The following is a 143,999-nucleotide window of genomic DNA, read 5'->3' as shown; positions in this document are numbered from 1 at the left end:
TAACCATTCTGTGGACCATTCCGATATTTTATGGTTTTGATCGATGCATTTACCCAATTGTCACATGTTTATCTCTTGTCTACTTGAAATGTAGCTTTTGCGAGACTTCTTACTCAGATAATTAAGTTGCGAGCACAGTTCCTAAATTACCTCATTAAGTCAATCCGACTTGATAACGCTAGTGAATTTACATCCCAAACCTTTGATGATTACTGCATGACATTGGGCATTGATGTTAAACACATTGTTCCTCATGTCCATACTCAAAAATGGTTTAGCAGAAGCATTGATCAAGCGGCTTTAGTTAATAGCTCGCACTCTACTCATGAAAACAAAATTGCCAATTTCTGCATAGAGACATGTCATCTTACATGCTGCATCATTGGTTCAATTGATACCTATAGCCAACCACCAATACTCCTCAGTGCAACTCATGTTTAGGCATCAGTCAAACATTTCACATTTACGAGTTTTTGGTTGTGCTGTTTATGTGCCTATTGCACCACCACAACGTACTAAAATGGAACCTCAGCACAGACTGGGAATTTATGTGGATTTTGATTCACCATCTATGTCACAACCCGTCCCAAATAATTAATTTTTCGATAATGTGAAATGATGGTTTTATCCTTGGACGGGGAAATTGTTGTGTGTGTGTATGACATATTGAGACTTAAAGATTATTTTGTGGTTTTGGATGGGTGACCCACGTAGATCACACACACACACACAAACCTCATTCTCTTTCTTCCTCCCCGTACACTCTCTCTCTCGGTTTCACTCACTCTCTCTCTCTTTGCTATTCGTACGGACAAGCTTCAAGATCACCCCAAAATTCACAAATCGAAGGTTTTGGGTGCACCATTGTGTTCCTCGTGGTGCTACGAGTTGATTGGTACCCATTTCAGGTAAGAATCCCTTCGAAATCTCAAGAACCCGTAACCCAATTTTCATGCACTATTCATGTAGACGTAAAACCTTGCATTTCAAGGAATTCTAAGCTTATAGAAAGCTTAATGAGGTCCTCACGAGTCTCGGGGTAGCTCGTTCAAGGAATTTGGATGTCGGGATCACGAAAAACGTTGAGTTGCAGTTTTGGTTAGAATTTCGAAGCTTCCCCGACGTGATTTCGTGAGATTTGAAGCTTCAAATAGGTATAACGCCATTCTTCTCACTCTAAGCTTTCATTTGGTTCAAATTTCATGAAAAATGGTTGAGAAACGAGTGAGAATAGTGAGTTTGAAATTTTACCCAGTTTTCCGGCGACCGGCGACTTGCCGGGGACGAAGACGGAATATTCCGTTAGTTTGGACAGAATATTCTCACAGTGTCAGTTAGATTAGACGGAATCTGTTAGGTTTAATAGAATATTCCCTAACGGTGGTTAGGGAATCCGTCAGGTTTAGGCCGCGCGTGGGGGCGCATTTTACCGTGCCCTTGCCGGTGCGTGGGAGGTCCAAAAATATTTCTAAAAATATGGGGATGTTCCTGAGGTTGTGTAGATCACTGTGGTATATTCATATACCTATTTTGAGCAATGTATGAAAAGTTATTAGCTAGTTTTGTATATGTGCTTAAAAATAACGTTTTTATAGTTAATTCGCATATAGGTGAGACTTATTCCAAGGACGAGCGTATCCACGGGCGACTCGGGGGCTACGAACATTCGACTTATCAGTGAGTGGGCTTTTGTTTTCAGTATATATTTATATACTTGATATATTTCCCAGAAATGCATTTTAAAGAAAGTGTGCTTTGAAATAATATGCCAAATGCTTCTATATTTTGAATATGCCTTGCATGATTGCATACATTTATAAATGTGGTGTTGTGGAGGCACATGTGAGTTCAGGTAAGTTATGTTTGGTTGTGTGAATCATCGATGATGTGATATGTGATTAAGTAATGTTGAGCTCATAAAGCTGCACCTTGGGTGATTGTGAATTAGCCAGAGATATGAAGTACACGCCTATTTATTTACGTCACCTCCCGCACTATATACTCATATTGGATCCAACTTAAGTGCATAGTATTGTCGTACAGACCTTATTCATGGTTCCGACTTGTAGGTGACTAACGAACTATCGTCCGGCTATTATGAGAGAATAGAGTTAAGCATAATTATATTTCACCCAATCTTGTCGTAAAGACCCTTTTCAGTGGTTCCAACTTTTGTGTAGTATATTGCCATATAGGTCATAGTAGTGATTCCAGCTAGATTGAGTTTGAGCTATGAATTCAGCCGTACAGACTACCTCAGGAGTTCCGGCTAGCATATCACATTTCTATGAAATTATTCTTACCTGGATTGTTTACTTTGTTATATTTTGGCATAGCATACATATGAATATGATTATATATATATATATATGTGTGTGTGTGTGTTTGTATATGCTTATATCTTAATTCTGGGAAAATCTTACATGTTTTACAGCGAAGGGTTAGTAAGTTGATAAATGAAATGCTTTTGTAAAACATTTGTTTTTGCCCACTCACGTTTTCTGTTTTGCACCCCTCCAGGTTCTAAGTTGCTGTTGGTGGCTCGGGATTGTCGGCAGTTCTGACCTATTTGAATAATAGTAGGACATTCCTGGTACTGTGTAACTAGTACTTGTCCTACTAGACTGCACCTAGACTTATTATGCTCTGATTATAAGTATTCATTGTTGTAACTAACTCCTATCACATTCGTTTAGTAGTGCACTCTAGTAATTTGGTTTTTAATTATTCATATATTTGTTATCTTTATCGCTTCCGCACTGTGCACATGGCTACGTCACTCTCACGTGACGGCCAACATGCCTTGACCTCGGTTGGGGTGTGTCAGTTTGGTATCAGAGCCTAGGTTTAGCAATCCTGTATAACTCTTGAATGTTCTAATCCTTGTGATGTCTTATGTTAGAATTATGCCACCTCATAGAGAGCCCCGTCAACCAGCTGAATCTAGTTTCCCTGATATTGCTCAATTAGGGGAAGCTTTAGTTTCTGCCATTCAGACAGCATTCCGTACTCCCCAAAGGACACATCTTGAGACAGTTCATAATCTGAAGTTGACTCACTTCATGGGTAATGAAGGTCAAGAGGGGGCAGAAAAATGGCTGAATCATATGGAGATGACCTTCCAGGTGATGCAGAGTCAGGGGAATCTTCCTCCTGATAGGTAGGTTGAGACGACTACTTGGTTTTTGGGAGAACAACCTGCATCTTGGTGGAGGCAAGAGTCTTACGAGATGACCCCAAAGGAGATTGTGGACTGGGGAGTGTTTAAGAAGCGATTTCGGAAAAGGTTTATTCCTCATGCTTATATCTATCTTAAGAAACATGAGTTTACTCATCTGAGGCAAGGAAAGATGTCTGCTAATGAGTATTACAGGATGTTTACTGATCTGTCGAGATATGATCCGGAGGTTGCTGCTAATCCGATAGAGATGCTTCACCGTTTCAGTTTGGGTACTAAGAAGAAATGGCATTCCATAGCGACATCGACTCACTGTGCCTCTTACCAGGAGTTCTATGAGATTCTACTGAGGATTGAGGCCTCAAAGAACATGCCTAGTGAAAGTGAGGATGAGGAAGGAAAGAATGTGGGTCAGAGACGTGATGACAAAGGAAAAGGGCAAACATTTCAGGGACCCCGCAAGACTCAAAACTTTAAGATGAGTGGTGGCAGTTCCATCTCTTCTAGCGGGGGATTGAGTAGTAATATGCAGAGGAGAAGTGGTAGATTCACTGGAGGTTTGAGGTTCCAGAGACAGAGAGATTTTGGTGGTTCAGGTGGATCATGTGCTCATTTATGCCGTAGGTGTAATAATCGGCATTTTGATGAGTGTAGGAGAGGCAGTAATAGATGTTTTACTTGTGGACAGATGGGTCATAGGGCTGCTCAATGCCCTCAGAGTCAGCAGAAACCTCAGCAGCCTTCCTTCCCACCACCTGCATCTACCCAGCACGCTTCAAGACCTGGTGGGTATACTCAGACTGGACGAGGAGGTGCCTACCATTACCAGGGCGATGCCGCTCACTACACCTCAAGACAGCAGCAGTAGTATTCTCAGGATCCTCAGTATCAGAGTGGGTACCCTCAATACCAAGGAGGATCTATGTCTTATTAGCCACATTCAGTCGGTGGATCTCAGTGGTACCAAGGGGGACAGCCTTAGCAGGGAGAGATTGCTGCTAGTAGTGCAGGATCTTCGAGGTAGTCGGGTCAGTAGAGATAAGGACGTGGTGTTCATGCCAACAGAGGTCGCGGTGGACGACAACAGAACCAGGCACATATCTACAACATGTCACTGCAAGATGCCCAGAATAATCCAGATTTAATCATGGGTACGTTAAATATTCTTAGTCATTTTGGTAGAGTGTTGATTGATTGTGGTGCTACGCATTCTGCTATTTCTCATTCATTTGGTCAAGTGACACAACCTCATCCTACACCTCTAGGATATAATTTAGAATTTTCTATGCCTAGAGGGGATAGCTGTTTTGTGGATCAGGTATATCCAGGATGTCCAATGATAATATAGGGTATTATTATGCCGGCTAATCTTATGCCGTTGGATATTATGGATTTTGATGTGATTTTGGGCACTGATTGGTTGCACTATAATCGTGCCAAGATAGATTGTTATGGGAAGACAGTCACATTTCATTATTCTGGATTACCTGAAGTTACATTTATAGGAGAGCCTAGTGGGGTGAGGCATGGTATTATTTCAGCCATGAAAGCAAATAGATTGTTGACGAAAAGTTGTCAGGGATATTTGGCTTATGTAGTGTTGAATGATGATGCTCCTACTAGTGTGAAAGATGTTCATGTGGTCAAATATTTTTCGGATGTATTCCTTAAGGATTTGCTTGGATTGCCGCCAGATAGATAGATGGAGTTTGTTATTGATCTGCTTCCAAATACGAATCCTATATCCTTGACTCCTTACATAATGGCTCATGCTGAATTAAAAGAATTGAAAGTGCAGTTGCAAGAGTTAGTGGACAAAAGTTTTATTCAGCCAAGTACTTCACCTTGGGGAGCTCCAGTCTTATTTGTGAGGAAGAAATATGGAACTTTGAGGTTGTGCATTGATTACAGGCAATTGAATCGGGTAACCATTAAAAACCATTATCCATTGCCTCGTATAGATGATTTATTTGATCAACTCAGAGGTGCCTGTGTATTCTCTAAGATTGACTTGAGGTCGAGATATTATCAGTTGAAGATTAAAAATGAAGATGTCTCTAAAACCGCACTCAGGACTCGATATGGTCATTACGAGTTTCTTGTGATGCCATTCAGGTTAACTAATGCACCAGCAGCTTTTATGGATTTGATGAATCGAGTATTCCAGCCATATTTGGACAGGTTTGTTATTGTCTTCATTGACGATATTCTGGTATACTCTAAGTCTAAGGCTGAGCATGCTAGACATTTGAAGTTGGTGTTGAGCAGTTTGAGAGAACACCAATTATATGCTAAGTTTAGCAAATGTGAATTTTGGTTGAATCAAGTGGCATTTTTGGGACATGTCATTTCTGCTCAAGGTGTTCAAGTGGATTCTTAAAAAGTGGCAGCTATGGAGAATTAGGAGCAACCTCGAACCGTCACTGAGGTACGGAGTTTTCTTGGCTTAGCAGGCTATTATAGATGGTTTGTTAAGGATTTTTCAGTGATTGCTCTACCACTGACGATGTTGACTCGAAAGGATGTTAAGTTTCAGTGGGATAATAAATGTGAGCAAAGTTTTCAGCAATTGAAGTACTATCTCACTCATGCTCTTGTTCTAGCACTTCCAGATGATAACGGTAATTATGAAGTCTATAGTGATGCTTCTCTAAATGGTTTGGGTTGTGTATTAATGCAACATGGTAGGGTAATTGCTTATGCTTCGAGACAGTTGAAACCTCATGAGAAGAATTACCCTGCATATGATTTGGAGTTAGCAGCTATCATCTTTGCTTTAAAGATTTGAAGACATTATCTTTATGGTGAGAAGTGTAAGATTTTCACAGATCATAAGAGTCTCCAGTATTTGTTTACTCAGAGAGATCTTAATCTTCATCAAAGGAGATGGATTGAGTTACTTAGTGACTATGATTGCACGATTGAGTATCATCCTAGTCATGTAAATGCAGTGGCGGATGCACTTAGTAGGAAGACTCCAACCAGACTTAATGTATGATTGTCATATTCCTCTTATAGCATATTTGAGGTCCACTGGAGTGGAGCTAGGAGTGAAAGATCGAGGAGAAGCCTTGCTTGCTAATTTCCAGGTTAGGCCAGTTTTAATTGAATGTGTGCTTGACACTCAGATGATTGATGAGGAGACGCAAGAAATAATTCAAGCAAGGAATCAAGGCAAAAAGAAAGATTTTGAGATTCGAGAAACTGATGGTATGCTTATGCAAGAAAACAGGATGTATGTGCCGAATAATGCAGAATTAAAGAAAGAAATTTTGGATGAAGCACATATTTCGTCATATGCGATGCATCCAAGAGGTACTAAGATGTATCATACCATTAGACCATTTTATTATTGGCCAGGTATGAAAAGAGAAATTGTTGAATATGTGAGTAGGTGTGCCATTTGCCAACAGGTTAAAGCTGAAAGAAAAAAGCCGTTTAGATTGATGCAACCACTTCCCGTTCCACAGTGGAAATGGGAAAATATTACTATGGATTTTGTGTACAAGCTTCCTTGCACATAGAATGGTTATGATGGCATTTGGGTGGTAGTTGATCGGCTTACGAAGTCAGCGTATTTTATTCCAGTAAGGGAGAAGTATTCGTTAAGCTGATTAGTTAAGTTATTTATATCGCAGATTGTAAAGTACCATGGTGTGCCAGTTAATATTATCTCGGATCGGGATCCCAGATTTACTTCTAAGTTCTAGATAGCATTCCAGGAAGCTTTTGGTATGAGATTGCTTTATAGTACGACATATCGTCCTCATACATATAGACAATCTGAGAGGACCATTTAGACATTAAAGGATATGTTGAGATCTTCGGTGCTGCAGTTTGGAGATAGTTGGCCTGTTCGTTTGGATCTGATGGAGTTCGCCTACAACAACAGTTATCATTCGAGCATTGGTATGGCACCATTTGAGGCACTTTATGGGAAATCTTATCGTACGCCTATATGTTGGTCAGAAGATTGGCGAAAGAGTTCTAGTGGGCCCTAAGATTGTGGATATGACTACTCAAAATGTTCAGGTAATTAAGTCTAACATGAATGTGGCCCAAGATCGACAAAAGAGCTTGGCAGATAAGCATGCCACTGATCAGAAGTATAATGTAGGTGATTGGGTATTTCTGAAGCTATCACCTTGGAAAGGTGTTGTACGATTTGGAAAGAAAGGAAAGTTGAGTCCTAGGTACATTGGACCATATATGATCACCGAGCGAGTCGATGAGGTTGCTTACAGGCTTGAGTTGCCTCCAGAGTTATCCAAGGTACACGATGTGTTTCATGTTTCGATGCTTCGACATTATGTTTCAGACCCTTCACATGTGATTCCTCCTCAACCTTTGGAAATCAATTCGGACTTGACTTATGATGAGGAACCAGTGACTCTGTTGGATTGGAAGGATAAAGAACTGAGGAACAAGACAGTTCGTTTGGTAAAAGTGTTATGGAGATCATTCAGTGGAATAAGCTACTTGGGAGACAGAGGATCGGATGAGAGAGATGTATCCACGATTGTTTTATGATTATTAGTGGATGTATTTGTTATGTATAATTTCGAGGACAAAATTTTATAAGTTGGGGAGATTGTCACAGCCCGTCCCAAATAATTAATTTTTCGATAATGTGAAATGACGATTTTATCCTTGGACGGGGAAATTGTCGTGTGTGTGTATGACATATTGAGACTTAAAGATTATTTTGTGGTTTTGGATGGGTGACCCACGTGGATCACACACACACACACACAAACCTCATTCTCTTTCTTCCTCCCCGTACACTCTCTCTCTCAGTTTCACTCTCTCTCCTTGCTATTCATACGGACAAGCTTCAAGATCATCCCAAAATTCACAGATCGAAGGTTTTGGGTGCACCATTGTGTTCCTCATGGTGCTACGAGTTGATTGGTACCCATTTCAGGTAAGAATCCCTTCGAAATCTCAAGAACCCGTAACCCAATTTTCATGCACTATTCATGTGGACGTAAAACCTTGCATTTCAGGGAATTCTAAGCTTATAGGAAGCTTAATGAGGTCCTCACGAGTCTCGGGGTAGCTCGTTCGAGGAATTTAGACGTCAGGATCACGAGAAACGTCGAATTGCAGTTTTGGTCTGAATTTCGAAGCTTCCTCGACATGATTTCGTGAGATTTGAAGCTTCAAATATGTATAACGCCATTCTTCTCACTCTAAGCTTTCATTTGGTTCAAATTTCATGAAAAATGGTTGAGAAACGAGTGAGAATAGTGAGTTTGAAATTTTACCCAGTTTTCCAGCGACCGGCGACTCGCCGAGGACGAAGACGGAATATTCTGTCAGTTTGGATGGAATATTCTCACGGTGTCAGTTAGATTAGACGGAATCTGTTAGGTTTAACGGAATATTCCCTAACGGTGGTTAGGGAATCTGTCAAGTTTGGGTCGCGCATGGGGGCGCATTTTACCGTGCCCTTGCCGGTGCGTGGGAGGTCCAAAAATATTTCTAAAAATATGGGGATGTTCCTGAGGTTGTGTAGATCGCTGTGGTATATTCATATACCTATTTTGAGCAATGTATGAGAAGTTATTATCTAGTTTTGTATATGTGCTTAAAAATAACGTTTTTATAGTTAATTCGCATATAGGTGAGACTTATCCTAAGGACGAGCGTATTCACGGGCGACTCGGGGGCTACGACCCTTCGACTTATCAGTGAATGGGCTTTTATTTTCAGTATATATTTATATACTTGATAGATTTCCCAGAAATGCATTTTAAAGAAAGTATGCTTTGAAATAATATGCCAAATGCTTCTATATTTTGAATATGCCTTGCATGATTGCATACATTTATAAATGTGGTGCTCTGGAGGCACATGTGAGTTCAGGTAAGTTATGTTTGGTTGTGTGAATCATCGATGATGTGATATGTGATATGTGATTAAGTAATGTTAAACTCATAAAGCTGCACCTAGGGTGATTGTGAATTAGCCAGAGATATGAAGTACATGCCTGTTTATTTACGTCACATCCCGCACTATATGCTCATATTGGATCCAACTTAAGTACACAGTCTTGTCGTATAGACCTTATTCATGGTTCCGACTCGTAGGTGACTAGCGAACTATCGCCCAGCTATTATGAGAGAATAGAGTTGAGCATAATTATATTTCACCCAATCTTGTCGTACAAACCCTTTTCAATGGTTCCGACTTATGTGCAGTATATTGCCGTATAGATCATAGTAGTAACTCCGGCTAGATTGAGTTTGAGTTTGAGTTATGAATTCAGCCGTATAGACTACCTCAGGAGTTTCGGCTAGCATATCACATTTCTATGAAATTATTCTTACCTAGATTGTTTACTTTGTTATATTTTGGCATAGCATACATATGAATATGATTGTGTGAAGCATGAATTGAATTGATATGATTATATATATATATGTGTGTGTGTGTGTGTGTGTGTGTGTGTATGCTTATATCTTAATTATGGGAAAATCTTACATGTTTTACAGCAAGGGGTTAGTATGTTGATAAATGAAATGTTTTTGCCCACTCACATTTTCTGTTTTGCGCCCCTCCAGGTTCTAAGTAAATTGTTGTTGGTGGCTCAGGATCGTCGGTAGTTCTGACCTATTTGAATAATAGTAGGACATTCCTGGTACTGTGTAACTAGTACTTGTCCTACTGGACTGCACCTAGACTTATTATGCTCTTATTAGGAGTGTTCACTGTTGTAACCAACTCCTATCACATTCGTTTAGTAGTGCACTCTAGTAATTTAGTTTTTAATTATTCGTATATTTGTTGTCTTTATCGGTTCTGCATTGTGCACATGGCTACGTCACTCTCACGTGACGGCCAGCATACCTTGACCTCGGTCAGGATGTGTCAATCTATCATTAGATATTTGGAACTTTTGACATGTGATATGTTTACAACTCGTTTTGCTGATTGTCACTTTGATGAGTCAGTCTTCCTGTCGTTAGGGGGAGAAAAGACCATTCCAGAAGAACGGCAAGAGCTGACATGGGTTGTTCCCACCTTATCTCATTTTGATCCTTGAAGCATTCAATGTGAAAATGAAGTAAAAAGGATCGTTCATCTTCAAAGTATTGCCAATCAAATGTCAGATGCATTTAATGATGCTATGAAAGTGACAAAATCACATATACCAACTGCAAATGCACATGCAATGATTGATGTCCCTATTGGACAAAATAAAGTGGCAGCGAATGATTCATCTGGTGCACGCCTAAAACGTGGTAGACCCCCAGGTTTAAAAGATTCAGCCCCTCGAAAGAGAAAGACAAGGGCACAACTGAATCCAAATGAAATCATTAAAGAAGAGAAAATGAATGACAAATCCACAATTCATGATTATGTACTTTCAGAGAAAGTAAATGTCCTTAATGAGACACATGTACCTGAAGAAACAGAGGTACATGAAAGCAAAGAAATCTCCATAAATTATACTTGTACTAATGAATTGTGGGATCAGAATGAAATAATCATCGACGACATGTTCGCATTCGCAATAGCCACTGAAATCATATTAAGTGATGATCTTAAGCCCTGCTCTATTGATGAATGCAAACAAAAACAAGATTGGCCTAAGTGGAAAAATGCAATCCATGCAGATTTAAATTCCTTAGAAAGGCGAAATGTTTTTGGACCAGTAGTCCAAACCCCGCCTGGTGTAAAACCCGTGGGGTATAAATGGGTATTCACAAGGAAACGCAATGAGAAAAATGAGATTGCAAGATATAAAGCATGACTCGTTGAACAAGGCTTTTCGCAAAGACCTGAAATTGATTATGAGGAGACATACTCTCCTGTAATGGACGCAATTACGTTCCATTACTTAATGTGGTTTCAGAAAAACTTGACATGCGACTTATGGATGTCATCACCGCGTATCTATATGGAGAATTAGATACTGACATATATATAAAAGTCCTAGAAAGACTTAAGTTGCCTAAAACAACTAACAAACCATGAGGTATGCTCTCAATCAAATTAAGGCGATTATTGTATGGGCTGAAATAATCTGGACGAATGTGGTATATTTGTCTCAGTGAGTATTTGATCAAAGAAGGGTATACCAACAATGTCATTTGCCCTTGTGTGTTCAGTAAGAAATCCAACTATGGATTTGCTATAGTGGCAGTATATGTCGATGATATGAACCTAGTTGGAACCCCTGAAGAACTTAATAAAACTGCTGAATATCTTGTTGATGCACAAAATTAGTGGGGACTTTGGTACAACAGAAAGTGTTAAGTTTGTGACCTTCACTAGATTGCTCCGGTCACTAGTGTGGATAAATATGTAAATGGATAGAGACAGAGAAGCAAACATAAGATGTACATAGTTCACCCAGATTGGCTACGTCCACGGAGTAGAGGAGTTCTCATTAATTATGAAGGGTTTACATAAGTACATAGGTTCGAGCTCTCCTTTAGTGAGTACTAGTGAAAGATTTAGTACAAATGACATTAGGAAATATTGTGGGAGAATGATCTCTTTTTATAGAAGAGAGTTTCTAGCTTTGTTTTAACATTGACACGTGTCGTGTTGTGATTGGCTTCTGGTGTTGACATGTGTCGCGCTATGATTGGCTTCTGATGTCGACATGTGTCGCGCTATGATTGGCCTCCTAGTTGGAGGGAAACCCTTCTGGGTCTTTAACGGTATAACATTGACCAATGCTTAGTAGTTTTGGGATTGGTCAAGTATAGTACAAACATATCTGAAAAGCGAATTTGAAATGAAAGACCTTGGAAAAACAAAATATTGTCTCGGCCTATAGATCGAGCATTGTGCTATTGGAATTTTGGTCCACCAATCAACTTACATTGAAAAAATCCTGAAGCGATTTAGCATGGACAAGGCTTATCCATTAAGCACGTCAATGGTCGTTCGTTCTTTGGACATTAAGAAAGATCCATTCCATCCAAAAGAAGATGATGAACTGGTCCTTGGTCCAGAAGTACCATATTTGAGTGCAATAGATGCTTTATTATATTTAACACAATGTACTAGACCAGATATAACTTTTTCAGTTAACTTGTTAGTAAGGTATATCTCTGCTCTAACAATTCGTCATTGGAAGGGAGTCAAAGATGTATTGCAATACCTTCATGGGACAACAGACATGGGTCTCTTCTACTAAAAGAAATCCAAAAATGACCAGGTTCTTATTGGATATGCAGATGTTGGTTTTCTCTCCGATTTGCATAAAGCCCGCTCACAAACTGGATATGTGTTCAATAATGAAGATACAACAATCTCTTGGCGCTCAACAAAGCAAACATTAGTTGCTACATCTTCAAATCATTCAGAAATAATTGCTTTACATGAAGCAAGTCATAAATGTTCTTGCTTAAGATCAATTATCCATCATATTCAGAATTCATGTGATTTACCCTCAAAGACAGACACTCCAACTGTCATTCATGAAGATAATGCAGCTCGTGTTGCCCAAATGAAAGAATGATTCAAGGGTGATAAGACTAAACACATATCTCCAAAGTTTTTCAGTGCACATAAGCTTCGGAAGGCGAAAGTTATTGAAGTCAGAAAAATCTGTTCCAATGAAAATCTAGCAGACTTGTTCACCAAATACCAAAATGCACATTTTAGAAGATAGTGCAAAGTATCGGATTACGTCGACTTACCAATAAGATAAATGTGGAGAATGCGGAATCAGGGGAAGTATTCATGATACATGCATGTTGTACTCTTTTTCCTTTAATTAGGATTTTTCCCACTGAGTTTTTCCTATCAAGATTTTAACGAGGCAACATAAACAAACTTAAGACTATATTAACAATCCAGGTAAAGTTGTACTATTTTTCCTTCACTATGGTTTTTTCCCACTGGGTTTTTCCAAGCAAGGTTTTAATGAGGCAACTGATGTTGATATGTAGGCATCCAAGGGGGAGTGTTGAAAACATTGGCAGTTTTGAAAATATTGGCAGATTAATGAATGCCCACACAGATTTTCAATACCCACACAGTAATGTGGACTTTGGAAATGAAGGAGATTGTTCAAAAGATGTGTGCTGTAAATTTCAAAATGTAATCATACGTTTGTCTGGAGTAGCTCTATAAATAGAGCGCTCCGACTACTATCAAGATATACAGAAAGAACAAGAAAGATCAATAACATCATTATCTATCCCTCCCTCTTTTATTTGTCATCCCCTTATGTTATAGTTACAGTGTGACATTTTACACCAGCTTCGCTCATGTCACCAGTAAAAGTTATCTCTCTAACTTTTTACCTATTTATAACACTTTCAGTTTTTTTTATATTATATTATCCCGTGTATAAAACAGTTTTTTTTTTTTCACTAAAAAAATTATTGACGCATGCATTTTCACGTGTTTTTGTTTATAGAGAAGTGATTTTTGCACACTTTAGTTTATACATAAGTGATTTCGGAACACCCTAATTTACTTTTGGTATCTTTTTGTTTTGTCAAGCAATTTGATTGAATAAATTAAAAAAAAAACTCAAAAATATAAATAAACTAACATTTGCAAAAGGGAAAAAAATATATGTGTGAAAATCATTTTTCTCGTTATATAATAACTTAGGCGATCGTTGCATACATGTTCACGGTAAAAATAATGGAGTGGCGCATTAATCAACTGATTTAGTTTAACATTAACTAGTGCATGATTTATTAGTGCTATGAGGAGCATCTAATTATTATTCATGAAGTCATCTTAAGTGTTGCTTGTCGAAATCTAGAATGACGCTAGTCTTTTGCCAAGTATTAAATAAAACGGGTTCATCGTCATTGTGATATTTGATCTAATATTTTGTATAAATTTCTATTATTTTTACATGACAATACATTATTAAATCAAAATACTATGTGACGGTAAACTCATTTCATATAAATTATTCCTATACCGTTAAGTTCATAAAAAATAAGGGTAATGTTATCTACACACCTATTTTATTTCTCTCATATTCCTCTTAATTTTGGCATTCAAATCGAATAAATTAAAAAAAATCAGTGACTAAAATTAACAAAGGTGTGTTGGGGTAGAAAATGAGTGTGTTAATTGCACGGTTGACATATAAAAGAAAATGAGAGAGAAGATAAAGGCACGTGCTCACACAAAAAAGAATAAAAAGCACATGAATGCGTGCTCTGGTGGACTGAAATAGCTAAATCATAAATAAATAGAATAAAGTGCTAAATAAGATAAGTACTTTAAATACTCTCAATTTATCGTCTATAAAAAACGATACGATATATACAAAAAAAACGCTATATGTAGTGAGAGGCTTTGTCAAATCATTTTCACGTGGGCTAACAACCAACCACACGTCAATTACGTCAATTCGTTCTGTCGAAAGACGTTTCAAACGGGGAAGCTTTGCAACAACCAATAATATCATGCCATTTTAAAAGAAAAAGAGAAGAGTGATTTCCAAGTAAATTCTGGATTTATAGTTCGTCAAACAATATAAACGCAATAAACTTTTTTAATCACAACAATATTTCACACTAACGAGTGGGCAATTTGAGTTAATACTAAAACTGTCTGTAAAAGTTGAGAGGAATATCACTACGTTGTTATATTATTAGTAGTGTAAATGAAAGATAGATAGACTCTTGAATGTACACAAGTAGTGATGTGACAGTTTTCATGTAGCTCGGATAAAGCCGTGATCATGTTTTGTACATACTTTCATAATTTAATATTAATCTATTCATGACATGTTTACTTACAATGATTTAATTTGTGCCAACTGAGGAATGCATAAGTGAGTGAGTCCTATATTGATTTTGGATATGTCATGCCTAAAAAAAAAAAAAACAAAGGTATGAGATAACCAATAGAATACTCATTCATTTTCACGATTGTTCATTCTCGCACCGATTCATGATTTCTTTGATTCTAAGTAACATGTTGTTGTCAACAACAATAACAAAAGCTTTACCTTACTAAACGAGGTCGGCTGTATGAATCTTAGAACGCTACACCACTCGGTTATGCGCCAATTATTCTATGAGCTCCGAATATTCTAGGTTTCTTAATGTCTATTTTCAAGTTGTCCTAGGTCTTTCATCTACTCCTTGGACGTATGAATATCTAATAAATATTTACAACGATTAAATTTTGTATAAAGCTCTTACTACAGTCCACCGAGTGACACGTAGCATTAAAGTTGGATCCATATCTATCTTCCATAAAATGAGCAATTTGTTAAGCAAATGGTGTAGGTAAAATTGGTACAAAAGAAGAAAAAAGTAGCAAAGGGTGAATCGCATTTTCCTGGAAAATGACACTTTTGATGGAATTTTCGTGGATGTTTCAGTGCATTGGTGGTACCTGCAGTCCACATACAGGCCACAGTGCTTGTTTTGCTCAACTCTTTATTTTATTTTCTTTCTTTTTTCTTCAAGCAATCGACAATGAAGTTTGCTTTTGTGCTTTTACAAGTTTTGCCTGCTTGGTTGCCAAATGGTGGGTGAGACCTCCAGATAAAGTGTTTGATTAATTCAACATTTTTTTTTAATAAATTACAATCGTGAAGCTAATATTATATTCATATTGACGATGATTATCAACAAAGTCATTCTGATTTGTTTTTTTTACTAATAAAATCAATATATTAGTGACATGTCGACAGTCCTGATAACTTATTCAAATGTATACCATTATACATAAATCTTGAAATTTAAATTTATCCAACACTAATAAGTAGAGTGGTGAGCATCGTTATCATTTGAGAACGGTCAGTAAAAACATGTTCATTATCTTATTTTTATTTCTCTTTAAGTTCTCGCATTTTTCTATGGCCAAAACAAATTCTCACATGTGTGATTGTTTCTATCGATGTTATTATCCGGAAAGCATAAGATAAGAAAACGTGTTTGGAGCATTTGTTAGTGACCGAAATGTGTCCTTCGGGGTTGCTTTAACATGTTGGATCCTGACCCATCGATTTTAAATTAATTCAACCATAGACTAAGACCACCAATTATAATATTCAAAAATACCAATTTTTCGTTACAAATGGCAAAATACTTTTTTTCATCAAGGAAATACAATTAAATAAAGTGACTACGGTCATAATCAGTAACAATATAATCAAACAAGAGTGCTCTTCTTGCCACATGCGGCAAGGTTCTATCCCAGATATACAAATTATCTACCTTAAAACCCATACTAATTATTGTATCCGCAACAAAGTTTGCCTCCCTAAAGTAAAAATTTCAAAAAGCGTTAGGTGCTAGTTGGACGGAGGGCAGGGCATATAGGCATCTAGGCGAGGCCTAGGCGGGTTTTTTTTTAAATTTTAATTAGATTTATTATATAACAAATAAATAAATGTCTACTTATACTTAAAAAAATACATAATTGTTTTGAGATACATAAATTGCGAAATATAATGAAATATGGATTTTAAAGTATTAGACCTATTGAAAACATGGGAAACAAGTGTTCATCCAAGTATTTAACAAATCTCTTATAATTTATTGAAAAAAATAAAATGCAAAATGAAAATTATCTATTTTTTGTCTAAATGAAAATTGCGACCTAGGCAGGTGCCTAGCCAGGTTTAGGCATTATTTCTTAATTTTTAAATGCTTAGAAATTAATATGGGCAGTGACCAGCTGTCTAACATCTAGGCGACGCCAAGCGAGGATTTTTAAAAGAATGCCCTAATGACATGCTTCCAAGAAATTGAGTAAAAATCACCAATTAATATCTTTGATAATGTTCTGAAGCCCCTAGGAAATTGAGTCAAAATGACAGGATATTTACAAACTTACTATTACGACGAATTGTTAATCCACTCATAATAAATTTACAATTTAAAATCTGACTGACTAAAAGTATATATGATTTCACATCTCTTCAAGTCGAACATGAGATATTATAAAGACCGAAAATTGTTAGATCAACTACTTGTCATGACATCATAGAAAGTGCTTATTGAGAAAATGTGAGTCCTCCCAAAGTTCCAATTGCATTAAAAATTGATTGCGAGTGGATAATTTAGGGTTGAACAAAAGTCAAAACTAACTTAGCCCACCTTAATTAACAACAACAACAACAAAGCCTTTTCCCACTAAGTGGGGTCGGCTATATGAATCCTAGAACGCCATTGCGCTCGGTTTTGTGTCATGTCCTCCGTTAGATCCAAGTACTCTAAGTCTTTTCTTAGAGTCTCTTCCAAAGTTTTCCTAGGTCTTCCTCTACCCCTTCGGCCCTGAACCTCTGTCCCGTAGTCACATCTTCGAACCGGAGCGTCAGTCGGCCTTCTTTGCACATGTCCAAATCACCGGAGCTGATTTTCTCTCATCTTTCCTACAATTTCGGCTACTCCTACTTTACCTCGGATATCCTCATTCCCAATCTTATCCTTTCTCGTGTGCCCACACATCCCACGAAGCATCCTCATCTCCGCTACACCTATTTTGTGTACGTGTTGATGCTTCACCGCCCAACATTCTGTGCCATACAACATCGCTGGCCTTATTGCCGTCCTATAAAATTTTTCCTTGAGCTTCAGTGGCCAACGACGGTCACACAACACGCCGGATGCACTTTTACACTTCATCCATCCAGCTCGTATTCTATGGTTGAGATCTCTATCTAATTCTCCGTTCTCTTGCAAGATAGATCCTAGGTAGCGAAAACGGTCGCTTTTTGTGATCTTCGCTAGATTGCTCCGGTCATTAGTGTGGATAAGTATATAAATGGATAGAGATATGAAAGCAAACACAAGATGTACGTGGTTCACCCAGATTGGCTACGTCCACGGAATAGAAGAGTTCTCATTAATTGTGAAGGGTTTACACAAGTACATAGGTTCAAGCTCTCCTTTAGTGAGTACAAGTGAATGATTTAGTACAAATGACATTCGGAAATATTGTGGGAGAATGATCTCGTAATCACGAAACTTCTAAATATCGGAGTGTGGTGTCGTCTTGACTTGCCTTATCTGTCTCATAAGTAGATGTGGCATCTTCTCTGGAAGTACTCTTCCTCCATCCAGGGGTGGTATCTTTAACTGGTGGAGATGCACAAGGTAATGTATCAATTTCACTTGAAGCTTACTTGTAGTTTCAGGCTTGGTCAAGCGCGATACAAACCATGTAGTAGGAGTCCCCTAAGTCGCCGAGCTAGGGGGTCTGCTGAAAGAGGTGACAGACAAGGTAAGCAATCAGAGCTCCGACTGATTGTTCACCTTCTCCCCATCTTGCAGCAGCATGAAGGATAAAGAGAAGAAAAATGAGAAGAGATGATATGAGATACTTTTGCTTTTGAAGAAGTAACTTTCCACAGGCTTATTCTTGAACTGAGCTGGAGGGTTTTCTGGTTTCCTCCAAAGTATAAGGCCGACTGAAGAATTTGAGGGTCAAAACAAGTCCATCAAATCTAGAGTACGTTCCACCCTGCTGATATGGGATACTTTTGCTTTTGATAGAGTAATGGATGTATCGGTACGTGTGCTGTTACGCTTGTCTCCACATGCTTCCTTGTATCCTTCGCACTTGCCCTATCTGTTCCTCAAGCAGATGCGGAATCTTCCCTGGAAACATAAGATGTTGAAGATGAGTACTCGAGAGCAATGCCAGGTAAGTAATCAGGTAAGGGGTTCCAGGCAGTCAGTTCCTGGCTGGAAGCTTGATTCCAAGTGCTGACTGATTGCTCTCTTTCTCCTTGTCTTGCAGGTAAAAACAAGACCAAAGGAAAAGACAGGGAAAAAGCATGATATGGGATATTCTTGCTTTTAACCCTGATGATATGAGATATTCTTGCTCTAGTATAGCTTGTTTGCAGAGGTATTATCGGGGGGAAAGAAAGCTGAATATTTCGAAAGGCTTCGTTGGGAGTGCCCTCTCAGATATGATGAAGGGTTGAGCATTTTTGCAGGTCTGCCTGTCCGTTGGGGATGGAGGTCGACATATATAGGAGTCTCCCTAACAACAAGTAGTAATGCTATTCCTTTACCCTGCTTGGTCATAGCACGGTAGTGGGAGCTGCCAGTTTCACATGTTTTAACTCTGTCAGAGCACTTTGAAAAAGTGGTCTGTGGTATCTGGCTCTCGAGATTCGGAGAACGATGCCTCATCGATTTTTGAGAAAGCAATCATGCTGGGGGTCTGGCTCTCGAGATTCGGAGAGCAGTGTCTCTTCGATTTTTGAGGAAGTAATCATGTTGGGAGTCTGGCTCTCGAGATTCGGAGGGCGGTGCCTCTTCGATTTTGGAGCAAGCAATCCTGTTGGGAGTGTTGTCTCGAATGTGAGTAAAGGTTGGGCATGTTTGCTAGTCTACCTTGCCACGAAGCACAGAGGTTGACACACAGGGACTTTCCAATTATCCAGCAGTGGTACTGTTCCTTTACCCTTGTGGGTAATAATATGGTAGCTAGACCTTCAAAATTTATGTGTCTAAACTTTGCTAGTGCTGTTTCTTTGCTATTCTTTTACCTTTCTTGGTCAGAGCGATGTAGTGGGAGCTGCAAGCTTCACGTGCTCAACTTTGGCAGAGAACTTTGGCAAAGTTATCTGTGGTACCCATGAGCTATTGTTGCGTGTGGGAAGTGGGTGATTGAACAGTAAGATTCATGTGCTTTCTACTTCACCAGAAGTCTTCGACAGAATGCCCATAATTTCTGCAAAGCTGAGTGTGCGTGTGACAGGTGCTGACAAGGCTAGAAAAGTAGGTGCCTCTTCGATTTCTGAGATCGGCCCTCGTGGTCTCTGAGCAGCCCAGCTTTTGAGAAAGCGAGCGCCTCTTCGATTGATTCGGAGAACGATGCCTCATCGATTTTTGAGAAAGCAATCATGCTGGGGGTCTGGCTCTCGAAGATTAGGGGAGCAGTGTCTCTTCAATTTTTGAGAAAGTAATCATGTTGGGAGTCTGGCTCTCGAGATTCGGAGGGCGGTGCCTCTTCGATTTTGGAGCAAGCAATCTTGTTGGGAGTGTTTTCTCGAATGTGAGTAAAGGTTGGGCATGTTTGCTAGTCTACCTTGCCACGAAGCACAGAGGTTGACACACAGGGACTTTCCAATTATCCAGCAATGGTACTGTTCCTTTACCCTCTCTTCGATTTTTAAGAAAGTAGTCATGTTGGGAGTCTGGCTCTCGAGATTCGGAGGACGGTGCCTCTTCGATTTTGGAGCAAGCAATCTTATTGGGAGTGTTTTCTCGAATGTGAGTAAAGGTTGGGCATGTTTGCTAGTCTACCTTGCCACGAAGCACAGAGGTTGACACACAGGGACTTTCCAATTATCCAGCAGTGGTACTGTTCCTTTACCCTTGTGGGTAATAATATGGTAGCTAGACCTTCAAAATTTATGGGTCTAAACTTTGTTAGTGCTGTTTCTTTGCTATTCTTTTACCCTTCTTGGTCAGAGCGATGTAGTGGGAGCTGCAAGCTTCACGTGCTCAACTTTGGCAGAGAACTTTGGCAAAGTTATCTGTGGTACCCATGAGCTATTGTTGCGTGTGGGAAGTGGGTGATTGAACAGTAAGATTCATGTGTTTTCTACTTCCCCAGAAGTCTTCTACAGAATGCCCATAATTTCCGCAAAGCTGAGTGTGCGTGTGACAGGTGCTGACAAGGCTGGAAAAGTAGGTGCCTCTTCGATTTCTGAGATCGGCCCTCGTGGTCTCTGGGGAGCCCAGCTTTTGAGAAAGCGAGCGCCTCTTCGATTTCTGAGATCGGCCTTCGTGGTCTTTGAGCAGCCCAACTTTTGAGAAAGCAAACGCCTCTTCGATTTCTGAGATCAACCCTCGTGATCTCTAAGCAGCCCAGCTTTTGAGAAAGCAAACGCCTCTTCGATTTCTGAGCAGGCGCCTCTTCGATTTCTGAAGCTCCGTCGAGTGCAGATTTTTATAGGGGCTGGCATTAAGTTCCAAAGCACACTTGAATCTCCACCAGTAGAAGCTTCATTCTTGCACTTCTAAGATCTTGATTTGTCCGACCTCTTCTCTCTTCAACACCTTTGAAAATGTCTGGCCCCTCCGACCGTCGTTTTGACTTGAACCTTGTTGAAGAGACAGCCCCGCCTTCTCCAGACAACATATGGCGCCCATCCTTCGTCTCCCCTACTGGTCCTCTTACCGTTGGGGATTCCGTGATGAAGAATGATATGACCGCTGCGGTGGTGGCCAGGAACCTTCTCACTCCTAAAGATAACAGACTACTTTCCAAACGGTCTGATGAGTTAGCTGTTAAGGATTCCCTGGCTCTCAGTGTTCAGTGTGCAGGTTCTGTGTCTAATATGGCCCAACGCCTATTTGCTCGAACCCGCCAAGTTGAATCATTGGCGGCTGAAGTGATGAGTCTCAAACAGGAGATTAGAGGGCTCAAGCATGAGAATAAACAGTTGCACCGGCTCGCACATGACTATGCTACAAACATGAAGAGGAAGCTTGACCAGATGAAGGAAACTGATGGTCAGGTTTTACTTGATCATCAGAGATTTGTGGGTTTGTTCCAAAGGCATTTATTGCCTTCGTCTTCTGGAGCTGTACCGCGTAATGAAGCTCCGAATGATCAACCTCTGATGCCTCCTCCTTCTAGGGTTCTGTCCAGTACTGAGGCTCCAAATGATCCCCCTCCGGTGCCTTCTCTTTCTGGGGCTCTACCAACTGCTGAGACTTCTCCTAAGCAACCTTTGTGAAGGCTCCCTCTTGTGTGTTTATTTTGACTCATGTATATGTACATATTTGTAGCTTATCGGGGATATCAATAAATAAGCTTTCCTTCATTTCAACGTATTGTGTTAAATACACCAAAGCCTTCTTCGCTAAGTTCTTTGAATTTTCTTTTGTTGAAACTTGTATGTTGAAGCTTTCTGAGTGGAGCATGTAGGTTGGGGTAGTGTTCCCTTAATTTCCCGAGTGAGGAAAACTTCTCGGTTGGAGACTTGGAAAATCCAAGTCACTGAGTGGGATCGGCTATATGAATCTTAGAACGCCATTGTGCTCGATCCTGTGTCATGTCCTTCGTTAGATCCAAGTATCTAAGTCTTTTCTTAGAGTCTCTTCCAAAGTTTTCCTAGGTCTTCCTCTACCCCTTCGGCCCTGAACCTCTGTCCCATAGTCGCATCTTCTAATCGGAGCGTCAGTAGGCCTTCTTTGCACATGTCCAAACCACCGTAACCGATTTTCTCTCATCTTTCCTTCAATTTCGGCTACTCCTACTTTACCCCGGATATCCTCATTCCTAATCTTATCCTTTCTCGTGTGCCCACACATCCAACGAAGCATCCTCATCTCCGCTACACCCATTTTGTGTACGTGTTGATGTTTCACCGCCCAACATTCTGTGCCATACAGCATCGCCGGCCTTATTGCCGTCCTATAAAATTTTCCCTTGAGCTTCAGTGGCATACGGCGGTCACACAACACGCCGGATGCACTCTTCCACTTCATCCATCCAGCTTGTATTCTATGGTTGAGATCTCCATCTAATTCTCCGTTCTTTTGCAAGATAGATCCTAGGTAACGAAAACGGTCGCTCTTTGGTATTTCTTGATCTCCGATCCTCACCCCTAACTCGTTTTGGCCTCCATTTGCACTGAACTTGCACTCCATATATTCTGTCTTTGATCGGCTTAAGCGAAGACCTTTAGATTCCAACACTTCTCTCCAAAGGTTAAGCTTTGCATTTACCCCTTCCTGAGTTTCATCTATCAACACTATATCGTCTGCGAAAAGCATACACCAAGGAATATCATCTTGAATATGTCCTGTTAACTCATCCATTACCAACGCAAAAAGGTAAGGACTTAAGGATGAGCCTTGATGTAATCCTACAGTTATGGGAAAGCTTTCGGTTTGTCCTTCATGAGTTCTTACGGCAGTCTTTGCTCCTTCATACATATCCTTTATAGCTTGGATATATGCTACTCGTACTCCTTTCTTCTCTAAAATCCTCCAAAGAATGTCTCTTGGGACCCTATCATACGCTTTTTCCAAATCTATAAAGACCATGTGTAAATTCTTTTTCCCATCTCTATATCTTTCCATCAATCTTCGTAAGAGATAGATTGCCTCCATGGTTGAGCGCCCTGGCATGAACCCGAATTGGTTGTCTGAAACCCGTGTCTCTTGCCTCAATCTATGCTCAATGACTCTCTCCCAGAGCTTCATTGTATGACTCATTAGCTTAATACCCCTATAGTTCATGCAATTTTGTACGTCGCCCTTATTCTTGTAGATAGGCACCAAAGTGCTCGTTCGCCACTCATTTGGCATCTTCTTCGTTTTCAAAATCCTATTGAAAAGGTCAGTGAGCCATGTTATACCTGTCTCTCCCAAAAGTTTCCACACTTCGATTGGTATATTGTTTTAAAAAAAATGGTGGCCCCAAAACGCACTCTTAGACTTCAAAGCTTGAGTTTCGGGATGACCTATTTGACCTCGGAAACAAAAGCAAACTACAAAGTTTGGACTGTAGATTCATATCAGCTATTATAGTCCAAATATTTGACAAACAAACCACATAGAAATTGCCACCTCTTTCCGAAAGATGATGTTCAATTATCATTTTTTTTTTATCTTTCTCATTACGTAATTGTTTGTTTTACTTTTACTATACAACCAATTATCATCACGCGACTTTAATTTATCACACGACCAATTACGCGATGATGCATATACATGGTGTGTATCCAAGATGTTTTTATGCTCCATACTCTACTTTCAGATTGAGGAATGTAAAGGTTATCAATAAAAGTATGAAAGGCGCACGACGTTAGAACGAGATGAGAAAATAACTCGAGCCAATGTTCGAGTACCAGACACCATGATATTGAAATTTGCTTTCCCATCTAGCCATCCATGCATCTTGATGGATTCTGTGATAGTTTCGCTTTCACGATAACTTTTGCAAAGTTGGGTTTCCTTTACACTTGTTTCATGGGAAACTTTTCAATAGTTGGCACAATGACATATTCCGGCTTTATATCCATTAGAATGGCAAGCAAGTAAAAATAGTATTTCATCAATTTAATTATGACCATTCATTTCCCGTTCTACTGAGTAGACCGGCGTATTCAAAACGAAAAAAGCACTCCCAAAATAACACAAAGGATGACCAAATAACGACCCTCCGCAGCCCAAACATGAATATTAGAAACAAAATCAGATCTTATAAAAGCTAAAATCAGAATAATTGCTTTGCAATGGTGTATCCTTTACTAGCAAGTTACCGGTGCACATAGAAAGCTAAAATCAGAATAATAAATTGCTTAAAGTTAGTATTACCTACGAAACCTTTCAACCCTGTGACCTTAAACAGCCTCCAGGGAGAAGGAACCTAAACTTGTCTACATTCTTTAACAAGTAAGAAGGAAGATGAACCGCAGAAGTCGAACGGGGTATCGCTCCCATCTTCTTGATCAACTCCTTGAACGAGTACTCTTCAGGTAACATGTCGAAAAGATCATCTCCTCTACAAATGAGTTTCTGAATTCTTGAATGGTCAAGAAATTCTCTGCGCTTCACACGGTCCGCGTGGCTGTAAGCTGTCATCTTAAACACAAAATCTTCAATCCGCCGGAAGCAAAAACTGCAATGCCATCCTGCATCAGAAAATAAGTAGTTTGTCTGTCGTGAATGCTGATAGAAGGTACGAGGGCCATAGATGTGGGCTGTCGCCCGCCAGCTACTATAGTCCACCGGGAACTCAAACGAATACATGTAGTGCTTCAGCTCGAGATGCATTTTAGGTGGAATCCCGTCACACCACTGCAGCAATTTCACAGTATGTGGGCTTGGTATCTCATCAGTATCTGACATTATCAATATATCGCCATTGGAAATCCCAGCACGCCGAAGTAAAGCATTCATAGCTATACGTTGCTTTTTCTCAAGATCAAAGGGGTCTGCATGTGATCCTCGTGGGACAATTACACCAGGAAAGACATCGTGGATGATTTTATCCTCGGCAAAGGCAAATCTGCCACGATTTGAAGCAAAATAGAGAGGTTTCGGGATGCCAGTAAAAGTGGTATTTGCCTCGAAGATTACCAATTTTGTGACATATGGATAAAGCTCATTCCACCTAATATCAAGCATGTCCAACTCATTGCTGAAGATGATGCCATCGAAAACACGGCGGGGTTCATCCCGTATGGACCAGCCATGAAGGCGGCAAAGATGGTCCATGGTGACATTTTCAGCGTAGTAGTGTGGGAGTCGTATGAAAGGGGCTGGCGGCTTGTCCCAAAGTGGTCGGAAGAAATACAAAATTTTCTGGTAATTTGTGAAGAGTCCAAAAATACATGTAGGCGCAACTATCAACAGTATCAAGCAAAAGAACTTAGGTGGTCTTCTTCTGGAAGGAGAGTGGGGAGATCGCATTGCCATGCCTCGAAGAATAATTATCAAGAGGGGTCAAGAGGGGTAATACTTAACATGTCTTTCCCAACTTAACTACCAACATGATCATTGCTCAAACAATCTTGGATCACCTGCATGAAATTAATATGTAGATTAGATGCTAAAATAAGAAGCCATCCTGATAAAATGCAGCAATGCACTTGGCATAGAAATTCAATGACAGTTATTTCAAACCGGATTTTGGCAAATGCCAGAAAGGTAAGGAGCATATCGTAAAGTCACGCTTCAATTTAATCTTACTCTCACTAAAGCACAAGAAAAATGAGCAACTCTGCTTTTACCAGATATGGACATAGAATAAAAATATAATCAATAGTTTTGAAACGTTGTTATATAGGAAGTTAAAAAAAAAAAGGCATGGAGAAACTAGAAGATCCCTACAACAATCACGAATCCAAGTAGAACTCACTTGTTTCAGAAACGACGTTGATGTTAGGGACAATGCACCAGCTTTTGAAAGATCCAAAAGTTGAGATTAGGAAGGGTTTTGAAGTTTTCTTTCAGAATGCTCATAGCAAAAGACGGGAATTAATAAGGTGTAGGTTGAGCATTCCCTGCCTGGTAAGAAACCGAAATAACAGCCTCAAGGGGTAATCTTATTCTGCACATCTAACTTAGATTGCAAGCAATTCCTTCATCTTGTTTCGCTTCTGGGTCTTCGATTTAGGAGACCAAAAACCGAAAGAAGTTTATTCATCTAAGTACGGTGATCGCAGACTCAATCAAAGGGGCCTTTCTGCTGGAATTATAGCCGCGGATCTCAACATCCTTACTCATCCAAGGAGTTTTAAGTTAACACCCTAAACCCTACACACTATTTGAAGCCTAGAAAAATCTATGCAAGCAGCAAACATACTTTGCTTGCCTCAAACACTCAGTTTATTGTCTCTTCCCACCATTATTCATAGAGAGATAGCACAACATCACCAAGAGCAAAGATAGATAATTTTCTACTAATTACGTTCATGGATTGAGTATGTGAAATTTACTCAATTTAAAAGTCAAACGAAAATTTGCAGACTAGGGCGTAGCCAAGTTGACTAAATATGTGTGCTACTTTAGGTACCAAAGTTCGAATTCTCATTCTCGTAAAATTAGATTCGACTAGAATATCGCTCGAATAACAAGAAAAAGTTCAATCAAAACTCTCAACTCAAAACTAAAATTCAAAGAAGAATCCACCTTTATTACGGAAGAAATTAATGACCAAGAATCCAACTTGCACCAAAAAAATACTTGATTTAAGAAGAAATCAAAATCTGACCTTGCTGGAGTTGCAGGGGCTGACTGGGTGAGGAACAATAGTTGGCCGCCGCGCGCGCATTACCGCCGTAAGAGATAAAGAGAAGGCGGAGAATCCTAGAGAGAGAGAGAGGGACAAGCTTGGAGGGAAGATAGGAGGAGCGCAGAACCTGATCACAGGGGGGGGGGATCGTCTACAGATGCAACCTCGTACAGTTTGAGTTAACGACTTACACGTGTAAGTTGTGAGAAACGTGGCAATTTTTCATTGGTGCGTTTCGAACAAGATGGTTTGAGCGTAGGTGAGACGGTGAGTAGGTGAACGCTGGCACTCACAATAGTGGCAGATTCAAGAAGCTTTGGAATAATCGGCCCAATTTCTGGGGAGTAGGTCTCTGTTTGTAATTGGTAGATCAATTTTCAACAATACAGATTTTCTAATTTAGAAAATTAAGAGAAAGAAATCCGAAAAGAATGCATTTCCATTTATTACGGATATCCTACCGGAGCCCACGCAAGATGGATGTGACTCGCGTTGAAATGACACATTTGCCCTTGTTCTGAACGACCCATAGTTGTTTTCATTGTCTTGCTCTTGATCTTTCCAACACGCAAATGGAGTGACTTCTTTTCACTCACAAAGACGGCACCCTAATATAATGTATTTTAAAATTTTATATTTGTCTGCAAACGGTGGATTGACCCGGTAAACAAAAGTTTATCAATGTGCTCTTTCTTATTGAAGAATCGAGAATGCAAGATGACCATTTGAAATACTAATAACAATTCTTTTCGAATATTGAAACAAAAAACTTCACGCCAAGAACTAATTGATAGGTAAATTTCAACTAGTATCAAACGAACATTGAAGGTGCTGTCGCGTTGTATAATGATCGGTAACGATTTTCACGTTCTGTTTTCTCTTTGTGCATTCCTCCGTTTCTTGACTGTTCTCTTTTAACTTATGTAAACCAACTATTAGAAAAGTAAAAAATAAAAATAAAAAGAGTGCATAAGAAAAAAGAAGATGGGTGGCCGGCAATACACACGGGTCGTACGGACCCGTTTCTTTTTCCTTCTTATACTTTTCTTTTCTCACGCCACCCCCGTGGCTTTTTTTTTTTTCCTTCTTTTCTTTTAGGCACTGCAGTAACTTTTCTTCTCCTTTCTTTTTTTATTTTATATGTTTTATAATTTTTTTAACAATACAACTTCAAACGTTCATAATTATACCATTATAATCCGGACTCGCAAACAATTTTTACCTCTGCGTTCGTGATCTCGATATCTATTCAACAATATAATTTATGATCTTGAATGACCCACGAATTTTAAATAATTAATTTTCAGAAAAATATAAAATCTCAATAATATCAATACGTATAATATAACAGTGAAATTCAGGGTTTCACAATGTATTCGTTTGACACAAAACCCAAATGCCTAGCGACAATTGAGCTTGCCCTGGACGATCATTTTGCTGATGAAATAGGAGGCCTCGCCTGCCTATTCTAGGAGACTCTGAATCTCCGTGTCTGAAGTCACGTGCCTGCTCTCTTCAAACCTCTTGCGGACCTTCGTCGCCGCGCCGTTCAGCATCGTCACGTGTTCGGTGAACGACTTCCGTGTCGCTCATAGCAAAGCTTTGTACACGTTCAGTACTTCTGTTCTTGCCAACTCAATCTCTCAGCTCCACCCCTTTCAGTCCCCCCTCTCTTTCTGCTGTCCGGCCGTCTTCTTTGATTTGGACCCATGCCCCATCTTCGTCCATCTGAGTGAGTTCGATAAAATCAAGGGAGAGACAGAGCATATCACGGTCAGAAATGGAGGGATCTGAAGAAGTTTGATGATGTTTGAATTAGGGGTGAGAGAGAAAGGAGAGACATGAAGAAGTTTGCTGGACTTGCAGAGAGTGAGTGGTGGGTTTCGATTTGAAATTGAAGAAGGGAGAAGACTCTGGAAGCCTGGGATGGTTTCATTTTGTATAGTTATAGAAACGGGCCGGTTTGAAATCGAAGTAGAAACAGGCCCAATTTCTATTCCCCAGCAGTGCCATCCATAGCATTATAAAAACGGGCCGGTCCGGGGCCCTGTGGGTCTAAAGATTTGGACCCACCTCGGCCCGTTTGTCCTTAAAAAAAATTGAACCCGTCCCGAACTGTGATTACCTGCCCCGACCCTCAGGTCCTCTACCCGTTTGCCCACCTCTAGTCATAGTCATGTAACTCAAATGATTTAGAACATATTTTTTTAAGTTTAAAGTGCGTGTTCAATTCCCTTTCTCTAACATTGTTCGTATAAGAAAAAATATGTAAGTTATATGGACATTTAGCTATAAGATATAAAACATTAATTTTACTATTGTTGGGGAAATTTTAGGTGATTCATATGTTATACAACTGAACTGATTAGGATGTTCTATATTATAATTCCATATTATTATACATAGCAGTCGTTCAAAAAATCATCTGCAACAGGTCTCATGGGCCTATTAAAACTAGCTAGAGCAAATTGTTTAGTCAAATCTCGATGACCCATTGACAATGCTCCTGTCACTCCCATTAATCACTTCTCTTAAGCAAGTTCAGACGCTGCACCGACCGGATGAAACTTCTGCATAACCAAAATTAAAACATGATCAGTTTCTTAATCACTGGCTAGTTGAACAGAAGTTACAAAACCCTATACGTTAAATAATCTCATCAATGTATAATACTTAAATAAATATTGTTTAATTAGTTGATTAATCGAACCTCCAAGGAACATCTTGAGCTAATAGCCAGTCTCCCTCTCTGTCTTGATAAGTGAGCTTATAGTTGTTCGAATCCATCTGACCTGTTTCGCAAAGAATTCCACACGTGGAAATTGTTAAAACTTAAACCCGAAAATAGTGACACGTCAATCATGCGTGGCGCTCTGAAGTACTTACATTTGTCAAACATGTCCATCAAGGTGTCTGTGAGTGTCTGGAAAGATTGGTGGAGGCTCAAGTCAATCTTTCTTGCTATTCCCACTCCCTCCATTTTCACCTTAACGAATGTAGAATTGTTGTAGTACTGGTTTGAGTTTGATGATGAACCTGATCTGCCACCGCCACCACAGCCGTTAATATTTCTCACCGTTCCATTACCACCACCACGGTTGTTGTGGTGGTGGTGGAAGCAAATCTCCTTTCTCCATGACTTAATGGGCGGCCACCCCACCAATCCATCTCCATCATTTCTATACCAAACCAAATAACATGGACCAAATTATTAATTTATGGTTATGAACCTTTTTTGAACAATTTTTTTTTTATATCAAAACTGGAGATTAATTAAAAAAATAAATGTGCGAGTCAGTTGATCAAGAGACACTTGATCAACTGTCCTTGACTCTCACACTTAAAGCTCGAATTTTTAATTTTTAAATTAAAGTTATTTAAAATATATATCATTTTGTAAAGATGAAAACTTTGAATTAGAGAGAGAAGCTGACATTGAAGAAAGATATATAGATTATTACTTGATGACAACGGTAAAGCGGGAGTTGCAGTGTTGGCGTTTATTAGGGTTGTTGTCGTCCTCCTCCTCGTCACCGTCGTTGTTAGATTGCTTGTTCCAAAGCAACAAAGGCAGCGTTCGAGGCACGGCCGTTGCACTAGTAGTAGAACTAGTCTTGTCGTGCTCGCCATCATCAAAAGCTTGCGCAAAGCTGCGTTTCTTGTAGTTGTCATTAATACTACCACAAACCCTAGCTTCGTAAACAAAGCTGTTCAAGTCGAAGCCCTTGATTGGCGGAGAAGGAGGAGGAGGAGTGCTTGGAAGAGCGAGACCAAGTTGAAGCTCCATATCATGTAATCCAATCCAACAAGAACAAACAAAAGATTACCAATAAATTATGAGTTATAGAGAGAGAGTCTGGGGTTCAAGGGGTCTGGGTTTCTTGCTTTAATATATATACGGAGTGAGGGAGGGAGTGAATGGGATTGTGGAGGGACTAATTAGGCAGGGATGGGGGGACAAGAAGGCGGTGAAGGGCGGGGATGGGACAAGGAGTGCAGGGAACATTGGCTAAGATTGTCCGTATCAATGCTCCACTTTTAGCCGACCCACTTGCCCCTCATTGCTTTCTGAACCCCCAACACTATATTCAGAGATAGATCTTACATCCCCAATCCTCACGCACATCAAGGCCACGTCTTTTTCACACGTGATCAAATACAGAGGATAAAAGTTATTCCCCTCGTAGTCCCTCTCCTTCTTTTTTTTTTTATTTGAACGGTTATAATTAAATTACGTCAATGTTTTATATTAATTTTTTTTATAAAGATAAAAATAAAAAAAATAAAAAAATGTGAGAGAAGTAGAAGAAAGCTAAATGGAAATAGCAGGAGAGAGAAATAGAGAATCATACTCTGTTCCAAAGATTTGGAATTCAAACACTCTCAGTCACCTGACACCCGTGAAGTCGGACGTTTTTGGAGAATGACGTTCTGATGTGTTGCTGAAATTACTGTAGAATAGTAACTCTCTGGACGTTTTTCTCTGCCGGTTCCCATAACCACTAAAGCAGATCGGGCAGATCGGGCAGATCGGGCAGATCGGGGACCTGCACTTCCCTTTCAGGTAACAGCCTAAAGTCAAACGACTCAAACCTAATGTGGAAGTAACTTTCTGATTTCAATTTTTTCGGCTCTAAGAAAAAAGTTATTAGCTCTGTAAAAAGCTAGCAAACTTCAAAATCGTTTAATCATCTAATAACTTTTTTTTATAAAATAAATAAATCATATTATTTAATTGACCTGAAACATTGACAATATTAATCAAACATTTAATTGATTTATAATTCAGTTATCTATTGCATAATAATTTTTTAAATGGTGAACTAAAGAGTGGATAACATCGTATTGCATTTCCGACTCAGAAGATCATTAGATTATACCTTCAAATATTAATTATGTAGCATTACCAACGGCATATTTTTCTTAAGATTATAAAATAATAATTCTGACTTTGGTAAAACAGGAAACATCAAGTATAGGTTAAGTATGAGTTAATTAAAGGGAATTGGATGCTCTCCGAGGCAAATCCTCGGGATCCTCCTAACTCAATAACACGGGCCGTTGAATCATTGAATTTTGATTCAACGGCTCCAATTATTATAACTTTTAGAAGGATCCCTTGTTTGTAGCCGTTGGATTAAAATCCAATGATCCGTGTAAGTGGGTCCGGAGGATCCGATGGTTTACCTCGGAGAGAATCCAATTCCTAATTAAAGCCACAAGATCATGCTATTCAGTTGGATACAGACAGCTTCTTCCTGGAATTAATTGCACAAAGGAGACGTGTCTTTGGTTGTTAAAACTTAGGGTAATCTAATCACTTTATTTTTGTCAATATATTGTAATTTATGAGTGATGAGGAATGTGCCATTTGCCATGCAAAACCAAACAAACAAAATAATATTAATATTAGTACATAAAATTGGTTCCCATGTGGTTTGTTTTGGTTATGTTTGGGGGGATTAATATATATTATGAATAAATTAAAATTAAAATTATTCATGTAAGGTCCTTTTTGTAGGTACATATGTGGCAAACAAAGTTCCAACAAACCAGCGTAGAAAAATTGCCTCCTGGGGTCGAGTCACAGTCTCACTCTCTCTCATGGCACCAAAAACATTGAGACCACAGTCGTGGCGGGGGCTTCACGTGGCTGCCGGCAAACCCACGAGACCCTGGACCGAGCCACCCGCACGAGGCTATTGAGACATTAACATCTGGTGGCGGTTGGCGGTGGTGCCACCCACATTCCAACAAAAGCAACACTTCATTGTCGATTAATGCTTCACCTGCAGATTAATTGCTAGTCCCATGCAATGCACCCAAATTATGTACCCAACCACATGTTTTCTAGGGTAAGGATGTCCTTATTTAAGAAAAAACGCACTCATTAATCATAGTATTGTAGTTTATAATGTAGTTTAACGATTGTAACCGTCTATATTAGATCATCAATATTTAAGAGTTATCTATGCAAAACATTAACCATATCAACAAAAATGTAGATAATCAAATGGCTAAGCGAGTTATATAGATTTAGCTCCTTCAGCATCAGGAGTAATCTTCGACATAATATCAAAAGAATTGAACAATTTCAATTGTTGGATCACAACTTATTGAAATTGTGATATTCTGATTTTTCTTAAATGAAGATATCTTTAGGTTAGAGAGAGAGAGCGCAAGCATCCAAACCAAATCGGCATAGACTGCATTGCTGGTTCAAGCCCATGTGTTGGATGGTCCAACATTCTATCTTAAGAGTGTGACTAGCCAATGAGTCAACTAAATTGAATTGTTTGTCAAATATTGCTTCAAGGGTGAAGAATATGGAACAGACATGTCCTCCACTCAATCAAGTGGAAATGGTGATATATTGCTTTCAATGAGTCTAGCTAAGCACGTAGGGAGGGGCTCCCTACTCCCTAGTGAAAGGAATGTATTCAGAATTTGTCTCAGAAAGAGGTCCCCTCTTCTGCATGTAATCTCATCTCCTTCGACCAATTTTTTCACGCCCGTGAAGTGGACGGTGATGTGCTACCGTATCAGGGATTCACGGTAATACTATTCATACATATTTTAATCTCTCACATATACTTATTAATTTTTATTTATTTTTTTTAATTTATTTTATTCGACGGTTAAAAATTAGGATAAATATCAATTTATTACCTTCAAGTTTTATGGTTTTCAACATTTAGTATATGAAGTTTTTTTCGTTCTAGAGTCATACCTAACTTGTTAATTTTGGGACAGTCTCATACATCCGTTAGTCTGACTGTTAAGTCTTCCGTTAACTGATGACGTGACACCCATGTAGACTATGACTACGCGCCACATGTCATTAAGGTCCACGTGGGAATTAAAAATTCAAAAACAAAAACAAAACCCACCCGTCTGTCTCCTACCTCCCCCAACCCCCTCCCTTCTGCAACCCGTACCCTCTCTTCTCTCCGCTCCGAGGTCCTCTCCCACCATTCCGACCTCCTCGCCCAGTTGTCTTCCCTCCAACACGCCTAGCTCTCTGCCCTCTCCACCGTACGATCCTTCGTTGCCACCCTCCAATCTTCCCTTCGCTACACCCGATCCGAGCTCTTCAGATCCCTGACCTTCCCTTCCTCCCTTATCCCTCCATTGTCTCCTCTGCACCAACCCACCAAACCCTCCTCAAAAACCTCAATTGCTATCAGATTGAAATTTAAGCATAATTAAAAGAATTAACAAAAAAATAAGCTGAAAAAAAGATATGGGTTCAATTGTGGTGGCTACCCACCAAAACGCGGTGACGGAGGGGAAGTCAGAGGTGGTGGCTACGACGATGAGCGCGGCGGCGAAGAAGAAAAACTGGGCGAAGTGCAAGACGAGGCTGCCCAGGGTGCCAGGCATGCTAGGAAAATCCTTCATTTGGACCCGGAGCGAGTTCGGGCCGGCCCCCTCTGTGGTGGGTACATCTTCAACTGTGTGAGCCGACCCATGGCTCACGTTCATCTCCTCCTGGTTCTTCAATTGGTCCGAACCATGGTCATTAATCAGTCAACGATGGTGGATTGAAGCTGAGAGTTGAATCGAACGAATCCGGCGATTGCAAGATCTGGGTTCTGTGGGGGTTTGATGGGTTGGTGCATATATCCACACCTTGCGGGAGTTGAATCGGAGCAAGAGTTTGGTGGGTTGGTGCATATCTGGGTTCTCAGCTCTGGACTCGTTGCGGGATCTGGGACTCGTTTTGAGGAGAGAATTGAGGGATAAGGGAGGAAGAAGAAGACCAAATTTTTTTTTTTTAATTTTGAATTTCCACGTGGACCCTTTAATGACACATGGTGTCCAGTCATTGTTCACATAGGTGCCATGTCATCAGTTAACGGGATATTTAACAGTCAGATTAACGGATGTATAAAACTGTCTCAAAATTAACACTTTAGGTATGATTTTGGGACAAACAAAACCTTCATGTACCAAATATTGAAAACCACGAAACTTAAAGATAGTAAACTGATATTTATCCTTAAAAATTGATAGGGACGTGAGAGGTAAAAATAGGTTGTGAATAACAACACCCATCATTATACCATCTCGCAAATTCTACGTCTCCATAAAGAATTTAAAGAAAAAACTTATATAATTTGGTTTACTAGAAGCGAAATTCCAACTTCTACATAGAAATAGACACATTAACTGACTTAACCCCTATTTTATTGTAATTAAATAGTATTAAAATAATAGTTAATTTTTTTATAAAAATTATTGTATTAACAATATGTTTCTAAATGTAAATCTGCATTTAAATTTAAATATCTCTTTAAAATTTAGGTAAATTTAATGCAAATTAAGTTACTCTTTCTAACAAAAAGAAAAGAAAAAAAACATAATAATCAAACTCAAATCGAATTTGGAAAGCATATAGCAAGAATCTTCTTGCACATATATAGACAGTAGAATATTAGACTATGTAAATTAGAGTGTGGGGACAAACGGACAAAAGAATATATTTTCTGTATTGGGATTGTGCTTGTCTCATGATGACTCAGACTTGTGATATTTTGGAACCAAACCCATCCAAGATTAGCAAATTTGATGATCAAATGGGGTGCTGTGTTGTTACTTGGGAGAGAAAGCTATATGAAACGTGTGCGTACTGAAATTCCGATAAACTTTCGATTACACGGTCTCGTTTGGCAGCTCGGACTGTACTGACTATTTCTGTCGGATAGGATAAATAGCCATCGGATAGTACTGACTAAATTAGTCGGGCGTTTGGTGCAGTATCGGACTAATGACCGTATTATTTATACTGGGTTTGGTATTATACCGGATAGAAGGAATCAAACTTAAAATAAAATTAAAAAAAAAAAAGCTGAAATCATCTCTCTTGTTCTAGATCTCTCCGCCGCACCCCCCCCCCAAACTCCCTCCCTTTCTATCCCTTCTTCTTCTTCCTCGTCTGCTCCCCTGAACTAAATCCCACCACAAAGGCAGCAACAAGAAACCCAACAAAACCCACCTTTCAAATTCTCATCGTTTTTTTCCCAATCCTTCTCTTTTTTTTAGCTACAAATCAACCCAGCAAAAAAACACACCACAAACCAAGAAAATTCACACAAAGGACTTTGTTTTCTATTTGTCCTAAAAAACAATTGGAAGGAAATTCACGGAGGACACCTTTTTTTCAACAAACCAAGAACACTCATCGGAGAGAAAAATGGGGCTGACTGATTTTGGGCATTAGGTTGGGGAAAAGCATTGACAAAATTCGATTTGGAGGAGGGGAAGAGCTAAGTGATGCCTCCAGTTGGCGAATTCCTCAGCTTCCATCCGCCCCTTTCTGTATATCCCTGTGGAATATGTTGTTTCGCTACTGGTCTCCTTTTGTCTCTCTCTCACTCTCTTCTTTGTTCCTCTGTGTGCTTTCCGTCGGATGAGACGGGAAATTAGTCGGCGAATGACTGCAGAGGAGTGGCGCCTGGGGTGGAGAACTCGTCGAGGAACTGCTCGAAGGCCCACTTTGAGATGTCGTTAACGGCGGCTTCGTGAAGTTGGAGAGGACAGCGCCCCGACTAATTATCCTGAGCTTTTGGGCTGTTTTAATAGTACGGTGTCAACTGTATAAAATTTGATGGGCCGGATAATTAAGCGGGTGCTTATTTAGTACGAGAGTGCACCAAACAACTGCTCCCGTATTATTTATCCTATCCGATGCTTTATACGGCATGCCAAACGAGGCCATGTTTTGACAATGCATAATACGTTTGGGATAATAAAACAGTTGTGTATTTGTTTTAAGTATGTTTTTATCTTCATTTAGGTCATGTGTAACATTTTTTTAGTGAGTTTGTCGCACTATCACTAAGCGAAATCAGTCTACTAATGTTACACTAAGTGTACACATACAAAATTATAGCATAAGGTATAAACTTCATCACTGATCAATATTATAACCCATGAATAGTGGTGTGATTTTCTGGTTACACACCAAGAACTAATTTTATGTATAATGACAATTACACATAGTTGAGTAGACGATCCAATATTCGGCAAAAAAAAAAAATAAAGAATAGACGATCCAATAATATCATAGTAATTAATGGAAGATTTTGTTATAAGTAATCGCTATTTGGGTTGATGGTCTTTAATTATTTGGTCAAATCATGCGAAAAAGACTTTCTTTTGCTTCTAAAAACTCAAACATATGTTCCTCTCATAAACACTTATAACTGTTTAATTACATTTCCTATCAAATTAAAATTGCTATATGGAAATAGCCGAAATCGACATGATGAAAGCAGATTGCCTATGAAAGGATCCAACAGACTAAAGAAGTCAATTGTCCGGTCTGGTTCAGTTCAATTTGTTTAATTAACACGGACTCAACTTTAATTACTTTTGAAGCATGCACCCTGCTGGTCTGGTGATTCTGGTTCGGCCTGGTCTGGTTCAAAAAGATTTTCCCTGTTTGGAATTCGGTGGTTGGTTGGTACGACTTTGAGTTCTATTTGTCGGTTTAAATAAGCAAGTCCACAGTACTGAGCCCTAAACCACGCTTCCGCCACTTTACTAATCACTTTAAACAAATTAAAGAAAATTAATAGTGAATTAAGGGGACTTGGCAGCTTTAATCTTTCCTTAATTTCGTTGCCTTGGCAGCTACAATTAGGAATATGTCAAGTGTTTGTCGGGGGGAACTGAAACCAAAAATTAAGTGGGTTGGACAATCACCATGCAAACAATTTTTGTCAGTACAATTTATTTGGTTGAAATAGTAACGAGTCTTTGCAGACCATTGAATTTGAAACTGAAGCACTCTATGTGCTACTGAGGCAACAGAGTAAAACAAGCGGCGTCATGTTCACGCCACTTATCAGGCATGCAATTGTGACTCTATTTCAAGTGAATAATACAAAATTATGTGTTTTAACTTTCTCATATTATAATGTGTTGTTAGATTAAGATATTATTAAAAGTACATACTTTTTGTAGAGATCAAGTCTATGACATAAACATGATGATCCGTCATATCTTATCCTTTATCAAATATTATCTTACATGTGATGATGAGTGTCATGAGAGAGACAGATATACGAGTCTACAACAAGAGATAAACATGCATGCAAGTTATTGAGAGCAAGAGAGAGTATCTTGTAAGCATTTAAACATGTGAAACTCGTTTATCGGATAATTAGTTTATTTTTTAACACATGACATATATTTATTGAACAAATAACGCCACTAAAATGGTGCATTGTTGGTAAGAAAGTTTCTTTTGGTCCTTCATGTTAGAATATAATCACGATGATGTTGGCTTTACTATGTGGTATTTGATGTATGGATGTGCACCATAAGATTGGTGTACTAATGTACACTTAACCAAAGGGTGGGATAAAATGTGTGATTTATCATAAAGGTTACACCCTTCTATAAGTAATGTGTCTTATGACTCTTATCATGTGTTTGTACCATACTTAACCAATCCCGAAACTACTGAGCACCGGTCAACGTTATACTGTCAAGAACCCAGAAGAGTTTCCCTCCAACCAGGAGGCCAATCACAGCGCAACACGTGTCGACATCAGAAGCCAATCATAGCGCGACACGTGTCAACATCAGAAGCCAATCACAACACGACACATGTCAATGTCAGAATGAAACTAGAAACTTTCTTCTATAAATAGAGATCATTCTCTTACAATATTTCCTAATGTCATTTGTACTAAATCATTCACTAGTACTCACAAAAAGAAAGCTTGAACCTATGTACTTATGTAAACCCTTCACAATTAATGAGAACTCCTTTACTCCGTGGACGTAGCCAATCTGGGTGAACCACGTACATCTGGTGTTTGCTTCCCTGTCCCTATCCATTTACATACTTATCCACACTAGTGACTGGAGCAATCTAGCGAAGGTTACAAACTTAACACTTTCTGTTGTACCAAAGTCCTCGCTGATTTTGTGCATCAACATTTGGCGCCGTCTGTGGGAACGACACTTATTCCCACTTTCTTCAGCTTGTCAAGCTGGTTTCCACCATTCGTACACTCTCTTTTGACCAAGCATCCCTCTCCAACATGGGGAGCGAAGGAAGCCACAACACACAGAATGACACCACTCTTGCACCTAGTGCGAAGTAACGAAAGAAGGAAGGAAAAAGGGTTGCTCTTCAAGCTAAAGTCGATGAGCTAGAAGCTCAGAACAACAAAAGAGCAATGAAGAATGAGATCCTCCAGGAGCAGTATGAGAAGCTATTTGAAACGCTCCACGAAACTAGGCATACTCAAACACGCGAGCTCGTTGCCTCTGTGGACATCAACCATCATCTGGGTGCCTTCCAACACGGAGGGTCACTTTCCTTCGACATGGGTATCCCTGATGAAGAGCAAGCTAATCATCAAAACATTGATCAACATGAGATATCTCTCAACCCAGCTGCTTCGACCCGAAGCAAGAGAAGTAGAGGAAGACACCTCCTTGCAGAAGGGTTGGAAGGATCGAAAGCCATTTATCGTGACTGTTGAGACTTCCTAAAGCAACGTCGAGAGAATCCCCTCCACATATGCTCGAAGATCAATGACCCAAGGGTTTCTGAAAGACTCGGTCTCCTCCCACGACCCAGGCCAGCTGTCAATCTAGGGAAGGAACGACAGGTCCCATAGGAACATGAAGGTACAAGGGACTCTGAGGTATTTCGACAGACTCGCCCTAGAAGTCAGTGCGACGAGTCCAAGGAAAAATCACATGCCTTTGGTCAAACTTTCCTACTTCCAAGAGGCGATGGAGACTTACGAAAGAAAATCCCAGTGGTACATGACTTCACTCAGGACCCCTTTGTCCTACAGCTCATTGAGGAAGTAAACAAGTTGAAGCCCGAACGTTAGGCCGAGATACCTGACTGGAACCAACCCAGGCCTGACCCTCTCACAAGGAGGATCCTCGACACCCTCTTCAAGCAAAGACAAAACAAAAGCTTGGTTTACAACTCTATACTGGAAGGGAAGACCCAATTGAACACCTTAACCTCTTTGAGTCCACCATGGCATATCAAATGCACACCGACGAAGAACGATGTCTTCTCTTCCCCTCCACCCTTTCTGGCGGAGCTCTAAACTGGTATTGCCGTCTTCCACATGAGACAGTAGACTCATTTGAGGAACTGAGGAAACTGTTTGTCTATCAACACATCTTCCAGACCGATAACTTGCATTCTACAAATGACTTGTACACTATTTGCCAGAAGTCGGACGAGTCACTACGAGAGTATGCCGGTCGTTTCAACCATGAGTATTCTCGCTGCGCTGAGGCAGATGATAAGACCGCCCTCAAGGCCTTCACGACATGCCTACGTGATTGTTTCTTTAAGTACATAATCAATGCCAACACTTGGAAGACTTTGAGGTGATGGCACAGGCTTACAACCATGCCTCTGCCGAGGCAAGGACATATCAAGGGAAACCCCCCACAACCACCCCTTATCAGCAAGTAGGGAGTGGAAATCAGATCCAACCAAATGAGAAGACCTCTACCTTACTTAATACTTTGTCAAGTCAACAGACATATCAATCTCAGGGCAAAAGGAAAGATTTCCATCCTCACCAGTCTCATTTTAGTAAAAGGAGTAAGGGACACTACCGCGATAACCAAGGGTATCGCCATGATAATCCCCGACCTCAGGCAGTTAACATAGTGGGTCAAACACGTGGCAGGACAGCCCCTACTCCGAGGTATGAGGCATACACACCTTTGAACGCCACATGAGTGGCCATTTACCCCAGCATAGCACACCTGATACCGAAGCCAAAGCCGAGGCACCCGGATTACAAGCCCACGAAGAACACGGGCACGTTTTGCTGCTACCACGAGCATAACGGCCATGACGGCGAGAAGTGTATCACCCTTCGTGATCATATTGAAGCTTTGGCACGTGAAGGAAAAATTGATCAATTCCTCATTCACCCTCCAAGGGGTAACCGTAACCAACGCCAAATGAATGTGATATATTCCATAAGTGGTGGCACACCCATATCTAAATCTTCCAACAGGGCTATGAAAAATAGTGAACGAGCTTTAAGGTCTGGCCACCAAATGTTTCACGTGGAAGACATCAGGAGAGGTAAGTATCAAAAGCCTAACTGGGATCCAATATGTTTCTACCCTGAGGAAGAAAGAGGTATCATCTACCCTCACAACGACCCACTGATTATTGAAGCTCACATAGCTAACTTTGAAGTACGACGAATCCTGGTAGACACGGGGGCTTCGGTCAATATCATGTTTGCTGAAGCTTTCAGGGCACTTAATGTTGCTGAACACTTGCTCGATCGTTCGATTTCCCCTCTGATAAGCTTCTCCGGTGATATCGTGCAACCTTTGGGGAGCATACACTTACCTTTCACCATTGGTACAAGCCCTTACACAGCTACCATTACCACTAACTTCCTAGTGGTTGATTGCCCAACGGCATACAATGTCATCTTCGGATGCACATGCATCAATGATCTCAAGGCCATGGTATCCACACATATGTTGTTGATGAAATTTCCAACCCCCTATGACAATGGTTACATAAGAGGAGATCAACTTAGTGCACGATCATGTTACAACATTTCGGTCAAGCAACAACACTTGCCTGTGCCCAAGGAAACCTTTTTTATACATGACCAATTCATAAAGACCAGCCCAGACGAAGCCAACTTGGATCTTCATAGTGGCAACAGTCAACCCGACGATCCTCGAGATGACTCTTTCACCCAGCAAGCACAACTCGCTAAAGAGTTGGAGAAGGTCTCTATCTCAAAAGATTATCCGGATCGCATGGTGAAGATTGGCACCACCTTATCACCACCCATTAGGTTGGCATTGATCTATTTTTTGCAAGAGAACACTGAGGTCTTCGCCTGGTCATACGAGGACATGCCAGGCATCTCTCCCGATATCATCTGTCATCGCTTAAGTATTGACCCTAAGACCAAACCAGTAAGACAGAAGCGAAGATCTTATGACGCTGAATGGTACGGGGCAATGAAGGCAGAAGTTGAAAAATTCAAAGGCATAGGCTTCGTTCGCGAAGTCAATTATCCAACGTGGGTAGCAAATGTTGTCCTTGTTAAGAAGAATCCGACTAAGGAAAGTCTCCTGCTCCAAAAGGTCTTGTGGAGAATGTGTGTCGATTACACCGACCTAAACAAAGGATGCCCGAAGGATATCTTTCCTCTTCCTCTCATAGACAGACTTATAGACTATATGGCAGAGTGTGACCTTTTGAGCTTCATGGATGCTTACTCAGGATACAACCAAATCCTCATGAACCCTCCGGACCAAGAACACACAGCCTTCACTACTGATAGGGGACTATATTGCTATAAAGTCATGCCCTTCGGCCTAAAGAATGCAGGAGCAACTTATCAGAGACTGGTCAATTCAATGTTGGCTGAACAGATTGGGAAAAGCATGGAAGTTTACGTTGATGATATGCTAGTCAAGAGCAAACATGCTGACCAACACATCACCAACCTATCTGAAACTTTCACCATTCTGAAGAGGTATCGAATGAGGTTGAACCCCAACAAATGTGTCTTCGGCGTAGGCTCTGGCAAATTCTTAGGCTTCATGATAAGCTAACGAGGCATTGAGGCTAATCCCGAGAAGATCAAAGCAATCCTCGACATGAAGGAACTGGTAACTTCAAAAGACATCCAAAGCCTTACTGGCAAAGTGGCAGCCTTAATTAGGTTCATCTCTAAGGCCACAGACAGATGTGCTCCTTTCTTCAAAGCACTTAAGGGAAGTAAGAAGTACATTACATGGACTGATGAATATGCTGAGGCATTCAAGAACCTGAAAGACTACATAAGTAAAGCCCATCTGCTCTCCAAACCTGAGGTTGGTGACACTCTCATTATCTATCTGTCGATATAGGCTTCAGCAGTAAGTTCCGTTCTTATTCGAAATGATGGTAATGTCGAACGGCCTGTCTACTACGCTAGCAAGACCTTACAAGATGCGGAGACACGATACTCTAACATTGAGAAATTAGCTCTAGCATTGGTCATGTCTGCTCGAAAACTTCACCCTTACTTCCAAGCATACTCTATCATCGTGCTTACCAATCATCATCTTCGACAGATACTTCAAAGTCTTGACACTTCCGAGCGAATGATCAAATGGGCGATAGCATTGGGTGAGTTTGACATCTCCTACCAACCAAAGCCAGCTGAGAAGGGCTAAGCAGTGGCAGACTTCATTGCTGACTTCACATATCCTGTTAACGTTGTTTCTACGCCTAAAGAAGTGGTTTCATTACCCTCGGAAGCTCAGAAAATAAAACCCACAACCCCAGCATGGAGTTTATATGTTGATGGCTCATCCAACCAACATGGTTGTGGAGCAGGACTAGTCCTTACGACCCCTGACAAAGTGGCGATGGAGTATGCTCTTCGTTTCAAATTCAAGGCATCGAACAATGAGGCCGAATATGAAGCCTTCCTAGTAGGCTTACGTTTGGCCAAACACATTGGGGTTAAACGAATTGATATCTTCAGTGACTCCCAATTGGTGGTTAACCAGGTCACCAACAACTTTGACGCTAAGGATAGCTCTATGGCAGCCTATCTGGCACAAACATAATTGTTGCTCAAGCACTTCCACTACCAGATCACCCAAATTCCTCGAGCGGTAAACAGTCATGCAGGTGCTTTGGCTCGCCTCACCTCAGCGGTGGAAGACAAGATTGGGAGAAAAATTCAGGTCGAATTGTTGGCAGCACCAAGCACCATGGCTGCGGAAATGTGTAACTTACAACAAGGGGATAGTTGGATTACCCCAATTTATAGATTCCTTGCTCATGGCACCTTTCCAAATGACAAAGTACAAGCTAAGCAGAATCGATACAAGGCTACTCATTACTTGATCATTAATGACCAACTCTACAAACGGGGTTTTAACCTACCATACCTAAGATGCCTTACGCCCGCAGAGGCGAAAACTGTCATTCGGGAAATACATGAAAGAGTCTGAGAAGATCATGCTGGATCTCGATCCCTAGCACACAAGGCTTTTCGCTAAGGATATTACTGGCCAACACTCCACCAAGATGCCATTAGAATATCCCGCTCATGTGATAAGTGTCAACATTACGCAACTATTCCTCACTCCCCTCCTGAGTCGTTCACTCCTATGATCAGCCCTTGGCCCTTCGCCCAATGGGGACTTGATTTGATCGGCCCAATGTCCGCAGGGAATGGCAAGGTCGGCTATGCAATCATTACAGTTGACTACTTCACAAAGTGGGCCAAAGTAGAACCCTTGGCAACCATTACTGAGGCAAAAATAGAATACTTCGTATGGAAGAACATCATTTGCAGATTCGGCATTCCCAATGCGATAGTCACTGACAACGGGCGACAGTTCGATAATAATAAGTTCAGGATGTTCTGCTCTAAGTTCAACATCAACTTACGTTTTGCCTCCCCAGCTCATCCCCAGTCTAATGGATAAGTTGAAACCATCAACAAAATAATCAAGCGAACTTTGAAAACCAGCTTGGACAAGGCTAAAGGTTGTTGGCCAGAATTTGTACCCCAAGTTGTTTGGTCATACCGCACTTCGTATCGGACATCAACAGGAGAAACCCCATTCTCACTTGCCTTTGGTACAGAGGCAGTTATCCCAGTTGAGCTTGAGCAAGTAACGTTCTGAGTCCATAACTATGTGCAAAGCGAAAATGACAAACAACTTACCCTTAACTTAGATCTAGTCGAGGAACACATAAAGCAGGCTCACTTGAGGAATGTCGCCTACAAGCAGCGCATCTCCAACTACTATGACTCTAAGGTCAAACCTCGTTCTTTCAAAGTGGGGGACTGGGTATTGAAGGAAAGATTACTCTGCGACAGAGTCCCGAGTGAAGGAACACTTAGTCCAATCTGGGATGGACCGTTTGAAGTTGTTGGCATCAGTCGCCTTGGCTTCTACAAGCTTAGAAGCTCCGATGGCAAGACCCTTGGCCATCCATGGAACGCTGATCACTTGAAGTACTATAACAAGTAAACTCACATTGTACAAGTGTTAAACTTCAGCCGTTAGGCATCCTATGTAACGAAGACTATTTGGCATAAATTCAATAAAGAGGTGATTTAGACAACTCGGTCATAATCCTCTTACATTCCTAGCAATGAAACAATCGGGTTCAAAGCTTCAACATGAATGCTTCCAACAGGAAATCAAGTCTAAGTATATGTCAACAAGACTATACAAATAAACAAACAGTACTGGATAAAACTAGTACATCCAAGTTATGGCTTATATTTAAACAAAGGATTTGCTCAAACATAGCAAGGCATTCATCAATGATAGTGCAAATACTTGGTAACAAACAACAAACTAGTACATCCATAGTACATGGCTCAAGCCACACAAACAACAAACAAGTACATCTAGAGTACATGGCACATGCTACACAAACAACAAACTAGTAAATCCATAGTACATGGCACAAGCCACACAAACAATAAACTAGTACATCCAGAGTACATGGCACATGCCACACAAACAACAAACTAGTACATCCTTAGTACATGGCACATGCCACACAAACAACAAACTCGTACATGCAGAAAAAGAGGGCACTACGAGTCATCCTCATCTGAGGCCGATCCCCTGACAATATCACTCTGCGTTTCAACCCCATCGCCATCATCACCTTCCTCAGCATCTCCAGGACCATCATCACTCTCATGAGACTGCTAACTGATACTAGCCTCATTATCAGAGTCATCATCATTAGTAGGATCAATTGCGAGGATGAAGGCTTCACCCTTTTGTCGGTACTCATCCATCTCATCACGGTACTTTCGGATAAGGCTTCCATTGTTGTAACGCTCAAGGACAGCCATCCATTTCCTTTTCTCAAAATTAGCCGCTCGGATGCAGTGAGGTCTAAAAGCATCGTGAAAGGCTTGGGAACCTAAGAACTCCTGCACAGCAGCAACCCTCTCAATTGGGATACTCCTCTTCAGCCCAGAAACCTCAACCAAGGCACTATCCAACTCCTCTTTAACCTTGGAAACCTCAAGGATGGTTGTCTCCAACTGTTCCTTAGTCGTTTCCAATTGTTTCTTGAGCCTCACGTTCTCACCATTTTGTCTCTTCAAACTCTCAAAGTTTTCATCCTTAAGGCGGATGGCATCAGCCAAAGCTTTGCTTGTTTTTCTAGCGTCATTCACAAACTGCTTATTCTCTTTAAACTTTGCCTTGTACCACTCGACTTCTCGTAATCTGTCATCGTTCTCGGTTATGACCTGCATAACAAGATAATCGTCACTACTAGGAAAAAGAGGGGAGAAAGCAAAGAAATGACAAAGTAACACTTACATAAGAAGATAGCCTCATCATCCGATCACGATCTGATTCGTTCTCATCTAACGGCTCGCCAAGCTCATCAACAATGGATCGACGGCCTGCCAGGCAATTATTAACATACCTAAAACTACTTGGCTGCATGGCAACCTTCAAGTCATTCCAATGAATGCTGCCATCCTCTTCTTTGTACTTTCTCTTACGGCTACAGCTAGGGCTACCTTCTTGGTCAGTAGACTCCATGGTTGGAGGAAATATGGGATTGATGGTAGGAATAGGAGGCAACAGTCGTCTCTCCTCCCCGCAACTATGGCAGCAGCATACCCGATGGCCTCAACTTCAGCTTTCTTTGAGGTAGCAATATTGAGGACTTCCTTTTGCAACTTAGGTTTAGGGGTTGGCCTCACCCGATGCTTACGAGCTCCCTTGTGAAACAAAATGTCGTCTACGGGAACTAACATGGGTGTTTTCCCTTTCTTGGCGTTAGTCTCCCCTTTCTTGCCCACTTTCTCCACTGAACAAGAAAAATCAAAGTAAGGAATGCAACTTTGTAAAAGAAAGAGGGGGCGAAATGAAAGACACAACTTACTTGCTCGTCTCTGGCACTCCGACACTAGGGGCTGGAAACCATACTTTCGAAATAAGGGTCGTAGCTTGCCCAAATGTCTATCCTCTTTGGGCACCCTCAACATCTTCTCTACGTCAGCTAGCTCCCGTCCAGATAGCTTGATGGTCCCTCGCGTCACTGCACGAAGAAAAAATGTTAGAAGCAAGAGAAAATCACAACAAATAACAAATAATGCAAACAATGGATACATTACAACCTATAGTCTGGAAGTGAGTAGGAACACGTCGCTCAAGTGTGACACCTTTAGCATACTCCCAATCATTATAAAGAAAGTACCAACGATTTTTCCAAGTGCAGTACGCATTTTTCTTACCAAAGACAATACGCTATCTCTCACTACGACATGCACACTCAGCATACCCAGTGCATGCTTTCACCGGGCGCATCTTATAGCAGTAGCGCCATTGATGAAAGGAAGGCTCACCTAACCCACATTCCATCCAAATAATATAAAACTCGATCAAGGTATCCCAAAAACCAGGGTAGAGTTGCCCAGACGCATATCCAATGAAAGATAGCATCCGTTGCAACCACGGGTGCAAAGGCAGCTTCACCCTTAAAGTCAATAATATCTGGGTATAGAACATAACATAACCCTTTGGTGGTTCAGAGGACAATTCTCCATGATGCACCAAACGCATTCCTACACTACGGGGGATACTACATAACTGCATTAGGGCCTCAAGTTGCTTTTCACTATCTAACAAGTTTTGCACTAAATGGTCTGCTGTGAACTCAAAGCGAAATATGGGTATGGCGTCACAAACAACCCCCTCACCCACTGACATGAAAAAGGAAGAACCAATATTGCCTAAGGCTTGGCAATTGCGAAGATTACCCAATCTTGAATTTTTTGTACAAGACTCCAACAAAGGCCCTGAAGACTCCAACATTGCAAGCTCAAACCTAGAGTTAGAGTTAGGGGAGCCCCCATCACTAGGACTTCCAAACTCTGACATCTACAACAAACAGAAACAAACTCTATCGCCACATGAAAGATCGAAACATAAGGAAGTTCATAGGGTGTGGAGAAAAGCTCAATCAGTTCGTTATGGTTCTCAACCAAATACATGAACATTCAAATAATTCAACAAGAATGAAAGCATGTGATCTAGTGAAGAAGACTACCAACCTGAAGATGGTGCAAAGCAATGCCGGAATCTCTCTCAACTATAAGAGCACTCTATCTCAAAAAATCACTACAAAATGAGCAAATGAAGACAATGAAAAGAGTGGAAACTTCTCATTCTTATAGGGTTCAACATGGCCAAAGAAATTCAAAATTCAAAATTCAAACCATGAGAAAACCCTACATGGAAAGTCTTCAAACTTCCACACAAGCTAGGGAGTTTTCAAATTTCAAACTTGCAGCACCCCCTCTCCCCCTAAAAAAAAAAAAAAAATCCGAAAAAAAAGAAGAAAAATCTGAAAAAAAATTTGGGAGGGGGGGGGGCGGAGGTGAACACATTAGCTTCATCAATTTATGGTGCCAAAAAGAGCTTCATCAATGGAGGGCAACCACAATTTTCAAAAGCTTCACACACTCTTGATCAAGACAGTGTGAAGCAAAACCAATTTATGGTGCTAACAAGAGCTTCATCAATGGAGGGCAACCACAATTCTCAAAAGCTTCACACACTCTTGATCAAGACAGTGTGAAGCAAAACCAATTTATGGTGCTAACAAGAGATTCATCAAAGGAGTTCAACCACAATTCTCAAAAGCTTCACACACTCTTGATCAAGACAGTGTGAAGCAAAACCCATTTATAGTGCCAACAAGAGCTTCATCAATGGAGGGCAACTACAATTCTCAAAAGCTTCACACACTCTTGATCAAGACAGTGTGAAGCAAAACCAATTTATGGTGTCAATAAGAGCTTCATCAATGGAGGGCAACCACAACTCTCAAAAGCTTCACACACTCTTGATCAAGCCAGTGTGAAGCAAAACCAATTTATGGTGCCAACAAAAGCTTCATCAATGGAGGACAACCACAACTCTCAAAAGCTTCACACACTCTTGATCAAGACAGTGTGAAGCAAAACCAATTTATGGTGCTAACAAAAGCTTCATCAATGGAGGACAACTACAAATTCTCAAAAGTTTTACACTATCTTGATCAAGATAGTGTGAAGCAAAATCAATTCATGGTACCAAAAAAAAGCTTCAACTCCAAAGCTTCACCTACAAAGCTTCACCAACAAAAGCTTTATCAATGGAGGACAACTACAAATTCTCAAAAGCTTCACACTATCTTGATCAAGATAGTGTGAAGCAAAATCAATTCATGGTACCCAACAAAAGCTTCAACTCCAAAGCTTCACCTACAAAGCTTCAACTCCAAAGCTTCACCTACAAAAGCTTCAACACAAAAGCTTCACTCACAAAAGCTTCAACACAAAAGCTTCATCAATGGAGGACAACTACAAATTCTCAAAAGCTTCATACTATCTTGATCAAGATAGTGTGAAGCAAAATCAATTCATGGTACCCAACAAAAGCTTCAACTCCAAAGCTTCACCTATAAAGCTTCAACTCCAAAGCTTCACCTATAAAAGCTCCAACACAAAAGCTTCAACACAAAAGCTTCACCCACAAAAGCTTGATCCACAAAAGCTTCACCTACAAAAGCTTCACCCATAAAAGCTTGACCCACAAAAGCTTGACCCACAAAAGCTTCACCTACAAAAGCTTGACCCACAAAAGCTTGACCCACAAAAGCTTCACTTACAAAAGTTTGACACACAAAAGCTTCACACTATCTTGATCAAGATAGTGTGAAGCAAAATCAATTTATGGTGCCCAACAAAGCTTCAACCTCAAAGCTTCACCTACAAAGCTTTAAATATATATATATATATATATATATATATATATATTTTTTTTTTTTTTTTTCCGAAATTCGAAAATTCAAAAAAATATATGAAGAAGGAGTTTTGGGCTACCACTTAGAAAGGAAATGCCTCATTCGTCAACTCCCTCGACCGGATACTTGGAGGACTCCTACCATATGTTACTGCACCTTGATATTTGGAAGTCTCATGACCATTCAGTGATTTGGATTTTTCAAGTCTCCAAACGAGAAGTTTTCCTCACTCAGGAAATTAAGGGAGCACTACCTCAACCTACATGTTTCACTCACAAAGCTTCAATATACAAGCTTCAACAAAAGGAAAAATTCAAAGAACTTAGTGAAGAAGGCCTTGGTGTATTTAACACAATACGTTGAAATGAAGCAAGGCTTGTTTATTGATATCTCCGATAAGTTACAAATATGTACATATACATGAATCAAAATAAACAAACAAGAGGGAGCTTTCACAAAGGTTGCTCAGGAGAAGTCTCAGCAGTTGGCAGAGCCCCAGAAAGAAGAGGCACCAGAGGGTGATTGTTCGGAGTCTCAGTACTAGGCAGAACCCCAGAACGAAGAGGCACCGAAGGTTGATCATTTGGAGCTTCATTATGCGGTTCAGCCCCAGAAGACGAAGGCAATAAATGCCTTTGGAACAAACCCATAAACCTCTGATGATCAAGTAAAATCTGACCATCAGATTCCTGCAGCTGGTCGAGCTTCCTCTTCATGTTTGTAACATAGTCATGCGCGAGCCTGTGCAACTGTTTATTCTCATGCTTGAGCCCTCTGATCTCCTGTTTGAGACTTATCACTTCAGTCGCCAATGATTCAACTTGGCGGGTTTGAGCAAATAGGCATTGGGCCATATTAGACACAGAACCTGCACACTGAACACTGAGAGCCAGAGAATCCTTAACAGCCAACTCATCAGACCGTTTGGAAAGTAGTCTGTTATCTTTGGGAGTGAGAAGGTTCCTGGCCACCACCACAACGGTCATATCATTCTTCATCATAGAGTCCCCAACGGTAAAATGACCAGTATGGGATAAGAAGGATGGGCGCCATATGTTGTCTTGAGAAGGCATGGCTGCCTATTCACCAAAGTTCAAGTCAAAACGACGGTCGGATGGTCCAGACATTCTCAGAAATGATGAAGGAGAAATGAGGTGCAATAAATCTCTGAAGTAAGGGGAAAATTCCTACAAGCAATAACTCTCTGAATTTACTTCTTGCACACAATTGGTGCCCTTATAAAAGAAAGGGCAACAGGGCCATTGGTTCAAAAATCGAAGAGGCACCACTTTCTACACGCAACATCAGCTCACCGGGTACCGTAGATAACTTTGCCAAATATCTCTGACAAAGTTTAGACACATAAATTTTGAATGTCCAACTACCCTACTATTACCCACAAGGGTAAAGGAACAGCACCAGTGCTTGATAACTAGAAAGTCCCAATGTGTGTCAACCTCCGTGCTCCGTGGCAAGGCAGACTGGAAAAATGCCCAACCTTTACTCACATTCGAGAAAACACTCCCAACAAGATTGCTTGCTCAAAAATTGAAAAGGCACAGCTCTCTGAATCTCGAGAGCCAGACTTCCAGCATGATTACATGCTAAAAAAACGAAGAGGCACCGCCCTCTGAATCTCAAGAGCCAGACTCCCAACAGGATTACTTTCTCAAAAATCAAAAAGACACTGCTCGAGTCAGACTCCCAATAGGATTGCTTTCTAAAAAATCGAAGAGGCATCGCTCTCCGAATCTCAAGAGCCAGACTCCCAACAGGATTGCTTTCTAAAAAATCGAAGAGGCACCATTCTTCGAATCTTGAAAGCCAGATCTCTGACTCGATTGCTTGTTCGAAAACTGAAGAGACATCGCTCTCCGAACTTCAAGAGCCAGATTTCCTTGGGCAAAGCTTGTCTGCAATTTTCACACACAACATCAGCTTTCCAGATACCACATACCACTTTTTCAAAATGCTCTGACAAAGTTAAAACACGTGAAGCTTGCAGCTCCCACTACATTACTACGACCAAGAAGGTAAAGGAATAGCATTACTATTTGTTATTAGGGAGACTCCTATATATGTCGACCTCCATCTTCCACGGACAGGCAGACCTTTAAAAATGCTCAACCCTTCCTCATATCTGAGAGGGCACTCCCAACGAAGCCTCTCGAAATACTCAGCTTTCTTCCCCTCAATAATACCTATGTAAACTAGCCACACCAGAGTAAGAGTATCTCATATCATCAGGGTCAAAAGCAAGAGTATCCCATATCATGCTTTTTCCCTGTCTTTTCATTTGCCCTTGTTCTTACCTGCAAGACAAGGAAAAAGAGAGCGATCAGTCAGCACTTGGAATCAAGCTTCCAATCAGGAACTGACTGCCTGGAACCCCTTGCCTGATTACTTTCCTGGCATTGCTCTCGAGTACTCATCTTCAACATCTTATGCTTCCAGAAAAGATACCACATCTGCCTGAGGAACAGATAGGACAAGTGAGAAGGATATAAGGAAGCATGTGGAGACAAGCGCAATAGAACACGTGCCGATTCATCTATTACTTCGTCAACAGTAAAAGTATCCCATATCATCAAGGTCGAACGCACTCTTGATTTGATGGACTTGTTTTGACCCTCAAATTCTTGAGTCGGCCTTATACTCTGGAGGAAACTAGAAAACCCTCCAGCCCAGTTCCAAAATAAGCTTGTGGAAAGTTGCTTCTTCAAAAGCAAAAGTATCTCATATAGTCTCTTCTCCATTTTCTTCTCCTTATCCTTGTTGCTGTTTACGACACAAGGAGAAGGAGAACAATCAACTGGAAGCCGAAGTCGAAACTCTGATCCAGGTTGTTTGCTTGGAAGTCTGATGGCTTACCTTGTCTGTTACCTCTTTCGATAAATCTCCTAGCTCGGCGACTTGGGGGACTCCTACTATAGGGTTTTGTATCGCACTTGACCAAGCCTGAAACTACAAGTAAGCTTCAAGTGAAATTGATACATTACCTTGTGCATCTTCATCAGTTAAAGACACCACCCCTGGATGAATCTAGTGAAGGTCACAAACTTGACACTTTCTGTTGTACCAAAGTCCTCACTGATTTTGTGCATCAACATCATGAAATGATAAGATCATTCAGATAAGTCTAACAAATCTCTGAAAATGATGATGAAGTCTATAAAATAAGGATTTATTCCTCCAAACAAATCATTCAATGTGAAATATATTCTCTTCTTTCCCTTGGGGTGATATTTCTCCCTTGCACTACTGCATAATAATCAATAGTCTAACGTCAGATTGATATGGTTAGTGATGTGCTACTAGATTCAAATATAAATAATTAGAATAGTGGGAGAAAAAGAATACAAGATTTGAAAGGTAATTAAAGTTCTCAATCTTGAAGAGATTAATCAATTGAGTGGGAGACCCAAAGGAAACCTTGTTTTGAATTTCAGTGGGAGACCTAAAGGAAATCTTGTTTTGGATTTCAGGGGGAGACCCAAGGAAACTTTGTTTCAGTTAATGTTTTTAACCAAAGAAAAAGATTATGTTTTTAATCAAGCATGTAATGCCCCGCCCCGAATCATTTGATTCAGAAATATAATTTTCATGATAGAGTAAATTAAATTCTTGTTTATTTAACTACCAATAATCACATTTCTTTATTTAAATTTATTAATCACTCACAAAATCTATAACCAAAATTTAATTACCAAAACATAAGATTTAATTTTACAATTAATCACCAAATTTCTTTTTGTTAGAGCGGAAAAATTTGGTTCCTCCAATCCTCCAACAAGTAAGCTTGAACACGTTGAGAAGCCTTGGACACTATCTTCGCTTGTCAACAATGAGGGTGGGGGGACCTGCAAGAAAACACTACAACGCTTAAGTCAGTCGTTGTTCAAAATAATTGCAAGACATTGTAAAGCCATCTAATCCCCCATTCCTCAGATTCTAGTTCCTTTATAGGTATAAAATACTTGGGCTCCAAGTCCCACTTTCCTTCTATTTCTCCATGTTCCATCTTCCATGATCATGCCCCTTTATTCTAGCTCTACTCCCCCAAATTTAGGAAGTGGCTGCTTGCTTCAGCCTTATTTTTTGCACCCACACTTTTCTTAATTCAAATTCCCAACAAAAGATTAATCTCAATTATTTAAGGCTGCATCTAACCTGTTAGACTATCTATGTACCCTTGAACGGGATCAAGCCTTTCGTAGTTCACCATTCAACCTTTTATCCATTTTTGAAAATACTCTAATAACGAAAATATTTAACATTAGTTTTCGCAATCGAATCACACCAAATGGATACGAATTATGGAAATATCAAAATTTGCATGAAAAGACAGTGTCGGCCCACTGGCCACGTACCGCATCGGGTGGCGGTCAGCCGCCTTGACTCGCTGGAAAATCTAACTATTTCCAAAAATTACCAAATTTTGCAAGAATGTAAAACTCAATGAGAGGAACATTTTTCATACTTGGACCAAGGGTCCAATTTGGCAAGAAAAGCCCCAATTTCACTCAAACTCGCTGGAAACCCTAGAAATAAGTGGCTTCGATCAGTCACCTCCGGTGCTCCGCCGCCCCAACCAATGTTTGGGCTTGGTTTATGATGTTGAGCAGAGTCTATTGATGGTGATGGTGGTGGAATTTTTATTCAGGTTTGGTGGATCGCCACCACGAACTCCGTCGCACCCCATCTGTGCGGTTTTACAATTTCTAAGGCCAAATTCCATCAAATTTTGGGGTGGAATGGGTAGAGGGAAGGCCATGGACTATTTTCCCAAGGGTTGTTTGACGTGGTCCGCATGAAAATTTTGACGAAAACCGCCGAAGAAGGCGAAAGGAACCAGGTTGGGTCGCCGGGTCTAGGTGATCCGGTGTTTCTTCTTTCTCTCCCTTTCCCTCCCGGTTCTCCCCTTCTATTGGCCACCCTCTCCCTCATTTTCTCTCTTGCAACCTTCTCTTCCTCACAACCACATACATGGCATCATCCCATTGCTCCAGATTTTTTGGAGCCTTCCAAATTAATGGTAAAATGCCTATTTTGCCCTCCACTTCAATCGTTAATAACTTATTCGTTATAATTCCATTTCACGAACGGTTTTCGCCCACATTCTCGTGAGATCGAACTCTATCCAAGTATGCCAAGAAATCTGATAAAATATGCGAGGATAAAATACGTCCTCGTATATTTCAATTTAGCCAACTAGGGCATTTTCGTCATTTCACTTATCTAATTCATATATTTAAACTTTCAGGGTATTACAAAGCACGTCAACAAGGATTCCAAAGGATTAATTATTAGACACTCAAGGTACGAAATTTTTTAAATATGTAGTAATTATGTGTTTTCTATTGCATTGTTTATTTTCTTCAGAAAATGTTGATAGAAAAACTTAATGGTTGCTTCTTGATTGATTAAGAAACAAAGTTGTGTTATAATAGGGGTGGTAGATAGTGCGTATAGCTAAATGTTTATTGATATTATATTGATTGTATTCTTAGGGATTATGTCAATGAGTTTTAGGATAATAAGTTCGCTATCTTTTAAGAATTGTTAGCTCCTAAAGAGAACACATTGATATACAATATCACTATATGGAATTATCATAGAGGGATGAAGTGAAAGTCGACCACACACCCTTGTGTAAGATGGCGGCCGATCTTATGACCAAATGATTGCTCTGAAAGGTAATTCATATGAATATGTGACTACAAGTTGGAATCATTTAGATGTTCTAGTTGGGGTATGTTGTATGGGCATCTTTGGAGGGATTTCAAGGATGCCTAAAATGAACAGTTTGATGTGACTCTAACTGATCGATTGGTCAAATAAAAGATAGAAGGGCACGAGCGAGGTAACAGAGTTGTAACAGATATTCTTGTATGTAAAATTTGTTTATAGGCATCAAGTTTGAATTTGTATAACATCTTGGTGCATACCGTATAAAGTCGTAGATAAGGTGTATCGAGGAAAGCCTTTGAATTGGCTTAAGAGGAAGTACTTGATCGAAATTTCAACGCAAGTTAAGTTAGACTTGGCTGAAGTCGTCATTAATACTACGTACGGATGGTGTTTTCCTAGTAAAGAGTAATGGTGCTATTTTACTTGAAATATTAGTAAAATGGAAGTCGCTAGTACAAGCACGATCAGTAAGAATGGTCAAAACATGCGCACATATAAGCCAAACCACGAAATGACAAAATTTTACAAACTAACTGTTTTTAAACTACAATTGGAAAGTCAAGAGTAGTCAGGATTTGATACTCGGTAATAATATCCAATTTGTGTAGCCAACTGGATCTTAAAACTTACATCATCAAGATCAAGTAGGAGATGTTGGAATATAATCATGATGATGTTCGCTTTACTATGTGTGTATTTGATGTATGGAGGTGCACCATAAGATTGGTGTATTGACACTAGTAGAAAAACATGTTTGCGCGACGATGCAAAACACAAAACGTCGCGCAAACAACCTTTGCTCTACAAAGGTTGGCGTTGTGCAAAACAATTTTGCGAGACGTAGGTACACCTCGGTCGCGGAAAACATCTTTGAGTGACGCCAACCTTCGTCGCGCAAAGGTCGTTTGCACGACGTTTTGTGCGTCGCGCAAGATTTTGGCGGCAAACCAAGAATGCTTTACCGTTTTTTCCCAACTTTGCGCAATGTAAGTGCACCTACATCGCGCAAAACAGCTTTGCGCCACGTAACCTATGTCGTGCAGAGTCTTTTTTTTTTTTTTTTTTTTTTTTTGCTTTTCTTTTGGGGTTCTTGCATTGCCTTTTTCTTTTGTGGCATCCACTTGTGTAAATGTTTTAAATTGACAATCGAATTAGTTCATTGTATTCATATAGGTTTAAAGAGTGCATCTGTAAAAAAATCATCAAAATCAGAGTTAAAATAACTGTTAAATCGTGATTTTTTTGTTTATAGCCATCGAAAAGGTTTGTCCCATTACATAATCTCTGAATGTTTGACGGTTGGATCGTTAAAACTAATTTCGTATAATGTGTTTCCCATCAAGTTCAATGGTATATTTACTAAGCAGATTTTAATTTATTTATTTTGTACTCATAAACAAAAGGGCAAAAAAAAAAAAAAAAAAAACTTTGTGCGACGCTGGTGCAACTGCATCGGTCAAAGCTGTTTTGAGCGACGCAACACCTATGTTACTTAATCTCTGAATGTTTGTTTTTTACAATTTTTGGCGTATGCGATCTCGAAGTATATACAAACAAGTTTGATGGTTAGATCGTTAAAACTAATTTCGTACAATGTGTTTCATATCAAGTTCAATGGTATATATATTTACTAAGTAGATTTTAATTTATTTATTTTGTACTCATAAGCAAAATGGCCAAAAAAAAAAAAAAACCTTTGCGCGACGTAGGTGCAACTGCGTCGCGCAAAGCTGTTTTGAGCGACGTAAGTGTATCTACGTCGCTTAAAGATGTTTTGCGCGACACAACACCTACGTCGTGCAAATTTTTTTTTTTTTTTTTTTTTTTTGCCCTTTGCTTTTCTTTTGGGGTTCTTGCATTGCCTTTTTCTTTTGTGGTATCCACTTGTGTGAATGTTTTAAATTGACGATGGAATTAGTTCATTGTATTCATATAGGTTTAAAGAGCGTAGCTGTAAAAAATCATCAAAATCAGAGTTAAAAGAACCGTTAAATCGTGATTTTTCGTTTATAGCCATCGAAAATGTTTGTATCTTTACTTGATATCTAAATGTTTGTTTTTTGCGATTTTTGGCGTATGCGATCTCTATGCATATGCAAACAAATTTGACGGTTGGATCGTTGAAACTAGTTTTGTACAATGCGTTTCCCATCAAAACGATAGATTCACTAACACTTGGAGTTTATTTATACTTTCATTAAGTATAACATAAGATTTTGTGGAATCCACTTGTGTAAATATTTTAAATTGACTGTCGAATCTGTTCGTTGCATTCATATAGGGTCAAGGAATGTAGCTATAAAAAATCATCAAAATTGGAGTTAAAATAATCATTAAATCATGATTTTTCGTTTATAACCGTCGAAAAGTTTTGTCCCGTTACTTAATCTCTAAACTTTTGTTTTTTACGATTTTTGGTGTATGCAATCTCGAAGTATATACAGACAAGTTTGACGGTTGGATCGTTAAAACTAATTTCGTACAATGTGTTTCTTATCAAGTTCAATGGTATATATATTTACTAAGTAGATTTTAATTTATTTATTTTGTACTCATAAGCAAAAAAAAAAAAAAAAAAAAAAAACCTTTGCTCGACGTAGGTGCAACTGCATCGTGCAAAGCTGTTTTTTTTGCCCTTTTGCTTTTCTTTTGGGGTTCTTGCATTGCCTTTTTCTTTTGTGGTATCCACTTGTGTGAATGTTTTAAATTGACGATCGAATTAGTTCATTGTATTTATATAGGTTTAAAGAGCGTAGCTGCAAAAAATCATCAAAATCAGAGTTAAAATAACCGTTAAATCGTGATTTTTCGTTTATAGCCATCGAAAATGTTTGTTTCTTTACTTGATATCTGAATGTTTGTTTTTTTCGATTTTTGGCGTATGCGATCTCCAAGCATATGCAAACAAGTTTGACGGTTGGATCGTTGAAACTAGTTTCGTACAATGCGTTTCCCATCAAAACGATAGATTCACTAACACTTGGAGTTTATTTATACTTTCATTAAGTATAACATAAAATTTTGTGATATCCACTTGTGTAAATATTTTAAATTGACGATCGAATCTGTTCGTTGCATTCATATAGGGTCAAAGAGTGTAGCTGTAAAAAATCATCATAATTGGAGTTAAAATAACCGTTAAATCGTGATTTTTCGTTTATAACCGTCGAAATTTTTTGTCCCATTACTTAATCTCTGAATGTTTGTTTTTTACGATTTTTGGCGTATGCGATCTCGAAGTATTTACAAACAAGTTTGACGATTAGATCGTTAAAACTAATTTCGTACAATGTGTTTCCTATCAAGTTCAATGGTATATATATTTACTAAGTAGATTTTAATTTATTTATTTTGTACTCATAAGCAAAATGGCCAAAAAAAAAAAAAACCTTTGCGCGACGTAGGTGCAACTGCGTCGCGCAAAGCTGTTTTGCACGACGTATGTGTATCTACGTTGCGTAAAGATGTTTTGCGCGATTCAACACCTACGTTGTGCAATTTTTTTTTTTTTGCCCTTTTGCTTTTCTTTTGGGGTTCTTGCATTGCCTTTTTCTTTTGTGGTATCCACTTGTGTGAATGTTTTAAATTGATGATCGAATTAGTTCATTGTATTAATATAGGTTTAAAGAACGTAGCTGTAAAAAATCATTAAAATCAGAGTTAAAATAACCGTTAAATCGTGATTTTTCGTTTATAGCCGTCGAAAAGGTTTGTATCTTTACTTGATATCTGAATGTTTGTTTTTTGCGATTTTTGGCGTATGCGATCTCCATGCATATGCAAACAAGTTCGACAGTTGGATCGTTGAAACTAGTTTCGTACAATGCGTTTCCCATCAAAACGATAGATTCACTAACATTTGGAGTTTATTTATACTTTCATTAAGTATAACATAAGATTTTGTGGTATCCACTTGTATAAATATTTTAAATTGACGATTGAATCTATTTGTTGCATTCATATAGGGTCAAGGAGTGTAGTTGTAAAAAATCATCAAAATTTGAGTTAAAATAACCGTTAAATCATGATTTTTTGTTTATAACCGACAAAAAGTTTTGTCCCGTTACTTAATCTCTGAATGTTTGTTTTTTACGATTTTTGGCGTATGCAATCTCGAAGTATATACAAACAAGTTTGACGGTTAGATCGTTAAAACTAATTTCGTACAATGTGTTTCCTATCAAGTTCAATGGTATATATATTTACTAAGTAGATTTTAATTTATTTATTTTGTACTCATAAGCAAAAGGGCCAAAAAAAAACCTTTGCGCAACGTAGGTGCAACTGCGTCGCGCAAAGCTGTTTTGCGCGACGTAAGTGTATCTACGTCGCGTAAAGATGTTTTGCGCGACGCAACACCTACGTCATACAATTTTTTTTTTTTTTTTGCCCTTTTGCTTTTATTTTGGGGTTCTTGCATTGCCTTTTTCTTTTATGGTATCCACTTGTGTGAATGTTTTAAATTGACGATCAAATTAGTTCATTGTATTCATATAGGTTTAAAGAGCGTAGTTCTAAAAAATCATCAAAATTAGATTTAAAATAACCATTAAATCGTGATTTTTCGTTTATAGCCGTCGAAAAGGTTTGTATCATTACTTGATATCTGAATGTTTGTTTTTGCGATTTTTGGCGTATGCGATCTCCAAGCATATGCAAACAAGTTTGACGGTTGGATCGTTGAAACTAATTTCGTACAATGCGTTTCCCATCAAAACGATAGATTCACTAATACTTGGAGTTTATTTATATTTTCATCAAGTATAACATAAGATTTTGTGGTATCCACTTGTGTAAATATTTTAAATTGACGATCGAATTAGTTTACTGCATTCATATAAGATCAAAAAGTGTAGCTATAAAAAATCATCAAAATCGGAGTTAAAATAACCATTAAATCGTGATTTTTCGTTTATAGCCATCGAAAAAGTTTGTCTCGTTACTTGATATCTGAATGTTTGTTTTTTGCGATTTTTGGCGTATGCAATCTCGAAGCATATACAAACAAGTTTGACGGTTGCATCGTTGAAACTAGTTTCGTACAATGTATTTCCCATCAAAATAATAGATTCACTAACACTTGAAGTTTATTTATACTTTCATTAAGTATAACATAAGATTTTGTGGTATCCACTTGTGTAAATATTTTAAATTGACGATCGAATCCGTTCATTGTGTTCATATAGGGTCAAGGAGTGTAGTAGTAAAAAATCATCAAAATCGGAGTTAAAATAATCGTTAAAACGTGATTTTTTGTTTATAAACGTTGAAAGGTTTTGTTTCGTTACTTGATCTTTGGATGTTTCTTTTTTCCAATTTTTGGCGTATGCGATCTTGGAATATATATAAACAAGTTTGACAGTTGGATCGTTGAAATTAGTTTCGTACAATGCGTATCCCATAAAATGATAGATTTCCTAACACTTAGAGTTTATTTATACTATCATTAAGTTTAACATAGGTATCCGCTTGTGTAAATATTTTAAATTGACAATCGAATTGGTTCGTTGTATTCATGTAGGCTCAAGGAATTTAGCTGTAAAAAATCATCAAAATCAGAGTTAAAATAACCGTTAAATCGTGACTTTTCGTTTATAATCATTGAAAGGTTTTGTCCCGTTACTTGATCTCTAGATGTTTTTTTTTTGCCAATTTTTGGCGTATGCGATCTCAGAATATATACAAACAAGTTTGATGGTTGGATCATTGAAATTAGTTTTGTATAACGCGTATCCCATCAAAACGATAGATTCCATAACACTTAGAGTTTATTTATATTATCATTAAGTTTAACATAACATTTTGTGGTATCCGCTTGTGTAAATATTTTAAATTGACGATCAAATTGTTTGTTGTATTCATATAGGCTTAAGGAGTGTAGCTGTAAAAAATTATCAAAATTAGAGTTAAAATAACCGTTAAATCGTGATTTTTCGTTTATAATCGCCGAAATGTTTTGTCCCATTACTTGATCTCTTGATGTTTTTTTTTTCCAAATTTTAGCGTATGCAATCTCGGAATATATACAAACAAGTTTAACGGTTGGATCGTTGAAATTAGTTTCGTACAATGCGTATTCCATCAAGTTTAAAGGTATATATATTTATTAAGTAAATTTTCAGTAAAATTTATAATTTTTTTTTTTAAGAAACCTTGCGCGACGTCACAATATGGTCGTTGCACAAAAGCAGTTTGCACGAGGTCAAAATGTATACATGCGTCGCGCATTGTGACAATTTTGGCCGTGCAATAGTAAAAAAATGGGCGTTTTTTAAAAAAAATTCCCAAATTTTCCAAACCAAAAGTCTTCCGCTCTCTCATCTCTCTCACTCGGTCTCTCTTCCCAAACCAAACCCAAATCCTTCTCCTAACTCTAGCCGACTATCCTCCTCAGCCAATTCCACCCGAGTTCCAGAATCACTCTCAGACTCTATGTCCCTCGACTCTCCAACTCTCAATCGTCCTCCTCCTCATAGTGCTCACCAACCATCACCGTCGTCGACCAACACAACGACACCACCCATAATCCTTCTCGACAACATCCAAGAGAACCCAGGCCATCACCCCATCACCCCACCGTCGATTCTCTCCTCTTCGACAACACCCCCACCATCATCCCTCTAAAATTTAGGTAATTTTGATTTAGGGTTCTGTTATTAATGTGAATTTCTGGTGTACGGATTTTAGGGTTTTTAAATTAGAATTTGTAGATTGATGATTGTTCTGTTGCCACCATTTAGGGTTTTCCTAAAATTTGAATTGCATTTGTAGATTGATGATTAATGATTGATGGCTGGTGTTATGTATGTTTATAGATGATTGGTTGAAATTTCATGCGATTGTGATAATGTTTTAGGGAAAAAATCATTTTTCCATTTGTCGTTTGGCCCAATTTCATTTGTCAACATCATGATTTCAATTCCACAATTTCCATCCGAGCCTTTTCTTTTCTTTCCTGCTATATAAAATGAAATGATACGGTTGATACCGTCCAACCACCGTTTGAATCTAAGAAATATTTAAGGTCAAAACTAATGAACTTGACTTAGTAGCCGTAAATCATAGTTAACTACATCCTATGACTTTTGAACCGAGTTGAGATTTCCATAACCAAAGGCATTTTAGACTGGCTGTTGCCTACTGTTGGTCAAATAATAAAGGTAGTTATAATGCTACTTGCAATTGGTGCCTTTCATGCCATAAGAAAGGGATACTAACTTCACAGTCTGCCGGAACCATATTTAATAGTTATAAGGTTGGTCCTGTGTCAAGTGTAGCACCATGGATATTCACAGTTGCAGCTATTACCACAGATCGTCGGATTATTGACAGCACTATTCTTGCAAACGGAAAGAAACTAGTCGTATGTCTCATCCACTTCCTTTTTCAACAAAATAAAAACATTTTATGAATATTTGTATATACTGTGGCTCGGATTGTTTTCATTTCAATACTTTTTAATGTTCTTATCACAAACAGGGGCACTCTACGAACACGTTCACATTAAATGGAACAAATTTTCCTCTTATATATGGAAAAGATGCTTCAAGAACAAATTGCTCTCAAATGCTAGCTAGGTAATTCTTGTCCTCGTTTCACTTTTACTGCATGCAATATAAGGGAATAAAAATGAAACTATAGTACTGACTTCTTGTTGCATTTTAGTATATGTTGGGAAGGTTGCCTGGACCCTGATTTAGTTAAGGGAAAGATAGTTGTATGTGAGAAAAACACTGGAATTCCTAGGGCTTACAGATCTAGGGCAGTTGGGATAATTTTTGTCAATTTTATGAACGAAACTTTTTCTCAAGTTCTCCCATTTCCTGGGGTGAATTTAATCACAGAAGAGCTAAATGTGGTCAAGTCCTACATGAACTCCACCAGGTATAGATTCATTTCAAACTGTTAAGGTTGGCGATTTTCGATCACGTTGGTTTTTAAATTCTTGAAAGCCTCTCTTATTTTACAAGGTCCCTCAAGCGACGATATTACAAAGTGAAGTCATAAAAGATGTTGCTACGCCTCTTGTTTCTATCACGTCTGCAACTTGACCGAATTTAGTTGACTATGTTCTGAATTTGATGATTCTTCATCTCCTAGACTGTTGTATTCATTTGACTATGTAGGTCCAGGGCGAGCAGATGAGGGCCTAGGGCGAGGAGATGAGGACCTATACCGGGACGGTGAGAGACCTTGTATGAGCCATGACTAGCCTCCAAATCTCGCTACCAGTACTTAATCTTGCTCCACCTTCGACCTTAGAGCCACTCGCCGTGCCGATACCCAGTAGCTTGATGTATCAAACATAGAAGACTACTTGTAGTTTTTTCTTTTTTATTCGAACATCTTGTATGTACATTTTCATATATTTTATAATTAAATACTTTTGCTTGGTTAATTCATTATTGTTTAGAATTTAATTACAATATTTATTAAAACAACAACAACAACAAAGCCTTTTCCCACTAAGTGGGGTCGGCTATATGAATCCTAGAACGTCATTGCGCTCGGTTTTGTGTCATGTCCTCCGTTAGATCCAAGTACTCTAAGCCTTTTCTTAGAGTCTCTTCCAAAGTTTTCCTAGGTCTTCCTCTACCCCTTCAGCCCTGAACCTCTGTCCCGTAGTCACATCTTCGAACCGGAGCGTCAGTCGGCCTTCTTTGCACATGTCCAAATCACCGGAATCGATTTTCTCTCATCTTTCCTTCAATTTCGGCTACTCCTACTTTACCTCGGATATCCTCATTCTCAATCTTATCCTTTCTCGTGTGCCCACACATCCCACGAAGCATCCTCATCTCCGCTACACCCATTTTGTGTACGTGTTGATGTTTCACCGCCCAACATTCTGTGCCATACAACATCGCTGGCCTTATTGCCGTCCTATAAAATTTTCCCTTGAGCTTCAGTGGCCTACGACAGTCACACAACACGCCGGATGCACTCTTACACTTCATCCATCCAGCTCGTATTCTATAGTTGAGATCTCCATCTAATTCTCCGTTCTCTTGCAAGATAGATCCTAGGTAGCGAAAACGGTCGCTTTTTGTGATCTTCGCTAGATTGCTCCGGTCATTAGTGTGGATAAATATATAAATGGATAGAGATAGGAAAGCAAACACAAGATGTACGTGGTTCACCCAGATTGGCTACGTCCACGGAATAGAAGAGTTCTCATTAATTGTGAAGGGTTTACACAAGTACATAGGTTTAAACTCTCCTTTAGTGAGTACAAGTGAATGATTTAGTACAAATGACATTAGGAAATATTGTGGGAGAATGATCTCGTAATCACGAAACTTCTAAGTATCGGAGTGTGGTATCATCTTGACTTGCCTTATCTGTCTCATAGGTAGATGTGGCAGCTTCTCTGGAAGTACTCTTCCTCCATCCAGGGGTGGTATCTTTAACTGGTGGAGATGCACAAGGTAATGTATCAATTTCACTTGAAGCTTACTTGTAGTTTCAGGCTTGGTCAAGCGCGATACAAACCATGTAGTAGGAGGCCCCCAAGTCGCCGAGCTAGGGGATCTGCTGAAAGAGGTGACAGACAAGGTAAGCAATCAGAGCTCCGGCTGATTGTTCACCTTCTCCCCATCTTGCAGCAGCATGAAGGATAAAGAGAAGAAAAATGAGAAGAGATGATATGGGATACTTTTGCTTTTGAAGAAGTAACTTTCCACAGGCTTATTCTTGAACTGAGCTGGAGGGTTTTCTGGTTTCCTCCAGAGTATAAGGCCAACTGAAGAATTTGAGGGTCAAAACAAGTCCATCAAATCTAGAGTACGTTCGACCCTGCTGATATGGGATACTTTTGCTTTTGACAGAGTAATGGATGTATAGGCACGTGTGCTGTTACGCTTGTCTCCACATGCTTCCTTGTATCCTTCGCACTTGCCCTATCTGTTCCTCAAGCAGATGTGGTATCTTCCCTGGAAACATAAGATGTTGAAGATGAGTACTCGAGAGCAATGCCAGGTAAGTAATCAGGTAAGGGGTTCCAGGCAGTCAGTTCCTAGTTGGGAGCTTGATTTCAAGTGCTGACTGATTGCTCTCTTTCTCCTTGTCTTGCAGGTAAAAACAAGGCCAAAGGAAAAGACAGGGAAAAAGCATGATATGGGATACTCTTGCTTTTAACCCTGATGATATGAGATATTCTTGCTCTAGTATAGCTTGTTTGCAGAGGTATTATCGGGGGGAAAGAAAGCTGAATATTTCGGAAGGCTTCGTTGGGAGTGCCCTCTCAGATATGAGGAAGGGTTAAGCATTTTTGCAGGTCTGCCTGTCCGTTGGGGATGGAGGTCGACATATATAGGAGTCTCCCTAACAACAAGTAGTAATGCTATTCCTTTACCCTGCTTGGTCATAGCACAGTAGTGGGAGCTGCCAGCTTCACATGTTTTAACTCTGTCAGAGCACTTTGAAAAAGTGGTATGTGGTATCTGGCTCTCGAGATTCGGAGAACGATGCTTCTTCGATTTTTGAGAAAGCAATCATGCTGGGGGTCTGGCTCTCGAGATTCGGGGAGCAGTGTCTCTTCGATTTTTGAGAAAGTAATCATGTTGGGAGTCTGGCTCTCGAGATTCGGAGGGCGGTGCCTCTTCGATTTTTTAGTAAGCAATCTTGTTGGGAGTGTTTTCTCGGATGTGAGTAAAGGTTGGGCATGTTTGCTAGTCTACCTTGCCACGAGGCACAGAGGTTGACACACAAGGACTTTCCAATTATCCAGCAGTGGTACTGTTCCTTTACCCTTGTGGGTAATAATATGGTAGCTAGACCTTCAAAATTTATGTGTCTAAACTTTGTTAGTGCTGTTTCTTTGCTATTCTTTTACCTTTCTTGGTCAGAGCGATGTAGTGGGAGCTGCAAGCTTCACGTGCTCAACTTTGGCAGAGACTTTGGCAAAGTTATCTGTGGTACCCATGAGCTATTGTTGCGTGTGGGAAGTGGGTGATTGAACAGTAAGATTCATGTGCTTTCGACTTCACCAGAAGTCTTCGACAGAATGCCCATAATTTCCGCAAAGCTGAGTGTGCGTGTGACAGGTGCTGACAAGGCTAGAAAAGTAGGTGCCTTTTCGATTTCTGAGATCGGCCCTCGTGATCTCTGAGCAGCCCAGCTTTTGAGAAAGCGAGCGCCTCTTCGATTGATTCGGAGAACGATGCCTCTTCGATTTTTGAGAAAGCAATCATGCTGGGGGTCTGGCTCTCGAGATTCGGGGAGCAGTGTCTCTTCGATTTTTGAGAAAGTAATCATGTTGGGAGTCTGGCTCTCGAGATTCGGAGGGCGGTGCCTCTTCGATTTTGGAGCAAGCAATCTTGTTGGAAGTGTTTTCTCGAATGTGAGTAAAGGTTGGGCATGTTTGCTAGTCTACCTTGCCACGAAGCACAGAGGTTGACACACAAGGACTTTCCAATTATCCAGCAATGGTACTATTCCTTTACCCTCTCTTCGATTTTTGAGAAAGTAGTCATGTTGGGAGTCTGGCTCTCGAGATTCGGAGGACGGTGCCTCTTCGATTTTGGAGCAAGCAATCTTATTGGGAGTGTTTTCTCGAATGTGAGTAAAGGTTGGGCATGTTTGCTAGTTTACCTTGCCACGAGGCACAGAGGTTAACACACAGGGACTTTCCAATTATCCAGCAGTGGTACTGTTCCTTTACCCTTGTGGGTAATAATATGGTAGCTAGACCTTCAAAATTTATGGGTCTAAACTTTGTTAGTGCTGTTTCTTTGCTATTCTTTTACCCTTCTTGGTCAGAGCGATGTAGTGGGAGCTGCAAGCTTCACGTGCTCAACTTTGGCAGAGAACTTTGGCAAAGTTATCTGTGGTACCCATGAGCTATTGTTGCGTGTGGGAAGTGGGTGATTGGACAGTAAGATTCATGTGTTTTCTACTTCCCCAGAAGTCTTCGACAGAATACCCATAATTTCCGCAAAGCTGAGTGTGCGTGTGACAGGTGCTGACAAGGCTGGAAAAGTAGGTGCCTCTTCGATTTCTGAGATCGGCCCTCGTGGTCTCTGAGGAGCCCAGCTTTTGAGAAAGCGAGCGCCTCTTCGATTTCTGATATCGGCTTTCATGGTCTTTGAGCAGCCCAACTTTTGAGAAAGCAAACACCTCTTCGATTTATGAGATCACCCTCGTGGTCTCTAAGCAGCCCAACTTTTGAGAAAGCAAACGCCTCTTTGATTTCTGAGCAGGCGCCTCTTCGATGTCTGAAGCTCCGTCGAGTGCAGCTTTTTAAAGGGGCTGGCATTAAGTTCCAAAGCACACTTGAATCTCCACCAGTAGAAGCTCCATTCTTGCACTTCTAAGATCTTGATTTGTCCGACTTCTTCTTTCTTCAACACCTTTGAAAATGTCTGGCCCCTCCGACCGTCGTTTTGACTTGAACCTTGTTGAAGAGGCAGCCCCGCCTTCTCCAGACAACATATGGCGCCCATCCTTCGTCTCCCCTACTGGTCCTCTTACCGTTGGGGATTCCGTGATGAAGAATGATATGACCGCTGCGGTGGTGGCCAGGAACCTTCTCACTCCCAAAGATAATAGACTACTTTCCAAACGGTCTGATGAGTTAGCTGTTAAGGATTCGCTGGCTCTCAGTGTTCAGTGTGCAGGTTCTGTGTCTAATATGGCCCAACGCCTATTTGCTCGAACCCGCCAAGTTGAATCATTGGCGGCCGAAGTGATGAGTCTCAAACAGGAGATTAGATGGCTCAAGCATGAGAATAAACAGTTGCACCGGCTCGCACATGACTATGCTACAAACATGAAGATGAAGCTTGACCAGATGAAGGAAACTGATGGTCAGGTTTTACTTGATCATCAGAGATTTGTGGGTTTGTTCCAAAGGCATTTATTGCCTTCGTCTTCTGGGGCTGTACCGCGTAATGAAGCTCCAAATGATCAACCTCTGATGCCTCCTCCTTCTAGGGTTCTGTCCAGTACTGAGGCTCCGAATGATCCCCCTTCAATGCCTTCTCTTTCTGGGGCTCTACCGACTGCTGAGACTTCTCCTAAGCAACCTTTGTGAAGGCTCCATCTTGTTTGTTTATTTTGACTCATGTATATGTACATATTTGTAGCTTATCGGGGATATCAATAAATAAGTTTTCCTTCATTTCAACGTATTGTGTTAAATACACCAAAGCCTTCTTCGCTAAGTTCTTTGAATTTTCTTTTGTTGAAGCTTGTATGTTGAAGCTTTCTGAGTGGAGCATGTAGGTTGGGGTAGTGTTCCCTTAATTTTCCGAGTGAGGAAAACTTCTCGGTTGGAGACTTGGAAAATCCAAGTCACTGAGTAGGATCGGCTATATGAATCTTGGAACGCCATTGTGCTCGGTCCTGTGTCATGTCCTTCGTTAGATCCAAGTACTCTAAGTCTTTTCTTAGAGTCTCTTCCAAAGTTTTCCTAGGTCTTCCTCTACCCCTTCGGCCCTGAACCTCTGTCCCATAGTCGCATCTTCTAATCGGAGCGTCAGTAGGCCTTCTTTGCACATGTCCAAACCACCGTAACCGATTTTCTCTCATCTTTCCTTCAATTTCGGCTACTCCTACTTTACCCCGAATATCCTCATTCCTAATCTTATCCTTTCTCGTGTGCCCACACATCCAACGAAGCATCCTCATCTCCGCTACACCCATTTTGTGTACGTGTTGATGCTTCACCGCCCAACATTCTGTGCCATACAGCATCGCCGGCCTTATTGCCGTCCTATAAAATTTTCCCTTGAGCTTCAGTGGCATACGGCGGTCACACAACACACCAGATGCACTCTTCCACTTCATCCACCCAGCTTGTATTCTATGGTTGAGATCTCCATCTAATTCTCCGTTCTTTTGCAAGATAGATCCTAGGTAACGAAAACGGTCGCTTTTTGGTATTTCTTGATCTCCGATCCTCACCCCTAACTCGTTTTGGCCTCCATTTGCACTGAACTTGCACTTCATATATTTTGTCTTTGATCGGCTTAGGCGAAGACCTTTAGATTCCAACACTTCTCTCCAAAGGTTAAGCTTTGCATTTACCCCTTCCTGAGTTTCATCTATCAACACTATATCGTCTGCGAAAAGCATACACCAAGGAATATCATCTTGAATATGTCCTGTTAACTCATCCATTACCAACGCAAAAAGGTAAGGACTTAAGGATGACCCTTGATGTAATCCTACAGTTATGGGAAAGCTTTCGGTTTGTCCTTCATGAGTTCTTACGGCAGTCTTTGCTCCTTCATACATATCCTTTATAGCTTGGATATATGCTACTCGTACTCCTTTCTTCTCTAAAATCCTCCAAAGAATGTCTCTTGGGACCCTATCATACGCTTTTTCCAAATCTATAAAGACCATGTGTAAATCCTTTTTCCCATCTCTATATCTTTCCATCAATCTTCGTAAGAGATAGATTGCCTCCATGGTTGAGCGCCCTGGCATGAACCCGAATTGGTTGTCCGAAACCCATGTCTCTTGCCTCAATCTATGCTCAATGACTCTCTCCCAAAGCTTCATTGTATGACTCATTAACTTAATACCCCTATAGTTCATGCAATTTTGTACGTCGCCCTTATTCTTGTAGATAGGCACCAAAGTGCTCGTTCGCCACTCATTTGGCATCTTCTTCGTTTTCAAAATCCTATTGAAAATGTCAGTGAGCCATGTTATACCTGTCTCTCCCAAAACTTTCCACACTTCGATTGGTATATCGTCTGGGCCTATTGCTTTTCTATGCTTCATCTTCTTCAAAGCTACAACCACTTCTTCCTTCCGGATTCGACGATAAAAAGAGTAGTTTCTACACTCTTCTGAGTTACTCAACTCCCCTAAAGAAGCACTCCTTTCATGTCCTTCATTGAAAAGATTATGAAAATAACCTCTCCATCTGTCTTTAACCGCGTTCTCTGTAGCAAGAACCTTTCCATCCTCATCCTTGATGCACCTCACTTGGTTTAGGTCCCTTGTCTTCTTTTCCCTTGCTCTAGCTAGTTTATAGATATCCAACTCTCCTTCTTTGGTATCTAGTCGTTTATACATATCGTCGTAAGCCGCTAACTTAGCTTCTCTGACAGCTTTCTTCGCCTCTTGCTTCGCTTTTCTATACCTTTCACCATTTTCATCGGTCCTCTCCTTGTATAAGGCTTTACAACATTCCTTCTTAGCCTTCACCTTTGTTTGTACCTCCTCATTCCACCACCAAGATTCCTTTTGGTGTGGGGCAAAGCCCTTGGACTCTCCTAATACCTCTTTTGCTACTTTTCGGATACAACTAGCCATGGAATCCCACATTTGGCTAGCTTCCCCCTCTCTATCTCACACACATTGGGTGATTACCTTCTCTTTGAAAATGGCTTGTTTTTCTTCTTTTAGATTCCACCATCTAGTCCTTGGGCACTTCCAAGTCTTGTTCTTTTGTCTCACTCTTTTGATATGTACATCCATCACCAACAAGCGATGTTGATTAGCCACGCTCTCTCCTGGTATAACTTTGCAATCCTTACAAGTTATACGATCCCCTTTCCTCATTAGAAGAAAATCTATTTGTGTTTTTGACGACCCACTCTTGTAGGTGATCACATGTTCTTCTCTCTTCTTAAAGAAGGTGTTGGCTAAGAAGAGATCATATGCCATTGCAAAATCCAAGATAGCTTCCCCATCCTCATTTCTCTCCCCAAAACCATGGCCACCATGAAAACCTCCATAGTTGCCTGTCTCCCTGCCCACGTGTCCATTTAAATCTCCTCCTATAAATAACTTCTCCGTCTGAGCAATTCCTTGCACCAAGTCTCCAAGGTCTTCCCAAAATTTCTCCTTCGAACTCGTATCCAACCCTACTTGAGGTGCGTACGCACTAATCACATTGATAAGTTCTTGTCCTATTACAATCTTGATTGCCATGATTCTATCTCCTACCCTCTTGACATCTACAACATCTTGTGTCAAGGTCTTGTCCACGATGATGCCAACACCGTTTCTCGTTCTATTTGTGCCCGAATACCAAAGTTTAAACCCTGAGTTTTCTAGATCCTTTGCCTTACTACCAACCCACTTAGTTTCTTGTAGGCACATAATATTTATCCTTCTCCTCACCATAACTTCCACTACTTCCATAGATTTTCCCGTTAAGGTTCCTATATTCCACGTTCCTAAACGCATTTTGCTCTCTTGAACTCTACCCTTCTGTCCTAGCTTCTTCACCCTCCCCCGTCTAATAGGATCAAAGTACTTCTTTTGTGTGTCCCGTGTAAAGTTGATAGGAGCATATGCTCCCAAACAACTTTGAGTGGAGTCGTTCGAAAAGAAGTTTCTACGGCCCCCTTGCTCATTTAACACTGCATCCGGGTGCCGATGAAGATACAGCGACCCTTGCTCACTTATCACTGTGCTCGGGCCACACAGCGCGCCACTTACGGGTGACGCCCTAGCTTTAGCGCGATTTTGTTATGGATTCATTTTCATAAGGATTCGACGTGATCATGGAGTGCCGGCTGTCGACTACCTGACGCCCTCCCCCTCCTCCTTTATCCAGGCTTGGGACCGGCAATGTAAACTTACATAGGCGGAGTTATATTTATTAAAAATTAAAAAAAAATATGATCGAAACCAAAAAAAAGGGTTTGCGCGACGCATGCCTACGTCGCACAAAGACACTAAGCCACTTTCCACAACACATGTCCTACAATGTGCAAAGCCACTAAGCCACTTTGCGCGATGCATACCTACGTCGTGCAAAGCCACCTATGCCACTTTGCGCCATGAAGTAGTACGTTGCGCAAAGACACTTTGCGCGACGCACGTCCTACGTCGCGCAAAGTGGCTTTGTGCGACACATGCCCCACGTCGCGCAAAGTGGCTTTGCACGACATAGGACGTGCGTCACGCAAAGTGGCTTTGCGCGAAGTATGTTACTTCTTTGTCGCGCAAACCCTACTGTCACTGCCTTGGCGCAACGAATGTTGCGTTGCGCAAACCCTTAGGCAACGATTTTTGGCCTTGCGCGACAAAGTTACCTACGTCACGCAAAGTGTTTTTTCTACTAGTGTGATATACTCTTAACCAAAGGGTGTGATAAAATGTATGACTTATCATAAAGGTTATACCTTCTATAAGTGATGTGTCTTATCATGAAACGATAAGATCATTCAGAGAAGTCTCACAACTCTCTGAAAATGGTATAATGAAGTCTATAAAAAGAGGATTTATTCCTCCAGACAAATCATTCAATGGGAAATATATTCTTTTCTTTCCTTTGGTGTTTTATTTCTCTCTTGTCACCACCTCATAGTAATCAATAGTCTAATGACATTAGAGATTGATCCTGTAAAATTGTAGGCGTTGGATAAGTAAACATGGACATGATTAGAAATCAGTAATTGTTGGCCCAGTTAATTTGTTTAATGGAACGAAGCTGGGAACCTTTTAGCTTAGCCCAACATTGCGCCATACACTCGGCCCCAAAAGCTCAAACCATATACAGTTCCGCATATACAAGATGGGTTCCGCTCATAAATTTCCGAAAATTCAGAATCGATTCCACTTATAGGTTCCGATACTAAAGAAGAAAAAAAACGCTTACAGTTCCGAAACCAAAGAAAAGCCCCGGGACAGGTTTGACATATAATTCCGATGATGCTGAGAGGCTCGATTGGAATAAACAATGCAGAATGATGGCTGCAAATCCCCTAATCCCGTTGGATAGTTCCTTAACGAAGCAATCATAACGCTGCTTCAATTAGTGCAGTGCGATTGTTACTCTTTCATTCAATGAGAACACTTCACTCATTGAAGTAGAACATTCATCTATGTTAATCACTTTTGGAACCCCTTGGCTTAATATTATTCAGTTGTTTCTAGGTTAGTTAAATCTTCAGTTTATTACTGTTTTTACAGCTTTTTTTGGTTTAATTAATTAATTACTTCAATGATTGGAAAAGTAAGAACAATGCTAGGTAGGGACCAATATTATACCAAGAATTATTAGGAGACAAAGTGATACCACAAGTGATTAAGTCCCCGTTAAGAATTTAGCCATATATATGTATTTCATTGGTCGATCGATCGGGAATTAATTTATAATATTTAAATTAAAAGCTCATTTATTTGCAGGCAAGAGGTTGGTGGGTTTTGAATCTTTGATATTGGTAGATATAGGGAATATTGGAGGGTTTTGCTTTCACTTTGCAGAGGCAAGATTTATGTGTGATTTCTGCTTCTACAGGAAACATAAAAAAAAGCGAAAAAGGTGAAATATGATTGTGCAAATAATGCATGGGATGGTGATGGTGAAGGAATCGTAATCTAGCTAAAATTCCCCAACATGCCAGCTTAAAAGCGAGTTCATGATCTCCGTGTAAAAACATGTACAATATATCGAAATCTGTGCGTGGTTCCGCAAGCATGCATGCATATCACGAAAATTTAATTCAGATCATGCAACTCTAGCTTTCCATACATCTTAATGTTTACTTAATTATCTTTATATGAAAAAGATATTCATCAGACAAATTTTAACAATACATTAAAGTGGTCGACAAGATATAAAAAATATAACAATATAAGTAATAATCTCAAAATAGCAAAATTAATGCCGAGCAAAAACCGCATAACTCAAACAACTTAGCTAGACTCAAAGTTAAGTCCGTACAATTTAAAATGATCAAAACCCTAAATTATTAACCCATAATCCTATACTTCGGCTGCCGCCACAAGTAGAAATCCAACCCTAGATAAGTGATGTATGATTTTCAAAAGGTTGCAGAAATCATAAAGAACAATCATTGCTATGAATTAGTTAAGCAACCTAGCCATAAATATATATATGAGAAATGCTATAAATATAATTGTTCTATAAATTCAGTTAAATTAAAACCAAATAAAATTTTGATAGCTAGGGTTTGGCCCTCCATAAAGGAAATCCACCATATGTATTTTGAAGATTTAACCCAAACGATTGTAGCGCACACAAACCTTGTCATTTTCTATCCCTCATTGGTCTTAATTTATTTATATTATTGTACGAAGATCACAACAGAAGAAACACGAGATGGTGGAGAACTTTACAAGCTGATAACGACTATCAGAGAATATAATGCATTAACTAGCTGTTAGCAGTACTTTCATGAGAATGTTACGACCAAACTCCCATCAAACTGCGCAAGCTAGCTAGCTGTAGTACTTATATTTGGCTGGCAAACTTTCCAGATCAAGCTATAAATATTCATGTAATTATCGTTATGTAACGTTGTATGTTTGAATAATATCATTAGCAATGTATGAGTAAACTAGTAAGATAGACAAGTATTGGTAGTTTATCAGCTGCATAGTGCAATTAATGGTGAGGGGCATGATTGTTTTTGGTTGTCCAAAAAAAAAGAAAAATAATAAATTGCTGAATGCAAGGAACTGAAAAGGGAGAAATAATCATCGATCGTATCTGGCCGTAAAGCAAATTTATGTACAAGTACATTTGATTTGAAACTAGCTAGGGCCAGGGGAAGATCGGAGTATGAGTAGAGAGCATGTGCATGCTTCTGCAGACGAATGGTCATGTCACTCCCCCCCCCTAACATATAGCATATAACGCATTACCTATTTGGTGGTCCTTGCACTGGCAGAATTAGCAAGAAAATAAGAGAAATCACACGCACCATATACATTTTTCAAGTAAAAGTTGGCCCTCCTCGTTTAAAGATGCACCCTTTGTGGATGGTGGGGCCTTTCCCTTCTTATCAATTCATACCAATTTTCATATCAAACTCTTTAAATATGAACAACTTTTTGTTTGTTTTCGTATTTGTCTCTACTTGAGTAAAATGGGTTTCAAGTTCAAAGTATTTCATTGCAAGGACAGTATATATTTGCGTTGAGTTCAATATTTGATTGAATTAGTCTCACTGTAGTAGTTTAATTTTGTTGTGACATTGTGAGCTACGTAATGTTATCAATTCATAAATTACTAAGAGTAACATGAGTAGATTGATAACATTATATTAGTGTGAAGTGTGAAATTCACAAAAACATTCGCCAACCATATTTTGGCCATGAATTTATTAAGATATTTTAAGTTGCATAAATACCACGTTCCACATTTTATTGTGGAATGAACTGAATCATCCTAATTGAAATCCAAAACATCTTTACAAAATTAAAAGAGAATCATCCTAATTGAAATCCAAACATCTTTACAAAATTCAAACATCTTTAATGACTCAATTAAAATGCCCTACTTTTGACTAAAGACACCTAAGTTTGACAATTCAATCTTTTTCATATAAGTTAAAGAATTTTTTTAGTCAAAATGGTCTTTGAGATTGATATAACTTTGCACTTTGGTCCATGAGATTTGAAATTGATAGAAGTGGTCTCTGAGTTTGTCCACCATCAATCATTTTGGTCATTCCGTGAGAAATCTCCATCAAATAAAGATATGACAAAATTACCCTCAATTTTTGTCAAATCATTTTGGCCTATTGTTTATTAAATTTAGAGTATTTTTGCCATTTTGGTCCTTATTTAATAAAAGTTTTCAAAGAATGACCAAAATGATTGATAGTAGACAAACTCAAGGATCACTTCTATCGATTTCAAATCAAAGAGATCAAGGAGTTAAGCCAATCTCAGAGATCATTTTGGCTAAAAAGCCTAAGTTAAAAATTAAAACTGCAAAACACAATTGCTTAAAGTATCCAAAAATGATTGTAAACACGAAATTTCCTACTACAAATAAAACAAGAACACGTGTATAGAACAAATTTTGTATTAAATAAATCTATGAGCAGAGTTGTTGATTCGAGGGTCGCAGTGACTTGTTCTCGAATCCATGAATGCCGCAAGGATTTGGCTTGAGGCAATATAGGAACTGACACGTGTGGTGGTGCTTGATGGTTCTCCACAAGTGTGGTGAAGAATGCAGAGAACTTTCTGAGTCTTCTAAGTGCATGTAGAGTGCTCCGGAGTTTGAGCGTTTGAGTGTGAGAATGTGTTTCTGAGGGAAGCCTTTCTTTGTTTTGGAGCCTCATATTTATAGGTGATGCAAGTCTTGATTAAGGCTTAAGTTGGTCTTGATTTTGGATTTGATTAATTGACGAAATATCCAACACTTGATTTGGACTTGGTTCGTTATTTGACTTCATAAAAAAAATCCTTGATTTAATCACATAATCTTTTATTTAAATCAAACAAATAAATCACATTTCATCCTTAATTTGGCATGATTTAGCCAATCTCCTCCGATTCGGCATTTCATTTGTTTTAAATTTAAATCAACTAATTTGTTTGATTTAAATTAAAATTAATTAAAGAATTATTAAAGAAAAATTCTTAATTCATTTTCGTCAAATGTCTACGTGCGTCAGTCTTGATTACTTGTTTTGATGAGTCACTTGCTATTGTACGATTTGTAAGACTGTCACGTAAACCCTAATATGTTGAAAATTAATGTGTTGGTGAGTATTTATTTCACCAAAGTTTACATATCTACAATGATATGAGATGATTAGCAAATTAAGGGGAAAAAGGGTAAGGCATTCAACCCACGTGGCCAAAGCTTTAAAAGATGAACTGGTTACCACCCGTGCATCTCTATGTGAAAGATATCACACGTAGAATTGTAGATGCCCTTTTTTCTTTGGTAAAAAATTGTTGTGGATACGCACTAAAACTGGTGATACGTGAATTACACTGAATTGCCTAGTACTTATAGTACTTACTGTTCTATCGGCTGGTCACTGTGTCTTTCCATCTTTCTCTCTCTCTGGAATCTTAGCCAAAATTTGTAGTAGTCAGTGGGAAGCAAGATTTTCTTTTACAGGAGGAGACGTGGGGTTGCTAAGGACTCAAGACTCAAGAAAAAGCTAAAGTAGGAGGAATTTAATTGAAGAAAATTAAAGAGGCCTCCCATTACCATTCATTTACGCACGTACGCAGTTTTCACCTTCTTTAGTCTACAATAACACACATATATATACACACACGCATATAGCTAGCTAGCAGGTTGACTCACAAAAACTAAAATATCGAACCAGATATATATTAGTGTCTCAGCTGTGTGTGATAGTGATTTTTCGTCATGGTGATGGCCAAAAACAAAAGATCATCAGTTGTGAAAGCAGGAAATGCACGGCCGAAGAAGAACTGGTGGAAGCCAGAAGAGGACTTGATTCTCAAACAATATGTGGAAACCCATGGTGAAGGCAACTGGGCAACTGTTTCCAAGCTTTCAGGTTCATTAGTTTATTACTTAGTTAATCATCAAACTAGCTCCCTATCTCTCTCTCTTTCTCAATCTCTCTCTCTCTCTCTCTCTCTCTCTCTCTCTCTCTCTCTCATAAACACAAGCATGTACACATGCATGCATGCAGGTCTGAAGAGGGGAGGAAAGAGCTGTAGGCTAAGATGGAAGAATTACCTGAGACCTAACATCAAACGCGGAGACATGTCCCAAGACGAGAAAGACCTCATCATCCGCATGCATAAGCTTCTTGGCAATCGGTATATAATTAATCGTCAACTAATCAGCATCATCACTTTAATTAATTCATCACTTAACCTAAATTAATTACTTCAGTTGTTTTGCTATAAAATATATACGTACATAGATGGTCACTGATTGCTGGTCGGCTTCCTGGCCGAACGGATAATGAAGTGAAGAACTACTGGAATACCCATTTGAACAAGAACACCAGCTGCTGCCCAGCTGGAGGCAAAAGAAAAGGTACCTCTATGACAGACTACTCAAACCATGACACCAATATCACCAAGAAGAAAAACAAAATCAATACGAGTAAGACTTCGAGCACTGCCACCGCTACTGCTGATAATCCGATGATCATCAGTAGTACTGTTCGAAGTCCAAAAGACACCAATTCTGATCATCATCATCAACATCACGAGGAGCCGAATGATGGACCCATATTTGCTACTACCAGTACTACAGAAGAGAGCTGCTTTTACTATGATGTGGACATAGAATCTCCAAGGGAGCTGCACTACTACATGCCTAGCTGCAGTTCAAACTTCAATCCGGCGTTTGCGTTTGATGATGAGCCTTTCATTGGCTACATGGACCCTTTTCTTTTATTTGATTAAAAAATCACTTGTATACTTTAGGAAGTGTACGTAGCAGCTGTTATATAGGTACTTTAAACCTCATAATAATTCAGAGCTAGCTAGCCTGCTCTAGTATCTAGTGCTTGTTTTTCTCAGCAATTGAAAAACTAACAATAGTCACCGACATTAGTTGTGCAGAATTGAGATCATGGATAGGCTTTTTAGCCACCTTGTTCGTACAATTAATACCCGTGATTATTATCAGGTTTTCTTTTGCATGAGTCTTAATGAATCATTGCACTATGATTGATAATGTTACACATGTTGATGTGATCATCTCTCTTTCTCTCCCTCCTTTTTTTTCGTAGACACAAGAAAGAACTTTTTGACGACAATCATGTCAATATGTCACTATCATAAAATTAATCACAAAATTAATCATGTATTGGCATGTGAGAAAATTAAATTGCATGACACTAATTAAATTACATGACACTCCCTAATCAATTAGAAACATCAGCATAATAGCATAATCTCATTGCATGTCAGTTTCTCTCACATTGAACACACGCATGATGACATGATTTAATTTCTTTTACACACGTTTATTAAGTTCACAGCTTTTTAGCCAAAATGGTTCCCGAGATTTGCATAACTCATCAATTTGGTCCTTGAGATTTGAAATGGATAGAATTGGTCCCTAAGTTTGTCTACAATTAATCATTTTGGTCATTCCGTGAAAAGTCTCTATAAAATAAGAATAAAATGATAAAAATACCCTCAATTTTGATCAAATCATTTTGGCCTATTGTTTATTAAATTGAAGGTAATTTTGTCATTTTGGTCCTTACTTAACACAATTTTTCACCTAACGACTAAAATGATTGATGATGGACAATCTCGGAGACCACTTCTATTGATTTCAAATCTTAGGGATCAAAGTGAAGAATTATGCAAATCTCAGAGACCATTTTGACTAAAAAACCTTAAGTTCACACCCATGTCTCAGCAGAGTCGGATTTGCCCACGTCGATGTAATTTCTCTTATAAATCGACTTTCTCTAGCTCACCTATTAGCAAAAAAGAAGCCATGATCTTCTTTTGATTAGAGCAATAAAAAGTCTAATATGGTACATAAAGTTGAATATATAAAACTTTTGTTAAATAAAAAAATACAGAATTGCTAAGAAGGTTGCTTGAACCGAAGGGGCTACATATTAATTAAGATTTTAAAGGATTTTAAAAGTGATAGATTTGATAGGATTAAAGATGATCAAAGACTCCTACAAAATTCATATGGATTTTTAAAGAATTTGAATGGCTGGTGGTGGAAGGATTTGAAATTCTAGGGGTGAGGTTGTATTCTTTTTAGTCTTGGTTATATATACTTTTGGCTCTCAAATCCCACAAAATCCACAACTTATTGAAATCCTCCAAAACCTTAGAGCCTGTTTAGTATTCTACTTGAATCCAACTTTTTAAACTCAAAAACAATTTTCAAGTTTTAGGCCTTAAAAACTTGTTTGGTAGGACTATTTTCAAAAACTAGACTCAAGACTCACTCAAAAATATAGTCTATTATCTAAAAACACAAAAAGTAAGTTTTTAGAATTTTTAAACTTAAACTCACTCCTTTCTTTTCTCTCCCTCCTCCCCTCTCACTCCGAATCTATCTCTCTTTTCTTCTTTCTCTCTCCCCCTTCTCTTTTTTTTGTTTAACATTTTTTGTCTCTCCTCCAATCCGTTCTCTTCATTCTTTCGATTATTTCTCTCACTCCTCTTCCTCTCTATCTCCTATGATCTTCTCACTTCTTTCTCTTTCCTCCAATCATCTCTTACTTTCCTTCCTCCTCTCTCCTCTTTCTCTCTCGACCCCCTTTTTATGGATCTTTTTGTCCAGTTTTAGTTGTAAGATTTTAAAATTTTAAATCACATACCAAACAAGTTTTTGAGTTTTAAAGAAAATTGTTTTCAAGAAAAATTCTTAAGAAATATTTTGAGAAATTATAAAAAAAATTTAAATAGGATACCAAACAAGCCCTTAATTTTTTTAATACACTTAGATTTGGATGGATTTTAAAATCCTTTAAAATCTTTTAATTGACTACACCTAGATTATAAAGGATTCTAAAATCCTTTAATTGACTACACAGATTTGAATGGATTCTAAAATCCTTTAAAATCTTTTAATTGACTACACTAGGATTTTAAAGTCTTTTAAAATCCTCCCAAATCCGAATTTGACTACACCCCCTAAGTCATTATCGACTGAATAATAAGTATGCTATTTATAATAAACTAACTCTAACTTTAATACTAACGGGCTATGCTCAAATCCTAAACCTATAAGAAAACCAAAAAATAACCTAAATACTATTATTTTCCAAGACGTAACTCAAAACTAGTCACTACCAACCACAAGTTAATCAGGTATTAAATTAAAAATTAAAAATTAAAAAAAAAAGGTGGCAAAAGATGTATGTATCATAAAATTGACATGATACATCATAAAAGACACGGTTGCCGGTAAACTGAGAAGCTTATTGTCTGCGAAAAGCAATTATTAGATTTCCAATATGTAGAAGTTTAAGGTCGATGAATCCTCCCTCGAATGGGAATTTACATTTACAATATGTCGTCTAGTTCTTGTTGAGGGTACAATAAAACATCATCAACGGGCAATGACGGTGGAGTTCCAGGCGGAATGGAAGCAGCACCATTCTCGCCGGCAAATATGCACAGAGCCTCCGCGTCCCTGACCACTGCATCAAGATCTATATGACTGCTCAGTTCATTAATGAACTTCAGTAGAGTGTCGAAGTCCATTTGCTCCCCAATTATCTTACTACGGTGTCGCTTCAATATCGCCACAGAGACATACAGGTGCAGATGCTCGGCCGGATAATGTGTCCATAATAACTCCCACAAGCGCATTGTTTTGTCGAATTCAAATTCCCTAGAAATAGATATGCGATGAAACTCTATCAGGAAAAGTGGAGTGAAAGAAATTTACAGTAACACTGTAATAATCAACTATATAGTAACTCTCACAAACATACAACCACGCATACATAAATGAATCAATATTAAGAACGGAGTGTGGAACCTGACCTTTTAAATTGTATTAGAACCCAGCGGAAACAAAAAAAGTAATTCAAGCAGTCCTTCTGAGTAAAGTGATTGTGCAACGGAGCGTCTAACAGCTCCACCAACTACAACAACAATGATTTAGAATGAATTAAGAACACACAACTACTATTTCGTCCTGGCAAAGCAATGTAAAGGTAGATAAGGGAGAGACCTTCATTATTGCAAAAAGTTGAGAGTGCATGCCACTTTGGTCACGGTTGAAATTTGGCCCAAGGCGCTCCATCAGTGAAACAAAACACCAAAACGATTCAGACTCATCCTCCATTACATACAAAATTGGGGACAGGAGATCACTCATACCCTGTAGGACAAAAGAAAGATACATCATACAATGATGGTACACAGCTATCACAACTGAACTGGGGCTACGAAGTTACATATTGAGGCAACTTACATTCAGAGTTGAGGTCATTATTTAAACATACTGTTCTCACTTTACAAACAAGACCACAACAGACAGGAAGGAGAAAGCTATATCCCAAATGAATATCATAACTACATATATGACAAATGTGTATAAACCACAGAGCTAATATGGTTACATATCGTGAGATAATCCCAAACCAAACTTTTATGTTAGCATGGTAAAATTGTATTTTACTTGAGCTTTATGTGTTTTGCTTAAACGTAAAGTAAATTTATGCAGCCAACTGCAGCAAGAATCTACTAAGCAGAAGAAGTAATCACCTGACAGTAACCAAGATCAAAGTTGTAAAATGAGTACGTTAAGAGTATATCGCGTAACAGATTCACATTTGGATTATCGTCCCCGTCATAGTAGGAGAGAGATCTGTCAGTCCTTACCTAAAGAAAATTACAACAGTTTCAGACTTAAAAACAGCAATAATTCATCACTGAAGTTGAAAGCTCAAAATAAATCCCGCAAGTTTCATGATACCACATCTTTCTCAATGAGGCCTTTTCTCTCCCTGAATTTTGTAAACCTTTTGGCCTGTTCCGGAGAGATACTCTGCAGAGGAAAATACAAATACATATCATAAGCCACCTAATCAAGCTCCTCAGGACAGTTGCATTTTTGTGCATGTTAGGGAGGGGGAGAGAGAGAGAGAGAGAGAATGTGTGTGTGTGTCTTAGACTCTTAGTGGAAATATACAATACTACTACTACCAACCTGCCATTGCTTCTTTACAGTTTCAAATTCTGACTTTTTAACGGCCCTAAGGTATTCCCTCTCAGCATCTGTTGAATCATATGCATGGTATCCTAACAAGAATGGCCAGACCTACAATCATAATTAAGAATACTGATGAGATAATGCATATTCAAACAAAGTACTTAGTCATAGTTTCCAACATACAACAGTATAGAAACCTCTTTCCGTAGTTTGTGCTCAACTCCCCCATAAAATATTCTCTTTCTGAAAGCTTCTGAGTTGACGATCCTTCCTTCAGAATCCATGAAGGTTTCCCACTGCAAAAATAAATGGAACTTACACAAACCCATATGACAACAGCAACACATTTCTAGCAGCTCCAGCTCTACCCAAAATGTTCTTTTTTATAAAAGTGAAAAATCATCACCTCATCAGAGCCCAAAGGTGGCTGTCGTGGATTTCCCCATTCCATTGATACTTTATCAAACTGCCAATTTGAACAAATATTCATAATACAATGGACCCGATAATTCGAAGGAAATTGTATGTTTGACTAAGCTTAAATTACATCTTAAAACCTTTTATCCACGAATTCTATTGGCAATTTGGCACCAAGCCAGAAAACTTCCTTGAGTTCATTTATAAATTGACAGCATTGATGGAAACAGTTTTTCCCAAAATGCATTAAGTAACTTGATAAAATGGAAGGTTTACCTCCAGGGAATCTGGGGGGACAGGACTTTTCTCAGGGACTCTATTTGAATGATGGGATGCCTTCTGAGGGTAATCAATGGGAGGCTGGTTATTACTTCTCCTTTCTATAGCACCATATCCGTTACTATGATTATCACGGAAAAGTTGAGAAGTTGTTTCTCGAGCAAATTTGGTCACAAGAGAGAACTTTTCCAACACTTGAATTGAGAGATCTCGTGCAGGATCATGAACCCCTTGCCTTTGCCTCTCACTGTATTGAGAAATGCTTATATTTCCTTCTTGATTGACATCCCCACTTGGTCTCTCCTGGTTTTGATCTGAAAAGGTCTCGCCAACTGAGACTGATGTAGATTGCCCACTTGCAACAGAAAGCACCCTAGGCAACTCCAAAGACGATAGAGTTCTCTGAAGAAACAAATAAGTCATGAAAAATATTGCAGTTTCCAGCTTGATAGTATCATCAAGAAAACCAAAGTTGACAAAACAAATAAAAAAAAGAGGAGGTTTCATTTCGGCTTTAGCTCAAATGATGCATACCTGGAGAGGATTTTGAAAATCATTCACCAGAAATACATTTGCATCTTCAGCTGACCTGAAAACATTCAACAGAATGAAAATTCTGGACCACCTACTTTTTAATTGGAAAATAAGGATTTAGAAGATGTAGCGAAAGGATTCTTTCATCTTTGGACCTTAAGTTTCGAAAGGTATTATAACATTAATTAACAATAATAACCAACCTCACAAGAAAAAAATGCTGCTTTATTGTAGCAAGGAACTCTTTGACTCCTCCGTTATAGAAATACAGAGGAGGAAATGCAAGTCCTGCAAAAATTCACTTTCAAACCACATATACAAATACAAAAAAAGAAAAAAAACAACATACAAGAGTATACAGGTTTAGATGTAAGCCTAAGTAAATCAAGCAGCAAAACGAAGGTACCAAGCAGCAGAAACAGTAAACCCGATTCTATACTTACCACCATTTCTTTTCTTTTAACCTTTAGACAACTACAAGATTTTTTAGCATATCTAGTTACTTTCTTGAATTGTATGTACAAATTGTTCTTACACGGTACAATATCTAGCATTTATTACTGTTTACTTGGACTACGAAAAAATTGTGAAATTACAGAATATATATTTAAAGTCTTGCACTTTAACCTGATTTGCTTTCTTCTACTACTAGATATAATTCCAAATTGGTTGTTCGGATTGGGATTGCACTACATTGGGACGACTAACAAAGCAACCCCCGAGGCTTGCCCTCCAAATAGTAAGTATCATGTACACAAGCTCCTAAGAGGAGTATTCGAATTACTTATTACACGACCAAATTGCAGACAACAATATTCTACTAAAGTTTCCGAACAAACTGTTACCAACACCACATATAATTACTAATTATGCCTTACAAATCATGATAAAGTTGTTTTACCTGTAGCCAAAACGATGATAATGTACTGCCATCCAAGCGCCGGAGTGTGGCGGCGAATCGACCGGACCTCCGTTAATGGCACTGGCCTTATGGTATAAAGATTCCTATCTACACCACCACAAAAACAACCCACAAAACAAAATTAAATAAATAAATAAATTCAACAAATTTAACAACTAAAATTCAAGGTCTAAATCTACAAAACCTTTCTCAGACACCCTAGCGTTCGAGTTTTGCCCGTTGTACGGAATCCATGTCTACAAATTAAACCGTACCAAACACGTCAATAATTAACAGAAATATCAGTAATCAAGCGATAATCTTTAATTAATCAATCATTAATTAATGAATAATACCATGAATAAGGAAGAACCGTGCTTAATTAGCCTCAATCTTCCACTAATCCTCTCGGAGGCGAACTGAGTAGGGTGGATGGTGACATTGTCTTTTAAGAAAACCACCTCGGCGCCGTCGTGCTCGCTCGACGAGCTGTGCTTCCCGCTGTCGCTCCGCATCATGCTCGCCGATCCCTGATCCAAATCAAACCGACCAAAATCCCCAAAATAATTAACCCTAAACACTCAGAAACGATGAATTAAAGTTGGCGTTGCCGGAGAAACGCTTACGTGTTGCAGCGACGCGGCGTAATCGGCGTCGTCGGAGAGATCGTGGAGCTCTGGTTCTTGCATCGCCGACGATTGCAGATAGAAAGAAAGCGGAGGAGAGAGAGAATTCTTAGTGGGCAAGGCAGTGGGGTCGCCGTGGAGAACTCTTATGGTGAGGGGCGTCCACGTAAGCGGTATGGCGCGTAATGAGGGTCTTTCCTCGTGTTCGGATAGCTTGGGCTCTGATCAGGTGAATTTGTTGTAAGTATTGTTTTAGATCATATCCGTTGGTTAGTGGAGATCTATCCGACCGTTGGTTAGATCATATCAGTTGCGCTCTGACATTCTCTGCAAGCCAAGTTGACCCAGAAAGCCGAGCCGAACCAGCAAGCCAAGCCGACTGTCAAGCCGAGCCGATAGAAAAATTGAGCCAAGCCGTGAGGCAAGTCGAGTAGACATGATAGAGAAGCGGATCCAGCAAGCCGAGCCGTGAGGCAAGTGGAATACTACTTAGTTAAGTAAAAGGGCCAACCTGCGAGACAAAAGCTGGGAACAAGCTTAAACTTATGATTTGAAAACCAAGTCAGAGACTGTTGAGCGTCTCGCAGAGTGACCCTCAAAGAGGACGTTGAGATTTTGAGAAAAGAAAGAAAAAAATTTAGCTTAATCCGTGGACATGCAAGCCAAGCCGACAAGCAAACCAAGCCGACATGCAAGCCGACCCGCCTGCAAGCCTAGCCGAGTCGGTTCAACATGCCTTTGAATTCATGGGTCAATAATTTTTCATTGTGCAGTTGTCGCTTTTTCTTCATACAATTTCCCGTCTGCAAATGTCATCACACTTGTCCAGGTACCACATGATCTGCTAATTTTTCATTCTTTTTTGTTTCTTTATTCAAATTTTGCAACTCCAAATGCATGTTGTTAGAAATTTGAACTTTTTATCTTAAAGTGGTTTCTGAGTGTCTATTTTAAATGGTGTCGTCATGTGCTTTTCTGTATGCAATGGAATGCTGAAAGATGGTTTCTTTAACAACCAAACCACTGAGTGCTCCCAACAGTTCGGTAACCATTGTACTATTTAAGACGTTGGTTCACACTCTTCCTCTTGCAATATCCTATTTGCTTTACATGGTAGGTATATGACTAGCTTTTACAATGATTGTTGAGCATATTTTGACAGGGCAGAAACATTCATATCTTGTTGTGGGCAGAAACATTCATAACCTATTGTGTCATTGGTTTTATTGGAAGAAATAAAACGAAGGTTTGTTACCTAAAATTCAGTCATTCCCATGAGTGTAGTTTGTGATTAAGTCTTTATGTTGTTGACACTGTTCGTCTTGAGGAATATCCAGTGGGGACGTTTCTTGGCCAACGAGCACACAACTCCCCGAGAGGTTTGGTGCTAGTTGATATTGTCTGTCGGGCTTCTGTTTATTGGCGGGCTTGTCGGGCAAGGCTGATCGTCTTGCAACTTCCTCTCTTTGTGATTTACAAAGGGTTTGAGTGCTAGAATGGGAGATTGGAAGATGAGTTTACATGAGGGAATCGATACTACAGTAAGATTTAGACAGGGTAGCGGAGCTTTTATAAAGGCTTTTTGGTGAAGGTTAATCCTGAAAGGGATGAAAGCTTGGTGCTGACTACAGCTTCGTATGCAAATCTGGCTTGAGCAGAGTTTGTGTATTTGTTTGTTTGATTGAGTGTCCTTGTCTCTGATTTTCTTTTCTCCTTTTATATGTTGATGCACAAAATCAGCGAAGACTTTGGTACAACAGAAAGTGTCAGGTTTTGTGACCTTCGCTTGGTTGCTTCGGTCACTAGTGAGGATAAGTACGTAAATGAATAGAGACAGAGAAGCAAACACAGGATGTACGTGGTTCACCCAGATTGGCTACGTCCACGGAGTAGAGGAGTTCTTATTAGTAGTGAAGGGCTTACACAAGTACAAAGGATCAAGCTCTCAATTTAGTGAGTTCTTGTGAATGATTTAACACAAATGGCATTAGGCAATATTGTGGGGGAATGACCCCTATTTATAGAAAAACTTGTAGCTTTGTCACATTGACATGTGTCATGTTATGATTGGTTCTTGATGTCGACACGTGCTGCGCTCTGATTAGCTTCTAATCTTGACACGTGTCGAGTAGTGATTGGCCTCCTGGTCGGAGGGGAACTCTTCTGGGTCCTTGACAGTATAGCGTTGGCCGATGCTCGGTAGTTTCGGGATTGGTCAAGTATGGTACAAACAGTGCTCCCCTAAGTTCCCGAGTGAGGGAAACTCCTCGGTTGGGGACTTGCAAGATCCAATCCCTTGAGTAATCACGAAACTTCTAAGTACCGAAGTGTGGTCTGATCTTCATCTGCCCTTCTCTGGAAGTACCTTTCCTCCATCCGGGAATGGTGTATTTAGCTGATGTTGACGCACAAGGTAATGTATCAATTTCACTTAAAGCTTAGTTGTAGTTTCGGGCTTAGTCAAGTGTGATACAAACCCTATAGTAGGAGTCCCCCAAGTCGCCGAGCTAGGAGATCTGCCGAAAGAGGTGACAGATAAGGTAAGCAGTCAAACTTCCAAGTAAACAACCCAGGATCAGAGGTTTGACGTCGGCTTCCGGTTGATTGTTCTCATTCTCCTTGTCTCTCATTCAACTGCCAGGATAAGGAGAAGCAAATGGATAAGAGATGATATGAGATACTTTTGCTTTTGAAGAAGTACCTTTCCACAGGCTTATTCTTGAACTGTGCTGGAGGGTTTTCTGGTGCCCTTCAGAGTATAAGGCCGACTCAAAAATTTGAGGGTCAAAACAAGTCCATCAAATCTAGAGTACGTTCGACCTTGATGATATGGGATACTTTTGCTGTTGACGGAATAATGAATGTGGTATGGAAAGGTGTCGTGCTGTAGTGATCTGTTTCAGCTCACCGTTGAACCTTCTGCTTCAATCTTTTGCATGGCAGAAGTGGTGTGCAACCTTTGCATTTAAATGGTCCTTCAGAACATTCCTTCATAGTGACTCATCCATGCTTGGCAGCTTCAGTGTAAAGAGCCAATATCTGATCAACTGTCATGAGGTATTTGCCGGTGGAATTCGTGACCTTGACAGCAGTTGAGGATGAGTACTCGAGAGCAATGCTAAGTAAGCAACCAGGCAAAGGCTCAAGGCAGTCAGTTCCAAATTGGAGGTTTGATTTCAGGTTCCGACTGACTGCTCTCTTTCTCCTTGTCCTGCAGGTGTGGACAAGGACAAAGACAAAGACAGGGAGAAAGCATGATATGGGATACTTTTGCTTTCGACCCTGATGATATGAGATACTCTTGTTCTTGGTGTGGCTTATTTGCTGAGGTATTATCGGGGGGAAATAAAGCTGAGTATTTCGAGAGGTTATGTTGAGGGTGCCTTTTCGAATGCGAGAAAGGGTTGAGCATTTTTGCAGGTTTGCCTGTCCGTTGAGGAGGGAGGTCAATGTATATAGGGATTTCCCAATAACAAGTAGTAATGCTATTCCTTTACCCTTCTTGGTCACAGCAATGTAGTGGGAGCTGCCAGCTTCACGTGTTTTAATTTTGTCAGAGCACTTTGAAAAAATGGTATGTGGTATCTGGAAAGCTGATATTACGTGTGGAGATTACAGACAAGCTTTATCTAAGGAAATCTGGCTCTCGAAGTTCTGAGAGTTATGCCTCTTCGGTTTTCGAACAAGCAATCCCGTCGAGGATCTGACTCTCGAGATTCGGAAAGCGGTGCTACTCCGGTTTTTTAGAAAGTAATTATGTTGGGAGTCTTTTCTCGAATGTGAGTAAAGGTTGGACGTTCTTGCCAACCTGTCTTGCCGCAAAACACGGAGGTCGACACACATAGGGACTTTCCAGTTGTCAAGCAGTGGTGCTGTTCCTTTACCCTTATGGGTAATAGTAGGGTAGCTGGAACTTCGAAATTCTCGTGCCTAAACTTTGTCAGAGATCTTTGACAAAGTTATATGTGGTACCCGAGGAGTTGATGGTGCATATGGAGAGCGGTGATTGATCAGTAAGATTCACGTGCTTTCTACTTCACCAGAAATCTTCGACAGATTGCCCGTAATTTCCGCAAAGCTGATTGTGCATGTGACAGGTGCTGACGAGGCTGCAAAAGCAGGTGCTTCTTCGATTTCTGAGATCGGCCCTCGTGGTCTCTGAGCAGCCCAGCTTTTGAGAAAGCAAACGCCTCTTCGATTTCTGAAGCTCCGTCGAGTGCAGATTTTTATAGAGGCTGGCATTAAGTTCCACAGCACACTTGAATCTCTACCAGTAGAAGCTCATTTCTTGCACTTCTAAGATCTTGATTTGTCTGACCTCTTCCTTCTTCAACACATTTGAAAATGTCTGGACCCTCCGACCGTCGTTTTGACTTGAACCTTGGAGAAGAGACAGCCACGCCTTCTCCAGACAACATATGGCGCCCATCCTTCATATCCCCTACTGGTCCTCTTACCGTTGGGGATTCTGTGATGAAGAATGATATGACCGCTGCAGTGGTGGCCAGGAACCTTCTCACTCCCAAAGATAACAGACTACTTTCCAAACGGTCTGATGAGTTGGCTGTTAAGGACTCTCTGGCTCTTAGTGTTCAGTGTGCAGGTTCTGTGTCTAATATGGCCCAACGCCTATTTGCTAGAACCCGCCAAGTTGAATCATTGGCTGCTGAAGTGATGAGTCTCAAACAGGAGATTAGAGGGCTCAAGCATGAGAATAAGCAGTTGCACCGGCTCGCCCATGACTATGCTACAAACATGAAGAGGAAGCTTGACCAGATGAAGGAATCTGATGGTAAGGTTTTACTTGATCATCAGCGGTTTGTGGGTTTGTTCCAAAGGCATTTATTGCCTTCGTCCTCTGGGGCTGTACCTGGTAATGAAGCTTCAAATGATGAACCTCCAATGCCTCCTCCTTCTGGGGTTTTGTCAAGTACTGAGGCTCCGGATAACCACCCTCCGGTGCTTTCTCTTTCTGGGGCTCTACCGACTGCTGAGACTTCCCCTAAGCAACCTTTGTGAAGGCTCCCTTTTGTTTGTTTATTTTGACTCATGTATATGTACATATTTGTGGCTTATCGAAAATATTAATAAATAAGCTTTGCTTCATTTCAACATATTGTGTTAAATACACCAAAGCCTTCTTCATAAAGTTCTTTGAATTTTTGCTTTTGTTGAAACCTGTATTGTTGAAGCTTTGTGAGTGAAGCATGTAGTTTGAGGTAGTGTTCCCTTAATTTCCCGAGTGAGGAAAACTTCTCGGTTGGAGACTTGAAAAATCCAAGTCACTGAGTAGTCACGAACTTTTGAGTACCAAGGCGTAGTAGCATATGGTGGGAGTCCCCCAAGTCTCTAGTCGAGGGAGTTGACGAATGAGGTGTCTTGCTAATAGTCCATGTCGTAAGTACCAAAACTTCATTCTTTTGTTTTCTAAGTGGTAGCCCCGGACTTTTTCTTCATATATTTTGTTTATGAAGGTTGCTAGGCCCGAATAAGTGGAATTGCAGAAGGTGTAACGGTTGGTAGCTGTTTTATGGAAAGCCATCTGACTACGATAGTCTTGCACATGATGACTATAGGGAGATACACACACATACTGCTATGATAGAGGGTGTAACCGTTGGTGCATTACAATCATAATGGAAGCATCACAATGATGGAAGCATCACAATGATGAAAGCATCATAATGATGAAAACACCATAATGATGAAACATCATAATGATGTTTCTTTGGTGGAATTGGTTTTCATTTCCCCTAACAACCTGAATTGGTTTTCAATATAAGACCATCAGCTGTAGCTCGAATCACAAAGTTGTCTTCATGAAAGTTGTTCTTTAATTCCTTAACTACAACATATCCAAATTTGAGAGCCATCAGATCAGTACAACTCTAGAAATTCAGGTACGACGAGTGATTGTTCATCATTTGTCTGTCAACACGTCAGACCTGTTGTGAGCTTCAAAAACTCCATTTTCTCTTGCTTAGATCAACATACTTTCTTCATCGAAGTTGTTCCTTAACTTGTGAACTACAACATATCCAAAATTGAGATCCCTCGGAGCTGTATAACTCAAGAAATTCAGGTATGATGAATGACTGGTTATTATTTTTCTGTCAACCCGTCAGATTTGTTGTGAGCTTCGAAACTCCATTTTCTATTGTTCAGATCAGCATGCTTTCTTCATTGAAGTTGTTCCTCATCGTCTCTTTCATAACATATCAAAAATTCAGAATGAACTAATGGTTAAATATTTCCAGATCTTCGAAACATCACAGCAGCTTCGAAATCTGCAAGAATCCGACTGTCATGCTTGGAGCTTCAACACTTTAATTTCCGTGGCTCAAACAGAAATGGTTCCTTCTTGAAAGTTGTTCATCTGCTCAAGAACTAGAGGGTATCCAAAATTCAGCTCCATTGGAGAAAAGCAGCAGCTGCAAAATTTTGATAGAGAAAAGGAGGCGAAGCTTTGTTGGATTTCTAGGCTGGGGAAGATTCCAGTTTTTGTAGCAACTTCAGTACTGGTGAATTGCTTGTATTTTTGTCCATAACTAAATTTTGGACTTTGAATTATTATTTGATCTATCATAATATGTTTGGGAACATATATAAGTGAATAAATAAGAAGGAAAATTTTGGGCCCTTGTGGGTGTAAAACAAAAAATGTTTATGTTGACCCAAGTGTTTTTGTACAAGTTCAAGGGCATCTTGGGTTTTGTGAACAAAATTTGTTTATTTGGAGCAAGGTTTTGTGTTGAAGCTTTGTAGGTGAAGCTGTTTTTTAGGTGAAGCTTTGTAGGTGAAGCTTTTTTAAGGGAAGCTTTTCGGGTGAAGTTTTTTTTGGGTGAAGCTTTGTGGGTGAAGCTTTTTAGGTGAAGCTTTGTGGGTGAAGCTTTTTTAGGTGAAGCTGTTTGGGTGAAGCTTTTTGGAGGTGAAGTTTTTTTTGGGTGAAGCTTTTTTAGGTGAAGCTGTTTGGGTGAAGCTTTTTGGAGGTGAAGTTTTTTTTGGGTGAAGCTTTTTTAGGTGAAGCTTTTTGGGTGAAACTTTTTGGATGAAGCTTTTTGGGTGAAGTTTTGGAGGTGAAGCTTTTCGGGTGAAGCTTTTGGAGGTGAAGCTTTTCGGGTGAAGCTTTTTGGATGAAGCTGTTTTTTTTTTTTTTTTTTTTTTTTTTTTTTTTTTTTTTTTGGGCGCTTGACACGGTCTTCATTTGCTTGTTTTGTAGTGACTGTGGAAGACGGACGGATTGCTTTCTGATTGAGAAGGGTTCCGGCATCGCTTGCTATGAATGTAAAAGAGTGAGGGCTGAGTTGGCTAAATTACCTCTTTATTGAATTCATTGCCAAATGGCCTTCATTACATAGGATGCTAAACGGCTATAGCTCAACACTTGTACATCGTGAGTCTATTTGTAGTAGTACTTCAAGTGATCAACGTTCCATGGATGGCCAAGGGTCTTGCCATCGGAGCTTCTAAGTGTGTAAGAGCCAGGGCGACTGATGCCAATGACTTCATACGGTCCATCCCAGTTTGGACTAAGTGTGCCTTCACTCGGGACTCTGTCGCAGAGTAATCTTTTCTTTAAGACCCAGTCTCCTATTTTGAAAGAACGAGGCTTGACCCTAGAGTCATAATAGTTGGAGATGCGCTGCTTGTAGGCGACATTCCTCAAGTGAGCTTGGTTTCTGTGTTCCTCGACTAAATCCAAGTTGAGGGTGAGTTGTTTGTCATTTTCACTTTGAATGTAGTTCTGGACTCGGAATGTTGCTTGCTCGAGCTCAACAGGGACAACCGCCTCTGTGCCAAAGGCAAGTGAGAATGGAGTTTCTCCTGTTGAAGTCCGATATGAAGTGCGATATGACCAAAGAACTTGGGGTACAAATTCTGGCCAACAGCCTTTAGCTTTGTCCAAGCTGGTTTTCAAAGTGCACTTGATTATTTTGTTGATGGCCTCAACTTGTCCATTAGACTGGGGATGAGCTGGAGAGGCAAAGCATAAGTTGATGTTGAACTTAGAGCAGAACAACCTGAACTTCTTGTTGTCAAACTGTCGCCCATTGTCAGTGACTATCGCATTGGGAATGCCGAATCTACAAAGGATGTTCTTCCACACGAAGTCTTCTATCTTTGCCTCAGTAATGGTTGCCAAGGGTTCTACTTCGGCCCACTTTGTGAAGTAGTCCACTGCAACGACTGCGTAACAGACTTTGCCCTTCCCTGCCGGCATTGGGCCGATCAAATCAAGTCCCCACTGGGCGAAGGGCCAAGGGCTGATCATAGGAGTAAGAGGTTCTGGAGGGGAATGAGGAATAGTTGCATATCGTTGACATTTGTCACATGAGCGGGATACTTTGATGGCATCCTGGTGGAGTGTTGGCCAGTAATATCCTTGGCGAAAAGTCTTGTGTGCTAGGGACCGAGATCCAGCATGATCTCCACAGACTCCCTCATGTATTTCCCGAAGGACGATTTCCGCCTCGGCAGGCGTAAGACACCTTAAGTATGGCAGGCTAAAACCTCGCTTATAGAGTTGATCATTGATGATCAGGTAGCGGGTAGACTTGTATCGAATTTGCTTAGCCTGGACTTTATCATTTGGGAGGGTGCCATGAGCAAGGAAATTATAGATCGGGGTGATCCAACTATCCCCCTGTTGTAAGTTGCATACTTCTGCGGCCATGGTGCTTGGTGTTGCCAACAGTTCGACATGAATTTTTCTTCCAATCTTGTCTTCCACAGCCGAGGCGAGGCGAGCCAGGGCGTCTGCATGACTGTTTGCCGCTCGAGGAACTTGGGTGATCTGGTAGTGGAAGTGCTTGAGCAAAAGTTGTGTTTGCGCAAGATATGCTGCCATGGAGCTGTCCTTAGCATCAAAGTTGTTGGTAACCTGGTTGACCACCAATTGGGAGTCACTGAAAATATCAATTTGTTTAACCCCGAGGTGTTTGGCCAAACGTAATCCTGCTAGAAGGGCTTCATACTCGGCCTCATTATTTGATGCCTTGAATTTGAAACGAAGAGCATACTCCATTGCTACTTTGTCGGGTGTAGTCAAGACTAGTCCCGCTCCACAGCCCTGTTGGTTGGATGAGCCATCAACATATAGACTCCATGCTGGGGTTGTTGGTTCTATCTTCTGAGCTTCCGGGGGTAATGAAGCCACTGCTTCAGGTGTAGAAGCAATGTCAACCGGATATGTGAAGTCGGCAATGAAGTCTGCCACTGCTTGGCCCTTCTCAGCTGGCTTTGGTTGGTAGGAGATGTCAAACTCACCCAATGCTATCGCCCATTTGATCATTCGTCCAGACGTGTCAGGACTCTGGAGTATCTGTCGAAGAGGGTGATTGGTAAGCACGATGATGGCGTGTGCTTGGAAATAAGGGCGAAGTTTCCGAGCAGACATGACCAATGCTAGAGCTAATTTCTCAATGTTGGAGTATCGTGTCTCCGCATCTTGTAGGGCCTTGCTAGCGTAGTAGACGGGCCGTTCGACACCACTGTCCATTCGAATAAGAACAGAACTGACTGCTGAAGCCGAAACCGATAGATAGATGATGAGAGTGTCACCAACTTCTGGTTTGGAGAGCAGAGGGGCTTTACTCATGTACTCTTTGAGGTCCCTAAATGCCTTGGCACATTCCTCCGTCCATGTAATGTACTTCTTATTTCCCTTGAGTGCTTTGAAGAAAGGAGCACATCTGTCTGTGGCCTTAGAGATGAATCTGGTTAAGGCTGCCACCTTGCCAGTAAGGCTTTGGATGTCTTTTGAAGTTATTGGCTCTTTCATGTCGAGGATTGCTTTGATCTTTTCAGGGTTAGCTTCAATGCCTCGTTGGCTAATCATGAAGCCTAAGAATTTGCCAGAGCCCACGCCGAAGGCACATTTGTTGGGGTTCAACCTCATTCGATACCTCTTTAGAATGGTGAAAGTTTCAGATAGGTTGGTGATGTGTTGGTCAGCATGTTTGCTTTTGACTAGCATATCATCAACGTAAACTTCCATGTTCTTCCCAATTTGTTCGGCGAACATTGAATTGACCAGTCTCTGATAAGTTGCTCCTGCATTCTTTAGGCCGAAAGGCATGACTTTATAGCAATATAGTCCCCTGTCAGTAGTGAAGGCCGTGTGTTCTTGGTCTGAGGGGTTCATGAGGATTTGGTTGTATCCTGAATAAGCGTCCATAAAGCTCAAGAGCTCACACCCTGCCGTAGAGTCTATAAGCCTGTCAATAAGAGGAAGAGGGAAACTATCTTTCGGACACCCTTTGTTTAGGTCGGTGTAGTCAACACACATCCTCCACAAGACCTTTTGAAGCGAAAGACTTTCTTTGGTCGGATTTTTCCTAACAAGGACCACATTTGCTACCCATGTCGGGTAATTGACTTCGCGGACAAAGCCTATGCCTTTGAGTTTTTCAACTTCTGCTTTCATTGCCTCGTATCGTTCAGCGTCATAAGATCTTCGCTTCTGTCTCACCGGCTTGATCTTGGGGTCAATACTCAAACGATGACAGATGACATCGGGAGAGATGCCTGGCATGTCCTCGTATGACCAGGCGAAGACTTCAGTGTTCTCTTTCAAAAAAGATATCAATGCTAACCGAAGGGGTGGTGACAATGTGGTGCCAATCTTCACCATGCGATCTGGATAATCTCTTGAGATAGGTACCTTCTCCAACTCTTCAGCAGGTTGGGCTTGCTGGGTGAAAGAGTCATCTCGAGGATCATCGGGTTGATTGTTGCTATCAGGAAGATCCAAGTTCGCTTCATCTAGGCTGGTCTTTGTGACTTGGTCATGTACAGACAGGGTTTCCTTGGGTCCGGGCAAGTGTTGTTGCTTAACTGAAGTGTTGTAACATGATCGTGCAGTAAGCTGATCTCCTCTGATGTAGCCGTTACCATGGGGGGTTGGAAATTTCATCAACAGCATATGCGTGGATACCATAGCCTTGAGATCATTGATGCCTGTGCGCCCAAAGATGACATTGTATGCCGTTGGGCAGTCAACCACTAGGAAGTTAGTGGTAATGGTAGCCGTGTAAGGGCCTGTACCAATAGTAAAGGGTAAATGTATGCTCCCTAAGGGTTGCACGATATCACCGGAGAAGCTTATCAGAGGAGAAATCGAGCGATCGAGCAAGTGTTCAGCTACACTGAGTGCCCTGAAAGCTTCGGCAAACATGATATTGACCGAAGCCCCTGTGTCTACGAGGATTCGTCGAACATCAAAGTTGGCTATGTGAGCCTCCACGATTAATGGGTCGTTATGAGGGTAGATGATGCCTCTTTCTTCCTCAGGGTAGAAACATATCGGATCCCAGTTAGGCTTTTGATACTTCCCTCCCCTGATGTCTTCCACGTGAAACACTTGGTGACCAGGCCTCAGAATTCGTTCACTGTTTTTCATGGCCCTATTGGAAGATTCAGATATGGGTGTGCCGCCGCTTATGGAATATATGACATTCACCTGGCGTTGGTTACGGTTATCCCTTTGAGGGTGAAGGAGGAATTGATCAATTTTTCCTTCTCGTGCCAAAGCTTCAATACGATCACGGAGGATGATACATTTCTCGCTATCATGGCCGTTATGCTCATGGTAGCAACAAAACATGCCCGCGTTATTCGGAGGCGTGTAATCTGGGTGCCTCGGCTTTGGCTTTGGTATCAGGTGAGCTATGCTGGGGTAAATGGCCGCGCATGTGGCATTCAAGGGCGTGTATGTCTCATACCTTGGGGTAGGGGGTATCTTGACGCGGGTTTGACCCACTGCATTGACTGCCTGGGGGCGAGCGTTATTGTGGCGATACCCTTGGCTATCGGGATAGTGTCCCTTACTCTTTTTACTGGAATGAGAGTGGTGAGGATGGAAATCCTTCCTCTTGCCTTGAAATTGATATGTCTGTTGATTCGGTGAAGCATTATGCAAGGCATGGGGAGGTGCCACTGCTGTTTGGAAAGTCGAGGTCTTCTCATTTAGGTGAGTCTGGCTTCCACCTCCCACTTGTTGATAAAGGATGGTTGTAGGGGGTTTCTCCTGATATGTCTTTGCCTCGGCGGAGGCATGGTTATAAGCCTGCGCCATCACCTCAGAGTAAGTCTTCCAAGTATTGGCATTGATCATGTATTTAAAGAAACAATCACGTAGGCCTGCCGTGAAGGCTTTGAGGGCAGTCTTGTCGTCTGCCTCGGCACACCGGGAGTATTCATGGCTTAAGCGGCCAGCATACATACGTAATGACTCGTCTGGCTTCTGGCGGATAGTGTACAGGTCATCTGCAGAGTGCAAGCGATCGGTTTGGAAAATGTGTTGGGAAACAAATAGTTTCCTCAATTCCTCAAATGAGTCTACCGTCTCAGGTGTAAGACGACAATACCAATTTAGAGCTCCACCAGAGAGGGTGGAGGGGAAGAGAAGACATCGCTCTTCGTCGGTGTGCATCCGGTATGCCATGGTGGACTCAAAGAGGTTAAGGTGCTCAATCGGGTCCTCTTTTCCAGTATAAAGTTGCAAGCCAAGCTTTTGCTTTGTCTTTGCTTGAAGGGGGGTGTTGAGGATCCTCCTTGTAAGAGGGCCAGGCCTGGGTTGGTTCCAGTCAGGTATTTCAGCCTGACGTTCAGCCTTCAACTTGTTTACTTCCTCAAGAATTTGTAGGACAAGAGGGTCCTGAGCGGAGTTATGTGTCACTGGAGCTTTCTTTCGTAAATCTCCATCTCCTATTGGAGTTAGGAAGGTTTGATCAAGGGCATGTGATTTTTCCCTGGACTCGCTGTACTGGCTTCCAGGGTATGTCTGTCGGAACACCTCTGAGTCCCTTGTACCCTCATGTCTCTCTGGGACTTGTTGCCCCTTCCCCAAATTGGTGGCCGGCTTGGGCCGTGGCAGGGGACCGAGTCTCTCAGAAATCCTTGGGTCATTAATCTTTGAGCTTATATGGATGGAATTCTCTCGACGTTGCTTCAGGAAATCCCGACAATCGCGAAAGACGGCTTTCGATCCTTCTGCCCCTTCAGCAAAGAGGTGTCTCCCTCCACTTCTCATGGTTCGGGTCGAAGCAACTGGGTTAAGAGAAGCCTCATGTTGATTATCAAGTCGAGGGGTAATCTGTTCCCTATCAGGGATATCTATGTCGAATGCATGTGACCCTCCATGTTGGAGGGCACCCAGTTGATGGTTGACTTCCACGGGGGCAACAATCTCGCGTGTCTGAGCTTGCCTAGCTTCGTGGAGTGTCTCGAAGAGCTTCTCATATTGCTCCTGGAGGACCTCATTCCTCATTGCTATCTTGTTGTTCTGAGCTTCCAACTCATCGACTTTAGCTTGAAGAAGAACTCGTTTTCCTTCATTCTTTCGTTGTTTCGCACTATGTGCAAGGGGGGTGTCATTCTGTGTGTTGTGGCTTCCTTCGCTTCCCATGTTGGAGAGGGATGCCTGATCAAAAGAAAGTGTACGAATGATAGAAACCAGCTTGACACAGCTGAAGAGAGTAGGAAAAAGTGTCGTTTCCCACAGACGGCGCCAAATGTTGATGCACAAAATCAGCGAAGACTTTGGTACAACAGAAAGTGTCAGGTTTTGTGACCTTCGCTTGGTTGCTTCGGTCACTAGTGAGGATAAGTACGTAAATGAATAGAGACAGAGAAGCAAACACAGGATGTACGTGGTTCACCCAGATTGGCTACGTCCACGGAGTAGAGGAGTTCTTATTAGTAGTGAAGGGCTTACACAAGTACAAAGGATCAAGCTCTCAATTTAGTGAGTTCTTGTGAATGATTTAACACAAATGGCATTAGGCAATATTGTGGGGGAATGACCCCTATTTATAGAAAAACTTGTAGCTTTGTCACATTGACATGTGTCATGTTATGATTGGTTCTTGATGTCGACACGTGCTGCGCTCTGATTAGCTTCTAATCTTGACACGTGTCGAGTAGTGATTGGCCTCCTGGTCGGAGGGGAACTCTTCTGGGTCCTTGACAGTATAGCGTTGGCCGATGCTCGGTAGTTTCGGGATTGGTCAAGTATGGTACAAACATTATAGACGATTTGGCTTAGCTGTCTGTAGCTTTAATCTTGCCCGGATGTCTCTGAATAATAGTGACTCATTAGCTTTTTACTTGTCCTGCCATTATAAAGTACTTTTGGGCTGATTAGCTGGCTGGTGTACATCACTTGACCTTTAGGTAGGTGAGCATGTGGCTTGAGTGATCTGCACTTAGTTGGGAAAAAAGGCATATTCCGCCTTCTGGGCTTCGGCTGAGCCTTGGGCTTCTTGCTTTCCATTCCTTTGTCTGGGCTAACTCCCTTTTGAGCCCAAAGTTCAAGTTTTAACCCAAACAGTGCCCCCTTCAATTAATATTCAGGCTGGAATTCCAAGCGCCAATATTAATTGAATATCCGAATGCTTGTATACCTGCTATCGGAACTTGTGTTTTCTAGACATGATGAATGCAATCTTGCGTCTCTTGCTCTTCTCACGACCTTTGAGCTATCCTCTGATGTTCCTATAAATTCCGGCTCAAATCTTCATTCTTGAACAAACGACTTAAGCCAAAACTTCTCATGCCCAGCTAACAGATCATCCTCAGCCTCTCCCTTTATCTCCCTCAGGCGTTTCTGTCTAAGTTTTCTTCTAAAAACTAGGGCAATGGGCTCTTCAGGATTCACGTGGTGTTTCCTAAAACTCCATTTCCGTGAGAAAAATGATTTTTCATCAAATAACTACCATTTCCAACACCTTTGGTCAAACACCCCGCTGTCCCCAACACCTTTGGTCAAGCAGTTTCCTCGTTCTAAGCTTGTTTGGAACTTTCACAAGTTTGGTTGAGGGATTGCCATGGTAATCGCTCTGATAAGTTGGACTTCACCATCATACCTGATGAGGGTTCGCATTGAGGGTCCTCTATCTAGCTCATCTTGGCCGCACAACCCGATCACCTGATCGGGTTTTGTCCATGAAGACACCCAAAAACTGGTTGAGACACCACTGCAAATAAAAGGAATCAAGCATAACACATTGGAGCTGAATCTGATGTAAATTTCACCAATTTTTCGAAATGAATAGAACACCATTTTAAGAACTTTTATCTTTCTGCTTTCTTGAATGGTTGATGAACAAATACTGTACTCCGGCACCCCAAAGCCTGCTTTATCTTACTTTTCATCAATATAACAGTCTCTGACATCCCATAATGTAGGACAATACCTTTTTAAGAATTTGACATAGATGGGATGTTTCTGCCCATTTCCTTCGATGTCCGCCAAATAGTATCCTCCCTTGTCTAATACTTAACTAACAATGAAAGGATCTTCCCATGTCGAGCTCCATTTCCCAAAACCCCTAAGCTGAGCTCCTAGAGGGAGGACTGTCTTCCATACTAAATCTCCTTCTTTGAAAGATTTCAACTTTACCTTCTTGTTATAAGCTCGGGCAACAGCTTTTTTTCCTTCCTGAATCTAGTTCAAGGCCTCAATTCGGGCTACATCTAAGTCTTCAATCCCTTGACATATGGCTTCTATATACTCTTCACTATCCAACCCAAATTGATTTTGAATTCTGACAGAACTTACATTGATTTCCATGGGAAAAACCGCATTCTGCCCGAAAGTCAAAGCATAAGGAGTTGTCCCCGTTCTTGCCCTCTTGGAGGTTCGGTATGCCCACAAAGTATTCCCCAGCTTTTCATGCCACCTTTCCAGACTATCCGTCACCATTCTTTTGATAATGTTTATCAAAATCTTATTGCTAGCCTCTGCCTGGCCATTTGACTGAGGGTAGTAAGGACTGGATTGAATCATTTTTATTTTGTATTTTTTTTGCAAATTCTTCAACTTCTTTTGATATAAAAGATGGCCCACGATCCGTGACTATGGTTTCGGGCACCCCAAACCTATGCAGAATCTTGGTCTCAATAAATTTCTTGACTGCATATGAGGTTATGGTCTTTACGGCCGAGGCTTCTACCCATTTGGTGAAGTAATCTGTCGCCACAATTATGAAAGTATGCCCCTTGCTAGAGGATGGATAAATCTGCCCGATGAAGTCCATTACCCATCATCTGAAGGGCCAAGGTTTAACCACTGGATTTAAAGGTACTGAAAGCACATGTTGGAGGGGTCCATGCCTTTGACATTCCTCACAACCTCAGGCATAAGACTTGCAATTTTTTTCTACATTGGGCCAGAAATACCCATACCTCCTAATCAACCACCTCATCTTTGTTCCAACTTGATGTGCCCCACATATCCCTTCATGTACCTCGGCCATTAATCTCATAGATTCCTCTTGGCCTAGGCATTTCAATAGTAATCCATCCGGAGTTTTCCTTAGTAGGTTCTCCTCCTATAAGACATACTTAGTTGCGTGCTGTCTATTATTCCTGCTTGTGGGTGAAGAATGATATTTCAAATGATGAATGATAGGCGATCTCCAGTCTTCCGTCTCGGTTTCTAGAACCATTACATCTAGACCGAATCCCCTTTCTAGGATAGAAGGAAGATTTCTTCTTTGAATTTTGACATCTACTCCATACCTCATTTCCTAGATTGGTACTCCCGAGGCTATTTGTGTCATCTCGTTGGCCGCCAGATTAGATTTCATGGGAACATGATTAACTGATACTTTATAATCCCAATAGCTCAACAATTGCGTGGCCGCCAAGTAATACCCAGCCATGGTGATATGTCTGCACTTGTATTCTCCATTTAGCTGGTTTATTACTAACTTTGAATCACCAAACATTTCTACCTCTGTTGCCCCCAGCTCTATCAAGATCTCCTACCAATTATTAAGGCTTCATATTCTGCCTGATTGTTGGTATTCCCTTGGTAATCTAGGAGGAACGAGTAATAGTGGTGAATCCCTTGGGGATTTATGATGACAATCCCTGCTCCAGAAGCATTCTGAGTGTAAGAACCATCAAAATACAGCTTCCAATGAGTAATCCAGATACCAGTTACCCTTTTTATTTCTTGTTGGACCCACTCTTCTTTGCCCGAGATGCCCTTGCCTGGTAGGATCCAAACACTAGCTACTTCCAGGATCCCCGGTATATTGACAATCACATCTTGAGACTCTTGGTGCTCTGCTAAAAACCTTAACAGCCATTTGGGGTACATACTGAAAGCTGAACTCTGATAATGTTAGAATCCACTTCCCAATCCTTTCTGTTAGCATTGGTTTTGACAGCATATACTTTATCATACCTATTTTGGCGATGATGTGCACGTGACAAGGTAACATGTAATGCATCAACTTACTAGCAGTGAAATACAGAGCTAGGTACAACTTTTCTATTGGGGAGTATCTTGTTTCTACCTCAGTCAGAATTCTACTGAGGTAGTATACTGCCTGCTCATTTCCGCCTTCATTGTTTTGGGCTAGTAAACTCCCGATTGATTTCTCTGAAGCAGAGATATATAGCTTTAAGGGTTTTCCCCTTTGAGGTGGTACCAACACTGGTGGAGAAGTCAAATAGGCTTTGATGCTGTCAAAAGCCTTTTGGTGTGGTGGTCCCCATTCGAATTTTTCTTTATCCTTTAGTCTCGGCAAAGGAGTCAACGGCTGAACCTTGCCCGCTGAATTGGCAATGAATCTCCTTAAGAAATTAATTTTGCCTAGCAGTCTCTGAAGTTGTACTTTATTTATGGGCGGATGCGACTCCATTATTGCCCGAGACTTGTTCTTGTCCACTTCTACACCTCTTTGATGAACCAGGAATCCCAAGAAGTTGTCCGCTCTTACTCCAAACGCGCATTTCTTTGGATTCATCTTTAGTTTATGGATCCTCATCCTTGTCAAAGCTTGTCTGAGGTCTGTCAGATGCTGCTCTTCTGTTTTGGATTTCACCATGATGTCATCGATGTATACCTCCATGTTATGGCCAATCAAATCATGAAAGATGACATTCATCGCCCTTTGGTAGGTTGCACCAGCATTCTTGAGTCCGAACGGCATGACTAGGTATTCATATGCCCCCATATGACCGGGACATCTAAAAGCTATTTTGTGTATATCTTCTTAGGCCATCTTTATCTAATTATACCCAGCATTTCCATCCATAAAAGATAAGATTTTATGTTTTGCTACTGCATCTATGGACAGATCAGCCATGGGCATAGGATATTCATCTTTTGGTGTAGCGCCATTAATATTTCTGTAATCAACGCAACATCATACTGCTTTTTTTATGGCTTTTAAAACGGGTACAATGTTGGCCAACCACTCTACATATTTGGCAGGTCTAATAAATCCAACTTTTTCTAGTCTTTCGATTTCTTCTTTGACATTTTCTTCTATTTTTTTTTGACATCCTTCGTGGTGCTTGCTTAATAGGTTTATATCCCTCCTTAATGGGTATTCTGTGTTCCACCAAGGTTGAATTTAAACCTGGCATCTCAGTATAATGCCAAGCAAAACAATCTTTAAATTCTTGCAGAAGACAGACAATCTTTGCCCGATCATTAGTCTCTAATAAGCCACTGATTTGTATAGGTCTTGGATCTCATTCTGTTCACAGATCAATAACTTCCAAAGGATCTTGAACTTCTGGTGGTGGCTTGTCAGGTTCTGCACACAAAAATTTGACTAACTCCAGGCTTTCGGTCAAATCATCTGGCCCATCCAAGTCATATATGCACTCGGCCATTCGTATGGCCACCTCCAATTCTTTTCCATAAAGTTCTTCTCTGCTTTTATCCTGGTTGGTCGAAGTTCCTAGCTGCTATTCCTGCTCTTTTTCCCCAAAGAACTCCCTTTCTTGCTTTCTCTTTCTCCCATACACCAACAGTCTTTTGATCAGGGACCTAATTGCCATTACCTGATCATTTCTCTTTTGTTTTGTCATTGACGGTATTGAGGTGTTAGGATGATACAAGGTTTATCCCATTATTCTCTAGTGAGGAACATTCCTTGTTCTAAGAGCTTCTGGGTAGTCACCTTGGTAGGGTGGCCGTTCTTATATGCTCTTAAACATTGCGAAATTCCTACATTGGGATAGTAGAAACTTGCCTCCGCTACATTGGCTGTAGGGAGAAATTGCCGTGATTCGGCCTCTACCATTTCCCAAAAGCCTGGTCCCCCCGTACCTGCCTCATGGTAAACAGCGACTTGTTGATGCAGAGTGGAGGGTATGGCGAGACTTTGATGGATCCAGTCCTTTCCGAGTAATGCTCCATAGGTGGAAGTGCAATCCACTACAAAGAATGCCAGCATGATTTGTTTGGACCCCAAGTCACTTCTAAAGGTAATATCCCGTGAGTTTTGGTGATAACGCCCGAAAAGCTCGAAACCGTAAGATCCGTGGGAATGAGATCTTCTACATCTCTCCCCATCTTCTTCATTTGCTTGACTAGTAGTACGTTAACAGCCGCTCCACCATCAATCAAAACTCTTTTGAAGGGCACCCCTCCAAATGAGCTATAACATATATTGGCTTAAGATGGTTGGCTAGCAACATGTTTGGGCAACTGAACACCATTTCATCGGTATAGATTCTTAATGGACCATCCTTGAATGTCTTGGATGATTCAGCTTTTCCCAACTTTTTTTCTCCGGCTACTTCAACGCTGACATGGGCCATCATTGGCTCTGCTGTCAAATAATCACCTTCCATAGTGGCGGGCTGATTAGGCTCGGCACTAAACATGGCAGATAACACATACGTCATGTTGATATGAAAATTACTAGTCTCTGGAAAGTCTTCTTTCTTACTCCCAATTTGGCCCATAAATTCATCTAACCAGGCCATCGCATCTTCTGGAAGTAGTGGTTCTGGTGCCCCCTGTTGTTGATTTATGCCCGGATCTGGTATATGCTTTGGAACTTCACCAAAAGGATCCACCAATGATATGGAAGGAAGTCTTCTCTCGGGCGAAATGGTTCTAAAACAAATAGGCTATGTCCTCCATCCAGGAGTTGGCATCATTATCATATCTTCTTGAGCTCTCCTTAATATCATGTACTTCATATGGTGTAGGCTTTGTGCTGCCTCTAGACCCTTCTGATCATAAAGGCTCCCATTTGTTTGGTGGGTTGTCCATTTTTCCCGACCACGTACCATTTTCGCCCGAGACGGGCAGGGTTACCCTTTTTGACATGATTTGTTATCCTATCATTTCTTTTGACTTCTCTCTCTGCATGGCCATATTGAGGAAGCCTTATCTCCCTCTTTTTTGGATTTTTGGCCTCCTTGTCTTCCGCCTCCTCAGAAGCTTCGTGATTTTGAAACACTTCTGATAAAGCTCTAGGTTGGGAATCCCCTCCTAACCGCTGAAAAACACTTCGGGAAGTCTCTCTTCCTGTTGTCCGCCTAGCTTTTTCGCGGCCCTCTTTTCTTTCTTCTTCCTTTTTCCTCCTGATTAGCTCATGATCAATGAGGACTGCTGTTGGCGGTATTTCGAGTTCACACTCGCATTGGCATCTACTGCACAGAACCATCCCTTTGATTATGGCTACTTTTGGATGTTCGGGCAATTTGATCACCCCTTTTGTGGATTTGTCAGCTGGCATTCCTTCTTCTGTCTCCTTTGCAACCTTTCTTTTTCCCTTCTCAGCCCATGCTAAATTAATCATATTAACTGGGGCCGCTGAAAAATGATCTACCTGCTTGTCTAGCATTGTTTCGACTTGCCTCTGATATGGGCTAGGTGGATTATTTGCCAAGGTCATCTTTTCATCTGGTTGGCTGGCCTCCAGTTTTTCTCTTTCTTCTTCCTCATCATCTTTCTCCCTGACTAGAGGTAAATATATGGGAATAGTTGGTTCCATAACCAGGTCTGTTTTCCTTTTGAAGCATGCGGAGGCGTTTTCCAATCTTTGCAACATCTGCAACAAGGTAGTGTGCAAATCTTTAGGTAGCTTTGACATATTTCTTTGGAAATTAGGATTTGATCAAGGTGTCCCACCGAGCATGCCAAAACTATGTTCGTCTTGAGGAATATCCAGTGGGGACGTTTCCTGGCTAACAAGCACACAGCTCCCCGAGAGGTTTGGCGCCAGTTGATATTGTCTATCAGGCTTCTGCTTATTGGTGGGCTTGTTGGGCAAGGCTGATCGTCTTGCAACTTCCTCTCTTTGTGATTTACAAAGGGTTTGAGTGCTAAAAGGGGAGATTGGAATATGAGTTTACATGAGGAAATTGATACTACAGCAAGATTTAGATAGGGTAACAGAGCTTTTATAAAGGCTTTTTGGTGAAGGTTGATCCCGAAATGGATGAAGGCTTAGTGCTGACTACAGCTTCGTATGCAAATCTGGCTTGAGCAGAGTTTGTGTATTTGTTTGTTTGATTGAGTGTCATTGTCTCTGATTTTCCTTTCTCCTTTTATAGAAGATTTGGCTTGGCTGTCTGTAGCTTCAATCTTGCCCGAATGCCTCTGAAGTGTAGTGACTCATCAGCTTTTTACTTGTCATGCCATTATAAAGTACTTTTGGGCTGATTAGCTCGCTGGTGTACATCACTTGACCTTTAGGTAGGTGAGCAGGTGGCTTGAGTAATCTGCACTTAGTCAGGAAAAAGGCCTCTTCCGCCTTCTGGGCTTCGGCTGAACCTTGGGCTTCTTGCTTTTCATTCCTTCGTCTGGGCTAACTCCCTTTTGAGCCCAAAGTTCAAGTTTTAACCCAAACAGACACATTTCTTAATGGAATGCATACAAGGACTTCATCAGTGTGGGGATAATTATACTCGGTGCACTTGTTTGCTGGAGCTCGGGATTTGTCATTTGACACCTATAGCTATGGCGTTGTCTTTGTTGCAAACATCTGTACAGCAATATGTCTTGCTTCTATAGCTCATGTTGGTAGTATCTTTGTCCTTTTGCTATCTTATGCCTCATTTATTTATGTGAGACTTGAGTACTAGGTATCGTTACTAATACGAAATACGCTTCAATTTTGCAGGTAAATCCAGTGGTCTTAGTACCTTCGGCCTAATGTGGTGTAATGGTTAGAAAAAGTCTTAAACGAAGTTTTATATGTTGACCTTCAGGTTCATTTTGCATGAAAATGTACTCTGGCTTAACTGATATTCTGCGGAAATCTGATTTCTGTATCATAGGAATAATATGTGGACCAATCTCGCTGTTTTGGGCATCAATCAGAGGTGGCCTAGGAGGGATGATAAGCTTCCCGCATCTATTATCCCCTGGGTTTCAGGTGCTTCCCTTTCATGAGAAAAGTTGTCATTCTAATAGTAGCCAAGATTGGTGCATTTTTAACACTTCACCTATACTCTCTCTCTCTCTCTCTCCCCCTCCCCTTCATGTTTCATAATTGGCTCGACTACATGTCTATGCCTTTGCCATCAAAGAATTTTTTTTGACATGTGTGAGTTGAACTGGCTTAATTCGAATACTTTGCAGGCTGTGATGCTTCTTTCCTGTGTAATGGCCTGTTCAATAAATTACTGCGTTTTTTTGGAATACCACACTGAATTCAGCTCTCACGCAGACAATTTGTGGTAATTTGAAGGTATGTAATAATCATTCCGGACCTTGTGTTATGCTGACCATACAAACATTTCCGGTGCTGTTGATTTTAGACTGTCAAGCCAAGTGGCTTCCGTATGTGGTTGTCACTTTGTAAAAAATCCACTGCTCAAATCAGAGTTTTCTACTGATATGATTCTGTGGCATATTTCCTTCTTCGTTCTGACAAGTTGTTGAAGTTATACTTTTAGTTGCCAATTGCAATATAACTAGTCTAACTTGTTATTCCGCATCATATACGTGCAAGTAGGACTCCAATTGTACTTGATCTTGATTAGAAAAGACGCATTAGAGCCGATGACCCAAATGATACAGGCCGGTACAACAACACCCTGCATTGGTATTCTTTTCTGCATGCTGTTGTCTTCACCAGTCACAGCTGATCCCTGTCCGTGCTATTTTAGGATCTTTTTACTGTCGGACTTGGCTGGTTTCTCTTTGGCGGGCTTCCGTTTGACTTGGCAAGCATAAACTCCCATCTGCCTGTTATTCCAGCAATGCTCATTAATCATTAGACTCAGTACTGACGGTCAATATTTTTCATGTGAACTACCGCCCAACTTTACTTCAAGTTATACGTTGCCGGTCAATCTCTTGATTTCTTGGGGTCCTGTTTGTATGCGTACTACTGCAAACTCCGAGGGAAATGAGAGGCAAGTGGCTGCATAAAGTCTTGCTTCATAGAGGAGGCGAAGTAGTGCTCCAAGACTGGGAATGGCTGCCTACATCTTGATGGGAAATAAATAATCTTTTTAGCTTAGTCTCAAAAGATTGAAGTTTATTAAACATGTAGCTCATGTTTGTACGTGTTCCGATTTCGCACAAGTGCCAAAGTTTAGTCTTAATTTTCATTTGGACAGAAGTAGGCCAATGCATTCGGTAACTAGTTAGCAAGTAGCAATTTGCTAATTTTAGTGATATATAATTTAAAGACAGAACTTTTGTTATTGCCTGGGAGAACTTTTAGTTTTTATTTTGAAACAGTGACAAAGCTCTTGTTCTTAAAGTTGCGAGGGGCTTCTGAATTTTTGCAGAGCCTACTACCCACGCTTTGAGAAAGATATTCGGTAGGTTGCCTGACTAGGACAACTTTCACACCTAATAATCAGTAGAGGGAGAGCAACTTATCCAAAATTTTAGATCCCATACTCTTATCCAAAATTTTCTATTGTGTGCTTGTGTCGAGGGAGAACAACTTATATGGAACAAATTTGCTTCCACGTGGCGTTTTGATCAATAATATAATGTCACAAGTGACGTGACATAATTCCATTGAAACGAAATATATCACGATAGTAGTGAACTAATTTCATACAAGTCGTGAGGAGAAGAAGTCTTGGTTGCACAAGGTGACAAGCGAGTTTGCCCTAAATGTCAAGCATGATTGAAACACACCACATGATCAATATCCCTCGTTTCATGCAAACTGGCCTATGACTATGAGACAGATCTTGCACCTTCTCCTCCCCAACTTCGGACCCGAGCTCTCCCTTCAAAACGCCACAGGTCTCAAAATCCATGTTGCTTATGTGGCGCGTCGATTGATCGACCATAAGGCAAACAACTGTTGTTGAAACAACTAGATTAAAGCAAAAGGAAAAGAAAGTTGTAGTGGCGTGTGGGAGGCAAGAAATTATAAAAATAAAACAAAATAAATTAAAAAAGAGAAGAAAAGTAGGTCCAAATATTCTGTGTTTGAAGGAAAAGAAAGAAGAAAAACCTACTGTTTGAAGAAAGTATGTTTGCTTTCGTGATGAATATAAAAAGGCCAACATGGTACCGGTCCCCTCTGCTTAGCCTGAAAGAAATCTCACTTATGAGTCGACCATGGGTGTCTCTTTGTCTACCTCTTTAATCAAAGACTCTCAACAACAAAGGGATCCATTTTTAGACCAGAAATATTCAGCTGACTTCTTGTACATTGTTCATTGTTCATTAATACTATTCAATTATGCATCACATGATCATACTAAAATTTCATAAGTACATACTCTGGATACAATTGAAACACGTGCTCAATACAAATACTTAGAAATACCATCATCATGATGAGTTTTTTTTTTTTTTTTGTCAGACACCATGATGAGTTATTGAGTGACATATATTAATTAAAGAATTCTTAAGTGTGGACGATCAGACTACGTGACCTTCCAACCACACACAAAACATCCTACTTTGAGTACTCTCTTGTATTTGGTGACAACCCCTTGTGTTTGGCACCATTTCATGGATATCTTACACTATTTGAATGGTCTAATAGACTATCTCATGATCATCTCCAACTGTTCGTACTTAGTACGTGTTTATACCCAATTAATTAGCTAAGACTAGGAAAAGCCAAAGTGGAGACATAGCTGCAGGCGTAAAATCCCATTGCTTTTGACCTCCTCTCAGTCTTAGTCGTCTAACAAAGAGAAAGACCTAGGATCTGGTGTAAGTAGTGAGATGAGAAAGGGAAATTGAATGGTTTAAGGCGTGGGGGAAATCTGTTTGGGTAGTGACACGCGAACTTATCGCCCCAAATAATGAGAGGTGTGAGAGAGAGAGAAAGACTTTCTAGTAAGAGAGTGGGGAGGGGAGGTCTTTTGCTCATCCCAAAAGCTTCAAAGAGAAGAAGAGGGAGGGGGAAGGCAGGTGGCCCTTAAAATAAAGGGAAATGTGGATGGTGAAGGGAAAAGGGAAGACAAAACCAAGGAAAGTGTCGGGCAGTGGAGGCCCAAGGCAGGGCTTCTTTAGCGCCGGTGTCCCCGCTCTGGGTTGCTGCCTATTCCTCCGATTTGCTGAATTAAATTCATCACTCATCACTTTGAGTGTGTGTAAGTGCATTGTTGCATTTGAATTTGCATGCTAATCAATTAATTAATTAAACAAATTTACTAAAACTGTGTGTCTGTCTTTGTTTTTGTGTACGTGAGTGTGTGTGTGAAAGATAGCAACTTTGTACGTACTACCCCTCCCTCCATTCCGAATTCTTTATTCTTTTTAGACAAATCACTTCGCTGACATTCTGCACTCCTGTTCCCAAGATTCCCTCTCCCTCTCCCTCTCTCTCTCTCTCTCTCTCTCTCTCTCTCTCAAGAGTACTACTGCACACACAAGGCACTGAATGCATCTTCTCTTTTGACTCATCTTTTAATTTCTATATATACCTATACATTCTTTATACTTATTTGGGCACTACCAAGTGCCACTTTGGTTTAACTTACAGTTTGCATAATAATAGGAGAGGGAGGTCTATAGTGCTAGCTTAGCTAGTGTTCTTCTAACCCACTTAAAAACCCTACCCAACATTTTGTTTCTACCCTACGAGAGCCATACTTTCATGAACAATGATTGTCTGCCCTCCACTTCCGGTGCCCTCCCCGTGCCTTCTTGTTTGTATGGTCACGGTTAAGTCACGTCAACATTTTATATTACTATTTATTTTTGTCTTATTATATCTATAAAAAAAACAATATAAAATGTTGACGTGGCTTAACCGTGACTACATAAAATAGGAGGGCACGTGAATGACACCAGAAGTGGAGGGCAGACAATCCTTGTCCCTTGAATATATATCAACCACAAATTTTCTAATTATCATTCTTGGTTACACGCAATTGATCAAACAAAATTGGCATGCATTAGAAAAACCATAATTTTTTTAGGCAAGGGACTTTCAAAGTTTCAAAGAACTTTATTTAATTATTGAATTTGCACCACAAATGATAGTAATAATGAATTGCTTAAGTACTGCAAAGTTAATGTTCAAACAGTACTACAAATGTTACTATAAGTACACTAAGCAAAGGAATTCAAGACGTGTCATTCTATAATTTTCACAAATGTATTGCATTTAGTTATTTTGGAACTACAAAATTTCTTGTCGAAACATGGTATAACATATAATTTGAAACTTTGCATGATATACAATTGGTATATCATCATCATATACTGACGCAGTGACAGAAAAGAGAGATGAAAGTAGGACAAGGATTTTCTGCCCTCCACTTCCGATGTCATTCCCGTGCCCTCCTGTTTTGTCTGGTCACAGTTAAGCCACGTCAACATTTTATATTGTTTTTTTATAGATATAATAAGACAAAAATGAATACTAATATAAAATGTTGACATGACTTAACCATGACCACACAAATAGGAGGGCACCGAAAGTGGAGGGCAGACAATCCTTGTCCAACCCATTTTGCAGTCGGTTTGTTTCGAAACTAAAGAAAAAAAAGGTTATACATATATATATATATATATATATATATATATTATGTATGTGTATATATATATTACATATAAGCCAAGCATCTTATTCTTAGGTTAATTAATTAATCATCGAAGAAAAGCATGACATACTAATTAAATTGCAAAGGGTGGGGGTCTAGAATTTGGATAAAATATTGTAGAAAGAGAGGTACAATCAAAAGGAGCTGTTTGGGTTTTTTGGTAGGAGAATATTTCAGGTGCACGCGCAGGGGAAGTTGTTTGATTTTATTTGAGTACAAACTAAGCATGACAAACCCTAAAGTAAGCGTTGCTCCCCATTCACATCATTCCACTCACCTTCTTCTTCTTCTCCCCCTTCCCATCCTCTCATCCCGAGGTAAACCTACCAGTATACATTCTCATCCCTCTCCCATCCCTTCCCTCTCACCTCTGACCTCTGAGCTCTCTCTCTCTCTCTCTCTCTCTCTCTCTCTCTCTCTCTCTCTCTCTCTCTCTCTCTCACACACACACACACACCCAGATAGCTGTTTCTTTTGTTACAGGTATGGCACACACATGTTAATCTCTTCGGTGAACTAGCTCAAAAACTCTGCATTTGGTTGTTTTGACGACTGTTTAACCTAAATCCATAACCCTATAGTGCGTGTATATATCCACATATACATATATAGCTAAGATATCATGCACGGCTCTTTCTAGAAGATATCCCATCTGTGCTATATAATTGTAATCTCATTTTTGTTCTCATGTATATGTTTCTTATTGCTGCATGTAATGTTTGTTTCATGCATATTTTAAAATCCCATTTCAATAATTATCGATTTTTTTATATATTCATTATTTCCTATAGTGGAGTATAAAATGTTATTGCCCTATGCGTTTGTCTCGATGGTGCTAATTGGATGCAAGTTATTAATATTTTGAAATCCCACAAATCCACTTCCACAATTCTGGCCCCAATTCGACACCCTACAATCCACTATATACCTTGACCTTCCACCCCACCAAACGAGCAGCCACCTTAATTAGTTTAATTTTACTCCACAGGAAATAACCTAAAAAATATTCTCTAATCATTCTTCTTTAATTTGATTGTAAATCTTAGCGTAGTCAAGTTGGTTAGAATAAATATGTGTTACCTCCTTCACATTTAAGATCGAATCTCTTTCTATAGTTTAGACTTTAGAGTGAATTAAAATATTGCTTTGTAAAACAAAAATGAATTTGGTTCGATGGATCCGACATGGGACCATATTTGGTATTCTTTATTCAAGTACTTTTGCCCCTTTTTTAGGTAAGTGGTAGCAGCTAGCCGGGCTAAAAAGGCAAAAAGACCGCTACAAACTCTTTAGTTTTGCCCACATTTTTTCAACATCTAGACGTGCTTTCGGGTTTCACGGTGAAAGAACATCTGCTTTTATGCTAGCTAGCTCTATCTTCTTTCTAATGGTATGGATATTAATTATATGCATGTTTGAGAAGTAGCAGAGAGCTAAGCGATGTTGGTGAGGTTCAATCCGAAGACAGATTTGCACATCCCCGCCCGCGTAAATTGATCTCAGATTGAGCCGCGCCAATATCACTTTCTTAATTATTTGTTGCTTATTCGTAACTGCTTTTCCTCTCTAAGCTCATCATGTTTTTATTAACTAATTTAGGGTTTTTGAGCTAGCTGCCTGGACTAATTTATGTGACTTGTTGCATGATATCGCATGGTTTACTGTTAATATCTACCGAATGTATACTTCTGTTAGTTAGTTTTGTCTTTCTTTATCAACAGAAGAAGAGTGGAAATTCAAACTTGGGATAAGCAGGAGAGCTAATCGACCGATGATCTCCTTCTCGATCTAGAGAGATCGGACACAGATATGCAATCTTCCTCCCTCTCTCTTGTGATTGTTGGTTTTTGGTTCGAATATCTGGTTTTACTTTTGATCGATCGACATAGTACTGTACTTTAAACGTCAACTGTAGTATTCCTTTTTCATGTATACTTAGTGACAGTTTATACTATCGTACTCCTTTCATGTACATGTTCGTAACTTGCATTCTTTGAACAAAAATTAACTAGTCATATATAGAATAGAAGTCAATTTTTTTAGAGTTCATCAAGTGTATACTGTTAAGAATGAATCTCACGTTTATGGGAGGAGGAGTCTTGCATGAGCTTATAAGTAAGTTGGGCTATTACCAATTGGTTTTATGGTTGAACCTCAACTTTCTTTATGGTATTAGAGCAGGTGGTCCCATGTGTGAAGCTCAACGATCATAGTGTTACACGTCACCCCGCTTGTGTTGTCCATGTGTTAGGCTTGAAAATTCGCCACACGTAAGGGGCCGTGTTGAGAATGAATCACACATAGATGGGAGGGACATTGCATGGGCTTATAAGTAATTGGCTATTCCCCATATTACTAATTGGTTTTACGGTGGAACCCCAACTTTCTTCGAAAACTTCCCATTGTAACTAATAATATCATATGTAGAACAATTCCTTTTTTTTAAGACACGGGAGAGCTATGGAGTCATCAAAATTAATTGTAAAAACAACATGAAGAACTTTTGTTTTTCATATCCTATATATATTTCTTGAGCATTGTAAGTCAATATAACCAATTTTCCTCCCAAACTAAGGCCAACATATCACGTGTTAAAATTTCTCTTTATTGACTTCTCCTTAAAAGCACAAAACACCGATTGACTAAATCCTAATGTTAAAAATATTTTGTGACCTCAAACAAGTTACCCATTTTTATCCCTTCTTGTGGCCACGTAAGGTCCGGATGAGATAAAGCAAATTAAGTCCTATATATAAGTAGAAACTTTGCCTTCAATGGAGAGACAATTAAGGAATGAGGCTAATTAATTTGTTTGTGGCAGCCATTCAAATTAAGAATGAAACGTAATTTTAGCATCTTTAAAAAAAATAACGTGTAAAAGAAATGAAGAAACTGTTGATTTTTGATTTATTGAGTTGAGTTTTTCTTCTGTTTTTTGACGTTTCTGCTTCTCTTTATACGCGTTGACATTAATCTAACAATTTTCTTTCTGTATTTTTGTTATTTGACCAACCATTTTAGTTAGAGCCACATTTGCAACCACCCCCACCCATATTTTTAGCTTTTAGAGTAAATTCTGACCATTAAACTAACCCTTTGTTTTCCTTTTTGCTGTTTTTGGTTTAGATTATTACTTATGGCCCAGAAATATAGCCGAGCATGTAGGGTTTAGAAATTGATGGATGTACCACCTATTAATTTGCGTACTTTATTCATGGTTATGAAATATTTAGGCACCTAAAATCTTGTGTTTCCAGTCAGAGCAGTTAATTTGACTCGTTGAAAACACTTTCGGTTTCTGATATATTTCTATTAGCTAACTCCATCAAACACTCCCAAAATCTCAGGGCCGGTTGTTGAGGCTGAGGAAATTTTAGTTTCTTGAGTTTGGTTTGTGTGCATGCGCATGAAAATGGACGTGGGTATTTGTGAACAAGAGTTGGCGACGAATGCCACCGCATGCAGCCTGTTTCCAGCATCACTATCTCCACGGAGACTTCTCAGCGGCAGCGGTCGGAAGAACCATGCTTACCGAAAGCTGCCCCAGGAGCCGCTTAAGCTTTTTGTCATCAAATTGGATGGCTCTAGCTTTGGTATGTAAATTTAATACATGTATCACTGCTCATGCTTTTTTTACGTACATACATATAATTAAATAAAAACTAATGAAAAGAGTTTGAAAACTTTGAGTTTTAACAATAAGGACAAAATAAAGGGCAAAGTAAATAGTACCATGATTGACTTTTTAGTGTAAAAATATGATTTTTCGTTAAAGTGAATAGAACTGTGAGATTTTCATTAAAGTTCCCTATTAATGAATTTTCTTCTTCTTAATGGAGGCAGAGATTCAAGTTTCTATGACAGCCACGGTAGCCGAACTGAAAGAGGCAGTGAAGGATGTTTTCAGTCAGTCGCCGATGCATGAAATGATTTCATGGTATGTATAAATACAAGCTTTGCATGGATTTGGTTTGTTTTGAAAGTAATTAGAAGGTATATATTTTGTACCATTTATTAAATATTTAGACCAGAAAAAATGTGATTCAAATAACTATTAAAATTTCTGAACAGGTCACATGTGTGGGGTAATTTTTGCTTATGCTATAAAGGTCAGAAGCTACTCGATTACAAAGCATTAATCCGACTTTTTGGAATCAAAGATGGCGATAAGGTTGCCTAGCTATATATTATTGATATGGATACCTTCAAACTTCTGCGCTGAATTTTGAGAAAGAAAAAATTAGTATCTCTAGTTATTAATGATCATTAATTAAAATCTTATTAGTTTTCAAATTTTGATCCAAATTCTTAGCATTAATGTAATAATGAATTTACATGTTAGTTACATAATTTTTCAAAATAAAAATTAATAATTGATTTAGAATTTTAATAGGCACTTACACCTTTATTAAACTCCTAACTAACTTTCAATTCAAAACATTTCCAAAATAAATAAAAAATTTGAATAAGTTTGTACCCATTAGCTTTTTTAAAATATGTTTTCAATTTTTTAATCTCATATGTACCCATTCATGTAATTTTTTCAAATTTTTTATCTTAAAATGTACTCATTCTTAAATATACCAATTTGTTATATGTAAAATGTATCATTTTTTTTTATATAAAATCTATTCAATTTTTTTCTAATCCATTTTTAAACTTATATGGGTACATTCTTTTTTCTTTGATTTGAGAATGTATCCATGTCAAGTTTAATCGAAGAAATTTACTAATGTTATTAAGCCTAACATCAATTTTTTTTTTTTTTTTTTTTTTGTGGTTTTGAAGAATGTACCCATGTTTTGGTACAATAATTTTTTGGTTAATTTTGATGAATATACCCATGTTTATATATACACACACAATAGTATAATTTATATTCTAAAATTTTTAATCCCACAAATTATGGTTTTTATTTAAAATCTCATTAATATAAACAACTATAAATTTCAATTTTAATTTAAAAAACATAGTAACATACATAGAAATAAATTATCACATTAAACAAGAACTTCAATAAAAAATTAAAAAACCAACAAGGTTTCAGTAAAAAAATATTCATAACTAGGGACCACATCCAAAATCTCCCTTTGAGAAATTAGTCAAAATGATTAAATTTTCAAACCTTAATTGCCGAAGTGATCAATTTCGATTTATCATCACTATCCGATTGTTATGCCATCAATATTTGATTGTTGAGTCGTTGATATTTGATCGATATGTTTTCAGTATTTGATTTTGATCAATTCAACAACTGAGATTTGATTTTTGATTAATTTGACTGCCAAGATTTAAGTATATATTGTAATTTTACTGTAAAATGTGCAGATATTTTTTGTTCAACATGCTTCAATTAAGTATGAGCGGGAAAAGCGACGGATAGGGTTGTGGAGGAAAAGGATATGTGACATCCCTGCTTATGAACAGCTAGTGAAGTTGTGATGATGATGATTGATGAATGACAATTACACATGAATAATTTGCATGCATGCAATATTAGTGTTTGTGGATGAATTCTTCCACTTGAGAAATCTGATTCTTTCATGTGTTGATTAATTTGATTAGGCATATGTACGTTGTTTATAGTTGTAGCAAGAAACACAGAGAATTTGTTCGTTAAAATCAGTGTACAATGCAATGAAACTAACACACAGCAGAAAATTGTAAAATTGTGAATATTTCATGGATTGATTACTTACGAAAACCGAAAACGAGGATAGTACGTAGATCTTCAGATGATCAGCTTCAATTTGGGATCCGATTCTGCGGAGAGCATATACACTTACAGGAAGGTGCAGCATGGTTAAGATTTAAGAGGATAGCAGGATGCATGAAGACCAGGTCTTGATGTATATAGAAAGGGTAGTAAATCAAGATCTTCAGGATTATATCTGTCTTGCTCTGTATGTTTACCGCAAGTTTCAATAAATTTTAATGAAAGAAAGAATAAAAAAGCTCAAATTTTCAAGAGTTTTTTTTAGTATTATTGTCATGCCATGTGGTATTATCAGTGTTTTAAAAACCGTGTCTTAAGATGTGTTTAGGCAGTTTCAAAGACGGGACGATTATGAAAACACCTTTGTCCAGTGAGAGTAGACTTAAATTTGACTAGATATGGTCAAGACATGCCTAGGCGATTGAGGCGTTCAATTGGGCATCTTTTTGTTTAAAAATTGTCGAAATCTGAAGAAAAAAAATTAATGAAAATCTGAAAGTTTTTTAGTTGCTGAGCCGGCTGTCCTTCGAAAAAGATGAAGAAGATGGCTGTTTCGATTGGGTTTTTTTTTTATGATTTTTCGTTTTCTTTGTATTTTTTTCTCCTCTTTAAACTGACCCACTTTTGCTGATAGTTATTACCTTAGCATATTCCCCCTGACATTAAACTTTTTAGTTTTAACTTTTAATATTATTTTATGGGTAATACTAGGGAGATTAAATTGTCAAATTAAATGATGTCACCAATAAAAAATAAGCACGTTAATCAATACTTAATAATAATCAAATCATCAACAACCACATCACTTAAATTACAAAATTTAGTTTATAAATCTCAAAAGACTGAAAATAAGACATTTCAATAAACGTATCGTGTATCCTTATATTATTCTTTCCTTATATAAGGGTGATTGGCCAGCAGATAAAAAAGACAAACATCTTTTTGTTTTATTATTTCTTTTGTAACGTTATATATTTTTTTTCCTTGAAAAACGTTTTATTATCATTGTTTTCTCTTTTAAGATTCTACGTATCCTACCAAAATTATATATAATATTTATGTATAAAAATTTAGGTCCCGTAAAGCTGTCTCATGCCTCAAGTTTTCGCTAAGCGAAACTATTCATGAAATGTCTCATCTACATCTTCGCTTTTTAAAACATTAAATATTTCAAATCTATTCATATTATAATACATGAATCTACTTATTAATATTAATTTTACGTTCATCACACATTTCAATTATGTTGATAGTTCATATATATGGTTTACAACACATGTACTAGTAACATTGCGTGACAGTGACCACCCCAGTAAAAAAATTCTCCAAACTTTCGGTAATTGTTGACAAGCTATGAGTGTGGTCGTCATCTTTGTTCATTTCTGGTATTTGACTTAAAGAGAGAATTAAAGAACATATACCAGGTGAGATTTAAGAACCAGCCAACTTGCGAAATGCTTATGTCATAGAAAGTTATGCGCAGAATAAAGACATGCCGCTTTGCATCTTAATTTGTGGACTCATGGAAAGTATGTGATCAGGTGCTGAACTTTGCAGGAAACATGCTGATGCTGCTAGCTAGCTTGCTTATTCTTTAGGTAGGCATGACCTAAAATTTTAACTGATGATTTATTCGTTTTACACGAAAACTACGGGGACTAGAAGCGTGGTTTGGCCTGATATGCACAGGATAAACTCAACGGAGTTCCTAAATCGAACGAAGCTTTAAGCAACAGAATCTGCAGGACTGGAAAGAAAAACAGATGGAAACGAAAGTGCAGTTTTTTTTTTTTTTTTAACAAACATCTTATTTAGAGAGAGAGTGAGTTTAACCTCACAATAGACTAGCGATAATGTGGTTCAAATTTACCTTTGACAAGAACTAAATTTAAGACTTCTCACTTACAAAGTGAAGAAGAATACCATTAGAACAAAAGTGCAGTTTTAGATAATAAAAATTTCATCGAAGTGACTGACATTAATTAGCTGCAAATAATAATCTCAGAAAGGAGAGGTTTATCTAATTACAAGATATATATAAATGTGTCTCAAATGAAACATAGGCGTGACGAACAATGATTCCAAAATATCAAATGTGCGCTCTCGAATGCAAGGGTACTTGAAAGAAAACGGATCTCATGCATCTTTCCTAGCCTCTTCCACTTCTTTGGCTCGAAGATTTCATACACAACCGTTTTAACAAAGGCGACCTTTGTTTCATTCAATTGTGTGTCGAGTCTGCAGTAGAGGAAAGGGGTTGACCGCGCGCAACAATCATCTGCGTTGCTGCTTGCCAGTATTTAACGGAGAATCTCTGACGCTCTTAGACTGGCTGTAGGTGAGCTGGTGAGTTCCGTCAGGTTTCTTCTTTCGCCTTCCTTGTTGAGATAAACGAGAATGATGAGATAAGATGGCGAGGTCATTGAGATCCTGCAACGGAATAAGAACCCTCACGACTTCATCCATTGTAGGGCGGGATTTTGGGTCCCTACTAAGGCAACTGTAAGCCAATTGTGAGACCTTCTGGACCCCTTTAATGGAGTAGTTCAATTCCAAGCGTGGATCCACTAGAAGGGAAAGCTTTCGCTTGTCAGCTAAATGTGGCCGAGCCCATGCCACAAGGTTTTGTTCTCCGCTAGGGCGTTTCTTATCCATGGATCTTCTTCCTGTTAAAATCTCAAGTAAAACTACACCAAAGCTGTACACATCACTTTTAGATGTCAAGTGTCCTGCGAAAACGAAGGGAACACAAATTGTACTAGTTAGACCTCCGATTTCTTATGAAACAAGAAACACAATACAGAGATTTGAGTTGATTATTTCTGGATCAATAGGATTGAATAAGAAAAGAAGTTCACATAGCTAAAGCTCATTTGGACATTCATAATTTTCTGAGTGCTCTGCTCTTAAGGTTCGACTCTCTTATCTTTGAATGTAAAACATATACAACATACATGATCTTCAGCTATCGGTCTTCTTGAACTTCTAATCATTACATAAGGATTGTACTGTATCTAAAATTCCGAATATCTTGAAAAAATTTGAACCATCTGTTATGACTTTCTTACCTGTCATCACATACTCTGGAGCAGCATAGCCATATGTTCCAACAACCCTAGTAGAAACATGTGTTTTGTCTCCCTGAGGCCCGGCTTTCGCCAAACCGAAATCTGAAAGCTTTGCATTGTATTCCTATAAAGAAAACCCAACTTGTTGAATCCCTTAAGCAAAAGAATCAGCATTTTTAACCAGCAAAATAAAAGGTACACAACATACTGAATCGAGCAAAATGTTTGATGTCTTAAAATCTCTATAAATGACGGGTTCTGGACCGTTGTGGAGAAATGCCAACCCTTTTGCTGCACCAAGTGCAATCTTAATCCTATTCGACCACGGTAGAGGTATAGTCCCTTCAAAAAAATTTGAACGATCAGCAACCATATCATACAATAGTATTTGCAGATCATTATGGAGAAAGGTCGGATTAAAGATATGAATTTAACCATCCAAAATGCATCCCATTTGAAGAGATTTAACAAAGATGACAAGGATGAACAGGCAACAAAACATTCACATTCACTCACTCCTGAAAAGATGATTTTCAAGACTCCCGCGGGTCATAAATTCGTAAACAAGTAACCTCTGATCATCTTCGATGCAGTATCCGATAAGCTTTACAAGATTAGAGTGGTGGAGCTGCCCGAGAAAGTCAACCTCAGCCTGCATCGAAAAAATAATTCACATGTCAATTTCCAACATTTAAGTGCTCCAAGAACAATCCTTTTTTATCAACAATAATTTACTAACCCAAGGCAGATATAGTTTTACTAACCACCCATTCTCTATGGCCTTGGAGACCATCTGGCTTTAAGCTTTTAACTGCCACTGTAATCCCTGACCCGGGTTTCGCTGGCCCTGTCCCATTTTCCTCTATCCACCCTTTGAACACGTATCCAAATCCGCCTTCCCCAAGAATGCTATCCGGCCTGAAGTTCCCCGTTGCTGATTTTAGCTCCTGAAAAGTGAACTGGAGCAACTGGCGAACCGGCTTCTCATCTGAAGGCGGTGGATTAGGAGCATCAGAGGATAGTTGGGCTTCATTTGGAGGCAAGAGGTCTCTATTGCTGGCATTAAGATATCTGGTCTCTGTAGCTGTAAGTTGTAGTGACAGAAGGACTATTAGCCACAGAATATGAACATACATTTTCTACAGAAACTAAAACGTTTGATTCATTCGTGCATGGAAAGAAAATGGGAGTATGAAAATCAATCCCGGGCAGAAAGCCCGAAAACTCAAATTTTGCGGATATTTGTGAAATTAATGAGACATCGAGCGACGGGAAAGATATTGACCAAAAAAAATAGGTGACATGAAGGTCTTTGTCCAATTCACAAAGATCATCAACCAAGGAACATAATTAATGCACCAAGGCAACAAGTAGCGATTCATGAACTCGAGACCTCGGATGCAGGGATGATTTGCTTTTAACCAACTGAGCTACAAGCGACTTGCTCGTCAGATATTGAATTAGAGTGAAAGAAAAAGAAAAAGATTGCATTTTTGGTGGCTAGAGCTCAGGATAGTGATCTGGGAGAGAAATCAGCACAACCCAAGTTTGAGATCTGGACTACAAATCACATACACATCTTGATTTCTTTCATACAACAACAATAAAATTTAAATTTTTGTAAGAAAAAATGGGGTAACTTCATTAATCTTTTAAGATTCATAGATTTTAAGAAAAACCCATGTGGTAATTGAAATTTCAAAAGTAAAACATAAGCTGGATATCTTGTAAGAAGAAGATGTACAGATATACCTGCATCATAAACAAGACTAGTACGAGGGATAGTGTTGGCAGAGTCTTTGGAAGCAGAGGATTTGCAGGTACCGCTAACGCCGAGTTTAAGGACAGCCCAGCAACCGCACTGGTTGTCCATGGATGCTTAGAGGTGTTAGCTTTTATGGGTTGTCAGCATAATTGCATGGGATGTGAGGGAATAACAGAGAGAGATTTACCATGCTTTTATGCTTGAGTGTAAAAAACAGAGGAGAGAGAGAAAGAGAGGAGTGTGGAGAAGAAGAGAGGAGGAGAGAGAGGAATTTTGTGATGGAGGTGGTGGTGTTTCTGCTGCTGTTGGAGATTGCAGGCATCATCATCGCCATCATCGCAGTGTGTACAAAAAGAACTTTTTTGCCACCACCTTTTGTGTGGGGGATGGGTCCGATGCGAACGCCTCTCTCTCTACCTTTCTTTCTCACTATAGATAATTACCTAAAATTACCTAAATTTTTTAAATAAGAGTAAGAATTGCTTTAGCAGAAGCATATCAATTAAGTCAGTTGATCAAGATAAGATACGTGCTTATTAATTAGAACTCAAGAATAAGTGTAGGCCATCCCTAAATGCTATTAATGAACCATATGAAAGTTTAGAAACTTTTTTTAGGTTAATAAATAAGGCGTATGGAATTTAGATGCATCAGTCATTAGAAGGTGTCTGCATGAATAAAAAGAAATGTAATAGATGTGTCGTTTGAGAGATCAACGCATTAGTAGTATCACATGATGACGTGAGAATCACACTGAAAATTTTCGATATTAAAGAAAGCATTGTGTTTTTATGTAAGTAATATGCATTATAAGTTGTTTCTATTAATGTTAGAATGAATTCTTGCTAATTGTGATATTGTTGGGTCAAAGCTAATACGAAGGCAGTCAAGAGCATATTTGAGTGCAATCCCATCACACTCTCTCTCCCTCTCTCAAATGGCATTGTAAATATATTCCTATATGATTTTGGGTGGGAATTAGATGGCTTATCATAGGTTGGTTATTTATTACTTATTATTTTAATTTCTTGAGGGGCCCCTTCTAAAGGGGGGGGGGGAAAGAAAGAGTGCTTGGTGAGTGGTCATTTCATCAACCAACCATGAAACAAAATTGTATTCTATGATGCTTTTTGGGGTGAATAAAAGCAATTTTGAGATGAGATGATATTCTTTCTAGTGAGTAATGCTAGTAAGATAAAAAAAATATTTAAATCATTTTATATAAATTATATAATATGACGGTTGATGATTAGACATCGTTTTTAAATTATTAATATTAAAAAATGAGTTCAACTATAAACCGTTATATCATATAATCTGCACAAAGAAAATCTAAAAATTTAAATCTCTAACATTTTCCAATTTCTTTTTTTCTTCTACATACAACACTACACTGTGTTTTGCAACTTGACAAAAAGGCCTTGTTGGAAGGGAGTTTATGCCCATTGCTTGCCCCCACTAAGTATGTGGGGTCCCCCTAGTGTAGGACCCACCACACAAAGAGAGAGAAGTAACACTGACTGTGCTGACTAGTGTATCCCACTCAAGGTCATCATATCATATGGGCATACAAAGGGAAGATATCCTATTGCAGCAAGCATAATGTTAGCAGGCCATGCATATGATATAATTGGTGTTGGTGAACTTGGTGCTGGACAATGGGAGGAGAAAGATGGAGGAGGTGTATTGAATTAATTATGAAATCCAAATATGCCCTGCATTGCAAATACCAAAACCCTTTTCAAATTGGACTTACTTGGTAACTATGTAGCTATATATTGGCCAACATGTAGGACCCCAAATCAGATCATGCATATGATCAAGCCTAGTGTTAAGATCAATCGTGAAAGCGGTAGGTTGATTTTGGTTGTTTTTATTTTGTGAGTCTCGTAAACATGAATTATTAGGTCGAACAATACCCAACTTAGATTACGCATATGATCAAGCTCCATCAAATTTAATATGAGTAAAACTGTTAGAGAAGTACTAAAATCAGTCGTGCATACGTTTATATTAAATTATGACTGTTCATGTTTATAAGTTACACAAGCATGATCGATCACAACTAACAACATCGAACTTCAAGAATATCATGCACCAACATGGTATCATGCTAGGGTTTGAAGATAATAAATTAATAATCTTAAGAGTATGTGATTTGATGCTAGGGTTTATATGCTTGTTTAGTTGTTTTACTATTTTTCACTCCGAAAAGGAAAAGGAAAAAAAAAACAACTTGGCTGTGATTGCAGCGGAACACAAAAGCCCCATTCCATCATCACCAACAAAGTGGAGGTTGGTGGTTGGCATCTTTTGGGCCTCACTCTCCAGTCTATTAATTTACACCCATTTTTTAATTGTTGGAGCACTTTTTTAGTTCCAATGAAGCTAATCTTGCCTCCGGAACTCAGGGAAAAAACCATGGGATGGAAACCCTAGATCATTGAAGGATTCAAAACAAGTCGGATTGTGAAGGGGTGAGTCAATTAATAATCCACTCTCACCACAGAATCTAGCATTTCAAATCACAAATTCAAATTGTTGACTCTAAAAACTACCAAAGCTTACGTGGCGCATTGTTCAAATAGCTAATGAGCTAACTACGTTATTTAGTTGAATGCGAGCATGCCAACTCGACGATCGAGTTCGGTCGATGAGTAAAATGGATATGGTGGTGGTGGTGGTGAATGCACCTACTGACTTTTGTATCTAGGCGATCATGGCCGAGAAAGAAACTCATCTTGACCTTTGGGTTTTAGAGCCTGAAGACAAGGCTGCTAGTCACTATGAAGTCCAAATAAAGTTTGACTTTCAATGTGCCGAACATTGTAACTGGGAACACTTTACTTCATCAAGAAGAATAATGAAATGACCTCCTTTGATAGGAAGACCGAAAACTCCTTATCGGGATAAACTTGGATAAATAGTCAACCAAACTCGAAACAGTGCTATTAATCTAAATGAAGGTGCTCCTCGATTGCCTAACTAAACGACCCAAATGTTATTAATCCAAATTGAAGATGTGTTTGACGAAGTTAGGAAGGTTAGCGTTTTTCTCAAAGATGAGAGAGTTTCGCATATATAGAGCAAGAAATTGTGCAAGGCAAATTTGTGGGTTGTGTTGAAGTTCCCTTGAATGTTGCAAAACCTTTTCTATTCGTAGGAGTGATTTTCATGCTGATCTCGTTATGCCGAAGTAGAGTCCTATTTGGATTATATTTCTTCGACATTCCCTGATCCAATCCTGATTTCTGCATATAGCTCGACCACTCCTATCAAACTTAGGACTATGAACCCAATCCATTTTTCGTATTTAATTGACTTATAATCTTGTTTAGCCATGAACCTTGATTCTTAGAATATTACGAATCTTATCAATGTTCATCCTAATTCTTAAACAATGTTACTCACATTAGGATTCAGCCAGATCTAAAACAACTCCCCAGGAGTCCTTCACCTATTAGGATTCGATCATCCTACCTTGGGCTAGACTTCGTCTTAGAAACATGACTTGAGTCAAAGATCTTTACTATGTGTCAAGCCCAATCTTTTGGGTTCAGACATAAATACAATTTTTCATAACAATAATTCAGATTGACTGTCTGATAATATACCATTATCAGTAAAATAATGTGCGAGTGCTTGTTACCTTACGTGCAGTTTCAACCATATGGTCCACAAAAGCCAGGGCGGCGTCAGTTCCTTGGTGAAGAGATACTCTTCGGATATCTCCCAACAAAGTTATCAAGTCCACTCATTCGGATTCTTAAATTTTGATCAAACGGTTACAAACAGGAAGTCCCTTAAAAAGTTATAGGCCAAATCGGATCAATAATCCCTGTACCATTAACAAATTTAGTTTAAAAGTGATTTTTCTGTTAAATATTCATTAAATGCAAGGATAAAAATTTTCATTAAATGTAAGGATAAAAATGTACTTTATCCTTATCCTTGCATTTAAAGTACATTTTTATCCTTGCATTTAATGAATATTTAACAGAAAAATAATTTTTGAATTAAATTTGCTAACAGAGTACACCACAGGGGTTTAAATCTGAGTTTTTTTAGCACATGTGCTATCTTCCAAATACCTTATGACCACATGATCATTTATCCAATTCGACCAAAGTTATAATATTTTTAGTCGTTGAATTAAATTTCAAGAACATGGATGAGTGGACTTGGTGACTTTGTTGGGAGATATCCCGAAAGAATCTCTTCCCAGTTCGTTGAACCAACTGACACAGCAACGTCAAACAAAGCAAGGATAAAACGAAACCTTACCATATGATAACGTCACACACACAACCTCCTACTTCCCAAACACTCTCAAGAACTGCCCAATAGGATCCACCCACGTACCCAACCAACGAATTTAACTTCCATCCTTCTCTTGCGTGGCGTCATCTAATTCGTCGTTCTCCGGAACCAATCTTCTGTAGGGTGGCCCGATCCAGAGACAGACCCCCAAAGCCAAAAGCCAAAAGCACCATGGGAGAAAGCAAAGCAAAAGCACCAAAGATTCAATTTCCGATTAAATGTTTTCCCCAAATTCTATTTCTCTCCCCATAAAATCTAGAAATTGTAATTGTTGCCAAATTTGGGGAAATTAGGGGTTGCTATTGAAGGGGTTCCGTTCCAGATCGAAACGGTGCGCTGCATGAGAAGGAAGACGACAGTGGGGGAGAGGGCGGAGGAAGAAGAGAGAGTGTGAGAGAAGGCAAAACATGTCTGCCATCGTGTGCGGGAAGAGATCATCGATTTTCGGAGACAACTCGCTGCCGTCGACTTCCCCTCCCGTCTCCTCCGCTTCCAAGAGAATCCGCTGCTCCTCTTCTTCCTCCCCGGTTCGCTTCTCTCCTCCCTCCACGAGGTCGTTTTCTGCATCGCATTTGATCGAACACCTCAGGGCCGTTTTCCCAGGCATGGACAACCAGGTTCACATTTCATTGATTTCTTCTGATTTGTTTTCATTAATTAAATAATTTCCGTATGATTAAGTTGGAATTGTTGATTTTTATTGTTATATGCATAATTTGAAGACATAAAATCGATTGCTTGGGTTGGATTGGATTGCATTGGATTGGATATGACTGGATTGGGTTGGATTAGCGAATCTTATTTCGTGCCCAATACTAAAGGGAATGTCTTTCGGGTTGCCCTTGATTATCTCGAATTGCTTAGCTCAATATGTCAAATTACAAATGGAATCCCTGTTGGAATTTGGAATTTCGTATTTTCGGGGTGTTTTTATGATAATTGGGGTTTGATTTTGTTGATCATTTCGTGGCATATCTGACCGTTTAATTAGCATGTATTACATGTTTCTTGGATCATTTTATTTATTTATTTTAAATGTTCCTTCTCTGGCATATTTGCTTTGTCGCATTCCTGATTTTCTGGCTGCCATCAAGTGTTTGTTTACATACGTCTGTGTGCATGTGTGTGTGTATACACTGTACAGGTTCCTGTACGGCACGGATGCACGCTGCCCCTTCAATCTGGTTGGTTGTGTTGACTTCGTTGTGTAACGCAATCAACAACCCAATGCGATTCGTGACCTCCTGTATTTGAAAACCCGCATGATATATGTGCTATTTTTCCTTTTTTTTTTCTTGTCACAGGTTCTTAATATTCTTCAATTTTGGAAGATGTGCATCATATCTACTTAATTAAGATGACAAGTTACTAAGCATTCTGAAATTACTATCGTAGCTTCTAGAGAGAGCACTTGAAGAATGTGGTGATGATTTGGATTCGGCTATCAGAAGTTTGAATGAGCTACGTTTAGGTTCTGCTGCAGGACAATCTGATATAGCTTCAGAAGCAAATGTGCAACTCCAATCACAGGGTATGAGTAGATATTTTCTTGCCTTACCTAGAAAGTTATCGTTGTCTCACCTTGCACGGGAATACAAGTGTGACATTCTTTGAAGAAGTGAATCTATAAGTTTTTGCTAATCTTGCTACTAGTGTAGACATTAATGGGAGTGGATCAATATTTTGTTTCAGGTGCGGTATCAACAAATGGAGAGATTGCAGTTACTGATGATCCATCAGTGCAAAATAACCTTCCCACGGATGGAGCAGAGTGGGTGGAGCTCGTTGTGAGAGAGATGATGAGTGCCTCTAACATGAATGATGCTAAAGCTCGTGCCTCAAGAGTGCTTGAGGCTTTGGAGAAGTCTATTAGTGAGCGTGCAACCGCAGAGGTAGCCCAAAGCTTTTGCCATGTATGACCTCTTAACTACGTATATTGCATGTCCAATATATGTTTCTCTTTGTCTAGTTACTTCTTGTTTTTTCTTCCCCTGGCAGTTAGTAGAGAACCGGGGAAATGTTTGAGAATGCAACATCTGTTAATTCCAGGTTTTTTTAATGGCTTAGCTGTACTTATGTTTTTCCTTGTTGTAGGAAAATATGATGCTGAAGGAACAATTGGAAGCTATTATTCAGGAAAATACAATTTTAAAGCGAGCTGTATCCACTCAGCATGAACAGCAGAAGGAGTTTGAAGATAGAGGCCAGGAATTGCAGCATCTGAAGCAACTGGTGGCCCAGTACCAGGAACAGTTGAGAACCCTCGAGGTTGAGCTCAGGAACCTAATAACTTTATACAACCTTATATTTGGAAGGAAGTTTGGGAGAGCATAGCGTTGTTTGCTTTATACAGCGCATTACATGATCTCCTTGCTAGTCTGTTACCGTTCCTTTTGAAGTTGGTTTTTCTTCGTCGTGGTCTTTGCTTGCTTAAGTTTCCCAAAGTCTCAGTGTGCTGATTACTAGTGTTTGATTCTCTCTTTTATACCTTAGCAGGTGAACAACTATGCACTTACAATGCACCTCAAGCAGGCACAGCAAAGTAGCACCATTCCAGCTCGTTTTCATCCGGATGTTTTCTAAAGAATTTGTATGAGGATAAATGTTTCTTCGGCTTTGTGGATGGATCATGTGCTTTCTTGTGGTAGTTTTAATGACATGAAGGCACTTCAAGTGTATTATGCTGTGTTGATTGTGAAACGTCGACGATGCAGCGTCTTTCCTCTGTATGATGACGACAGAGTTTTGTTCAAACTCGGTCAGGGCGATATGTTCCGGTTGCCATTCGGCCCATGTCTTTAATTCGGAATTACGTTGATACGCATAATGTTATCTAGGTTTTATAGGACAGAAACATATATTGATTTAATTTTTTCTTTATACTTCAGTAAAAGATAATGTATATGCTTTAAACCATGTCATTCAGTGGAATTTCCGATTTCTTGTAGCATTCATTGCATCCTCTACAATTTCTTGTTATCACCAACATGCAGATCCAAAATTTGATCTTCGTTATCATCTACGAATGGCATCTTTACCTCAAGTTTGCTTCTCTAAATTGCGACCCTACAAGAGACTTGTAGCTTAAGTAATTAAGAGTGTTTATCACTACACTCGACTTGAGGCCCTGTGCTCAAAATTTCTTTACCCCCAATATCACTACGATACATGTATATGAAAGGGTGGGAATATGAATTTGCCATTTTGTGCATGCAAGGATCTTTGTCGCTTCATTGATACCTATCATTTAATGCTATGAGTGTTTTAGCCATTGATTTTAATTATAGATTATTTTAGATCTTTTTATATTCCGTCTTGGTTATTATTTCTATCATTCCATGCTACGTAATATGAAAGAAAAATATCATAAACACATATACTGATTTTTTAGCTTTTGCATTTTAGCTTTTCTTTTCTTCTTTTTATTTTCCTATGCAAATGCCAACGAAGATGCTGAGCTTTATTTATTTATTTATTTACAGTATGCTTTCAGCCAGCCATGAAATTTACAATTGGGCACATGTACATACATAGAAAACTACAAACATGGCCTATAGATGAGTTTTTGGAAACTTCGTAGGCTTTAAAAATAGTGACAACATTTGTTTTTCTTTTTGGCCTCAAACTGACAACAGTTGTGCGAAACTATTTACACAAACTAAAATGTCGTAAGCCTCTTTTAGCTCACTTGGTTAAGCCTTTTTTTAGCTCAGTTGGTTAACATCATTCTTCTTTCGACTTGAGATCTCGAGTTCAATTTCATCCTCCCAGTATCACTTGTACAGAAAAGAATTGCAAAACATCATTCGATTTAATCATACTGTTGAATTCATCAAGGTTGCAGAGAATTATTACAGATAATAATATCATACAGCAACAGGGGAAGAAAAACGGTACATTTCTAATTAAATACCATAGTCTGTCCGCCATGAAAAGTTCAAAACAAACTACTTAAGAGAGAGAGAGAGAGAGAGAGAGAGAGAGAGAGAGAGAGAGTGGTTAGAGACGAATGGCATCCTATGCCATTACATACCTAATAATTTTTGCAGGTGGTTGTGAATTGAAGATGAAGGCTGGAAATTAATTAAATATGGTGTTTTTCTTGCTTCCTATACAACTAGGTGTATGCGTGTTTGGACAAGAAAGAAACCTACCTAACTTGACAAACAGTATCTCAAGCTAATCAGACGTTGTTATGTATACTATATTTAACATTCTTTTAATAATAAGTTGTTGTAGGGTGACAAAACTTACTAGATCTTTGGAAGTAATAGTGCCAAAGCTAATCAGACATTGTCATGTATACTATATTTAACATTCTTTTAATAATAAGTTGTTGTAGGGTGACGAAACTTACTAGATCTTTGGAAGTAATAGTGCCTAAACGTGAGAAACGATATTTTTAGCCAATTATGTGTACCTAACGCGACAAGAAGTTGATGAAGGACATTAAAACTAACTAGATATTTGGAAGTAGGAGCTTAATTAGAGATCAATACCTAATTAATGGGCTAATAGAAGTCCTCCACCTTTCATCATCATCTTGAACTCATCAAAATTAACCATACCATCTCCATCCCTATCAACTTTCCTCACCATCTCCTTACAATCCTCCACCTTACTCCCTTCCCTCATTCCCAAAGAACACAACACCACTGCCAACTCCTCCACCGATATCAACCCATCTTTATCCTTATCAAACACACCAAAAGCCTCCTTCAACTCTTCCTCCTCCGCTCCCCCATCTTCCCGACGGCGCATGGACCCGCACAGCATGCAAAACTCATCAAAATCAATCAACCCATCTCCATTAGCATCCACCTTCTTCACCATTTCTTCCACCTCCGCATCACTCATACAAATTCTTATGTTCTTCAGTGACTCCTTGAGCTCCTGCGTTGTGATGAACCCGTCACTGTTCTTGTCGAAGGTGGCAAACACTTGCTTCAGCTCCACCGCCCGATCTTCTACTTTTGGCTGCGGATTAATACTATTCATAACAAGATTATTTTTGTCCTTGCTTGGAGTGGTAGTAGGAGTGGAGTAGGGTATGGACAAAGATTGAAACCAAGCAAGGAGCTTGGGGGTGGGAAAAAGAAAGAAAATATTAACGAGGCCAGCAATGAATAAAACTGCTAGTAAAAGTACGGTGGTTAACACCATTTTTTCTGTTTTATTTTTCTTTTTCTGCAACTAAGAAGGAGAAGAAAAAGATTAGGAGGAGGAAGAAGAAGAAGAGGTGGCAAAGAGCAAGGAGAACAACTTACTTTGTCGTCTTATCAAAGTCTTTGGTGAATTCTTCCAAATTAAAGCTTTGGGCAATAACGCGGTTTTTGGTGTGCTTTTCCATTCCATTGTCCCACAAACCGCGTGATCTCAACATAAACCAATGCAACACTTAAATACATTTGTTTTCTTATTAATGAGCTTGATGGAGATATTTTTTATTGTTCTTGAAATATGAAATATGGACGCTTACATTATATGTCGTTATACAAATAAATAGGTACATAAAAATAAAATTCTCTCCATTTATATAATAACATATGGTGTATCACATCATATTCTAGACACATTTAAAAAAATCTCTTAGCTTCATGTGATTACTTATTAATTGTTTATATAGTTTACTTTTGCTAACAATACTTGCAAAGTTGACTTCCACATGGACTTGGGTAAGTGCCCTAATCTAGAGGGAGTTCTTTGTTCGACCATCTGCATACAACATCTGAGACAATGAGGTGATACCAATTTTGGACGCGTGAGACTAAATAATAAATATAGGACAACTCTATGTGTATGAGTATGGCCGCATGGCAACGTGGTCCGCCTAAGTATAAAAGAATTTGTGCCTAATTAGAGCTACTTAAACACAAGGTCGTATTTTGAGTGTAATTTGTAGGTAGTGATAACATGTCAGATTAATAATAGTGTTAACCGCAAAAGTAATATTAAATGTATTTTCTGTCACATGGGTAATACTGATAAATAACCAATACACATGAATGGTTTAACCTAGCATTTGAATGAGTCTTATCCTTGTTTTGTTTGAGTTCCACGGTAGCCTTAGAATTTTGTTCCGTTTGCAGCCACTGAAAAAATCAGCAGACGGCATCGGTCACTATCATTGTCGTTGTACATGGGCAGACTTTGAAGGTAGTAGTACTATTTTTGGCTTTTGACATGTTGAACAATTAGTACCTCCGCCGGTCAACAGAAAAGGGTTTTTGATCTTGGCCTTGGTCTCTTGGGAAGTAGATCACATTTGAATGAATATACAACCTCTCAATTATAATTGTTAATTAAAACTAATTGCCAGCATTATTCCCTTAATTAATCAGCTGTTTGCTTAAACTGTAATTTGCAAACATAATTAGATAGATAAATGGCACTAGCTAGCTAGTTCGTCAGAATGGTACTTCAAATGTGTCCGTGTGGAAGGAGCAAAATGATCCATGTCTTTTTATGTTGCACCACCAACTACCGCACCAACGTTGCCCCCACCTCCACGCCATCGCAAAACATCATTTGTGTTGTGTCGCAGGCACTTACAGGTGAATAAAAATTGAACCAGCTGAATCAATACCAATCATATCTTATATCTATGGAATGTAGAATTTTTTCTGTTTAGAAAGCACAAAGACCCTTGGCCTAAAGAAGTGGTGATTATTTAATTTTGTGGAACACGATATTTGGTCCCCAATCTTTTTTTTTTCTTTAACACATACGATAATAGAGAAAATGAGTTGAACTTAAAATTTCGGATGCAAAGATAAATACTATTAATTACTCTGTAAATTAGCTTATACCAATATATGTACTTAATAGAAAAGATGTTACACGCAACCAAGAAATATGCAATGCTCCTTACTAGGTTTTTGGGCGATTCTCTTCATTTTGGTCCTTTGGAATTGATTAACATGCATGTTCTACACACCGAAATGCCGTGAAAGATGTTGCAAACCCTTGCTTTAATTTGTTTACATATAGCATATATACCTTGCTTTGCTTGTGTGCACTGCACACCATTTTCCACGATCATATATGACTATTTCAAGGAAAGCATATCCACCAGAATCTGATTCTCACTGCATCAACTTCAAGATGAGTTTGGCAAAAAAAAATCAATAGATTCTTTATTCGCACATGATCGGATGGTCTAGTGACAATTAATCTTTACTTAATTGTACGGTGATTTTTATTCATACGAATGTGAGGACTAAAGATATATATATATATTTGCAATGTGTTCAATACTACTTATTGTGACTTATTGTGGATGGATTGACTTGTCGTAAAAATATATGGACACTTTATTCTGAAAGAGAACTGATAAACTCATGACTCCTGCAAAATATAGGTCTCCTCCCAAATTCCAATAGCTTTGGGCCTTCAGCATATCTTGTTAACTACAAGGGGGACGAAACCAATCGATACAAAATTAAACATCCGGAGAGGCCCGTATAAGTTTGAAACTTTGAACGTTTCAAACTCTTGCGAAGAACCCTATTTAAAATGAAATTCAAGGACAAAATATTTGGTTGTTTATTTTTACCTTATACGTACAGTTTGGTTGGCTGAGACCAAAGAAAATAAATATAAGATGATTGATTGTTGTATAAAGTCCCAACAGCTGTCAGCAGCTGATCCATCCCAATTGCAGTTAGCCAATGAAAACCTAGCTAGATGGCACACATAATGCTCTAAGGAAGAGGACTAGACAAGTCGAGCAATTAGCAGGGCTACAGATGGGCCTGCAGATAAAGATTTTTTCCCTTATGAGCCCCATCTCTGCAAAATTCTTTTAAGCCTTGTCACACATATTGTGGATTTTTATGAAAATATGCACATGCTGTTGCTCTCAAACTTCACCGCATGACTCTTTCTTCTGCTATAACAAAACCATTATAAATGGTTTGTTTGTGATACCTTTTTCTTCTCTGTTCGCATTTATTTTGTATGGTTAATGTTGTATCAAGTTACTAATTATTTAACGTTTGGGCACTCATGCATAGTTTGGTGAGAGTAGTTTAGCAAATATTTCTTTAATATTGTAGATATTTCTTACCTGTTTTCCCTTTGGGTTATGATACTTTTCTTGGTTAATAAGTAGTTAGGAATATTATGAAAAATTTAGGATTTCCCGCAAATTAGGGTTTTATGTTTTCTGTTTAACCCAACTTATGGAGATATATTTTGCAATCTTTCTTAGTATTCAATCACTAAACTTCGAGGGTTTTTTCAGTTCCTAATGAATTTCAAATTTCTATATTCTAACTTAGAATATTTTAATCGATTTGTTATTATATCGCATTGCGTCAATTTTACTGATAGTACACATTTTTATGTGCAGTGAAAAACAATGGAAAACAAATTTGTACACGAGTATGGGCAACATGAGCCACACGCACAGCAACCTTGCTTGCTCTTTCCTACTCAGTGTCTCAGACTCCAATTGAAAAGCGTAGATTCGTATAGAGGTTGTTAGACGAAGTCAACATGCAGTTCCATCCACCGTGCCTTGAGAAGTCCACCTTGATTTGAGGAGTTCAGTTTAGTTTGAAAGTGCTATTTGATTAGGGTTCCTTGTTTGTAGGATATAATTTTCGAATATGTGTAAATTGTTGCTTTTCTGATTTGTATTATTTGAATTTCAAACTTCCTTGTAAATAGGGTTTTCAAACTCTCTGATGTAATCGTGAAGCAATTATAAATACAAGCATCCCATGATGCGAAAATTAACTTAACACACAAATTAAACCCTCTTGTTGTCAAATTGTAGTATAAATGCAAGTAGAGATCGTTCTAAACCGGGGATTAGGAGGGCTTGCTAAAACCTCTAAACTGACTTAAAAACATATAAACAAAGTTAAAAACACTAAACTAGACTCAAAGAACTTAAAACAAACTCAAAGGACTCAAAACAAGCTAAAAACACTCAAATCTGCCTAAAAACACAAACTAGGCAGATTTGGACTCTAACACACTTTTGGGACACCTAAAAACACAAATCAAAATAGATTTTGACTAATAAAACACTTTAAAGTAAATGGGGTTTTGGTTTTGACGAATTTGAAAACAAAACAAGTAAATTAAAGAACTAATGAAATCTGCACGAATTTGAGTAAATTGAATGGATGGAAGACTAGCTAGGAGGTTCTTCTCCACACATGACATACTTGCACATAAACCAATTTTCAGTTGTTCTTTTGATCAATCATGAAACTCAACACCCCAGGTTAATTAAGTCCGCTTAAATTAACTTTCAAGTTCTCCTTAAGTTATTGAATTGGATGGGAAAGCGCATACAACAATTCAAGCATTCTTCAAAAGTTCTTTACGTGAACAGCACAATAAAGATACAATTAAAGATCATTAAGCATTATGAAAACTATAAGTTTTGACAAAGCATTCGTTACTATGATGAGCATGAAACTCCTGCCAAGAATTTATTTAACGCGATCGTTTATAAGCGACCTCCACTACTTGTGAATATAAGTTTGTAACTATTAGGTGAAACTCCCTTATACTCTAGCATCATATTCATGCATGCAAACTAAGTGTGCACTCTTAATAAACATACACGAATAAGTTATCAATCAAGCAGTTAAACAAATTGAATTCACAACTTATGAAATCACAACTGAAGGTAATCAAATCATATTGCAAGCATGAACATGGTTTCGAATTCCCCCTAGCCAAGGGGGGTTTAGTTCCTCATACTCACAAAGCAAAGATAAACAAATTTAGACATTGAAAACAAAAGAATGAAAACACCTAAAAACGCTCCAACAATCCAACTTGAATGGCAAGCACGTCCAAGGGTCTTCCTTCTTCTCTTTGTTGCGGCACAAGGTGTGGTTTGATGGATGAGTGGTAAATTATGGTGGTGGATGGATATAGGTGAGTTATGGTGAAGGGTGGATGGGTGGATTGTGTTCTCCCGGCCAAGGAATGAAAGTGTAAGTGTATGGAGTTGTGAGATGTGAATGTAGTGTCTTTTGATGGATCTTTTCTCCTCCCCTTGTTATGGTGAAGGGTGAATGTATTTATAGGCTAGGGAGAGGACTACCATCTAATTAAGGTGGTAGTGGTGTATGTTGTGGTAATTAGTGGATGTAATGGGTGTAGTGGGTGAATGTTTGGTAATGAGTGGATGTAATGGGTGTAGTGGATGGATGTTTGGTAATGAGTGGATGTAATGGGTGTAATGGGTGAGTGCATGTAATGGGTGTAGTGGGTGAGTGTTTGGTAATGAGTGGATGTAATGGGTGTAGTGGGTGAGTGTTTGGTAATGAGTGAATGTAATGGGTGTAGTGGATGGATGTTTGGTAATTGTAGGTCAACACACTTGCACACAAACATACTGATTTCTAGCCTTCAAATCTTCAAAAATGTCCATCCTCATGTCTCCATGCTTGCACTATCCAATCTTGGCCCAAAAATGCTCCAAAATGCTCCAAATAGCACTTTGTTGCTAACTTTGTTATTTGAACCTACAAACACACGAAAATAGCTTAAAGTACTAAAATAACTAGAATTAAACTAAGTAAATGCCAAGAAACAAGCTAACTAAGTTGCATAAATATGCTCCTATCAAATTCCCCCACACTTAGCTTTTGCTAGTCCTCGAGCAAAACAAAAGAAACAAAACGAAACAAAACAAATAAAACACAACCTAACCTTCCAACATTTGCCTCAGGGATTTCCAATGCACATGACAAGTTAAAAATCATCATTCCCACAGATTTTGGTTATCTTCACACTTGAGCACAAACTTAATCACAGTCACTACTCACAAGTTCACAATTAACCAATCAAAACAATGTTTTGAATGTAGTAACACGCCTTAGAGAATTTGCTCAATTCCTTACAAGATACTCTCTATTTTCACACACATTTTCTGACTACACACCCTACACTAGTTATATGTGAGAAGATTGATGTAAACATGGAAGACTAGTACTCACATATGTTATAACAAAGAAAGCAATTTCTAGAGTTAATAAGCATGTTTAGATATGATCTCATGAATAGTATGCTACTACTTAGATGCGAGAACCAGTGACACCATATGCTCATACCAATTTTGAACTCCACAAATTGAAACACACAACACTCAAGATTGAAGTCAAGGGTTGTAATAGGGCTTGGGGGTAATGGCTAACAAAGAAATGATAGGAATAACAAACGTTCTTAAAGCGATAGCAAGCAAAGCAATGAAATAGACACTTGGAATTCACTTTAGAATGCAGAATCAACTTTTACATATAAAGGGAAGATTCATGCAACACTTAGGGCCGAATTCAATGTTTTTGGACCCTTTCTTCAACAAACGACATTTTAAAGCTCTTTTTTTGCAACTTTTCTTCTTTTCATTCTATTTTCCACGAATTTTTCTTTATCTTTTCCTTTTCTACCCGTGCCTTATGAAGGACTTTGGCGTACACACACACAAAAATCACTTCCCCCACACTTGTTTTTCTGCAAGAGTTCAACAAAAGGAATTCCTTCTAAATTATGCTTTACTATGCTTCAAGAACAAGGGTATGGATGGTCCTAATCTAGGCTAGGTGAGGATAGTGTGGGTAACAAAGAACATAGGAAACACAAGGCTCAACGGGGTTAAACTTAAACACATAATGAAATAGGGGCATGGCAATTTGGCTTTGGTGGTCACTACACAACTTCATCTTGAATATGTGTTATGCAAATCAATAGCATGCTTTGAATGAAATAGGCATGAGTTTTAGCATTTGGAACTAAATGATGAAACGCCTTCTAAGTAGCAACCAAGCAAAGAATAATGAGATCATGCACCGACTTTAGAAAACAACGATGCACATATTATTAACTCTCCAAATAAACGTTTAGGCTCAAGTCTCACAAGGTTGTAGCGTTCATTTGAGTTCTTTCTTTCAAGCATATTACAAAAACTGATTTTTTTTTCTTTATGATTGCATGTGAATTCATAAATTATAACCACAACCAAGCATACACCAAAGAGTAAATCAAAATTTTATCCAAGTTTATAACTCTCTTTAATAGTCATGTAATTAAAAACCAAATCCTCATCATTGTGTTGGAAGGTACCCTAAGACACAAATAAACATACAAAAACAACTATGTTTGGGTTTTTCAAAACAATTTTTCAAAATTTTATGAGATTTTCGGATTTTTATATCAAAACACACTAAAACACTCCAAAACAGCTTAAAAAACACTTAAAACAGCAAGGAACAACACTATAAGTAATGGGTGATAAACTCCTACGAATTTCATGCAAAACAACTTGGTTACCCCCCCTTCCCACACTTAAATCAAACATTGTCCTCAATGTTTCAAACATAAACTCACACAAAAACAAGCAAACAAACAAACAACGAATAAACATGACAAGTATGGCAAAGTAAAAACCAGACAGAGTAGAGTTTAAGAACGCAAATCTGGTTTGAAGATAGATGATCTTGTTGACTTTCCACAACTTTGATCTTGAACTGGTTTGGAATTCTGAGCGAGGACTATGAGAGTTCCTTGGTTTCAAATCAGACTCCTTCTGCTGGGTTGATTTGATTTTGCAGTCTGCATTCTTCTCTGCTTGTTTCTTCTGCACGGCAGGCAGGCACGATGTAGAGGTGTTGGTCTGTTTCTTTCTTCAATCTTTCCAAGTGCCCACCTCTTGCTTTCTTTCTCCTTGTCCCTAGCTGATGATGAATTGGCACATTGTCTCCACATGCTTCGAGGTATCATTTTCACTTCCTTTATCTGTTCCCCAGGCAGATGTGGTAGACGAAGATGAAACATAAGATGATGAAGATGAGTACTCGAGAGCAAGGCTAGGTAAGCAATTAAGAAGGGGTTCCAGGCAGTCGATTCCAGATCGGAAGATTGATACCAAGTGCTGGCTAATTGCTCTCTTTCTCCTTGTCCCAAAACAACGACAAGGAGAAGGACAGGGAGAAAGCATGATATGAGATACTCTTGCTTTCAACCTTCATGATATGAAATACTTTTGCTTTGGATGAGTTGTTTGTAGAGGTACCCCAAGGAATAAGGAACACTGAGTGACTCGAGATGGTTTGTTGGAAAGGCATTCTCGGAGAAGAAGAAGGGTTATGTATGTCTGCCTTGCAATGGAGGGTGAAGGGTGACATTTATAGGAATTAATAACCGGCACTATTCTTTCACTCTTGTCAGCAACCGTTGGATGATTTAATAGTGAACTTCACGTGCTTTCTACTTTACAAGAGATCTTCGACATATTGCCCGTAATTTCCACAAGGCTGAGTGTGCATGTGACAGGTGCTGACACGTCTGGAAAATTAAGTGCCTTTTCGATATCTGGAATCAGTGCTTCGACAAATTGCCAGTGATTTCCTCAAAGCTGAGTCTGTATGTGACAGATGCTGACACGTCTGGAAAAGCAAATGCCTCTCCGATTTCTGAGCTTGCCTCTTCGAGTTCTGAGCTCGCATCTTCGATCTCTGAAATCCCGTCGCATGCAGAGGTTGCATGTGACAAGTGCGGACAAATCTGGAAAAGAAGATTGGCCCGTGGTTTCTGAGCAAGCCCAGCTTTTGAGAAAGCTAGCGCCTCTTCGATTTTTGAGTTGGCCTCTTCGATTTCTGAGCTCGCATCTTCGATCTCTGAAATTTCGTCGAGTGCTGATTTTTATAGAGGTACGCAGGACGTTCAAAGCACACTTGAATTTCTGCCTGTAGAAACTCCTTTCTTGCACTTCTACGATCTTGACTTTGTCAGACCTCTTCTTTCTTTAACACCTTGGAAAATGTCTGGCCCCTCCGACCGTCGTTTTGACTTGAACCTTGGTGAAGAGGCAGTCTTGCCTTCTCCAGACAACATATGGCGCCCATCCTTCATATCCCCTACTGGTCCCCTTACCGTTGGGGATTCGGTGATAAAGAATGATATGACAGCTGCGGTGGTGGCCAGGAACCTTGTCACTCCCAAAGATAATAGACTACTTGCCAAACGGTCTGATGAGTTGGCTGTTAAGGATTCTCTGGCTCTCAGTGTGCAGTGTGTAGATTATGTGTCTAATATGGCCCAACGCCTATTTGCTCGAACCCGTCAAGTTGAATCATTGGCGGCTGAAGTGATGAGTCTCAAACAGGAGATTAGAGGGCTCAAGCATGAGAATAAACAGTTGCACAGGCTCGCACATAATTATGCTACAAACATGAAGAGGAAGATTGACCAGATGCAGGAATCTGATGGTCAGATTTTACTTGATTATCAGAGGTTTGTGGGTTTGTTCCAACAACATTTTCCTTCATCTTCTGGGGTTGTACCGCGTAATAAAGCTCCAAATGATCAACCTCTGATGCTTCTTCCTTCTGGGGCTCCGCCGACTGCTGAGGCTCCGCCGACTATTGAGACTTCTCCTAAGCAGCATTTCTGAAGGCTCCCTCTTGTATTTTTCTGCTTAATGTTCCTTTTTTTTCATGAAAATGAATGTAAAAATACCTTGCATATCTGTCAGTGTTTCAAAAATAAACCCACACCAAAAACAATTAAACAAGCAACAAATAAAAATGATAATCATGGCAAAATAAAACTGCAGAAAATGGAAGGTTTTTAGAAACACAAAACTGCTTGTGGAGCGATTCAAAAAATTCCTTATTTGAATACATGGGTTGCCTCCCAAGAAGCGCTTACTTTAACATCTTCCAGCCGGACGAAACTTCCTTCTAAACTTGGATAGGGCCCATAGCATGGAATTGATATTCTAGTGTAGGTGCCTGAATCATCAAAATCAGCAAGTTAGTATATAATAAAATTGAAGTTGAAGAAGATGGCTTACTTGCTTGCTCCAACACAAACTCAATTACGAACACCACATCTTTGAAGGTTGCAGGGATATGAGACTTGGCCAGATTTGGTGTTTTGAGAGTTATGACTTGTCCCGTATCATAAAATCCAACTTCTTTGGGAATTTTTGTCTCAGGTGTATCTTCTTTGATGAATTCTAGACATTCCTCATCCACTTCTTGCTCTTGATTCTTTGGAAAGGTTTCGAAGATGCCTTTCTCACCTGCTTCTTCTTTGGATTGCATGATCCTGCAAGGAATAAGGACATTTGGTGAAACGGGGTCAGCACAAATTGAATTTAGGCTTACCTTGGTTGTAGTGGATGGCATAAAGGGCATATGGGGCTGCGGCAAGGGTGGTTCTTCCCTTGCCGTGGCCTTGTTATTCTCCTCTTCTTCGAGCATCAATTGTTCATCCATGTTTTGGCTTGGTTTGGATGTCTTGGGTTCACCTCCAACCTCCATAGCACTTCCCAAAGTGATAGCATCATGGATTTCAAAATTTTCCTTCAAATTTTCAACAGTTGAGTTGGAGAATTCACTTTGCTCTTGAATTTGTGTCGTGAACTCCATAATTTGCCCAAATTGCTTTTCCAATTCGCCCGTCTTTTTGGCTTGATTTTTCACCTATTTGTTTCAGTTTTCTACATCCTGGTTCAAAGAGGTGAGTAACTTATTAAACATATCATTATCCAAAGATGTACCTGAATTGAATTGGGCAGATTGTTGTGGTGGCTGTGATGGTTCATATGGCTAGTGATAGAACTCCTCTTCTTGCTGCCAATTTCCATCTTGTTGGAATTGTTGCGGTTCTCCACACATGTAATCTGAATAATCTCTCCAATCCGAATGGTAAGCGTTGAAAAACATGTTGTCCCCTGATTGGCTATGGCCTTGATAACCCCAAACATCTTTATTCGTAGCGAATTGAGAACATTGATGAGTTGGATATCCTTGCCCATAGGACATACCATTTGTAGGGACACTTTGCATTGTGGTCCTTTCGGCATATTGTGACAATTGAGAAGTAAGTTTCGCCAATTGAGCTTGAATGGTAGCAAAATCCATGTCTTACTTCTCTAGTACTTGAAATCAAGGAAACAAAACTAAATCAATATCAAAAGTAAAAATAAAAGACACAAATAGAAACAAAGTCAGTAAATAAAACAAAAAACATGAAAAACAAACAACAGGGGATTTGCAAAGTTGCTAATCCCTGGCAACGGCGCCAAAAAATTTGATGTGAAAATTAACTTAACACACAAACTAAACCCTCTTGTTGTCAAATTGTAGTATAAATGCAAGTAGGGATCGTTCTAAACTGGGGATTAGGAAGGCTTGCTAAAACCTCTAAACTGACTTAAAAACATATAAACAAAGTTAAAAACACTAAACTAGACTCAAAGAACTTAAAACAAACTCAAAGGACTCAAAACAAGCTAAAAACACTCAAATCTGCCTAAAAACACAAACTAGGCAGATTTGGACTCTAACACACTTTTGGGACACCTAAAAACACAAATCAAAACAGATTTTGACTAATAAAACACTTTAAAGTAAAGCAGGTTTTGGTTTTGACGAATTTGAAAACAAAACAAGTAAATTAAAGAACTAATGAAATCTACACGAATTTGAGTAAATTGAATGGATGGAAGGCTAGCTAGGAGGTTCTTCTCCACACATGACATACTTGCACATAAACCAATTTTCAGTTGTTCTTTTGATTAATCATGAAACTCAACACCCCAGGTTAATTAAGTTCGCTTAAATTAACCTTCAAGTTCTCCTTAAGTTATTGAATTGGATAGGAAAGCGCATACAACAATTCAGGCATTCTTCAAAAGTTCTTTACATGAACAGCACAATAAAGATACAATCAAAGATCATTAAGCATTATGAAAACTATAAGTTTTGACGAGGCATTCATTACTATGATGAGCATAAAACTCCTGCCAAGAATTTATTTAACGCGATCGTTTATAAGCGACCTCCACTACTTGTGAATATAAGTTTGTAACTATTAGGTGAAACTCCCTTATACTCTAGCATCATATTCATGCATGCAAACTAAGTGTGCACTCTTAATA

General features: G+C 39.5%; 7 protein-coding genes, 3 long non-coding RNA genes and 1 pseudogene across 16 annotated transcripts; 6 read left to right on the top strand and 5 right to left on the bottom strand.

The window, feature by feature from the left end:
- Positions 1–24,294: 24,294 nt before the first annotated feature.
- On the bottom strand, positions 24,295–30,733 carry LOC126603410 (uncharacterized). 3 transcript variants are annotated; one of them, XM_050270242.1, is made up of 5 exons: positions 30,313–30,733; positions 29,738–30,030; positions 29,562–29,643; positions 29,378–29,421; positions 24,295–25,460 (listed from the first exon to the last, which is right to left on the bottom strand). In XM_050270242.1, exons 1-5 carry the CDS (start codon positions 30,636–30,638, stop codon positions 24,442–24,444), a joined length of 1,764 nt encoding a protein of 587 aa, XP_050126199.1. In that variant the 5' UTR covers positions 30,639–30,733; the 3' UTR covers positions 24,295–24,441. The 3 variants fall into 3 exon arrangements, with proteins under 3 accessions (XP_050126199.1, XP_050126197.1, XP_050126198.1); XM_050270240.1 differs by lacking the exons at positions 29,378–29,421; positions 29,562–29,643; positions 29,738–30,030; positions 30,313–30,733 and adding an exon at positions 26,831–26,994 and having other exon boundaries at positions 24,295–25,637; XM_050270241.1 differs by lacking the exons at positions 29,378–29,421; positions 29,562–29,643; positions 29,738–30,030; positions 30,313–30,733 and adding an exon at positions 25,976–26,723 and having other exon boundaries at positions 24,295–25,637.
- A 33,544-nt stretch (positions 30,734–64,277) lies between these two features.
- Positions 64,278–67,194, bottom strand: LOC126603411 (uncharacterized). Its single transcript, XR_007616256.1, has 2 exons — positions 67,071–67,194; positions 64,278–66,157 (listed from the first exon to the last, which is right to left on the bottom strand). It is a non-coding gene; the product is annotated as an uncharacterized LOC126603411 (long non-coding RNA).
- Positions 67,195–77,352: 10,158 nt separating this feature from the next.
- Positions 77,353–78,753, top strand: LOC126604834 (transcription factor MYB82). The gene is made up of 3 exons (XM_050272149.1): positions 77,353–77,593; positions 77,732–77,861; positions 77,969–78,753. The coding sequence occupies exons 1-3, from the start codon at positions 77,440–77,442 to the stop codon at positions 78,456–78,458; spliced, it is 774 nt and encodes a 257-aa protein (XP_050128106.1). The 5' UTR covers positions 77,353–77,439; the 3' UTR covers positions 78,459–78,753.
- Positions 78,754–80,959: 2,206 nt separating this feature from the next.
- On the bottom strand, positions 80,960–85,629 carry LOC126604592 (uncharacterized). The gene is made up of 15 exons (XM_050271883.1): positions 85,462–85,629; positions 85,192–85,365; positions 85,041–85,092; positions 84,836–84,943; positions 84,138–84,222; positions 83,935–83,989; positions 83,398–83,802; positions 83,111–83,170; positions 82,902–83,000; positions 82,702–82,812; positions 82,468–82,539; positions 82,257–82,373; positions 81,721–81,870; positions 81,531–81,631; positions 80,960–81,375 (listed from the first exon to the last, which is right to left on the bottom strand). The coding sequence occupies exons 1-15, from the start codon at positions 85,522–85,524 to the stop codon at positions 81,045–81,047; spliced, it is 1,983 nt and encodes a 660-aa protein (XP_050127840.1). The 5' UTR covers positions 85,525–85,629; the 3' UTR covers positions 80,960–81,044.
- Positions 85,630–86,426: 797 nt separating this feature from the next.
- Positions 86,427–108,453, top strand: LOC126602675 (UDP-N-acetylglucosamine transporter UGNT1-like; annotated as a pseudogene).
- Positions 90,828–92,100, top strand: LOC126602615 (uncharacterized). Its single transcript, XR_007616170.1, has 2 exons — positions 90,828–91,543; positions 91,719–92,100. It is a non-coding gene; the product is annotated as an uncharacterized LOC126602615 (long non-coding RNA).
- Positions 108,454–112,511: 4,058 nt separating the features above from the next.
- LOC126602614 (U11/U12 small nuclear ribonucleoprotein 25 kDa protein-like) lies at positions 112,512–118,198 on the top strand. Of its 2 annotated transcripts, none has more exons than XM_050269538.1 (5): positions 112,512–112,695; positions 113,934–115,805; positions 116,056–116,149; positions 116,284–116,383; positions 117,541–118,198. In XM_050269538.1, exons 2-5 carry the CDS (start codon positions 115,613–115,615, stop codon positions 117,652–117,654), a joined length of 501 nt encoding a protein of 166 aa, XP_050125495.1. In that variant the 5' UTR covers positions 112,512–112,695; positions 113,934–115,612; the 3' UTR covers positions 117,655–118,198. The 2 variants fall into 2 exon arrangements, with proteins under 2 accessions (XP_050125495.1, XP_050125494.1); XM_050269537.1 differs by lacking the exon at positions 112,512–112,695 and adding an exon at positions 113,463–113,602.
- Positions 118,199–119,870: 1,672 nt separating this feature from the next.
- On the bottom strand, positions 119,871–123,107 carry LOC126602610 (serine/threonine-protein kinase PBL34-like). The gene is made up of 6 exons (XM_050269531.1): positions 122,749–123,107; positions 121,761–122,080; positions 121,513–121,648; positions 121,205–121,338; positions 120,997–121,120; positions 119,871–120,657 (listed from the first exon to the last, which is right to left on the bottom strand). Exons 1-6 carry the CDS (start codon positions 122,867–122,869, stop codon positions 120,203–120,205), a joined length of 1,290 nt encoding a protein of 429 aa, XP_050125488.1. The 5' UTR covers positions 122,870–123,107; the 3' UTR covers positions 119,871–120,202.
- Positions 123,108–127,232: 4,125 nt separating this feature from the next.
- LOC126602611 (uncharacterized) lies at positions 127,233–130,028 on the top strand. 3 transcript variants are annotated; one of them, XM_050269534.1, is made up of 5 exons: positions 127,233–127,698; positions 128,477–128,612; positions 128,774–128,973; positions 129,176–129,349; positions 129,575–130,028. In XM_050269534.1, exons 1-5 carry the CDS (start codon positions 127,489–127,491, stop codon positions 129,662–129,664), a joined length of 810 nt encoding a protein of 269 aa, XP_050125491.1. In that variant the 5' UTR covers positions 127,233–127,488; the 3' UTR covers positions 129,665–130,028. The 3 variants fall into 3 exon arrangements, with proteins under 3 accessions (XP_050125491.1, XP_050125489.1, XP_050125490.1); XM_050269532.1 differs by having other exon boundaries at positions 127,238–127,698; positions 128,774–128,994; XM_050269533.1 differs by having other exon boundaries at positions 127,241–127,698; positions 128,774–128,994; positions 129,578–130,028.
- A 492-nt stretch (positions 130,029–130,520) lies between these two features.
- LOC126602612 (calmodulin-like protein 7) lies at positions 130,521–132,454 on the bottom strand. 2 transcript variants are annotated; one of them, XM_050269536.1, is made up of 2 exons: positions 131,581–132,454; positions 130,521–130,901 (listed from the first exon to the last, which is right to left on the bottom strand). In XM_050269536.1, exon 1 carries the CDS (start codon positions 132,242–132,244, stop codon positions 131,585–131,587), a length of 660 nt encoding a protein of 219 aa, XP_050125493.1. In that variant the 5' UTR covers positions 132,245–132,454; the 3' UTR covers positions 130,521–130,901; positions 131,581–131,584. The 2 variants fall into 2 exon arrangements, with proteins under 2 accessions (XP_050125493.1, XP_050125492.1); XM_050269535.1 differs by having other exon boundaries at positions 130,521–130,857; positions 131,581–132,452.
- A 2,367-nt stretch (positions 132,455–134,821) lies between these two features.
- On the top strand, positions 134,822–135,777 carry LOC126602617 (uncharacterized). The gene is made up of 2 exons (XR_007616171.1): positions 134,822–134,995; positions 135,435–135,777. It is a non-coding gene; the product is annotated as an uncharacterized LOC126602617 (long non-coding RNA).
- The last annotated feature ends 8,222 nt before the right edge of the window (positions 135,778–143,999 follow it).

This window comes from Malus sylvestris, chromosome 15, assembly GCF_916048215.2.
Source record: "Malus sylvestris chromosome 15, drMalSylv7.2, whole genome shotgun sequence".
Taxonomy (NCBI): Eukaryota; Viridiplantae; Streptophyta; class Magnoliopsida; order Rosales; family Rosaceae; genus Malus; species Malus sylvestris.
This window is presented reverse-complemented; position numbering and strand designations above follow the sequence as displayed.

Bases quoted from the DNA above. Each gene is read 5' to 3' on its own strand.
- LOC126603410 (XM_050270242.1), bottom strand. From the start codon at position 30,638: ATGGAGCTTCAACTTGGTCTCGCTCTTCCAAGCACTCCTCCTCCTCCT. The intron at 30,031-30,312 runs GTAATAATCTAT...GGTTTGGTATAG, and splicing joins CGCTTTACCGTTGTCATCAA to AAATGATGGAGATGGATTGG. The intron at 25,461-29,377 runs GTGATTAATGGG...TACTGTTGATAG, and splicing joins TCTGAACTTGCTTAAGAGAA to TTGCGCCTACATGTATTTTT.
- LOC126604834 (XM_050272149.1), top strand. From the start codon at position 77,440: ATGGTGATGGCCAAAAACAAAAGATCATCAGTTGTGAAAGCAGGAAAT. The intron at 77,594-77,731 runs GTTCATTAGTTT...GCATGCATGCAG, and splicing joins AACTGTTTCCAAGCTTTCAG to GTCTGAAGAGGGGAGGAAAG. The intron at 77,862-77,968 runs GTATATAATTAA...ATACGTACATAG, and splicing joins CATAAGCTTCTTGGCAATCG to ATGGTCACTGATTGCTGGTC.
- LOC126604592 (XM_050271883.1), bottom strand. From the start codon at position 85,524: ATGCAAGAACCAGAGCTCCACGATCTCTCCGACGACGCCGATTACGCC. The intron at 82,374-82,467 runs GTATCATGAAAC...AATTTTCTTTAG, and splicing joins GCCTCATTGAGAAAGATGTG to GTAAGGACTGACAGATCTCT. The intron at 81,871-82,256 runs GTGATTACTTCT...TTTGTCCTACAG, and splicing joins TTGATCTTGGTTACTGTCAG to GGTATGAGTGATCTCCTGTC.
- LOC126602614 (XM_050269538.1), top strand. From the start codon at position 115,613: ATGCGCATGAAAATGGACGTGGGTATTTGTGAACAAGAGTTGGCGACG. The intron at 116,150-116,283 runs GTATGTATAAAT...ATTTCTGAACAG, and splicing joins ATGCATGAAATGATTTCATG to GTCACATGTGTGGGGTAATT. The intron at 116,384-117,540 runs GTTGCCTAGCTA...TAAAATGTGCAG, and splicing joins GAATCAAAGATGGCGATAAG to ATATTTTTTGTTCAACATGC.
- LOC126602610 (XM_050269531.1), bottom strand. From the start codon at position 122,869: ATGGACAACCAGTGCGGTTGCTGGGCTGTCCTTAAACTCGGCGTTAGC. The intron at 121,339-121,512 runs GTGAGTGAATGT...ATTTTTTTGAAG, and splicing joins TGAAAATCATCTTTTCAGGA to GGACTATACCTCTACCGTGG. The intron at 121,121-121,204 runs GTATGTTGTGTA...TTTTCTTTATAG, and splicing joins CAAACATTTTGCTCGATTCA to GAATACAATGCAAAGCTTTC.
- LOC126602611 (XM_050269532.1), top strand. From the start codon at position 127,489: ATGTCTGCCATCGTGTGCGGGAAGAGATCATCGATTTTCGGAGACAAC. The intron at 127,699-128,476 runs GTTCACATTTCA...TTACTATCGTAG, and splicing joins TCCCAGGCATGGACAACCAG to CTTCTAGAGAGAGCACTTGA. The intron at 128,613-128,773 runs GTATGAGTAGAT...ATTTTGTTTCAG, and splicing joins TGTGCAACTCCAATCACAGG to GTGCGGTATCAACAAATGGA.
- LOC126602612 (XM_050269536.1), bottom strand. From the start codon at position 132,244: ATGGTGTTAACCACCGTACTTTTACTAGCAGTTTTATTCATTGCTGGC.